General features: G+C 44.4%; 1 protein-coding gene across 1 annotated transcript; it reads left to right on the top strand.

Moving 5' to 3' along the window:
- Nucleotides 1-8,619: 8,619 nt before the first annotated feature.
- Nucleotides 8,620-56,124, top strand: TBC1D30 (TBC1 domain family member 30). Its single transcript, XM_056130750.1, has 12 exons — nt 8,620-8,984; nt 13,738-13,799; nt 14,699-14,764; nt 17,558-17,683; nt 19,718-19,903; nt 25,997-26,165; nt 29,633-29,801; nt 36,251-36,356; nt 47,077-47,189; nt 48,151-48,290; nt 51,349-51,555; nt 55,312-56,124. The coding sequence occupies exons 1-12, from the start codon at nt 8,798-8,800 to the stop codon at nt 56,088-56,090; spliced, it is 2,310 nt and encodes a 769-aa protein (XP_055986725.1). The 5' UTR covers nt 8,620-8,797; the 3' UTR covers nt 56,091-56,124.
- Nucleotides 56,125-121,896: the final 65,772 nt, after the last annotated feature.

Here is a 121,896-nt window from a genome sequence, read left to right as displayed (position 1 = left end):
ACAAACGAAACCATAAAAAACAAGATGACATCTGCCTATGATTTGACCTGTGTTTTTATTTGATTTTTTTTTTTTATCTGGTTTTGTCTCGGGGATACACCTGACAGAGCTTGGGGGCTACTCCTGGCCCTGGGCTTGGACACTGACAAATTGAACGGGCCTCTCACATGTAAGACATGCTTTGCATGTGCTCAGCCCATTGTACTATCTCTCTGGCACCCTGACCTTTGATGATGCCTTAGTTTTTCCCTGTGTTATTGCAATGTTAGAATTCGGATTGGGGATGGGCTGGGATAGTACAGTGGATAGGGCTCTACTCACTGTTACCTGTGTTTAATTGCTACCACCCCATATGGGCTGGAGCAATAGCACAGTGGGTAGGGCATTTGCCTTGCACGCAGCCAACATGGCTGACCCGAGTTCGATTCCTCCGCCCCTCTCGGAGGGTCCGGCAAGCTACCGAGAGTATCTCGCCCACACGGCAGAGCCTGGCAAGCTACCCGTGACGTATTCCATTATGCCAAAACACAGTAACAGTTGTCACAATGGAGACATTACTGGGCCCGCTCGAGCAAATCGATGAACAACGGGAGGACAGTGACCCCAAAGGGTCCCCCAAGCCCTGCCAGGAGTGATTCCTGAGTTGTAGAGCCAGGAGTAGAGTAAGCCCTGAGCACTGCCAGATGTGGCTCCAAACTGAACCTACAGAAAAGTAGGATTGTGGAGCTAGGTGTTCAGTATAACCACAGCCCTGTGCCATTCCCTGGGGATAGTTTCAATCCTTAGAAACCTCTTCCGGATGCAGCTTGAGGGGCCTGGAGAAAGTCCAATGGGTAGGGTACTTGCTTTGCATGGGGCCAACCTGGGTTCAGTCCCCAGCACCCCACGTAGTCCTCCTGAGCCCTGCAGGACTGATTCCTGCATACAGATCAGGAGTAAGCCCTGAGCGTGGCCAACTGTGGCCCAAAAACAAAACTGAAAAAACAAAAACAAAAAACCAAGTGCAGCTTGTGGCTCTGCAGGCGGCATCGTTTCTTTGTTGGCAAGGGCTTCCCTCTGGCTCCAGCCCATCTGGGAGGTCTCCTGTCCTGCTTTTGTGGAGTTTCAAGGCTTTCAGGGGTCCAGGTTTGGCGTGGAGTTTGCCTGGATTGCAGGAGGGTGCAGACACAGCTGCTCCCCGTTGGGTCCCCTTGCTTCTCCCCTGACTCCTTTTCCTTGGGGGGTTCAGTCAGTTCCTAGTGTGGCATTCTGAAACAGGACTTCTCTTTCTGTATGAGTCAAGTGGTTATATAAGCTGTAACTATTTTCTGTTTATAAATAAAACGGGTTATTCTCAAAATACCTTCACATATTGAGTGTGTTGGGGGGGATGTTAGGAATGATTGCATTTAGGATATATCTGACTAAAGGGACTGGTCCTGTGCCAGCATATGTAGGACCTGTTGGGAGGTAGAGGAAAATGTTGATCAAAATTCAAAGCTTCTCCAGGACGTGCAAAGGAAAGCTTTTCTGCTTTCTCTGAAATAAGGGAAGTGCATGGGAGAGATACCATACCCAAATGCTTCCAAGGATGGTGGTCTTTTGATTTTTCTCTCCCTCACCCAACACCCACATTGCTCAGGGACTGCGTCTGCCCAAGAGTGACCCCTGACCATGCTAGGGACCATAGGTGGTGTCAGGGATTCAAACTGTAAGATGCAAGGCAAGTACCTTAACCCCTGAACTATTACTTTGGCCCCGAGATGCCCACCTTTAAATAGAGAAATCAGTTTCTGAGACTTAGGAGAAATTAACAGAGAAAGAAAATTCCCTGTGTATATACTGTGATTTGCCAGATAATTTGAAATCTTCCCCCTTCCCCACTTTCTTTGTTTTGGTCTGCCATGGAATTTTTTCCATGAGGAGAAAAAGAAAATGGTCGAGGTGCTCATTATCTGAGTTTCCTGGTGTGTGTGCTCTGTCCTAGAGAATGAATTAAGCAATCCACTTACCAGGTGGACCTGAGGTGGGGGTTCGCTTCTGAGGGCACTGGCCATAGTTACTGTCCTTCTGCTATCCAAGGAGGTGCTCACAGACCTTCAGAGATTGTAGTTCAAGCAGAGAGGAAAGGAGTGGCTATATGCCTCAGACCCATGTTTTTTTATAAGCAGGTGTGCAAACATGCAGCGACCTCATGGCCACTGTTTCCACAGCTGTCGGCCTGTGGCCTGGAGCTCTTCTGACCCACAGGGACTTGAGTGCTCGTGGACAGCTGCCAGGAAGCTCTGCAGCTGGAAGGATGGTTCCAGGCCCCTTGATAATTACCAGCAGTTCTGCTCAGTCCCTGAAGATGAGCACGTAGGCCCTTTTCAGTTTCAGCCTTTACTGTGCGCAGAAATAGCTGCGGGAGGAAATCATGAAAGCCAGACTCTTCCCTAATTCCCTTCTAGAAGCCCCTCGGGACACAGCTTTTCCTTTTGACTTCTTCCCCTTCTGCCTTGGAAGGAGCCATTTTCTCTCTAGGACTGGAGATGCGGGGAGAGTAGTCTGTCTCCTTGCAACTGTGAGCTCCCATGGCTGGAGACCTCCAGGGCATTCCCAAGGCCTGAGAGATAGTACACTGGGTAGGGCTCTTGCCTTGACTGTGATGATGTGGTTCATTCCCAGCATCCCATAGGGTCCCTTGAGCACCACCAGGAGTGATTCCTGAGTGCAGAGCCAGGAGTAAATCCTGAGCGTTGCAAGGTATGATCCAAAAACAAACAAACAAAATCTCCTGGGCGTTCCCTCTAAACACCTATTTACTTAACATCTAAAGTAATAGATTTCATCCAATAGTAAGTCTCCTTTTCCTTAATCCAGCCTAAGTCAAAATTTCCTGGGTATTTTTGCCTTGGGTATGCCAAAGTATAATGTGGCCAAATGTGAATTCAATGATACTATTTGATTTCACAAAAATCCTGTCCTTGGTATGTTTGTTGGCCTTGTTGGAATATTCATCAGCCGAGATCCTCAAGCAAAGTTCATGTTTCCTTTGCAAGTTGACTTTAGATGACATCTTTTGCTTTTGGAAAACAATATTTCAGACATGAATAAGAAACTATGAGTCATATAATAAATATAATTCAAGGCTTGTGCCATGGCTGCTTTTAGTACATTGTATTTTAGGGCTTGCTTAATTATCTGTTTGCTATAAAAGTTGGCAGTCTTGACTTTTCCTCTCCAGTGTAAACAAAAATAAGATTATTTAATTCCCTCCCTACTATTGCTGTAATAGTAGAAGCTTGTTATTATTATTTTGCTATGTAGTTTAACTTCTATGTAGTTTGAAAATAAGAACTTTGCTAGGGTACTTATGTTTTGGAGGGGAAGAAAGGGAGAAGGAACCACCAAGCAGTGGTTAGGGGACCCAGTGGTCACTCCCAGTGTGCTGGGGGCCAGTGGTACTGGTTTTTTGAACTTGGGTCAGGTTCATGGTTTGTCTGTACCCCTGATTGCTGAGCTGTTTCTCTTAGGCCCCATTATGGAAAAAAGTTTAACATTTTAATTTAACAGACATTTTTTTCCCCTTAAAATACATCTAAGGGAGGTGAAATAGGATTTTCATTTTAAAAAGTACATAAACCCTTGTCAGCCAAGACACAAGTGGGGGTGCGGAGGGGAGCCAATCTAGGGTCTAGACCGCAGATTCTGCTCTCCAGGAATTTGCTGTTTTCAGCTCACTGAGAGTGGGGCAAGTGCAGGAATATTGATTGCTGGTAAATGGTCAGTATGTTCTGTCCTCCTCATCAAAGACCATACAGGAAGTCAGTTGGCAATCAAGTGTGTGCTTATAAGTGTGGAGTCAGTGCTGGAGGGGGCAGGAAGGCTGGAGTAGCTTAGGTCAGCCAACCTGGGGCTGGCTGTGGGCCGCCAGTTTGGTGAGCAGAGCCCATTGTCCCGAGTCCTGGCTGACAAGGCTGTCTTTCCTGCTTGCACAGAGCTTCAAGGGAGTGTCAATAGCCTCCCTTGTGAAAAAGAGAACAAGGAGCTTGCAAGGTCAGAGTGGTGGAGCATCCTGGGAGTCGAGCCTGTGGTCGTTTCCAGGTTATTCTAATTTTCCTTCTCTGTCCATATCTCTCCCTTTGATCCTGGGTATTTATCATCATCTTCCCTCTCAGGTCATACTGAAGCTGTTGTCAACAGGCTTCCTGTGTGTTTTACCCTTTAAAACACTGGCCCAAGCTCAATATCAGACCTATTTCTATTACATTCCCGTCACAGGTGAGATCACCCGGAACATTCAGTGTGCGTCTTAGTAAGAGAAAGCTAAAGGAGAACAAATACATACTGAAACTATAAAAGTGTCAGGCCACTGCGGGGCTAGATTCTGTACCTGAGCATGGTGTAAAATGTTGAGAAATCAAAACCAAACAATTAATCACAGCCAGGTTAAACAATGACTTCATCTTTTAAAGCAATGAACTGAGAATTGCCTCTTTCTACGGCTGGGGGTTGTTGTTGGTGGAAGTCTCCAAGAGGTGCTTAGTGGGTCCAGGTTCTTAAGTGCAAGGCTTCTGCAGTGATGGGACCACCAGGCCCTGGCTGATTTTGTGCAGAGAAACCTTGTGGAACCTGGGATCAATCCGGTTGGCCATGTGCAAGGCAAATGCCCTCACCCCTATCTCTGCCCAAGAATGATATTTGTTTATTTTTGGATTTTGGGCCATACCCAGTGGTGTTCACCAGGCAACCAAAAAGCTTATATATCCCTGATGAGCCCTGGTTTACTTTTGAAAATGACTGATCTCAAGAAATATAGTCTTACATGAGAAATACATATTCCATGGCTATAGTACTAATCCTGGCATTGCCTTTGCTTTCTGGGGCATTTCACAAAGCCCAGAATGTGCTGATGGAAAAATCCATGTGTCAGAGTCAGAAGGATGACTTTTTTGGGGGTTCTTTTAAATCAGAGTTCTTCAGCTCTTTTACACCCATGGCTGACACTTCTGCACATCGGTTCAGAGACTAGCATTTTGACTAAGCAGTAAACCAGTGCCTTTCAACCTTTTTTCTTTGATCACGATTTTAGGATATCATTAAGGTTGCATTTTTAAGTGACAGAATGACAGTACAGTGGGCAGGATGATTGCCTTACCTGTGGCCAGCCTGCGTTCAACCCCTCCACACTACATATGATCCTCTGAGCCCCCTTAGGCAGAGCCAGGAGTAAGCCCTGAGATCTGATGATTGTTGCCCAAAGACCAAAGGATAAAAAGAATGCATTTAAAAAGAGAATAGTTTTCGATCAATTGCAGCCATTATAGATCTCCATATTGTTCCATCTTTCATCAGTATTAGCTTATGTAAGTATTTCTCATGTCCTTTTGACATAATCTTTTTATCTTGGGGCACATCTGACCTTTCTGAGTTTGTCAAGGCGTTTCAAACTTGTGCATTTTTCGGGGTGGGATGGGGTGCAGATTTTGAATCAGTCATGACTTCAAGAAGGAGAGTGGGGAATGGGTCCGAGAGACCACAACCTTGTTGCTGGGGTGTTCATTGTTGCTAGATTGTATATGTATATATGTATACACTTTAAAAAGAAAAAAAAGATGAATTTATACTAATTTCTCATTTAATCATGCTACTACAGGATTGGCAAAACCTAATTTCCTTGGTTTCACACTGGTGACTTCTGTTAAATACATCGTGGTTGCATGCCATTAACTATTTGTTTTATCCTTAGTTGTCGTTCAAAATTATCACTGCCACTGTCATCCTATTGTTCATCTATTTGCTAGAGTGGGCACCAGTAACATCTCCATTCATCCCTGTCATGTGCTAGTGTAGCCCGATGGCATATTGAGGGCTCTTTCAGAGTCAGGAGAATGAGGACCATCATTGTTACTGTTTTTGGCATATTGAGTATACCATGGGTAGCTTGCCAGGCTCTGCCGTGTGGGCAGGATACTCTCAGTAGCTTGTTGGGCTCTCCGAGAGGGATGAAGCCTTTTGCTGCAGCCTCTAATCACCTTTACAGGTGTTCCCAGTCAGGCATATATGCGGGCAGGATACTTTCAGTACCCTGCCAGGTTCTCTGAGAGCAAAAACTAGAGAATCAGAGGTCATGTGGCCACAAATGCGGCTGCACACTTTTGGGAGCTCAGTTTTATAGTCTTTGGATCTTGGCTGTTGGTGTGATTACACAGCAGTTGGTGGGTGTAACTGTCTAGCTACTGGAAGATGGGGGTTCTGGGTGGAGGAGGCCTAGTCCCAATCCGAGCAGGCTTGGAGACCTTAGCCCCGGGTCCCGCACACCTGGGTTCCTCTGCCGGTTCCTTAATGTGTGAGGCTTGCCTGAGCATGTGGAGAGTGATCTTAGCATGGCTGTGGCTGGGTTCCAGAGGTCTTCAGCTGCTGGGGTTCTGCTCGGGGCAGGGAGGAAAACTCAACCCGTCCCCCTCCAAGGGGCTCTGGTGAGGACAACCAGGCGATAAATTTGGCATTAATTTTGGTGATAATTTTGGTGCCTGGCTGTTCAAAATTATAATGCATAAAAAATTTTAAATAGTACCAATATAAATAACAATAATACTACTGAATGATATACGAACTATTTTTGCAATTCTTTTTGATCTTGTAATAGATACCATCATTGATGTACAGGATAGTACTTCTCCTTCTCCTTCTCCTTCCTTGCTTTTTGGGTCATACCCAGTGATGCTCAGGGGTTACTACTGGCTCTACACTCAGGAATTATCCCTGACAGTGCTTGAGGGACCATATAGGATGCCAGGGATCAAGCCTGGTCCACCATGTACAAGGCAGATGCCTCACCTGCTGTACTATGGCTCTAACCCCAATACTGCTATATTCTAAAGAAACATTTTTTGTATTTATGTTTTTATCATTGCGATAAAGATTTAGGTTAATTTGTTTCCACTTCTTTTCAATTCTTAAGGGCTGGAGCGATAGCACAGCGGGTAGGGTGTTCGCCTTACAAGCGGCCAACATGGCCGACCCGCGTTCGATTCCTCCGCCCCTCTCGGAGAGCCCGGCAAGCTACCGAGAGTATTCGATATGCCAGACACAGTAACAACAAAGTCTCCAATGGAGACGTTACTGGGCCCGCTCGAGCAAATCGACGATCAACGGGAGGGCCTATCCTATCCTATCCTTCAATTCTTAGAGTTTTCTTTATCAGTACATTCATCTAATCTGTTATTCTTGTATCAAGACGTGTGCACACAGTGCATTGAAAAGTCTGTTTTGCATTCCTGTGTCTTCTACACAATTCTCCATGTAATGAGTTTTTAAAATAGCTTTTGGTGTATCTATCTAGTGTTTCTTAAGAAGGTAAGGTAAAGGTAAAGGCCCTCCCGTTGATCGTCGATTTGCTCGAGCGGGCCCAGTAACGTCTCCATTGGAGACTTTGTTGTTACTGTGTCTGGCATATCGAATACTCTCGGTAGCTTGCCGGGCTCTCCGAGAGGGGCGGAGGAATCGAACTCGGGTCGGCCATGTTGGCCGCTTGTAAGGCGAACGCCCTACTCGCTGTGCTATCGCTCCAGTTGACAAATAAGAAAACCTTCTTTGTAGTTTTCCCTGCATCTATTCCTTCTGAATTTCCATTTTCCACTGGTGTGTGGGAACCCAGGACCTCACATGTGCAAGGTAAGTGCTCCAGGCTAAGCCAAATCCAAACCCTCCTCCTTTATTTTTATAACTTATTTTTGCCTCCTCATTAATTTTATGATTAATATTTCATTGGTGAATGTTTAGTTTATTTTTATTTTTTGGCTTGGGGGCCACACTTGGCAATGCTCAGGGGTTATTCCTGGCTCTGCACTTCGTAATCACCTCTGGCAGTACTCCGGGACCATATGGGATGCCAGGGATTGAACCTGGATGGGCTGTATGAAAGGCGAGCGCCTGACCTGCTGTACCATATCTCTGGCCTCTAAATGCTGTAGTTTAAAAATGACTTTTAAAAAGAATGGTGATGATAACTTATTGTTCTGAACGACTGAAGTGTCTGGCTGGAGAGACGAGCCAGGTTATATTATAAATGGTTTATTCTAAAATAAAACTGCTCTTAAAAGGCAGCACTTTTCTTTTGTCTTCAAGTCTGTTCTTCCAAGAGAAACAACCAGGATTCATGCTTCCCAAGCCTCTCTAAGCTGCCAGCAAAGTGTTTTCCCAGTTGGGGCTGAAGCTTATCCTTCCGGGAGTCAGTCTCCGTGGGCAGCGCGGGCGAAGGGTCTAGCCGCGTGTCATGGTGGGCTGAGGGTGCCTTCCCACCTACCTCAGCTGCCCCGATGAGGTGGGCATCACCCGGCACAGGAGACTGGCCCCCTTAGGTACCCTCCTGCAGCACCCACTGCACCCCCTCTCTCCCCGGATCCTAGATTTTAGAAGCGAGGAAGGCTCCTGGCCGCCAGGAACTGTGGTGGTCCTTGCAGGGGCTCAGAGAGCTCCTGCCCCACCCCCCTCCCCGTGCAGGTGCGTGGAGCGGGCGCGGGTGCCTTAGGGCCGCCCGCCCGCGCGCGGTGATGCCGGGATTGGGGGCGGGAGCGCAGCCGCTTCCCAGCTCGCTAGCTCCCGCCCTTCTCCCCTCCCCGCCGCTCCCCTCCCCGGGCCCTGAGCGGCTCCGCGGCGGCTCCGCACTGCAGATGCCCGCCGGCCTCTGTGCTCGCAGCTCCCCGGGCTCCGCGTCCTCTCCCTGGCGCCGGCTGCGCTCGGGCCCCAGGGACTCTCACCGGGACGCGCTGATCGAGCGCTGCGCCCGAAGCCGCCACTCGGGCCGGGCCGCGGGGCCCCGGAGCGTGCCCCGATGAGGCAGGACAAGCTGACCGGCTCCCTGAGACGTGGGGGCAGATGCCTGAAGCGCCAGGGCGCTGGGGGAGGCGGCGGCAGTGGCGGCGGTGGCGGCGGCGTGGGCACGATCCTGAGCAATGTGCTCAAGAAGCGCAGCTGCATCTCCCGGACCGCGCCCCGGCTGCTCTGCACCCTGGAGCCGGGTGAGGACCCGGGGCTGCAGCGAGGGGGTGCGGGGGGCTTACGGGACTGGGAAGGAAGCGCGTCGCCTCTGTCTGGGCCCGGAGCGTCCACTGGTAATGGGGTGGGGGCCGGCGGGGGTGGGGGAGGTCGGGGAAACCACTCGGTTTGGTGCCGCGGAGCTCAGGAAAAAAAAAAAAGCCACAGGCAAAGATCTGGGCGGGGGCAGCGGCCTCCCAAGGTCGGGACCATCCGCTGCTCCTGCCTGCCCACCTTCCAGCTGGCTCACGCAGGGGGATCGGCCAGAACTGGGGTGTAATTGTGCTCCCGGGTTCGCAGAAAGCCAGACCTTAAAAGAGGTGTGTGAGGCAGAGAATGGCACACACTTGCTTGCTTGCTACTTAGGGTTGTCCGGGAGGCAGTGGCTGCAAAGCAAAACTCTAGTGCATTGCCGAGGGTCCCTGTGGCGTGAGTGACCGGTCAGCCCGGTCAGCTGGGTCTGGAGCGCAGCAGTGTATAGGTGTGTGCGCGCGCGCAGAGCGGGCGGGCAGAAAGCAGGGATGGCTCCCGGCAGGTAGAGACCTTCTCTTAGCTGCCGAGTGCAGGAACGCGCCAGGCCAGCCGTGCAAAGCTACCCGCCCCCCTCCCGTGTTTACACTTCACTGCTTCTCCGCGAGCTGCTTAACTCCACATCTGCTCCACCACCAGGCCTCTCTCCCCAGGGCTGGAGGAGCCTGGCCTGGGGCGGGTGCCTGTGCAAGGGGTGGCCGCTGAGGGAACTGACTGTGCTCACATCGCGCCTCGGCTCACCGGTCCCTGGAGTGGCTCCGGCTAAGTGCCCTCCCCCCTCATCTCCCTCCCTCCCCGCCTCCCAGTGCCTTGGGGAACCTGCAGGTCGGAGGGGGGGGGGGGGGGTCTGCCCAGGCTTTTAGTCCCAAAGGATAAAAGCGTCACTGCTTTTCCAACCTCGTGGTTTCTTTGTTTTTCTCCCCAAGGAAGTGTCTAGTTGCAGATCGGTAGTATTTATTCACTGTCTTCCTTTACTCCTTAAAACACAAACACAAACAAAAACCTTCCCCCTTAAGGAGTGTTTTGTATTTCTGGATCCAGAGCAGTGGTGATTATCAGATGAAACGTAAACCTCCCTTCCCTTATTCAGGAAGAAGAGGTGAAAATGACCTGATTTCAGCTTTTGCATGCAGGCGGCGGCAAATGATCAATCCCAGTTAAATGCAACCCCAGTTAAATCCGGTGACTCATTTTTTTTTTTTTTTTTTTTTGATCATGAGAAAAATAGTTTGTGGGTTTGAACTAACAGTAGCTAGGTTTCAGCGAGGAGAACAATATGACGCCCAGCAGGTGCTCTGCAAAAGTCAAGGGAGCATATTCGGCTTGATATGCAGGGAATCCGGGGGCTTTTAGGTGGGTGGAAATAAGTCAGCGCAGGGCCGAATTTCCTGGTCTTTGTTATAAAAGCAAGCCAACGTCATGCCTCTACGCGCCTCCATTCAGCACCCTGTATCTGGACAGCAACCTCGCCCGCGGCAGACTCATTATGCTTTCAGCCCTGCGCTCCAATGGGAAGCTCGCTCGTTGCCATTGTCCTGAGGCAGAACTTTCATTGAAAGCTTCTCTGTGGTGAGAAGCTCCAGGGCTACTTAATATACCATTGGGAAAGAAAAGCAGAAAAGCTACCTCTACAGGCAGACTACCTAGACACGCTTTTTGTTTTGAATCTTGTTTTGAATCCTCACCGGTCCCTGCCCACCCCCGCCCACCCCTGACTCCTGCCTCTGCTGTAGGGGCCCCTCCCGACCTTGACATTATCAACTCCTCCTGTTCTGCCTGGAGATTTGGTAGCATTGGGCCCTTGGCTTAGCCTGAGGGCTGCCAAGGCACACCCTGACTCTGGAGGTGGGAGGTGGAAGAGAAGGTGGCCTGGCGCTTGGAGAGGAAATATTCAGATGTTGATTGGATAGATGCCTAGGAGTCTCTACCACAGCCCTACTTGAAAATCAGCTCAGGTAGTCACAATGTTTCCAGGATTCCGAGGAGGGCTTCTTACTCTCCTGTTGGGCGAGTGAGACACATCACATCTCTTTCCAGCTTCTTGACTCTGATTTTAAAAAAGACAAATCTGCTTTATTATTATAATCTTACATATTCTGTTTCCACTTATAGATCAATTCTGTTCTGAACAGTGGAAGTTGTAGAGATGTTTTCATCATGCCTATCACATTTCACTGCATAATCAGTGCAGATTTTATGACCAGTTTCTTTTGCAAAAATGTGGGGTGTGACCATGATGTGATGCTTTTAAACAAATTGTGCCCGTGTTACTTAAAAACAGGGCAGGATGATTATGCGGTAAGATACAGTCATCTGCAATCAACATCTTACAAGCACAACAGCATAAACAAGAAGCTAGAATTTGAAAACTGAATTTTATTGATAATATTAGGTATATCTTGGTCCAGGAGCTTTTAAGTAATAAAACCTTTAAAAAGGTGATTTCAAATTTTATTTCATTGATTTGAAATTATAGAAAGAAAATTTATTGCATTTTCAGATTTAGTTATATTATTTTAAAAATATATTTTAACTGAGAACAAACGTTGCCTAATATTTTCACTTCAGAAACATCACTGTCACTGTTCTCCTATTGTTCATAGATCAGAAACATCACATACTTCTAAGGTTCTAAATAAAGCCCAACATGACTAGTAAGCTTATAGCCTTATGTTTTTATTCATTTACTTTATAGGTTTGGAGTTTATCTAAAGCAATATACTAGAATTTGAGCTTTGTAACCTATAAATAAATACACTTTTATATTTAATGAATATTTATACAAAAAAAGAATTTAAAGGTATATGAACACCTACAAATAGAATTGCTTAAATAGATTAATCCATGAGTGGGATATTATTTTCATAAGGTTCTAAGGTATATTGGCCTAGAAAACAAATTTCTTACATAGAGAGTAAGTTTTACAAATTAAAAAAATTGGGTCGGGGCACACGTGATATTGCTTAGGGGTTTCTTCTGGCTCTATGCTCAGAGTACACACCTGGTGGGCTTGATGGACCAAATGGGGTATTGAACCCAGGTTGACTACATGCAAGGCAAGCATCTTATCTGCTGTCGTATCTCTCCGATCCAGTTTTACAAATATTTTGAAGACTATGCTAGGTCTGCAGCGATAGCACAGTGGGTAGGGTATTTGCCTTGCACGCAGCTAGCCCGGCAGAACCGAGTTTGATTCCTCCGCCCCTCTCTGAGAGCCTGTCAAGCTACCAAGAGTATCTTGCCTGCATGGCAAAACCTGGCAAGCTACCCGTGTTGTATTCGGTATGCCAAACACAGTAGCAACAAGTTTCACAATGGAGACGTTACTGGGCCCACTTGAACAAATCGATGAACAATGGAAGGACAGTGTTACACTAGGTGATTTATAATTAATCCTCATAATAATCGAAATGAAGATAAATTTTTTTGTCTTCAGTTTATTATTTTTGGAGCTATATATCTACCTGGTAGTGCCTAGGGACACTTATTCCTGACTCCATTCTCAGGGGTCATTCCTGGCAGTGCTGTGGGAACCCTGTAGATTCAGGGGACCGGACTGTGATTGTAGGCAAGGCAATCTTCAGCCCTTACTATCGTCATTTAAAGACAAAGATGAGGGCTGGAGAGGCAGCATAGGGGGGATGGTACTTGACCTGATCACTGCTGGCCCCAGTGTTAATATCCAGCACTGCCTGATCCCCCAGTACTACCAGGAGCGAACACTGAGTTAAGAGTAACCCCAGAGGTGATGGGGTGACTAAAACCTTATGAGAAGGGGGACATTCCGGCCCGTCCTTCACGCCCTATTGAGGTCACCAGTTGCCCCCCACGAGCGGCTCTCCGGCACAGCCATGACTCCAGAGCACAGAAACCAGTCTCTTAATTATCTGACTCTCAGTAGAAATACTTCCAGGGTTAATAAGTAAAATAGCAGAAATCCAAAACCACGCGGCCACTACCGCGGCCAGGCGACATCATTTAATTCTTGAAGCCAGCTGTAGAAAGCAAATCATTTCACAATGCTTTTTCAGCATGTCTGATTTGGGGGGAGGGGTAAACTCTAAATAATAATGGTGCATCTTTTATCGAAACAATGAATCTAGTCAAAGTAGATAGAGTGTTAACTAGAATTCATCTGCCTCACAGGCATTGGGGGATGTGGGGGGTGGGGGGTTATTGGGGTTCTTCATGGTGAAAAATAAGTATTGGTAAAGGGAAATGTGTTTGATATTTGCATGGCTGAGACCTAAACCTGAAAGCTTTGTAACTTTTCCCACAGTGATTCAATAAATAAATAAATTATATATATATAAAAAAAAAGAGTAACCCCAGAGCACTGCCAGGTTGGGTCCCTAAACCAAAACAAAAGAAGTGAAACCACCTCACAGAAGCATCGAGACTGAGGTTGACTTACTTGACCGAGTCAAAGGTGAACAGAGCCTGTGTGACTTCAAGCCTCCAGTATCGCTTCTCTAGTTTGCATGAACACAGATGCACGTGGAATGTATTCTGTGTGATCTGGGCCATTCTGTGGCCATCAGAGAGTTTTCCATTTCAGCAGTCGATAGTTCTCTCTTAACAAGTCTGGATGCAACTTAGTCACTGAAAGTTTTAAAACTTTATGACAGAAGTATTAGGGTCATATTGTTGTTGTTTTTTCCCCCACAGCTTATGTTCTCCCTAAAGTAACATGTATTTTTCTTTTAGGAGTAGACACGAAGTTGAAGTTCACTCTTGAACCATCTTTAGGTCAAAATGGTTTTCAGCAGGTAATATTTTTTCTTTTCTTTCTTCTAGTTTTAAATATTCTTATTTGGGGTTAACTCAGAGTGCCCTGAGATGTAGTCTGAGTATAGAAAAATTAATTTACTTCAATATACATATAAAGGTAATCTTTTGTAAATCATAGCTAAAAACAATTTACAAAGCCAAAGTATCCTGAGCTTATACTTGCACTGGACATTTATCTTTTCTTTTCTTTTTTTTTTTTTGGCTTTGTTGCTTTTTGGGGAGCCATGCTCTGCAGTGCGCTGGCCTTACTCCTGAGTCTATGCTCAGGGAACACTCCTGGCAGGGATTGGGAGACCATATATGGTTCCAGGGATCTAGCCCAGGTCAGCTGTGTACAAGGCAAGCACCTTTCCCTCTGTTCCATCTATCTGGCCCAGAAATTTGTCCTCTATAATAATGGTGACTTTAAAAAATTTAAAGCATCAAATGTTTATTATTCTGAATCTGTAATACTTGTTTCCGTTTCAGAACTGGGGCTCCCCAACCTTGTGTATGTACTCAGAGGAGCCATGGAGATGTTAGGGGTGCTAAAGAAATGGGGCTGGGGCAGTCAGTCATTCAAACTGGATATACCTGGCTGAAAGAAACTTTGACCCTTTACCCCAGTATGCTGTACACATTTGTTCATACCCTGCATGTGTCACGATGGGGAAAAGTTTGGGGTGGGAGGGATAATCCAGGAGGGAAGGTGCTCGCCTTAAAGTGCCGCCAGCCCCAGTATGATCCCCAGTGCTGACTGTGGTCTTCCAAGCACAGAGCCAGGAAGAGCTCCCGAGCCTCCCCCCACCCCACCCCTTCCCTGGTGGCCCAGAAAAAGGCCGAAAAGGGCTTATCCATATTAATTGGATCACTTTGCCTCTGTTTCTTTTGTTTCTAGTGGTACGACGCCCTCAAGGCAGTTGCCAGACTGTCAACAGGAATACCAAAAGAATGGAGGAGAAAGGTAGGAAGAGCCAGGGCTGAAATACAGAGGGCCATCACCGCCCTCCTAGTGTCTAAAATGTCACAGAGGATAGTCCAGATTGGGCCATTGGTTACCCTTTTCTTTTATCCGCTTTTATCAGTATTTATGGAATAAATACTGATAAAATAAATAAATATTTTAAATATTTTAAATATTTTGATAAATAACGACTGAGGATTTATTGCCTATATCGTGTGTCACATACTGTTCTAGATATTGGGGACATTAACCCACAGTGAGACACATGGCCCCCAGCTTTTGTCTTTGTGGAGCTTATTTACAGTGGATACAGTGTAAAGTATGTCAGATGGTGATATGTGCAGTGGCTAAAAATAAAGCAGAGAAAGGAATAAGGCGAGTGTGGGGAACAGGAGTGAGGAGGTGGAATTTTAAATGGATAGGTGACATTTGAGTAGGGCCTAAGGCGGTGAGCAGTGGGACTTGCTGGGGCTTTGGGGAGGAGGATTCTATGAGGTGGAGTCTCAGACAGAGCCTTGCAGGGGCCCTAGACCAAGGGTGGAGAGAGTGGGAGGCAGCCACACAGTGAGCCAAGGGGAAGCAGTTGCAGAGAGGGTCTTAGAGGTAATATGATGCGGCTAGGGGGGTGTCAGTCATGGAGGACACAGTAAGCCAGACTTGAACTTCTGCTCCGTGTGACATGGGAGGGATAGGGAATTTTTTTGGACCCGAAAAGTTACATGATGCAGTTTCCATTTTAATTGAAATCACACTTGACTTAGGTTTTATTTATTTTATTTTGTTTTTTTTTATACATTAAAAACGTTTAAAAAATTGAATCACAGTGATAAGCACATTTACAAAGTTGCTCATAATTGGATTATATGGATTTCCACTCATATAATGTTCCAGCACTCATCCCTTCATTCACTTAGGTTTTAAATGTGGCTGCAAACTTGAAAAATATGAGAGACAAGGATGACAGTAGAAGAGTTATGGTCATTCAGGCAAGATGTAGATCGAGATTGGGGTCATGGAGAGTGGGGGGTGGGGTGTGTGTGTCTGCTTTATTTAAGATGCACTTGTAAAACTGAGTTGGCACAAATGCACATTGGATTGAATATAAGGTAGATGAAGGATGTCTGTAGTGGTGTTAAGATTTTGATCTGTGCTATTGGGCTGGAGCGATAGCACAGCGGGTAGGGCGTTCGCCTTACAAGCGGCCAACATGGCCGACCCGAGTTCGATTCCTCCGCCCCTCTGGGAGAGCCCGGCTAGCTACCGAGAGTATTCGATATGCCAGACACAGTAACAACAAATCTCCAATGGAGACGTTACTGGGCCCGCTCGAGCAAATCGACGATCAACGGGAGGGCCTTTACCTTACCTATTGGAAATGTAGCATTACTGGTTTCTACTCAAACAGGGGAGCAGGTATGTGTTTAAATGCACGCATGTGTGTATTGTGATGGTGATAGATTAGGTGATTGATTTTGGATCTGTTTGAGATGCATGTCTAGGTTGAGGTGTTTTGTGGATATTTGGACACAATTCTAATGCCTAAGAGAGAGGTCTTGTTGGAGATTTAATTAATCAGTGTTAGTTCTTGTTAATGAAATTAAAATACTCAAACTTGAAATGTTCTCAGCAATCTATAAGTAGTTTTAGTACCTCTAGAATGTGAAATTGGGGGTTCCTTAAAATACACATTAGAGATGACATGAAGGCTGGAGGGAGGATAAGGGGCCCTCCCTGATGCAGCTGACTGGGTTGAATCTCGGGCACTGCATGTGGTCGCCTGAGCACCACCACGAGTGGTTCTGGGCACAGAGCCAAAAGTAAGTCCTGGGCACTTCTAGAGGTTGCAAAAAGTAAAAAAAGAAAAAGCATTATGAAATGGTTTTCAGAAACAACTTTTCAGAATAAGGTACCCAAAGAAGTAAAAAGTATTGGAACCGGAGAGGTAGTACAGCTGAGAGTTTACTGGCCTTGCATGTGGTGACCTGGGTTCGATTCCTGGCAGCACATTTATTCCCCACATGCCTCACCTTCACACTTTCTTGAGCACTGCCAGATATGATACCTGAGAAAAGAACTCTGAGCACTGCCATGTGCAGCCTGGAAACAAAAATTTTATAAAGGGGAGTAAAAAGTATTTAGTAACTCCTCCTCCCCTTCCCAACCCCCCCCTCCACCTATCCCCCCCACATATATATGAGAGAGACAGACACAGAGACAGAAAGAGATGACACTTGTCAATAACAATTTAAATTTATTTAAAAATTATTATTTAATGTTTTAAAATTGAATCAGTGAGATACACAGTTACAAGGTTTTTCATGTTTGGGTTTCAGTTATATAATGTTCCAACACTCATCCTTTCACAAGTGTACATTTTCCACTACCAATATTCCCAATCTCCTGAGCCACCTCCACCCCCCCCACACTTTTCTTCTCTCTCTCTCTCTCTCTCTCTCTCTCTCTCTCTCTTTCTCTCTCTCAAGCCATTTTTAACAAGCTCATCAGATAGTAGGATCAATAAAATGGAAAACATAAGTGGAATTTTTCATAGAGTTTCTAATGACCAGACCATTGAATGACACTTACAAGGGAACTTAACAGATATTAATTTAAGAACAAGAGAAACGCCCTAATTGGTACCAAACTGGTACAGGAAACATTCCAGTTAGGTTCTGGTAGATTTCTGCATGTGAGTTATATATGGTCCAGTTTTACTTCTTAAATGTAATAACTGTTTTCTAATAAAAAAGTTTATTATGTATTACCATTTTTTTTTGTCTCTTGATATTTTAGGTTTGGTTAACCTTGGCAGATCATTATCTGCATAGTATAGCCATTGACTGGGACAAAACCATGCGCTTCACTTTCAATGAAAGAAGTAATCCTGACGATGACTCTATGGGAATCCAGATAGTCAAGGTAAAGGACCTAAGCTTCACCCTGTTCTCTTACTGAGCACCTGTGTTTCCAGGATATGGGGTCAGTGGTCTAATGTCTGCACATCTTCTCTTTCTTCGTTAGTAACTTTTTAGTGTGATCTTGTTTTCATATATTTGAGTGTTGCCAGTTGAAAAAAATGTTCATTCATATTTGTTTTTAAATTCTTTTGCTCATAGCAGGAGATTAACATTCTTTCCTTCTCCTTTAGCACAGGTCAGTACTGCCAGCTGGAATTTGGGGGGCACGGGGCCTTGTACGATGCTTAGGGGGCTCCAGCAACCTTGGCAGCTGGGCAGGTGATTCTGTGTGAGGGCTCAAGGATGAGGTGCTGCAGTGCTGAGGGGTCACCTGGGTACCTCAGAGGCTCTCAGGAGCTTCCAGGGCTGCTCCCATTAGTTCTTGGTGATGTAATGCCAGGGATCAAGCTGGGGTCAACTACATGAAAGGCATGTATCTTTTATTTCTTTTGGTTTTTGGACCATACCCAGTGATGCTCAGAGATGACTCACAGCTCAGCACTCAGGAATTCTCCTGGCAGTGCTTGGAGATAAATATGGGATGCTCAGAAGTGAACCTGGGTCAGCTGTGTGCAGGGCAATAGCCCTACCCACTGTACTATCTCTGCAGCCCCAACATCTTTTAAATTTAATTTTGATTTTTGGGCTACACCTGGTGGTCCTAGGGCTTATTTCTGGCTTTGTGCTCAGGTTATGCTTATTTTTGTTCATTCGTGGGTGACCATACATGGTACTAGGCATTTAGCCAGTGTTGGCTGTGTGCAGTGTTTCTTCCAAATCTTGTGCACCAAGGGCTAGAGACATCAGACAGGGTGTTAAGGCACTTGTCTTGCCTAATGACTGACCCTGGTTTGATTCTGATACTACATATAGTTCCCAAGCACTGCCTGACCACAGACCCTGGCAGAGCCCCTGAGCACCTCCAGTTGTGGCCCAGCCACTCCTGAAAAAAAATTAAAAAAATTTAGAGGCTGGAGTGATAGCAGAACAGGTAGGGCATGTGCATTGCATGTGACTGACCTGGGTTTCATTCCTGACATCCCATATGGTCCCCTGAGCCCACCAGGAGTGATCCCTGAGCACAGAGCCAAGAGTAAACCCTGAGCACTGCCAGGTGTGGCCCACAAACCAGAAAGATTAAAAACAACGCAAAAATAATAAATTTTGAGCCCAAGAAAATGGGTTGAAGATCCTTTTTTTCAGGGACCAGAATGAAGTAAATTTAAATTAGCCTTTTATTGACAAATTCTGGAGAAAAAGAGAGAATTTTATATTTTGTGCTTGAAAAGCCTTTGCCCTATATACATTTCAGCCATTTAGAATTTCAGAATGTATTTTTCAAAGACGAACTATTTTACGTTTGAAATGTTTTTATTTTTCTTTAAATTGTGGATTATTAGGGGAATGCACATTTTACAATAATCACATTTCTAAGAAGATCTTTTATTTTGCCATGGAAGTGAATGCTATGTCAGTAAAATGTGATGTCAGCTCCTGAAAGCCATAGTCTCTGCTTGTAATTAAATTATAGATATTGTCCTCATTAAGTATTTAAGTGTAGCAAATGTTCTGTACTTTGTGCATAGATTTATAAAACAATTTGGATGGAATAATATTTTTGATCTTACGCAGAATAGTAATTTTTCTGTTCCTGTATATAATATGTTTTGCTATTTTGATTTATCTCTTAAATATTTGAAGTTTTAATAGTGAGATATTATCATTTTTTTATAGAAGAATAAAGTTAGTATCTAAAGTTTTTGTTAACGGTCTGGAAAAAACTACATTTCAGCAGTTGAAAAAAAGCATATAAAAAAAGCATTAAGGAACTGAAAATGAAGTAAAAAGTATTTTGCTCATCCGTTTAATGTGATTATAAATTTGTAAGAACTAAAATTCGTGTCAGTAATCTAACGCCAGAGGCACAGAAATAAAGGTGTTCATTATGAACAGGCTCTTGGGAGGCTTCTTGAAAAGACTGTCCTTCCCATTTTAGGATCTTCATCGCACAGGCTGCAGTTCCTACTGTGGCCAGGAGGCGGAGCAGGACAGGGTGGTGCTGAAGCGCGTGCTCTTAGCCTATGCCCGATGGAACAAGAACGTTGGCTACTGCCAAGGCTTTAACATCCTCGCTGCACTGATTCTGGAAGTGGTGGAAGGCAACGAAGGGGATGCCCTGAAAGTGAGTATTGGTTTCTGTAGAAGGCTGGTGAAGGACACAGTGATGCTTGGGCCTCTCTCTGGCTCTGGGGATTCCCTCGCCCACCCCAGGTGGGATGCAGATTCCAGATCTGCACTCATGTTCTAGGGGCACCTCATGTGCCAGGGAACAGGTGGGGTTAGCCGTGCACCAGGCACGCCTCCTAACCTCTGGACTGTCTCTCCGCCCTGAAATTCTTCTGAGAGTGAAGTTCTGGAACTGTAATTTCTTTTTCTTGATCCCCACACTGCTTTTTCAGTAGCGTTGTTTCCAGTTTTGTCATTACCAATAACACTGCTTGCTATCAAGAAGTGATAGATTTATGTAGTCACTAAATGTGAGAATTCCTATCATATTTTTGAAAGTGAATTAAGTATAAGAATCACTGTATTGCTGTCATCCCGTTCATCGAGTTGCTTGAGCGGGCACCAGTAACAACTCCATTTGTCCCAGCCCTGAGATTTGAGCAGCCTCTCCTTACTCGTCTTTCACAACGCTGCTGTATTGGAGCCTCTTTCAGGGTCAGGGGAATGAGACCCGTTATTGTTATTGTTACTGTTTTTGGCATATCGAATACGCCTGATGGCTCATTTCAGAACCCTTGAACTTCAGCTGGCTTCAGGGCGTTAGGACAGTGGGAATGATTCTAGCCTTTGTATACAAAAGTATCTGCCCAGCTCTGGTTGCGGGGATGAGTTTAGTGATATTCTCTACCCCTGATTAAAGCAACTTGGGAAAATAAACACATTCCTCCTGCCTGTATTCACATTATGATGGGAGTAATAATAAATCCCACTGCACATGATCTAAACATGTATTTAGCCTCTCCCTTTTTTCCATTCATTTTTTTTTTTTGAGCTGCCTGTTTCTTGGATAGGTGGGAGTGGAAGGGAGAGAGTGACAAGAAAACATGTAGGTTTAGACCATTTTCTATGAAGAAGCACATTTAAAATAAAAACCCTGTCATCTTCTGGTCTTTTCAGTATCAGCTATAACTTGTATGGCTGTCAAAGGAAAGTGTTCCGGTTGAAAGGTTTGAATGATCAGCTTGGGGAGGGGCCTTGAGAAAGATTGCACTAGCGATCACATTGTGAAATCAAAATAATAATACTTGGAACACTAAACCAGCACATTGAAGAGTGTTTTAGAGCAGCATTCCCTAGCCTGTGGGCCCCAGGATAGCCTAAAGGGGTCAAAGGTGAAAATCACATAATAAGGAGGAGCATTGAAGCCTGGGAAAAAGACACAGCATGAGACTAGGGGGCAGCCAATGGGATGGGGGTGGGCGTGCGGGTGGGGGGAGTCTATGGCAGAAACCAAGTTGGAAGGGGGGGCACAGTAGGAAAAGTTTGGGGCAGAAATGCAGCTTAGCGACAGAGCACTTACCTTGCTTCTGGGAGGCCCTGGGTTTGAGCCCCCGCATCACAAAAACAAAAGAGAAAAAAGGATTAGAGGGTGTTGAGAAATTGAGTGTTTCTATTTCTGTCTCTAAGGAAGTGAAAACTGGCATGAAATGACATTATCATCAGCTGTGACTCTTCCAGTTACACATTCAGCATGCAGGGGAAAGTTGGGCTCATGAAGAAACAGTTCTGATGCAGAAGAAAATATTGATGCTGGGTGATTTCACAGCAGCTGTTTTGGCCTCTGCATTTATACTTACTAGAGAAATGGTTTATTAGGAGTAGGTAAACCATTTTCATGGCTTTCAGTGCTTCCTTGTTTTCGTTGTTTTTCATAGTTAGCTTTTAACTATTTGTGGAAAATTTAAAGCTCCCCCAAGATTTTATGAAAGATATGGGGGTGGAGCGATAGCACAGCGGGTAGGGCGTTTGCCTTGCACGTGGTGGATGAGGTAGACCCGGCCGACCTGGGTTGGATCCTCCGCCCCTCTCGGAGAGCCCGGCAAGCTACCGAGAGTATCTCGCCTGCACGGCAAAGCCTGGCAAGCTACCCCTGATGTATCCGATATGCCAAATAATGTTACTGTGAGACAGTAACAATAAGTCTCACAATGGAGATGTTACTGGGCCCACTCGAGCAAATCGATGAAAAACGGGAGGACAGTACAGTGCTACAATGCCATGGGGTTGGAAAGATAGCGCAGTGGGTAGAGCGCACGCCTGCTCAGTGGGCCTGGGTTCAGTCTGTGGTTCTCCATGTGGTCCTCTAAGCCTGCCAAGAGCAATTGATCCCTTAGTGTTGAGCCAAGAGTAAGCCCTGAGAATAGCTGGGTATGGACCAAAAGCATAAGCAAATAATAATAATAATAATAATGGAAAGGAGGGAAGAAAGAAGAAAAACTTAATATGCAGTGGGGAGGACAATTGGCCATACCTGGTAGTGCTCTGGTCACTTATATCTCTGTGCTCAAGGATCTCTGTGTTTTCTGGCAGATCAAATTGGGGCCAGTTGCATGCAAGGCAAGTACCTTACCCTCTGTACCATCTCTCTGGCTCTCGTGCCCAGATTTTGATAAGTGTAGTAGCGTCTCATGGTGCCCTGGGCTTGAGTTTTCCTGATGGTTGGGATGTGGACCATTTCTTCATGTGCTTCTTTGTCTGTGGTACCTCCTCTTAGTTCTGATATCTGCTCCAGTGACTGTTCAGGTGTGAGCTGAATGTCTCCCCTTTTATTCCCTGTTGCAGTTGGAATGATCAGAAGTCACACTTTTGAGTGAGTTATTCCCCAGGGGACACACATGTGTTAACTGTGGGGCTCATACAGTTGATGGTGATGATGCTCTTGCTTGGGATGTGGTGTGCTGGGGATAGCAGGATGCCCCATGCAGTACCACTAGGCTTGGCATGGCATCCAGGGTGATGTTCAGGAATGGACTGGACTGTAGGTACTTGACCACTGGGTTGATTCTGGGTTTCTTTGCTGTTTTTGTTTTTGGTTTTTTTCCCCTTGCCTTTTTTTTTTTTTTTTTTTTTTTTTTTTTTTTTGCTTTTTGGGTCACACCCAGTGATGTACAGGGGTTACTCCTGGTTCTATACTCAGGAATTACTCCTGGCGGTGCTCAGGGGACCATATGGGATGCTGGGAATCGAACCCACTGTGCTGTCACTACAGCTCCTGCTCTGTTTTTAAGTCATGATTTTTTTTTTTTTTGCTGGGTTTAAGTTCTTGTTATATTCTAGATGACAGTTTCTTTTCAGACAGCATTTGGATTCTCATCTTGAGGTCTGTATCTTACCTTCTTTTTTATCCTTGGACCACACCTGGCTGTGCTCAGGACTTAATTCCTGGTTCTGTTCTCAGGAATAACTTATGGCAGACTTTATGGGGTGCTGGGAATTGATCCCAGGTCAGGTCAACCATATGCAAGGCAAGTGCCCTTCCTGCTGGACTGTCTTTCTGGCCCCGTCTCTTGTTGTTTTGGGGACACACCTTGCATTGTTCAGGGTTACTTCTGAATCTGCACTCAGGAATCAGTCCTGGGGGGGGGGGGGTGTCAGGGAACCAGCTGGAATGCTGGAGAATAAACCCTGGTTGGACAGACAAGGCAAGTGCCCTGTCCACTATATTTTCTTTCCAGCCATGGCCCCTATATTTTGTCTTAATTTTCTTGACATTGTCTTCAAAGGGCAGAATTAGAAGACTTTTTAATGGACCAGCTTATTAAATATTCCTTTTTCGGTTGGTCTTTTTATGCTACCCCTGGGGGGCTATTTCTGGCTTTGTGCTTCGGATCACTCCTGCTAGTGCTTGGAGGGGACCATATGCAGTGCCAGGAATTGAACCGCAGTTGACTGTTTGCAAAGCAAGTTCCTTAACTCTGGCACTATCTCTCTGGACTCTTGGCTCTTAGGCTTTGAGATGTCTTTAAAGTAAAATATGCGTGTGTGTGTGTGTGTGTGTGTATGCGTATGTGTGTGGATGCATCTAAGTGTATACTTAGATGTGTAAGATCACTGAGCCACATCCCTGGCCTTTGAGATACCTTTAGATAGTGCTTATGTCACAAAAATTACTCTTAATTGGAATGTCCCCCCTTGTTTCTGTATAATTTTGAGGGAGTATAATTTCTCAAATAAAATATTTTTGGGTTGTTTTGGGAGCCACACCTGGTGGTACTCAGGGCTTACTCCTGGTTCGGAGCATGGGGTCAGTCCTGGCAGTGCTTGGCCCTGTGCAGTGGCAGAGAAATTGAACCAGAAGTGGCCATGTGCAAGGCAAGCGCCTTATATCTGTACTTATATGTACATTCTGTCCAGCCCAAGATACCCTTTGATTAAAGGCACAGTACCAGGCAGATGGTCACTTTATATTTTTGCCTGTATGATCTTATAAATCTTATAAATCCTTCCCCCCCTCTTTGGGGAAGTGTGAACTCTCCACTGGGGATTCCCGGAGTCTCCCATCAGGTGGCCTCTGCCTCTCCACTCCCTCCTCCCTCCACATAGGTGGAATAGGCTGACTGCTCAGCTCCTGTTTCCTGGGCGAGGATACATTTGCCTGTTCAAGTCTATTATAAGAAGGTTAAGGAGGCCCCCAGTGCTCAACTATCCCTGTAATAATTGCCTCTGAGAGACATTTTTAAGAGTATGCTTTCATTCTTAGTTCAAACCATCACCCTTAGAGTAGAAATTATAAGAGGGGGAAATAGATCTTGGTGGGTTTGGGAGTGATATATTTATATATATATATATATGTATTTTTTTTTCTTTTGAAAGTAGGGTTTTGCACTATATTGGAAACCTGCAGGTGAGACAGCTGCTTCAACAGCATACAACATCAGCTATGATTTTGTTCTTTTTTTGGCAGGGGGTAGTTTAAGCCATGCTCAGGAGCCCCTCCTTGGCAGTTCTTGGCCAACTTGGGCCTGTGATTCAAGGGTCAATCCAAGGGTGCATTGCTTCTAGGGTCCTGTACTGCCTGGGTTCACCTGGGCCACCCATGTGGTCTTGAGTGGCCTCCAGGGCTGCACCTGGTGCTGGTCAGGAGACTGGGTGGTGCTGGCATGGTCACATGCAAGGCAAGCACCATAACCTCTGTACTATCCCTCTGGCTCCTGTGATTATTTTTGGATTTTTAAAAATTATCTTTATCATTATTACTTTAAAAAAAATTTTTTTTTCCTGTGGGGTGAGCACACCTGGTAGTTCTCAGAGCTTACTCCTGGCTCTGAACTCAGGGATCTGTCCTGGTGGGGCTTGAGGGACCTTATGGGGTGCCAGGGATCGTACCTGGGTCAGCCTCATGCAGGGAAAATGCCCTATGTGCTGTGCAATCTCTCCCCCCCCCCCCCCCCCCCCCCCGCCTGTCTGGTTTTATCCTTAGTTTTTTCCTCCTTGTGCTTTAGGCCATGGCTGGGAGTTCTTGGGAGAAGGACAGTAAGCAGGGGGTGTAAACAGACACGGAAAGGACTCGAGGCTGGTCTATAGAACATGTGTGCCTTGTTGTCTCATTCTAAGTTCTTGGCATCTTAGAAAAGGTCGTCCAAATAGAAGTGTCAGAATGGAATGAAGCCTTTGAGGCATGTCTGAGATAATTTTATGAAAGAAATTCAGGCTTTTAAAAGTGTCCTTGGTTTAAATGAAATCTTCTTGCTGAAAGTGGACATGAAGCCACGCACAGTCGTTCTGATCCTTAGCCCCGGGGGATGGTGAATGAGTGCCAGGGCTGTGTGGGTGGGGGCCGGTGTTTCCAGAGGCTGCTCAACTCAGCGTTTCCACATCAAGGTCATAAAACTGCAGCATCAAGGAGCCGATACTGAGGCTCCAGCTGGCGGAGTCTGTCTCTGCAGCTCCTTCTCTATTGGGGGCTGTGTGATCACAGGTGCTGCCGGCGATGAACTCAGGGTGAGTGACCGTCACATCTAGAAATTTCTGCCAGCAGCAAACTTTTTGCAAGACTTAGATAATTAAGCTGCTTGCTCCTTTCCCAATGTGGACATGAGGCTTAAAAATCCAGAACATTTGGTGCTGATACATTTCAGTGCTTGGCTAACTGCATTTTAAGTCTATTTCAAGATGTTCTGGAATATATTCTGTTCAGGGTATGTTTGGATGCTGGCGTTTATGAAGCAATCTTGTATCTTGTTCTTTGTCATCCCCCTCTCCTCCCCAGATTATGATTTACCTTATTGATAAAGTTCTTCCTGAAAGTTATTTTGTCAATAATCTCCGGGCATTGTCTGTGGATATGGCTGTCTTCAGAGACCTCTTAAGACTGAAACTCCCCGAATTATCTCAGCACTTGGACACTCTTCAGAGAACCGCAAACAAGGAAAGTGGAGGTAGGGATGACTCAATGCTCTTGAGAATATTTTTACTTCTTTTCTTCTTTGATTCCACTCTATGTGTGGGCCGACATGTTGAATGAAAATACATATTTTTAGGGTGTTTCTATTTTGTGAGAGTTTGGTCCAAAAAGAACAAAAACAAAACTGGAAAAATAGACAGAAGGCTACATATTGTAACTTGAGCTGGTCACTGGTAGGAAGTCAGTAAAGACTGGCCAGAGACACAACAGGGGTTGAGACATTTGCCTTGCAGATGACCGATCCCAGTTCAAATCCCTGGCACTGCATATGGTCCCCCCAAGCACTGCCATGGGTCACTCTTGAGCACAGAGTTGGCAGAACCTCCTGAGCACTGCTGGGTGTGGCCCAGCACTTTGCCCTTGCCCCCCAAAAGTAAAGAATCTAATAAATGAATACTAGACCAGCAATTAAAATGTGATATATTGTACAGCCAATCAAGAGTGACATACTCACTCTTAACGCTCCAAGCGGGTAGTTAAGAGTTATTTAAAACTGAGCCACCCATGTGTTTAAGAATGGGAGCCATAGAGGTTACCGGAAAGGGGAATCTGTTTTCCGAGTTGCAGGAGAGAAAGGCACTCCTAGGTTGCATTAAAGTGTTTAATGCTCCCTTTATTTATTCATGCAGAGGGCATTTAAGCTTTGCTTGGGGGAGGTCAGGGCCCTAGAGAAACCTCTTCTGGATCTCCACACTAGAGGCCTGGGGGCAGGGGTGCTGAGCTGATTGTGTGATTCTGCGAGGGGGTCTCAGTGGCTTGGGAAGGGGTCAGGGAGGTCATGAGACAGCTACGGGCAGCTGTGACGAGACTCCCTGCATACACTTCTCAGGCTGGCGTGGGAGACCAGAAAGAGTTGTCAAAAATCTGTTTTGTTTTCTGTCAGTGGCCTTCAGATCCTGACCTGTGCATTTAAATTGGGCAAAAGAGTAAAGGTTTTGAGGGCTTAATCTGTGCTCAGAGTGCCTGGAAATTTTCATGATACCTAGATTCTCTAAGCACTTCCTTCTAAGTGATTTGCATAATCCCCATTTAATTGGACTCTGCATTTACCTGTGCACTCTGTGCATCTCATAAGCTTCCAGAGAAACCTGCTTTACCTGCCTGAGGCTTAGACACACACTGCTGGCTCCATGTGGCCCCCAACATTCTGCACTTGTCACAAAGGGTGACCCGAGATTAAATCTCCAAACAAAGATACTCCATTGTTCACAGAGAAGAAGAAAGACAGTGTAGGAAAACAGCCCTGCTTCTGCTTATACTTACATATTTTGACTGTGAATGGGGGCAGGGGGGTGGATAATGAGTCCAAATATCTAATTATTGCTGGAGCGATAGTACAGTGGGTAGGGCATTTGCCTTGCATGCAGTCTACCCAAGTTCAATCCCCGGCATACTATATGGTCCCCTGAGCACTGCCAGGAGTAGTTCCTGAGTGCAGAGCCAGGAGTAACCCCTGAGCATAATGGGTATGACCCCCCCCCCCCAATGTTCTCCAAATATCTAATTATTTCTATTTCTTGAAGTACATAGTTCTGTCATCAAAGAAGTGGGACTGAGTTTAGTGATTCTGCTGAATTGAGAGACTTTAGTGAGACTTTAGTGAGCTATATCTCAGGTCTTAAAAATTGCATATAGTTGGTTCATAGAGATAAAACAGGGACCAAGGTGCTTGCCTTGCAATCTGCCAGCCTGGCTTTGCCCTTAGAGGCAGTGGCTGGAACTGAGGATTCTGGACCTCCATGGGTTATTGGTGTCTTCAATGATTTGGAGGAGGAGTGTTCTCACCTGGCCACACATCCAGACATTTGAGGGGGGAAGTTAGGGCTCTGTTCTACCCCTTCAGGCTTCTTGGCAGCGTTGTGGATGGTACAGCAAAGCTGCAAGCAGGTGCTGACACCCATAACTTCCCGGGGTGGAGATTGGGTTGGGGCTTTAGGCTGGGATTGTGAGCTGACATTGTCAGACAGCCTCTTGTTGGGGCACTCACCTGGATGACTGGCAGTGCTGCCAACCCTGGTTCCATCACTGCACCCTGTATAGTTCCCTCAGGTACTGCCAGAGGTCATTCATGAGCACTGAGTCCAGAACAGCCCCTGAGCCCTGCCTGGGGCGGCTAAACCCACTGGACTGGAGGTACTGGACTGGAGGCCTGGCTTTCATCCTTGGCACCCTAGTCTTGTGAGCACTACCACAAGCACCGAGCTTGGAGCAGCGTTGTTGCACCTGAGCACTGTTGGGTGTCACCACCAAATAAAAACCAAAAATAATTTAAAATTTCATGTTGTTCAATCTCTCTCTCTCTCTCTCTCTCTCTCTCTCTCTCTCTCTCTCTCTCTCTCTCTCGTTTTTTTCTCATTTTGTTTTTGGGCTGCATATGGCAGTGCTCAGGGATCACATTATTTTTGTGCCTAGGCATCTCTCCTGGTGGGACTGGGAATTGAACCCCTGTCAGCTGTGTCCGAAGCAAGTGCCCTACCCACTGTACTATGTCTCCAGCCCACCAGTGTCTCAAATATGTGTATTTTTTTATTTTGTTTTGTGGCCATGCCCAGCCTTGCTCAGGCCCTGTTTGTGGCTCTGCACTCAGGGGTCCACTACTGGTGGGGCTCAGGTGCCTTTTGGAGTACTGAGTACCAAATCCTGGCTGGCTGCATGCATCTCTCTGGTCTCTACTCTCAAGTAGTTTGAGATTTTCAGTTACTTTTCTGTTATTGATTTATAGCTTAATTTCACTGTGGTCTGAGAACTGCTTATATATATGTGTGTGTGTATATATATATATTTATATATATTTGTTTTTGTTTTTGTTTCTTTTTGGGTCACACCTAGCAATGCTCAGGGGTCACTCCTAGCTCTGCACTCAGGAGTTACTCCTGGCGGTGCTCAGGGGACCATATGGGATGCTGGGAATCGAACCTGGTTCGGCCATGTGCAAGGCAAACGCCCTACCTGCTGTGCTATAGCTCCAGCCCATGAGAACTGCTTATAATTTAAGAACTAGACAAGGAATTTATAATGCGCAATTTTACCAGGAGTATTTGAATAAAAATGGGCTTTATAAGATTTTAAAAGTCACCATTAGCTTTTGACAACTAACATTCTTTTTGAGGTTCTGTTTTCTGGTGAGAAAAAGAAAACAATTTTGGTTTTCAGCACCCTACTATCAGTAGAGTCAAATTAAGTTTCAGGTTAAAATTTCTGAAGTATTTAAAGAATTTGTGAAGTCCATATTCTTGAGTTAAAAAAAAAGAATGCAACACACTTATGTTCTTCTAGCAAGCAGGAAGGAACAAAGAAAGAGAGAACCAGAATTTAGAGATACACCAAAGACCAGGAACAGAATGTTTGGGCAGATTTGGAAATTGAAAAACGGTGTTTTATGCCTTGCAGACCCTTGCAACCCATCAGTTCTGAAGAAACGTGGCATGTGTTTTCTTTCAGGTGGCTATGAGCCCCCGCTGACCAACGTCTTCACGATGCAGTGGTTCCTCACACTCTTCGCCACGTGTCTGCCCAACCACACTGTCCTCAAGATTTGGGATTCTGTCTTCTTTGAAGGTTCAGAAATCATCCTACGGGTGTCACTGGCAATCTGGGCAAAACTGGGAGAGTAAGTGACCGTTCCCCTTTGCTGCTTTTCTGTGGGCCCAAGCCCCGGCCTTAGTCTGTTTTTTTTTTTTTCTTTATGGGTCATACCTGGTGATGCACAGGGGTTATTCCTGGCTCATGCACTTGGGAATTACTCCTGGCGGTGCTCAGGGGACCATATGGGATGCTGGGAATCGAACCTGGATTGACCTCGTGCGAGGCAAATGCCCTACCCGTTGTGCTTTCACTCCAGCCCGTTAAGCTGTTTTTGTATCCTGACACATAAAGCTTGAAATTTCAGTATCAGGAAAAGAGAAAGTGGTAGATATTGTTGAATCATAGTAGCTGTCTGAAATCTCGGGGCCTTCTTCTGAGTTCTTGTGTTGGGGCGGATGGGATGTACTTCTGTTTAGCTTTGTTTTGTTTCTGGGTCACATCACTGATGCTGAGGACCTATTCCCAATTCTGTGCTCGGGTCACTCCCAGTTGTAAACAGATGCCACTGGGGGACCACATGTGGTGCCGGGGATCAAATCTGGGTCTCCTGAATGCAAAAATAGGCATCTCTCTAGCCCATGAAATCTATTTCTTCTCTTTGTGAGGAGAGGAGGTTTAGACATACCTTGTCATCAGGGGATACTCCTAGCTTGTGCTGGGGATCATGTGGTGCTCGGGGTCCATCAGGGGTTGGTCACATGCAACTTTCCCCCTGCACTTTCTCTCTGGTCCATAAAATCTATTTGTAAGAGGAGCTGGGCCAGGGTCTTGCAGGCTGAGAGAGTCCGCCTCCTGCCTCTGCATGAGCATCTGGGCTTGGTGACTTCTAGTCAGCCCCTCATTGGACACAGCGAGGACTTAGCTTATTGGCTCAAATCACTATTTGACTTATTTAAATGTCTCTGTCTATCTTGTTCTTCCCTTAGGTCTGTGACAAAAGTCAATATGATCATGGTCTAAAGGCGTGGTGCTTGATGCATAAGCAGTAGCAGACAGATGCTTCTTTCCTTTCCTCAAGAATTAATTCTTTGGGCAGGAGAGATAGTGCAGGGGTTGAGCGGCTTGCCTTGAATATGGCCAATGCTGGTTTGGTCCCTGGCACTGCATGGTCCCTGCCAGGGATTATTTCTGAGCATAGAACTAAGAATAAGCCTTGAACACTTCCCTGTGTAGTCCCATAACTTAAAAAAATTCTTTGCAGAGATCTATTCTTATCAAAGATTATTTGTATTTTTCCTAGTAGTAGGATTGAAAAATATCTAGACTTTTTTCCCCTTTAATATTATGACTATTGCATTAAAATTCCACCTTTTCAAGTAATAGGAGAAACATCAGGATGAAATTGTTATGGGTAACTTGAGATGCAGAGAAGATTTTAGTGTTTCTTTCCTAGAGCTATAAATCACTTGTGTGGGCACTCATAGACAGCACGTCAGAAAACTAATAAATCACTGCCAGTATTTAGTTTCAAAATCCTTTTAACTAGTCTTTTTATTTATGACAAGTTGTTCCCAGGAGACTTGTAGCAGTTTTCACGTCTTACAAGCTGGATTCACCAACACACAAAGCACCTGTGGGAGCCCCAGATGTGACCCCAGCATGGTCTTGTCCCCAAGCTCTGCTGCAACAGCCCTGGAGCACAGAGCCAGGAGTAGTCCCTGAGCACTGCTGGGTGTCACCTAAAACAGATACACAGATTGTATTTTCCTTTCTTCCTTCCCTTCCTTCCTTCCTTCCTTCCTTCCTTCCTTCCTTCCTTCCTTCCTTCCCTCCCTCCCTCCCTCCCTCCCTCCCTCCCTTCTTCTCTCTCTCCCTTCCTTCCTTCCTTCCTTCCTTCCTTCCTTCCTTCCTTCCTTCCTTCCTTCTTCCTTCCTTCCTTTCCTCTTTCCCTCCCTCCCTCCCTCCCTCCCTCCCTCCCTCCCTCCCTCCCTCCCTTCTTTCTTTCTTTCTTTCTTTCTTTCTTTCTTTCTTTCTTTCTTTCTTTCTTTCTTTCTTTCTCTTTTTGAGTTACATCTGGTGATGCTCAGGGGTTATTCCAGCTCAGCACTCAGGAATTACTCCTGGAGGTACTTGGGGCGACCATATGGGATGCTGGGGATTGGCCATGGGCAAGGCAAATGTCCTACCTGCTGTACTATTGCTCCAGCCCCTATGTTTTCTCTTAAAAATATTATTCGTGACACTATGATTTAAGATACTGTTAGAGGAAGGGTTCAATGAATACAAGCATTCCAACACCACATCCTCCACCAGCGTCCACTGTCTTTCACCATCGTTTCAGTGTTGTAGATGGTTTTTTTTTCTTATTTTCTTTTCATTGCTATACCCTCTGTGCTCAGGGCTTCATCCTGGCTATTTGCTTATCTTTTCATATCCTTTGCATATCCTCCCAAGGTCTGCCTGTTGCTACAGTCATGTATTTCTAGCCTTGTCTGTACCCTGTAAAAGGTGAAGTCGCTCCAGCTATTTGTGCATTGAGTTTTGGCGGTTATGATAGGCCAGTTACTAATTACTTTCTAGAATTTGCATAGTCAAGCAGTTTCCTATCTGTTACATTCAAGTGTAATCCTTCTTGTGTTAGTTTTCAATTGCGGGACAGAAAGGAAAGGACCATTTTCCATTTTATATCCTATGGTCTGTAGGGTTAGCAGTTAACTCTCTGATCATCCTAAGATGTCCCATTCCTGCAATAGTAATTGCTGTGCTTGCAACCTAATATTCATGGAGTGTTTGCAATGGATCACACACTGTTTTTTTTTTTTTTACCTTTTTTGGGTCACACTCAGCGATGCTCAGTGGTCACTCCTGGCTCTGCACTCAGGAATTACTCCTGGCGGTGCTTGGGGGACCATATGGGATGCCGGGGATCGAATCCAGGTCAGCCGTGTGCAAGGCAAACACCCTACCCGCTGTGCTATCACTCCAGTCCCTGGATCAGGCACTGTTTTAAGCATTCTAGATGTAAAATCGACTCCATTGGTCGTCAACCTTTGTTCTATGAGGTATAGGAACTGTTGGCAGTCCTCATTTCACAGATGTGGAAACTAAGGTACGGAAGAAAAAGTTGCTCAGTTAACAGGTGGAAGTATCTGCTTTTGTTCTCTCTCTCTCTCTCTCTCTCTCTCTCTCTCTCTCTCTCTCTCTCTCTTCTCTTTCTCTCTCTCTCTCTCTTTGGAGGTGTGGTTCCAATTAGAGGACCTCAGAGTCCACTTTCTGGCTCTCTTTGGTCAATCAAGTTGGATAATTCAGTGCTCAGGCTGAAGGATGTGGTCCTGCTGGGTTTCTGAGGGGCTGAGGATCAGCTAGGGTCACCAGGGTCTCCTGTGCTGAGCTGGGAGTAGGGGCGGGTCAGATTTGGAACCCAGCTTCAGAAATCCCTTTGGAAGTACTTTAGATCTGTGCTTTCTGATGGTGTGAATCAGCTGATAGAGAGTTATTATTTAGGAAACACACGGGAAACCTGAATCAGACTGATAGACATTTTAAGTGTTCAGCATCATTGCTCATTATAATTTGGCAGTGTTTTGAGCTCACCAGTTGCCAGGAGGAGGTGAAGGTAGGCTGCAATATTATCAAGTGCTTACATGTTGAATTCTGGAGCAGCTTAAACACATGATCTCACTTGAGTCTCTCCCCAACTCTGGGAAGTGTGGAGGATCGTTCCTTCTGTCCTTTCAAGCACAGCATTTACCTTGGGAGGTTAATTAGCCAGTGCAAGATCAGACAGGTCATGAGGAGCAGAGCTGGGGCTTCAGCCTGGGTTTCTCTGTAGCCTTCCATACAAAGTTATCATTTGGGAAAAGTGAAACAGAACAAAACAGCTCAGCACATAGGTAGGTAAGTTCCGTTCAAGTTGACCTGACATGTGCCTTTTATAGGCTTATCCATGGGACCACTTCTTTCATCTTGCCTCTGTGACTTGAAATTTCTCCCTCTCACTCACCCGCGGATTGCTGTGAAGCATGTGACCATGCATATCCTCTCATCTTCATGGCGTCTTTTGTGTCTCTCCTCTGCCCCTACTGCTGTGGCTGTTTCTGCCATGTCTGACCCACAGTGGCGTGTCCTTCCCATCGTGCCCTTGACTTGCCATGTCATCCTGAAGCTGAGCACATCTGCCCTCCCTCCTGCCTCCTCACCGCAAAGGGGCTTACTTGGCAGACGAGGCCTTTGAGATCAGCTGCCACCATTGTCACTGCCTCCGTCCACCTCTGCCACACACACTCTGGTCTTGTAGGTGACTCGCAGTTCCTCAGGTGGGGTCTGTGGTCTCTTGCCTGCCCAGCTTTCGAATGTTTTTTTTTCTTTCTTGTCAATCTGGAGAGTATTTTTCAACACTCATCTCTGGTATTTATCCTTCCATCACCCCCCAGGGTAAGTGTCTCCACTTTTTAAAAAAAAATTATCCTGCCATGCTACTCTACTTTCTCCCCCCCCGCCCCCAAGTTTTGTTTGTTGAATCATCGTGAGAGCTACTCTTCTTTTATAATAAATACTCTGTACTTCAGTAGTTTATTTCCATGATTGTGGCAATAGGATTTGTCCCGAACTCATCCTGATTTTTTTTTGAACAATATTAGCTAATCTCAAATCACATGTCTTTTTTTTAAAAAAATTTATTGAATCACCATGAGATAGTTACAAGCTTTCATGTTTGGGTTACAATCACACAATGATCAAACACCCATCCCTCCACCAGTGCACATTCCCCACCACCAGTATCCCCGATACACTCTCCCCCTGCCTCCATGGCAGACATGATTCCCCATAATCTCTTTGGGGCATTATGGTTTGAAATACAGGCCCTGAGAGGTTATCATGTTTGGTCCTTTATCAACTTTCTGCACAGATCTCCCATCCCGACCAATTCCTCCAGCCATCTTTTTCTTAGTGATCCCTTCTCTATTCCAGCTGCCTTCTCCCCATGAGGCAGGCTTCCAGCTATGGGGCAATCCTCCTGGTGCTTGTATCTGCTATCCTTGGGTGTCAGCCTCATGTTATGTTGTTTTATACTCCACAAATGAGTGCAGATCTTTTATGTCTGTCCCTCTCTTTCTGACTCATTTCATGTAGCATGATATTCTCCATGTCTGTCCATTTATAAGCAAAGTTCATGATGTCATCTCTCCTGACAGCTGCATAGTATTCCATTGTGTAGATGTACCAAAGTTTCTTTCAGCAGTCATCTGTTCTAAGGCACTTGGGTTGTTTCCAGATTTTGGCTATTGTGAACAGTGCTTCAATGAACATATAGGTACAGATGTCATTTCTGCAGTGCTTTTTTGCATCCTTGGGGTATATTCCCAGAAGTGGTATTGCAGGGTCATATGGAAGCTCAATTTCTAGTTTTTGAAGGACTGTCCATATTGTTTTCCATAAAGGCTGGAGTAGTGTGCATTCTCACCAACAGTGAAAGAGCATCCCTTTTCCCCCACATCCACGCCAGCCATGGTTAAAGCACATGTCTTATGAGTAGAATTATCTTATTGTTTAATGAACACTGAAATGGTAAAATGGGGTACATTGTGATCATTGCTTCCCCTCTTTCCTTTGTGTACTCCTAGAAGAAGGATTCAAGTGTAACCCACCAAGCAGGTTGCAGGGTGACAGAGTCATATGTAGAACCAGAGGCAACAATGAGTGTTATCACCAACTACCAATGCCCCTAGAAGAACTGGAAATGCCTGTTGTGAAGACATGGACTGACAGGACTTGCAGATAAAGTTCAAATATCTCCTGTCTTTTACTTGACTGGTTTAGTCTATCAATGATCTCACAGTTTGCAGATTGAGAACAGCCGCTCATACAGAGAGTCGCCTTGCATGTGACTGACCTGGGTTTGATACCCGATACCCCATATGCTCCCCGGAGCCCACTAGGACTGATCTCTGCCTTCAGAGCTAGGAGTAAGCTTTGAGCACAGCTGGGTATGGTCCCCAAACAAAACAAGAACAAAACAACATCTCCAGAGGGATCATGGTTCTTCAGTACCCAATTTTGGGGCTTCTGATTTATGGTCACTAGTGAGTCTTTTAGTTCATGGGCTGTGCTATATAGTAGCAATAAAGATGCCACAGTTGGAGTGAGTCTGCTGACTGCTAGGGAAGAGAAGGAATTCATCCTGTAGTAAGTGCTCCTAACTTGCCTTCAATGTCTTTTATCTTCTCTTCACATATAGAAGGCCATGTTGGGAGTGTATACCTGGAATTCAATATTTTACTTTTCCCTTTTGTTTTGGGCCATACTTGGCTGTACTTGGGGTTCACTCCTGGCAGTCAGATGTGGTGCGGGGGTTGGCTGCCTGTAAGGCAAGTGCCCTACCTAGTGTACTATCACTCTGGCCCCAGGAATTTGATATTTACTGTTCACTCCCGTGGTTGATTTGATGGCAAACAGAAGCACAGCCTGTGAATGGCACCTGCACACACCTGGGATTGTCTTTGCAACTCACGTCTCTCTTCTTTCTCTATCTAGGCAGATAGAATGTTGTGAAACAGCAGATGAATTTTACAGCACCATGGGGCGCCTTTCCCAGGAGATGCTAGAGAATGACCTCCTGGAAAGCCATGAACTCATGCAGGTGAGTGGGCAGCAGAGCCCCACCCCGCCGGGAAGCATGGGAACGGTACGGCTGGAACAGCAGCTGTCTGGGAAAGGGATCTGGCCAGCCTTCTGCTGTAGTTTTTCTGCCGACCAAGTCCACATATATTGTGATTAGAATCTAAGTGTTCACAAAGGAGGAGGAGGAGGAGGGGGAGGGGGGGGGGGAGGAAGGGAATCATAGGTATTTGCTATGAATTTTATTCCAATTCTTGCTTAAAAGTCATGGGGCTGGAGCTATAGTACAGTGGGTAGGACATTTGCCTTGCACGTGGCCGAACCCGGGTTCGATTTCCAGCATCCCATATGGTTCCCCTTCCAACATGGCCGACCCGAGTTCGATTCCTCCGCCCCTCTCGGAGAGCCCAGCATGCTACCGAGAGTATCTCGCCCGCACGGCAGAGCCTGGCAAGCTCCCCGTGATGTATTCGATATGCCAAACACAGTAACAACAAAGTCTCCAATGGAGACGTTACTGGGCCCGCTCGAGCAAATCGATGAACAACAGGAGGACAGTGACAGTGACAGTGTACAATATGATTGTCTTATACTTGCAATGATGCTACCCCATGCCCACCACCAAATTGCCAGGATTCCTTCACCATTCCTAACATCTCCCTTCTCTCCCCACCGCACCCCAGAACACCCAAATCACTGGTTTTCATTCAAATTGACTGCATCTTAAGGTTGTTTTCATTGATTCATTCATCTAATCCCTTGCTTTGTTTCTTTATTCTCTGCAAAGTGGTGAGATCATCTGGTGTTTGTCTTTTTCTTTCTGACTCACTGCACTTAGCATGTCTTCTTTCAGTTCTGTCCAAGTTGCAACAAACAGCAGGATTTCAACCTTTCTCACAGCTAAGTCATACTATATTATGCATATATGCCAAATACATATATACTGTACAGTTTCTCTAGTCATTCATTAGTGGTTGGGTATTTGGGTTGTTTCCAGATCTAGTCTATTATAAACAATGATGCAGTGTACTTAGATATGCATATGTTCTTTCAGATTAATGTTTATTGTTTCTAGGAGGATTTTTAGTGGAGCCTATAGGGTTTTCTATGTAGAATATCAAGTAATCTTCAAATAGTGGTAGTTTGACTTCTTCTCTACCAACTTAAGTTTCTTTGGTTTCTCTTTCTTGCCTAATTGCTGTGGTAAGGACTTCCAATATGGTGTTGAATGGTAGCAGTGAAGCATGGACATCCTTGTCTTATGCCTGGAGTTAAGGGAAAGACTTTACAGTTTTTCCCTATTAAAGATGATGTCACCTATGGGTTACTGTACAGGGCCTTTATAATTTTGAGCTAAGCTCCTTCAGTCCCATTTTGCTAAGGGTTTTCACTAATAATGGGTGTTGGATTTGTCTAATACTTCCCTGTGTCTATGGACAGGGGCTGATTATCTCATCTGGTATTTATTTTTTCCTGAATTATTTCACTTAGCATGACCTCCTCCAGTTCTGTATCTGTTGTAGCAAAAGACAAGATTTGGTCTTTTCTAAGAGTTTGTTTTTATTGCCTGTTGACTTCCTTCCTTCCTTCCTTCCTTCCTTCCTTCCTTCCTTCCATCCATCCTTTCTTCCTTCCTTTTTCCTTCCTTCCTCCCCTTAATTCTCCCATCTCCTTCCCTCACATGCCCTACCCTTCCCTCTGCTGAGTGCTGTTCTATTAAGTGCATGCACTGTGTCTTCTTTATGCACTCATCTCTTGCTGGGCCTTGGACTATTTCCAGGGGATATCAGCGTGCGCACGTCTTTCCAAATCAGTGTTTCTGTGTTCCAGGAGAGAGACTGTTGGTTGGATCATAGAGTAGATCAATTTTGAATCTATTGAGAAACTTCAACACTTTTTTTTTTATAGAGGTTGGAGCAGTTTACATTCCCCCCACACAGCAGTTGAAGATTCTTTCTTTACTGCTTCCCTGCCAGCACTGTTTGTTTCTGCCCTTCTTACTACAGGCCTTTTTCACGGGTGTGAGGTTCTTTCCACCTTTTTTCACATCTGTTGCATTCTCGGTGCAAGACTGTGTCTTATTTCCTCAGTGATCTTTAAGTTTTCTTAAGATCACGGACTACACTTTGCTTTAAATGTTAGCATTTTTCTTTTTACTAGTCAGTACACACATTAATTCATTAAGCAAATATCTCCTGATATTTGCTACAAACGGTTTTTGAAGGAGGGGGAAAATGGAGGTAGGGGAACAAAGGCAGCTCACAATTTTCTGCCTTATGAAGAACAGAAGAGGGCCAGAGAGATGCTAGAGAGGTAAAGCACCTGCCTCGCACATGGCCAACACGGACTGACCCTGGCACTGTAGTGGTCACCAAAGCATGACTGGGAGTGATCCTAGAGTCAGTCTTGAGCACCACCAGGTGGGAAAATGAGGTGGGATGGAGGGAGAGGGAGGAGAAAAGGACTGGGAAGGTGGATTAGAGTGCTGATGTTTACAACTTGCATGCACTGCGTCCGAAGTTCAGTTAGCAGCATTGCATTCTTCCCTGACAACCTCCCCCCCACCCCGCCCCTGCCCCTTTCCTGCCTCAGCATCATGGACTCTAGCCCTGGGTGCCCCTGCACTGTTCGACCTGGGCAGTGCCCCCATGGCTCTGCCACAGCACTGTCAGGCCATTCCAGCCAGGCTGAGTATTGCTGGGAGGGGGTGATGCTGTTTAGGAGCAGCCCCGCCCCCTGCCCAGAAATGCAGAAAAGTTTAGAGTTCATGAAGATAAGTTTCCTTTCAGGGGGGTTTCACTGGAGGTGCCCTTGGCTCTATTCCTCATCTCTCCAAAGGTGTTTCCCACTATCGCGCTACTGGGACCTATTTCATAGTCACAACTCTGCCCCCACTCAGTCCCAGTCACTGAGTTTGTGTTGCTCTGGCCCTGTCTCCGGGAAGGTGCGCCCACCCAACTGGGCTCTGCGTAGTCTCCTCACCCGCGTTCTCACCAGCCTCTTATCTCCGCCCTCTGTGGCACAGCCGCTTCCACATTCTTTCATGACTTTTGGTTTCCAGCATTGATTCAATGTGCATTGTGGATTCTGTTCTATTGCTTGGCATTTTTATGATGACTTCATCATATTTCTCTAATGAAGACCAATGAAGACTAGTGCTCCGCCCTCCCCTCCCTAACCCCTCCCCTCTCTGTATCTCCATGATGCTGAAAGTAAGTTCTCAATGAATGCACAGAATCATAAATTTGAGACAGTGATTTCCAAACTCAACTCCAAAGTGCAGCTATTTAGAAACAGGTGGTTCTCAGGGAAATAGCTTTTAAACATCCCTTAGAGAAAGACTGACTTAAAAGAATTTAAAGATCAGTTAACCTGTTCTGTCTTTTCCAAGGTGAAGCTGAGATATGGGGAATGAACATCTTGGTGGTTTCTTAGGTATTCTTTTTTTCTTTTATATTTCTCTTTCTTTCTTTCTTTCTTTCTTTCTTTCTTTCTTTCTTTCTTTCTTCCTCCCTCTTTCTTTCTTTCTTTCTTTCTTTCTTTCTTTCTTTCTTTCTTTCTTTCTTTCTTTCTTTCTTTCTTAATCCAGTCACCATGAGTTACAGTTACAAAGCTTTCATGATTGAGTTTCAGTTGTACAATGATCGAATAACCATCCCTCCATCAATGTGCATTTTCTACCACTTACATCTCCAGTATGCCTCCCACCACTCCCAGTGGACCCCATTCCCTGCCTCTGTGGAGGGACTTTCTTTCTTACTCTCTACTTTTGGGCATTATGGTTTGCACTATAGATACTGAGAGATCATCCTTTTTGGTCCTTTGTCTATTTTCAGCACACATCTCCCATACCGAGTGATCCTTCCAACCATCATTGACTTAAGCTCCATTCCAACTGTCTTCTCCCCCAACATGTGAGGCAGGCTTCCAAACCATGGAGCAATGCTCCTGGACCTTTGTCTCTACTGTCCTTGGTTGTTAGTCTCTCATGCTATCTTATATTCCACAAATGAGTGCAGTCATTTTATGTCCCTCTCTCTTTTTTTGTTTTGCTTTTTGGGTCACACCCAGCGTTGCTCAGGAGTTACTCCTGGCTCTGCACTCAGGAATTACTCCTGGTGGTGCTCGGGGGACCATATGGGATGCTGGGAATCGAACCCGAGTCAGCTGCATGCAAGGCAAATGCCCTACCCACTGTGCTATCCTCAAGTCCCTGTCCCTCTCTTTCTAATTTCATTTAACATGGTACTATTCACGTTCACCCACTTACAGCAAATTTAATGACTTCATCTTTCCTAACAGCTGCATAGTATTCCATTGTGTGGATATACCAAAGTTTCTTTAACCAAAGTTTCTTTAACCAGTTGTCTGTTCTCAGGCACTCATGTTGGTTCTAGGTTCTAGCTATTGTGAACAGTGCTGCAATAAACATACAGGTGCAGATGTCATTTCTACTATGCTTTTTTTGCACCTCTGGGATATATTCCCAGAAGTGGTATTGCTGGGTCATATGGAAGCTCAATTTCTAGTGTTTTGAAGAATGTCCATATTGTTTCCAAAAAGGCCAGACCAATCGGCATTCCGACCAATGAATGAGAGTCCCTTTCTCCTCACATCCATGCCAGCACTGGTTGTTCTTGTTCATTTTTTTTTATATGTACCAGTCTCTGTGGTATAAGATGATACCTCATTGTTGTTTTGATTGCATCTCCCTGATGATTAGTGAGTGGAGCGTTTTTTTCTACCCAGCTAGACTCTTATTCATACTTGAAGGAACAATACACAGATTCACAAAAAAATAACAAGTCAGGAACTTCATAGACTCTTAGGTGATCTTGATACAAATCTAAGACCCAGACCCAAACCTTCAACTGCTAGCATAGTGCTTTTTCCAGATACACTACTTTACCTTACTTAAAATATGTCCTTATAGGGCTTGGCATCCTCTTTAGAAGAATAATGTGAACAATAAGGGATTCCATTTTACATCAAGTTTAAGCAGTGTCAGAAAAGTAAGAAGAGTAGTTAGGGTTGGAGATGTAGCTCAGGTGAATGAGAGCTTGACTTGTATGCATGATGCCCTGGCTCCAGTACCTTGTGTACCACTGGACGTTGCCTAGATGCTCCTCAGCTCTTTGGAAAGTGGCTTCAGGCTCCCCCGAACCATCGTATGTGTCACCCACCTCTGCTCTACACCCACCCAGAAGAAGTATGTTGATATAGACCATCTTTGCCTTAATGGAATTTCACTTGGAGTTAGGAGGAAAGAGAACCCCCGCCCCCAGCACACCCCTATTATGAAAATCAAAGTGCAGGCTGAGGACTGATTGATTAAATCCCATTTTAGTAGCATTTCCCCCGCAGAGGAGAACATCTGGGTGAAGATGAATTGAACCTAATTTTTGCCCAACTGATATTTCCATGTTTCTCGTAAAGCATGTCAATAGTGAGAAAAAAGTTTTCAGCAGTGCTTTAACATAAATGTTTAGTTAAGCATGTATTGGTCATTTGGATGGAAAAGTGGCTTGTTGGATTTCCTTGTTGTTATAGAGTGTTAAGGGAGAGAAATGGGTGAATACTACGCTAGGCCCCGTCTCTGCTGTATTTAGTATTAAAATATTAATTTGATGGCCGCACTCCAATTACTGTGAGCTGTAAACCTGTCAGCAGTGGAAAGTGGCTGCAGATGATAAATGCAGACTGCTCTCGTCTTTATTTATGAGCTGAAGAGATGAAAGGAATCTCCCAGTGTGGTCTCTCCTGATTGGGTTTTTTTTTTTTCAGTTCTGTGTGACAGACAAAATTATCTACTGGGGTTTATTCCCTCATAAATCACATCACTCTTTATTAGTAATGGCTGTTTAAAAAATGAGAGTACTCAAAAAAGGGATTGGGGAACGCCAGTGGAAGAGTGTGTGTGGATTTTCGTCAGAGTCAACAGCCTCCCATGTGTTCTTTGAGGCAGTAGAGATAATGGTTGGAGAAACCCATTTCCAAATTGCCTGGCAGTGGTTCATCGTCACTTGGGTGGGGGCTCACAGAGTGCCAGGCATTTCCCTTGGGTTGTTTACCCTTTTCTGTTCATGATAGAGTGGTGGTTACAAGGGCGTGGCTGCTTGTTCAGTAGAAGGAGAGCGATGAAGGGAAAGGTGTTTGATCATTGTATGACCGAGACTTAAACCTGAAAGCTTAGTAATGTTTCCCACAATGATTCAATAAATAAATATAAAAAGAAAAAAATAAATTAAAAAAATTAAGGTGGAGTTCATGCCCAATTCAATCAGCTAAACAGTGGCTGAATAAATAGCAGTACTCCTACAAAAAAAATGGAAGCTGTGGGACCAGAGAGATAGTACGGTGTGTAGGGTACTTGCCTTGCACGTGGCTCACCCAGGTTTGATCCCCAGCATCTCACATGGTCCCCCAAGTCTGACAGAAGCGGACCCTGAGCACTGAGCCAGGAGTCAACTCTGAACATAGTTGACTGTGATCCCCTCCCACCTCCCCAGCAGGCAGACCAAAAAACAGAAGCTGTCAGCTCTGTGGAGCACTAGATGCCATCACTGGAAGATCTCAGCTGTGTCTATTCCACCCTTATTGGACATGCCCTAGTAATGTGGTCTTCAGTCATGGGGCCATGGACCACTGTTGGTCCACTGGTATAGAAAGGTTGAAAACTACCGTCCATGTCTTAGTTATAACTCCTGGTCCTCTGGTATGCAGGACAGGTGCAGGTCCACAGGTGTAGGAGAGCTAAAGAGCACTGATCTAGAGTAGATTTTTCCCCATAATGGTGATTACCCCAGCCCAGAGCACTGGGCCACTTCAGTGGGGGCAGCAATAACCTCAGGCCCAATTGGGGATTGCTTCCAGTTTGTTTGCTTAAAGAGGGCAGAGTTGGGGGGCTGCTAAGTAAATGTTTTTCTGAGAAATGGGTGGTAGGTCAAACACATTTAAGGACTTCTGCTCTCTGGAGGGGTCTCCTGCTTGGAAGGAAGGTTGAACTAAGTTGCGTTTAAATTCAGTCCTAATTCTAGATTCTATTTGTGTAACATTTTGACTCGAGTGATTTGTGAAATTCCTTCCCTGGAATCTCATTAAATCTCTGATTGATGAAGTTGGAAGCTTGAAACTTCCTTGGTGCCCTGAGGAGACTGGTATGTGCTTGTCATCAGCTCAGCTGCCCTCAGACTGTGAGTGCCACAGCAAGTGAGCCACGGTCTGAATTTCTGGAAACACGTTTGGTCCTGATTTCTTCTTTGCAGGAATGAGAGAAAAGGTAGAGAGAACAGCACTAGACACAGAACATGAAAGCACCATAAAGCTAGTTTTCTTCTTAGTTAAAGGGTTTTAGCTGACCAAGGGAGGATCGGAGGAAGTAGGGGTAAGCTATAGTCCTCATTCCGTTCTTGCGAACTTTCTTCAGGAGGTGGGACAAGGGAATTTTCTGATTATGTTTTGCAATACTGATAAAAATGAAACAAGTGAATCTAGCTAGTCTCTCTATATATATTTGTGTATGGTGTGTGTGTGTGTGTGTGTGTGTGTGTGTGGTAGTAGGGGTTGGGTTTTTGTTTTGTTTGTTTTTTGTGGTAATGGTAGGGGTTGGGTCACACTGGGCTCAGGGGCTGCTTCTGGCTTGTGGGTTGCTCCTGGCATTATTCAGGGGCCCATGCAGTACCTGTGAGATTGGAAAGAAAATGGCCCCAGAGAAAAATTCCCAAGAATGGATCTTGGATATGCACCGAGGCTATAGAGAAGATAATATCAAACATTCTGTTTCCCCTTTATATTACTATCTTAAATGTTTTATACCTAATGTGGAGAATTCACTTATCCCCCTAGCTAAAAGAATATAAAAAGTAATATTTTTTCAGGCATCCTATCTAAAGACCTTATGCCCCAGTCTCCCGACCCTTCCATTCCCTAAATCAAGTTTCCATTGAGTTCAGGCATCTTATCTCTGGTTCTCTGCTTTCAATCTTGACTACCTGCGGACCAGAACTTGACCTCTGTATGAAATTTGGCAGGCCAGGTGCTCAGGAACCGTGTGATGCTGGGGAACAAATCCAGGCCTCCCACAAGCTCTAGCTCATTGTGCTGGCTCTCCAGCCCCTAATCTCATATTTTGAACTTTAATAGAAAAAAATAAGGTTTATTAAATATCTGAACCCCATTTCTTTAGGGGTTAAGATATTTAATAAACCTTATTTTTATTAAGGTTAACTCTGTTTCTCTAGAAACAGAGTGCAGGGCATGTTGGCTCGTGCTCTGATGCTGGAACCTTATTTAGTGTGTCATGGTCAGTGGCTGGTGGTGCTCCACTGAGCTCCTGCTGGGGGTGCTGAATTCTGGGTGCCAAGCAGAGGGTTTCAAACCTCTTTGTTTCCCTCAGGAGGGCCTGGGGGCAGAGTTCTGAAATGGCAGAAGGGCAGCTTCTTGGGTCATGGGCTGTTGGTCACCTCTGGAGCATGAAAGAACCTGAGTGAACGCAGAGCATGTTAGTAATATGGCCTGTGAAATTTTGTGAAGCATTTAGAACATGCAGAACATACTGAAAATAATGTATCAAACTATATCTACATTCCCACCATCCTATTTAGGAAATAAGGCAGTAACAACACGGTAGCACCCTTGCTATCATTCCCTGGGCTCTCAACACCCCATCTTCTCCTCTCCCTTCTTGGAGGTAATCCACTTTTCAGATGTGATAAAGGAGGCCCAGAGATGTTGGGAACCAGCCAGATTTCACACTTCTCAGTTGCTCTTTGCTTCTTTCCACAGGGAAACAGTTCTGCTTTTAGTAGATTTTATCTGTTGCCTCTCAGCCTTTCCTGCATAATCAGGCATCAATAGCTTTGAACATGGCAGCAGCTCAGGGCATCAACCCCTGTGCTGCCATATAGTTCATGAAAATTCATCCAGAACTCTTTTTTTGGTGTGTTGATGGGGCTCCTAAGCCATCCCGAGGGACTCTAGGGCCACTTTCAGTTACACTTAGATAACTGACCAGACAGTTCAGTGTTCACACCAGGTGGTAAGATGCTGCTCCAGGTCAGAGGTGTGTGTGGTCAGGTGTGTCAGGAATCAGCATCATGCTTGCCAGGTATGCACTCTTGCCCTGGCTCCCTGTTTCTACCCTGAACTTTTGGCTTCTTGAAAACATGATGCCAGTTTCCCCTTGTTATCTGCGGGATATGAGTTTCAGTCACCACTCTTGGACACAAAAATCAGTGGCTGTTTTTTTTGTGTTTTTCATGATCTGCCTTTCCTATCTGTGGGTTTTATCCCCAAGGATTCTGACATCTCTGGTTGTTTGAATCTGTGAGTGTGGGATTCGCAGGTGTGTAAGTGGATTCATGCAGTTTGAATGGGGGTTGCTTAAGGGTCTGCTGACATGGGCTGTGAGACAGTCAGCTTAGAGATGTCAGGGCCATCCCTATTAGTTGTGGACCTTTGTTTCATAATAGGCAGTTGAAGGGAAGGCATTTGAGCCAACTCTTACTTGTTTGGAATTCTGGCAATCTGTGGTGAGAAATAAGGGGGACTCATGAAGTTTAGGGTCAACCGTATAAAGAGGATGTTCTGGAAAAAGAAAATTACAGTGGACCATCACGGAGCAGCTGTGCACTGGGAAGTGAAATAGGGCATTGCAGCTCCTTCCTACTAAGCTGTGAGTCCTCTGTGTGTGCCCTGCAAGCATTAGAGAAAAGGCCTGGGATGAACAAATCTTGCTTTGGGAGAGCTGTCATCAGGATATTTGAACAGCTTTAATCTCTCAGACCTGGAGAGATGAAAGTTGGTGGCATTAATCTACCTTTCCAGGTGAATAACGACCCTGAAGGACTAAAGAAATATATTGGAGAAATTTGACTTTAATATAACAAAGACCAAACAAACAAAAAAGAGATGACTTTCCTCGTGCTGATCTAATGAGATGTAATTTTTGAAATTCTGGAGGAAGCACATATGCTTTATCTTTATTTATAGAGTTTTAACAGCCTATATGCTTTACACTCTGCCACTTCATTTCTTTACCCCCTTTCCTTTAAATATCACAGATAATAATTTTCACCTAGGATACGTTGCATTCACAGTCATTTGAAAAAAACTTGCAGTCACTCACAAGATCACTCACTGGACTTAATTTTATCTGGAACACTGACATAAATGTCTATAAAAAAGTCATCAAAGTTTTGAAAAACAAGCATTACCATCGAGGGTTGATGGATTCTTTGCTATCAAAGTAACAGGGAACTGGGGCTGGAGCGATAGCACAGCAGGTAGGGCGTTTGCCTTGCACGTGGCCGACCCGGGTTCGATTCCCAGCATCCCATATGGTCCCCTGAGCACCGCCAGGAGTAATTCCTGAGTGCAGAGCCAGGAGTAACCCCTGTGCATCACCGGGTGTGACCCAAAAACAAAAACAAAGTAAGAGGGAACTGTAGATTTGGAAATTGACCTCAGCAGGAAACCAGGCAGACCACTGGGTTCACCCTGGTTACCTGTTGGGAGGAGGGGGATCTGAGGAACAGGGAGCATGTACAATTGTGTCATTCATTGTGTTTGTCTTTCTCTTAAGTAGATGTTAAAGTTGAAACTGCCCATTGGCTGTGTAAGGAACAATCACTGTCCCTCTCTTCACACCCACCTTTGTCAAACCTGGACGTTTTTCCAGGATGGATAAAAGTTGTCCTGGGCCCCGTTTTCAGACTTGGTATCTTTTCCCTTTTCTTTTGCAGACAGTTTATTCTATGGCACCGTTCCCTTTTCCACAATTGGCAGAGCTGAGGGAAAAATACACCTACAACATCACACCCTTCCCAGCCGCGGTGAAACCTGCCTCAGTTCCTGGGTACGTACTTGTTCCTTCTGGTATTCATGATGAAAGACTTGATTACATTTTAGTGTAGTTTAGTATCAATACCAGTTAAATCCTAGAAATATATTTAGAGTAGTTGGATACTAATAATCTGTCTGTCTTTTTGCCAAAGATTTTTGTTGTTGTTGTTAAGTACAATAGTTTTATTTTATTTTTGTTTTTTAAAAAAAGCAGATATTTTTCCTCTCAGGAACTTGGTTTGCAATACTGTCACTGAAAGGATATTATGCATATCACTTGGTGGGACATAGTAAAAAGTTAAGTGAAATTAATGCCTTGCCAAGAATACTTTACCCGTCCAGACTCTCATTCAGATTGGAAGGTACGATACAGAAGATCATGGATAAACAACAGCTCAGGAACTTCATAGACTTGGAACCAGCTTTACAAGAACAGAAGGGGCTACTTTAAGACATGGCAATCTCACAGACTTCAAATTTGTACTGAAATATGGCACAAAATTCCACGACAGTAATCTCTCTCAATGTCAATGTGTCCCACAAATATCTCTATACATCTGTAAAACACAATATAATGTTATTCTTGAAGAATTGATTATTATTTAAACTTTTATTTAAGCACTATGGCTGACAATACTGTTAGTAACAGTTTTAGCCTTGGCCCCCCCCACCCCCCCGAATGTCTGAGTCCCACCACCAATATTTGAGTGTCCCCTTCCATCACAGGGGCAGACTCAGTTCTGTAATTTCATCTTCAGGGCCTGTTACTATTGACCAGTGGTTAAGAGAGATTGTTATAGATGTGTGTATGTGTGTTTGTGTATACATATGTGTAATATATATCTTTCCCCTACATGTACATTATTTCTACACAATTTATAAATATGTATACTTTTGTGCATTTCAGTTAAGCCCTGGTATTATTTTCCCAAAATAATGGTATTTCCTTCAAAATTTTCTTTTTGTTTTCCAAGGCGGCGTGGTAAGATCAGAGACAGTGATGAGGAGAATGACCCAGACGATGAAGATGTCATTGCTAATGCAGTAGGTTGTCTTGGCCCTTTCAGTGGGCTCCTAGCACCTGAACTGCAGAAGTACCAAAAGCAGATTAAAGGTAATGAGGTAGTGCCTACTTAGATGCCCTCGGTGTGGTGGGTCTCTCCAGCAAGAGTATTATCATCATCCTACTGATGCCTATTTCTTGAGGTTCCCACTATTAAAGGTCACTATTCAGACCCCTTTCCTTTTACTTTATCCTGCAGTAGGATCTCTCTGTCACATGGGCTGCATGCACGCTACTTCCTTCCCTTTATGGTAATTTTACAACCTACTCATCTGATTCAACTTGTGTGCTCAGTTCCTTAGCCCGGATGCTGGCTGGCAATAGAAGCTTACTACATTCTCCTTGAGATGAATTCATTTTCAATTGGCTTCTCTTCCACTATAAAAACATCCTTGAAATCTAAAACATTATGTTGAATTTCCACCTGAATTGGGTGGCAGGAAACCTCCTGTCATGTTGATTCCTCCTTTTGGTCCATGGTTGCAAGGAGAAAACCGCCACCTTTTAGTTCCAACAGGACTTCTGTGGAGGACAAACAGTAGAAATCGTGGCATCTTCTGCTGGGAGTACCTAGATCTCTGAGGACACTCACTGTGTCCCACAAAGCTCTCTTCCTGACACATGTTCAGAATTTCTTTAAGTATTTCTAGAGGATATGACTTGTGGAACTTTTAATATTATAGAAATTTACCTTTGAATATTCTTCAGTTTGGTAATGTCCCTCTTAAAATGTGGTGCTCTTTAAGTGGTGCTCTTTCTTGAGGCAAATAGACTTCCTCTGTTCTGGACATTATTGTAATGAGCTTTTGGGAAACAGTTTGTGTTCTCCTACTATGTTCTTTCTTATCCTGGAAGACAGCTCTTTAGGATTTTATTTTTACTCTTCAAGTTTTGAGAGCATTCTCTTTGCTGAAAGAAGATAGAAACGAAATAGAAGTTAGGCAATCCTGCATTCACCCTGCCATCTGTCAATGTTATACTAGTTTCTCAAAACCCAGGACTAATTCTTAGTTTTGTTCTTCATGCTTAGAATTTTTTTGAATTCTTCCTTAAATTTTTTGTTTTGGGTTGTAAAGTCTTCAGTATTTCCCCCAAGTTTAGTTTAGTATTTTTTTTTAAATTTTAACACTGATTGATGTTTGGGTTCATTCTGTTTGTGTGTATGTCCTTTGTACTTATTCATCTTTTTTAAATGACTTTTAAAAATTGAAACCCAAAAGAGTTCTATTGATTTCATTATGTCCTTTACAATTCTCTCTCTCTCTCTCACACTCTCACTCCCCATATTGAAATTTGAAGCAGTGACTTTTAAAATTAAGAAAGCAGAACTAGAACATCTTAAATGTTTAATCCTTTCTTTACAGGTTACCTTGACCACTTTTGATTAAGAAAATTTATAACTACTACAAGTGAACCAGGCAGTGGCTTTATACCTCCTCTTGTTTGCCTGCATGCAAACTTTTGGTTTCTAGCCATGGGATCAATATATATTTTAATTCTAAAATTTTTGAACCTTTGCTTCTGCAGTCTGGGTTGGTCTTTCTCCTCCCTCCCTTCCTTCCTTCATTCCTTTCCTCCTTCCTTCCTCTCTCTTTCTCTCTTCTCCCTCCCTCCCTTCCTTCCTTCCTTCCTTCCTTCCTTCCTTCCTTCCTTCCTTCCTTCCTTCCATAGGCACCACACCAATCGATTGTGGAAATGGAGGGAGGGGATCCAGGGCCAGTCCAAGTGCTGCTCAGCCTTGTGGTGGGTGCTTGGACAGTTTGGTGCTTGGATCTCAGGGTGCTCAGGGGCTACTGGTACTCTTCTGAGATGTATGGGTGGGGAGAGGCCAGCGGGGATCAAATTCAGGGCCTTACATGTGAAATTACTATTCACATGTGAGTGGTAAAATACATATTAAGCATGTGTTTTACTACTTGAGTCATATTCTAGCCCCTACTGATTTTTCTGTTTGTTTTTATTTTGGGGCCACATTCAGCAATACTCAGGGATTACTCTTGGCTCTGCATTCAGGAATTATTTCTGGCAGTTTTCAGGAGACCATATGGGATGCCAGGAATAGAACCTGGGTTGGCCATATGCAAGGCAACCCCCCCATCTGCTGTACCATCTCTCTGACCCTCCCTATTGATTTCTATAAACCATGCAGTTGTGTGTTACAGAATGACGATTGCTTTATCATAAATAGCACCATTTGTCTTTCTAATTTGTTTTAATTAAGTTCATATAACAGGCCTTATTATTCTAAAATTTTTTATATCTTTACAATATATTTAGTTAAAAGGAAATATATTGGTACTCTGAATTTTCTCTGTGTATCACTTTCTAAGTATATGTCAGATACTTGAAACCTTCTAAATGTGTAATTTTCAGCTTCTCCTCTGGAAAATTTTATCATTGTGCTAGAGAAGTCTTTGTATCCCCTTTAGCGTGGGTATACTCTCCCTTAGTACTTGCTTCTCTTTATTAGATGAAATTTTAAGCTTTGTTCAGGGACAAATCTGCTAGTTATATGTGTTACAGAAGCAAAGACCACATCAGACTAAACACATTAGACATAATGTAATAGAAATGCATTGTTACATAATAAAAAACCCTCTTTTAGCTATACTACCATCCAGAGTCTTATAATTTATATAATGATTTAAATGACTTTACGCTTCTGGATATATATATATATGATATCATATATATGTTATATATGTCTGTTTGTATGTTTTTGGGGTGGGGCACACCTGACAGTGCTCTGGGCTTATTCCTGGCTCTGTGCTGTGGGATCACTCCTGCCTGGCTGTTCTCTCTGTGATCCCCCTTCCCCAGAGTTATACATTTTTAAGGATTTGTAGAGATATTAGTAACTTTGATCTAGTACCAAAACATATTTATAGAATGAACAAAGTGGCAATCTTACAGCTTATTTTAAACCACAGTAAGACTATGAAAATGCAGAAATATTTTCAGGATCTAATGAAAAGAACTACCCTGTGATAGCTGGTATCTGCTTTGAGGCAGTTAGAACTTCCTGGAGAGTCCGTAGTGTGATCTGTTTCCATTTAGACCAGTTCTCCTGCTCGACACTGTCTCTTTGTCTCTCCTCCCTGGGGTGTAGAAACAAGTGAAGAGCAGAGTCTGAGATCCAATAACATTGCCGAGCTGAGTCCGGGAGCCATCAACTCTTGTCGAAGCGAGTACCATGCGGCTTTCAACAGTATGATGATGGAGCGCATGACCACAGATATTAACGCACTCAAGAGGCAATATTCTCGGATCAAGAAGAAGCAGCAGCAGCAGGCACATCAGGTGTACATCAGGGCAGGTAACGCGGCTCTTGATCCTGGTGCAGAGACAGCGACACAGAGGCAGCTCTGTGTCAGCTGGGGAATGGGAGAACACATTCATTCCCAGGGTGACCTCAGAGTTGCTACTCACAGCGGCTCAGCAGCCACAAGCACAGCTGGTGTGAGATAATAGCATATTTTGCATCTCATTTAAAATTTTATTTTTATCAGGCTCTAAAGAAGAAAAAGACCGTGGTTTCTTTTTAGGTTCCAAGGACCGTAAAATTGGTATTGAGTGCATCTTTGCTCCATGTGCTGATGGGAGGGGGGGGAGGGTGGTGGTGGTGAAGAATGATTAGAATGTTCCAGAGCCACACAATCCTTGGACTTGAGACATTTTGGAGCAGTTGCCTCCTAAAATTTTAAGCGTTTGAAAATAAAACTTAATTATCAGTGCACTGTAAATTTAGCTGTTCTCTAGTCATCTCATAGTAATAAAACAGATGCTGTGATTGGAGAAAAGGGAAAAAGCCAGTTACTGGCCTCGCTGATGGGTTAGCTGTGTCTTGGGAATCTGCTGAGAACACAATTTAATACGGTTGCAAATACTCTTTTCCAAGGATTGTCAAGCTTCATATTTTGAAATTCCAAAAAATCTCAGCAAACAATTTGTTTTATTGTTTAATTTGTGATGATTTGGGAATGGGTTTGTTGTGTTTAAAATGAAATCCTGATGGAAATGATGTCTATTCAGAATTAACCAAAATACATATTGATATTTTTGATGCTTTTGAGCATGTGACTGACCTTGCACAGAAACTGAATTCACCTGCTTAAAGGAAGGAATAGGGAGATTCTTATAGATTATTTATCCAGAGTCATCAAGGAAGCAAGAAAAGTTGAAAACGACAGCACTTCAGTTTTCAAGACATTCACACTTAGATGCCCTCATTTTGTCCTTAATAAATCTATACAAGGGTTAAAGCATTTTCCTTGAATCTTGCTGATCCAGGTTTGCATCACCAGTGGCACCTATTGTCCCCTGAGCACTGCCAGGCATCACTCGAGAGCACAAATCCAGACCCTGAGTACCACTGGGTTGTCCCCCCCCCCCCCCCCCCCACGGCTCCAGCCTCACTCAATGCCCTACATCTTTGAGGACAGCAAGGACTAGGGTTTTTTTTGGGGGGGGGGCACATTCAGAGGCACTGAGGGGTTACTCCTAGTTCTGCACTCAGGAATCACTCCTGGAAGGGTTTGAGGACCCATATGGGATGCTGGGGTTTGAACCCAGGAAGGCCATGTGCAAGGCAAGCGCTCTACGTGTTGTGCTATCTCTTCCAGGTTTTTAAATCCATTTAAGAAATGAGGAAGTATTAAGGAAGTCTTCACATAGTGCTGTAGTGAGTGATCAGAAAACACTAGAACCCTTGTTTTCTGATTATTTGTATAGTCTCTCCCTCCCTCACTTTCTTCCTTCCTTACTTTCTGGGAAGCATACCCAAGTAGTGCATGAGGACCCTCGGGCACCCTGGCAGTGCTCGGCACTGACCTCAGGGCCTTGCAAATGATCGACATGTACTCTGCTGCTTGAGTCAAGTGCTTGGCTCCTGATAGTTCTTTTTCAGTGCCACCATATATGTCTTTGGGTGGGATGGTAAACTGTTGCCTGGGGACTAACCAAGTCAGCCCAGCATGAGGAACAGCCTTCGACGCACCTTGGGAGCAGGCTTGTTCATGGCCCAGGTCCTACTTGCTGTGTGACTTTTGTAATCAGCTGCATTGGCCTGATCTTTTGTTTACATGTTATCTATGCCTGTTTTGGTCTACAGTGGCTAAAATATTTATAATCTGGTTCTTTGCCGGAGAAAGTTCCCAGCTCCTCGTCTTGATCATTGTTTTATTTGGTTCCTTTTAGGCAGAGATAGTTGTTTCAGAGAGCACTGAGTTTTTGAGAGCTTCTCAAACTTCCACGTGTGCAGAGGAAGCACTTGGGGATATTTTGAAACAAAGATTCTGCTTCAATAGGTTTGGAACTGAGAGAATGTATTTTCACAGTCTTCTGCTGCTGGAAATAGACTCTCAGAGGCAAGTGTAGGGGTGATGTATAGGACAGGATTAGCTGCACAGGTGGAGTGACTGAACATGAACTAGAGGCAAAAGGCTTATTTTATTTTATTTTTTTAAATTTTTATTAGTGAGACACCATGAGGTACAGTTGTAGATTTACAAATTTTGTGCTTGGGTTTCAATTGGCAAAAGACTTCTTGCAGTATCAGCTTGGTAGGCAGACCTGATTCCTTCTGTTTCCATGGGGAATTTGGAGCAAAGGTCACTTTCTTAGGAATAAGTTGGGGATTGGGTAGAAAGATTTGAATAGGTCACAGAAAGGAACAGTAGAAGGAGGGAGAGATAAAGATTATCACGCAAATAAAAAGTTAAAAGCTTGAAGAGGCATTTCTTTCTTTTCTTTTCTTTCTTTCTTTCTTTTTTTTTTTTTTGTGGTGCGTTTATCTTTTTCCTAGCAGCTCCAACTTTAGAAAAGAGAGCATAGCCTGTGCATCTAGGATGGGACTGGCCAGGCCTATGTAACCAAGGGACCAGGATGCCTGTATTGCGGGTGTGGGAGGGGGATCAGCCCTGCATTAGCTGTCCTGATGTTGCAGGGGGCCCACACCAGAGGAGAAATTCTGAAAAGACAGAGGGAGGAGTTGGAGCCTCTGGCTCAGTCTGAGGCACAAAGCCTGAGAGCTGTGAGAGTCAAAGAGAAGAACTGCAGATGTTTTCCATGTAAGAGCTAGGAGATGCCCTGAACTGGAGGATCTAGCAGGATGGATCAGCCACAGAGACGTGAAAGAAACCAAGTAGGACAGGAACAGAGACAGGAGGAAATGTTCAAGGAAGTGGGGGTGTGTCCAGAGGAGTTTAACTGCAGGGTGACCTGGAAGAGACCTGCAAAGATGGCAAGGCCTGAGGGTGGAGAGATAGCATAGTGGGTAGGGTGTTTGCCTTGCATACGGCCGACCCGGGTTCGATTCCCAGCATCCCATATGGTCCCCTGAGCACCGCCAGGAGTAACTCCTGAGTGCAGATCCAGGAGTAACCCCTGTGCATTACCCGGTGTGACCCAAAAAAGCAAAAAAAAAAAAAAAAAAGATAGAAAGATGGCAAGGCCTCCCTGCTCCTGCATTGCCAACTGTGGGCACCCCCCGGCCTGGGTGCTGGAGGTCATGGGATATGAGGTCCAGTTATCGCCCTGGAGGGGGCAGTGCCACTGTCTCTGCAGGAGAGAGCAGCAGTCATCTTGGTGTGTCAGAGGTTCAGGATAACTGTGATTTCACTGCATTTTCACACCCTCTTATCACTTTTCTCTCTGTGCTGCATTTCCTCCTGCCTCTGAAAGGCTGATGGCTGGCTGTTGCTATGGTCAGGGCATCTGACTTACTCTTTTCACAAGTCTTCGGAGATTTCCTACAAACAGGATTTCAGAGGTATAGACCGAGAAGACTCTAGACAGTGGGGGTGGAAGAGGGCAGTGCAGGGAGGGATATGTAGAATCAATTCCTTTTCTGGGCTGGTCCTCTTAGGAGAGCTGGGGGAGGTGCAATAGACTTCCCCAACTCTAAGGCTGAATTCAGTTTCTGCTGCCTCAGTCACCAGGTTCTGGGTGCTGGGTGGCACGGGTCGGGGGTGGGGGTGGGGCTTTGCGTGGTCCTGCTTGCGGGGAGACGGGGAGATTGAGGAGATGGGGAGCCGGAGAGGCCTTTCACGCCTCCTTTCAACCTCTCTTTCAGACAAAGGGCCGGTCACCAGCATCCTCCCGTCTCAGGTCAACAACTACCCGGTCATCAACCACCTGCTCCTGGGGAAGAAGATGAAAATGTCCAACCGAGCTGCCAAGAATGCCGTCATCCACATTCCGGGTCACCCGGGCGGCAAAGCATCCCCGGGCCCTTACGAGGACCTGAAGACGAAGCTCAACTCGCCGTGGCGAACTCACATCCGGGTGCACAAGAAGAGCATGACGCGGAGCAAGAGCCAGCTGGGCTGCGGGGACACGGTGGGGCTGATTGAGGAGCCAAGCGAGGGCTGTGGGCCTCGGAGCCAGGGCGCGGAGGACGCAGCCTTCCCCGCGGGGCCTGGAGTGCAGCCGGCGACGGCGCCCGCAGAGGGTAGCGCGGGCCGGACCATCGAGGGGCGCTCCCCGGAGCCCGCGTTCCCCGAGGCCGAGGCCGACGTGTCCGAGGTGCAGGTGAAGCTGGAGGCCTTGGACCTGAGCCCCCAGGCCGAGGGGGCGGCCGCGGGAGCCAGAGCGCAACCGCCCGGCCAGCGCTACTTCCCGGAGCTGCCGCTGGCCCCCGCCGAGAGCAAAGCCGCCACCAGCACCCCTCCCCAGGGCGGGCACCCCAAGACACCCATCTTTAGCCCCTTTCCCAGCGTCAAACCCTTGCGGAAGTCAGCCACCGCCCGGAACCTGGGGCTGTACGGGCCGACGGAAAGAACCCCCAGCGTGCACTTCCCGCACCTGAGCCGCAGCTTCAGCAAACCAGGCGGCGGCACCAAGAAGCGGTGATGCGCTCCCTGCATCCCGGGCCGCAGGTGGTGATGCGCTCGCAGCATCCTGGGCCGCAGGCGCCCTTCTCTCCTGGCGGTGCGGTCGGGGCGTCAGGCGAAGGACTCCAGGCGTGTTCGGATCACCCAGTGGGAACGAATAGGCAGGCAGGCTGGGCCCCGGGGCCGCCCTCGGTGCAGGGGCAGCTCAGTGTGACAGTGGAGGCTCCCACGGGGATGCTTTGCCCCTCCCCCGTGGATAGAGGGCTCTTGTGGCAAAATAAATATTGTGGTTTTTAAGTGTGAAGTTTTTTTCCCCCAAGTTTTCATTGTGAGTTGTGTAGGAAAGATTGTCTCTAAACTTGAAACCTTCCTTCCTTCCTTCCTTCCTTCCTTCCTTCCTTCCTTCCTTCCTTCCTTCCTTCCTTCCTTCCTTCCTTCCTTCCTCCCTCCCTCCCTCCCTCCCTCCCTCCTGTGCTGGGGGCGGTTCCTGTCCCCACCATGCGGGCTTTAAGCTGCAAGCATGCACACGGTAGTTTGCTAGAATAGGGGCTGTGAAAAGAAAGTACCTCTTCCCACCCTGCCTAGGTTTTGTCTTGGCGCCCAGCCAGAGAGAATGTATCTGTTTGTTTTCTTTTTTTCTTTGCCAGTCTGAAGGTGGTTGTTTATCCTCACCAACAAACAGGAGGAAAAACAACCTCGCCTTACCCACCCCCTCCCTGCCTTGACCCCTTTGATGTTTCTACCTGTGAAATGAGGAAAAACCCTTATCCGTTCACGTTGAGGCTGATCACCAGCATGCAGACAAGTGGAGGAGCATGGGAGCTGAGTGACGCACCTGCTCTCAAGAGCCCGCTCCTACCCAAAGGCGTTTGCCAATGTTCTTCTCTTCTCAGTGAGGGGGTGACTTGGTGGGCTCCCCACGGAGCTCATCCTGCACCCTTTGCCATGTAGCGCCGGTGCCTACCAGCTCCCCATGGTGGATGTTGCCTGGTCTCTGCTCAGAGACATGTGGCACCTTCAACTCTGTTACTTGAATGTTTTGTGTTCTGCCCCCCCTCCCCCAGTTCTTTGTGACTTAAGTACTGCCTTGTTCTGGAGAAGGCCCCAGTGCTTTTTAAGCGAAATCTCACCCACCCCTCCCTGGGTCCCAGCAGGTCAGAGACCGCGTTGTTCTCTCCACTATGGAGATGGGAACCCAGAACTACCTGCAGCTGAAATAGCACTTCTGACGCTCCAAGTAAACTTTCTGCTGTGACTGAATGTGACTGAGCCACATTTTCTCCAGTGCAGCGGGCGGGGCAAATGCTCTTTGTGCACAGAGAGACATTGTCTATCTAGGCTCTGAAAATCAAAATCGGTGAGCCATTTACCCCACCCCTTCTCATAAAGGACCTCTCACCAGATGCCACTGAATCCTCAGATGGCAACATAATGCCACGGCTGACCTTATTTGAGAAGCAGTTTCTGTTTAGATTGATTCCTGCAGCTGCTTCTGGGCCGCCTCCTCCATCTGCCGCCTCGGAAGTTAGACCCAGCCTCTTTCTCTCTGTCTGCAGGACTGGCCATGCAGGCATATGCTGAGACAGTCAATGGGAGCCCCAGCTAATTGGATCGCTAATTCTGAAACCCGAGTTTATTGTTTGGGAGAGAGTTTTTAGAGTGCACTATATATATATATATATATATATATATATATATATATATATATATTAAAATGGAGAACGTGGTCATGTGAGCCTGTTGGAACAGAAACACAAGAATGACACAGACTGAGCGAGGCCCTTTGGTCCCTCTGTTGGTATTTTTACCCCCAAAAGAACTGAAGACGGAAAAGATGAGTAATGAGTTGTTGCACTTTCAGGACTGAATTCGGTGCCATCTGAAGTTAGCATACAGCTTCTTAAAAAGCAGCCGTGCCCACAGCCTGGTGGGGAAGTGAGTTGGTAGAGGGTTGGGCTCACGTTGCACACCACCCCCGGGGACAAGGCCCACTGCACTTTCCAAAATTCAGCAAATGAGACGACTTCGTTCCATCTGCTAAACTTGACAGATGAAAATGATTCCGCATCACATTTTTCTCTCCTCTCCCACCCTATGTGAATCAGAATAGTTAGCTTCTTTCAAGGGATGTCTGTCTTGATGGAGCATTGTTCTGGAGTCAGCTGCTGCCTCCCTTTGGCCCAGGTACAGGCAGTTTTGAGAATTGTACCCATTGCTACCCACTACCTAGGTATTCACATCACATGTCACACCTGCTTCCCAGTGTTGATCTCCAGATAAAGGGATGGATGAGATGTCTCAAGGTCTGGGATAAGTATTTAATAAATGATTGGATCACTGAGAGGATAATAGTGCTCTGAGGTAAGGATGACCTTGTCAGGCTTCAGTGAAACTGACATTTCCTGTTCAAGCACTCCCAATAACACGCATGCATTATACCAAGTAGTCACAATGTGAAATGGTCAATTCATAAGCCTTGCCTACTTTAGAAAATAAAATCTGCAGTAACCTCTACCATGCAGCATGTACAAACACCAGTATGGACTTATCTACCCTAAGTATTGGACACTGCAACACTGGAAGTACTTACCAAGTAGTTTTAGTTCTCTGTGTGTCTGTACCCTGTTGGCACTTATGTTGGAAATTCTTCCCTTCCAGTCCTCTGCCTCACTCCCAGCCCTCTTCCAAAGCCTCCAGATAATCTACGCCTAGTTTGTAATATCAATCTATGGGCTGTGAACTGTTTGGAATATTGTATTTCTCCCCTCCACCCCACCTTCTGTTTTTGTTTTTTGGTCTTTCTTGTTGTTCTGAAGAAGTGTATTGGTTACTAAGACATATGCATAAAGATCCTCATTGTTGTAACTGCTGTGCTATTTCTATCTGGTTCCCTGTGGAGAATGTTGTCCTGACATTTACTTGCCTGTTCTCTTTTTTCTTTCAACATTTCTCGACTTTGATCCCCTCAATCTAATCACTGCACTGCAGGGCAGCATCTCCACCTGCTAAGAATGTGGAAAGATGACTGGTCCCCAGAATCTGAGTAAGAAGAATGTGTGGGTGCAAAATTATCTTTTTTATCTGTCATTTTCCTTAATAAACATTAAGACAATAAAAATGCAATGTAGCCATTCAGTCTCATGGAGTCTGGAGGAATAGAGGGCAGTGAGCTAATATACTGTGGGGTGGGGGGGTCAGTATATTATTTCTGAGTCACTTTCTTTTTTTCATAATTTATTTTTTCTTCTTATATATGCTGGAGCAATAGCACAGCAGTAGGGCATTTGCCTTACAAGCGGCCAACATGGCCGACCCGAGTTCGATTTCTCTGCCCCTCTTGGAGAGCCAGGCAAGCTACTGAGAGTACCTCGCCCGCACAGCAGAGCCTGGCAAGCTACCTGTGACGTATTGGATATGCCAAACACAGTAACAACAAGTCTCACGATGGAGATGTTACTGGGCCCGCTCGAGCAAATCGATGAACAACGGGAGGACCAGACATATATTTTTATTGAATCACTGTGGGAAAAGTTACTAAGCTTTCAGGTTTGTCTGGGTCATACAATGATCAAATACCTTTCCCTTCATCAGTACTCATTTATCACCACTAAGAACCCCGATATACCCCCCTCCCACCCCTCCCAATGCCTGCGAGGCAGATGATTTTTACTTAACTCTTCTCTACATTGATTACATTCATCATTTCGACAAAAGATGCACCATTATTGTTTAGAATTCTGCCCCCCCCCCACACACGAATCAGAATTGCTGAAAAGGCATTGTGAAATACTTTGTTTTCTATAGCTGGTTATGAGAATAATATAATGTCACATGGCTGTGATTTTGGATTTCTGCAAAGAGCCAGATAATTACGAGATTGGTTTCTGTGCGTCTGGTGTTATGGCTGTGCCAGAGAGCCGCTCATGGGGGGCAACTTGTGACCTCAGTAGGGAGCAAAGGACGAGCCAGTACCGCCCCCCTTCCCATGATACTGTAGTTGCCTTGTCACCGCCAGCTCATACCTGGCTTTCCAATAAGCTCCGAGGTAGCGGCTACCTTGCTGCCAAGGGGGAAAAAGGCAGAAGGGAGCAACACCCTTTCCCTTCCGGGGAGGCATGACGCCGTAGTTCAACACATGGTCCATTCACTTTTCTGCTGCAAGGTGCCGGGCTCTGGATTAAGTCCTTTTGCCTCTGGAGTCATGGCCATGCAGGACAGCTGCTTGTGGGGGGCAACTCGTGACCTCGGTAGGGCATGAAGGACGAGCTGGTACCATCCCCCTTCCCATGAGACTGCAGTTGCCCCGTCACCGCCAGCTCATACCTGGCTTTCCTGTAAGCTCTGAGGCGGCAGCCACCTTGCTGCCAGGGGGGGAAAAGGCAGAAGGGAGCAACACCCTTTCCCTCCTGGGGAGGCATGGCGCTGTAGTTTAATGCATGATCCATTCACTTTTCTGCCACAAGCTGCCGGGCTCTAGATTAAGTCCTTTTGCCTCTGGAGCCATGGCTGTGCCAGAGAGCCGCTCATGGGGGGCATAATCTCGGTAGGGTGTGAAGGACGAGCCCATGCCGCTCCCCTTCCCATGAGACTGCAGTTGTCCTGTCACCGCTGGCTTTCCAATAAGCTCTGAGGCGGTGGCCACCTTGTGTGTGGTCCAGATGCATTTCTGCCAAAAGCTGCTGGGTTTCAAGATTTGTTTCTGAGTCTCTGGGATCATGGCCATTAATGAGCTTGATCAGGAGCCAGAGAGGCCATTCGTAGGCGGCGACTCGGGGTCTCGTTGGGATGGGGAGGAAAGGGCCGGTTCCACCCCCATCTGGTGAGGCCCCGCGTGTCTCATCATTGCAGGCCCAAACATGACTGTCCTGTGGCCTCTGGAGGATGGTGATCACTGGGCCGCCAAAAAGAACAGGCCAAGGCACGAAACCTATTCCCACCTGGAGTGGCCCAGCACCAGTAACCTACTGCAGGAACAGGATGCATTTCTGCCAAAAGCCTTTGGGTTCCGAGATTCGTTTCTGAGTCTCTGGGATCATGGCCGTTAGGCAGTTCGATCAGGAACCAGAGAGGCCATGCCTCCAATTATATAGCTGAGCCAGAGGTGGTTTGTGGGTGTGTCTCCCACATACCTAACTTTTGGCTGTTTACTTTCTTTGTAAACTTTGCCCCAAGTTTTTGGGGTCTGGCCAAAGGCACAGCAGCAATTTTGGGGTATCTGAAAGTCTGACGGTGCCATCAGGCTGCTGATGCACTTACCTCACATGTACTGACTGACCTGCTGGCGGCACCATACCCCCCTCCCCCGCCCCGAGTCACTTTCTTAAGGTCTAGAGCAATAATGTGTGATAGCAATTAAAATCTATTACTTTTTCTAGTTAGGAAGGTAATGGTTTTGAGAAAATCTGAAAGACAAAGAGCATAAGAAATAATTAGTATTCTTGGATGTGTGATTATATACGTACATTATTAACTACGAAAGGTCAATCAAGCATATGAGATGGTTAAGCTGTTTCTGTAATAAATGTTCTACAGAATCTTTTTAAAATTAAAATCATTTTATAAAATAAAATCCATCATCATTAAAGGCAACAGTTCGTCAGCATGGAATCAAGATGTGCTTAAAGAACTTATTTTCATTGAGATTTTCTAGTCCCTTTTCCCTTATTGGGACCTGAGGTCACCTGGGTTCAAATTAAAGGTCATTAACTCTGCTTTCACCTCGTAAATGACACATCATCTGATACTCTACAGAATCATTTACAGCAGGGGTCTTCAATCACTGGTCCACAGCTCTAGGAAGGTTGAAACCCACTGATCTTTGGTTATAACTGACCAGGCTGCAGGTTTGAACGTATTGAACAGCACTAATTTTCGGCAACATGTTCTATCATAGATTTATGTCAGAATCCAGATCAACATTCCCTTCTCAATGGGAGCATTTTGATTGCAACAGTACTGTAGAGGACATCCTGATAGCTGTGTCTTTGGCCTTAGCCTGTGTACTTTATTGAAGTATACTCAAAGGGGTGGGTCAGAAAGATTTGTATTGTTGTGGAGGCCACTCCTGCTTATGCTGAGAGCCTATCAGGCCACACTGGTAGGGGTGGGAGGGTATGTGGTGGGAGGGATCCAATCCTAGACCTAGCGCAAGTACTTAAGCCACATCACTGGCCTTGGATATGCATGGGAAGACATGTAGATTTCCAAATTGCCAGTGGGTAAAGGTTGCAAGTACTATACAAGCAGCGAATGGGAATAACTGCACCTGCTTTTTCTCATGCTGGACATAAGCTGCAGTTTCTTTTCCTGTCCTGGATCTCCAGGATTGATAAAAGCAATGACAATGAGCACCATACCTTATTTCTGCCTTTTAAGGAAACAATAAGTGAGAATCTTGCTGAGATTTCTAGTAGGTGTCTTTTGCTCAAATTAGGAAAATTACTTACTATTCTTAACTTGCTAGTAGGTCCTCCTTCCCCGCCCCCCCCCCCCCCCCCCCCCCCAGTTACCAGCAAGGACGAAATTCAATCAAGTGAGCCAGAATTGTATCCTTTCAGAAGGGAGAAGTACTTAAGACCGAATTTCTTAAGCTTGAGAAAATCGCTATCAAGTGGGTTTCATGAAAGAATATGAGTTATTTTACATTTGGAAGTGATAACAATGAAAGAATTTTTTGTAGACCTTCATTGGGGCATAAAATTTATAATACTGATCTGGAAACTATGTAACTATCTCCCCTTAAGAGAAATGGAGGAATTATGGTTCACTCAGAGGGGGATTAACAGCAACCCGTCCCCATGTTTGAGTCACTGAAACATTGCTCATCCATTATCCACAGGAGATAGTTCAGACTCAGGTCAGCAAAGTCGGGATCTAGAGTCGGGTTGGGGGGGGTGAGGGGTGTGCCTCTTTGGATGGCTGTTTTCAGCAGAGCCAGGCAATGGTGCTTTCATAATGAATGTCTGGGTCTCACAAGCCACTTCTGGCTGGTGCCAGATAATTTCATCAGCGACCATGATCCAGAGACTCATTATCTTTCTCTCTCGGAAGAGAAAATGACACTGCCATAGCCATGCCACCAGGACCCCGCACCAGGCTGTTTCATTCAGGGCACCCTGGAGGTGGGTGGGTGAGGCCCTTTCCTGCCCCAAGAGATCCAGCCCTGACAGCCCATAATCTCCAGAATTCAACCTCCACCATGTTCACTGCTGCTCTTCACGTGCTCAGGCCAAGCCTCACCCATGAGTAAACCTATCCCTGTACCTCATGGCCACAAATGCGACATCTCATACATCATACCACTCATACTCAAGAGTAGCACACCGCGCTCGATGGGGTTTAAAGTAGAAGGCAACCAATCTTAGAGGAAAATATATTTTTACAGATATAAATGCTGGAGCGATAGCACAGTGGGTAGGGTGTTTGCCTTGCACGTGGCCCTGTGGTCGACCTGGTCGGCCCAGGTTTGATTCCTCTGCCCCTCTCGGAGAGCCCGGCAAGCTTCTGAGAGTATCTCACCCGTACAGCAAAGCCTGACAAGCTACCTGTGATGTATTTGATATTCCAAACACAGTAACAACAAGTCTCATAATGGAGATATTACTGGACCTGCTTGAGCAAATCGATGAACAACGGGAGGACAGTGCTACAGTGCTACAGATATATATATATATATATATATATATATATATATATATATGTGTGTGTGTGTGTGTGCGCGCGCACAAGGCTAAACCCTTAACAACATATTAGAAATCTCTTATAGAAAGGCTTAATGGCCCCTGAGTGAAACACAATTGTGTGTTTTCAGAAGGTTCAGCGGCACTCTATCTCTCCCGCCACCCGCATTTTGCAGTCTCAAGCCGTTTCCCCTACCCCAGGGAGGTCGATGACGATGGGCAGGCGAAGGAATGAACGAGGGCCAGGCTGATCAGTATCAATTGTAATTTATTCCAATCTTCACTCTCACCTCTGATTCTGACCTCTGGAGCCCAAGCTCCCAAGCCCGAGCCCACGCCTCAGCTTGAGCCTCTGCTTGAGCCTCAGCCTGAGCCTCAGTCTCTGCTCTCTGGAGCCCAAGCCCTCTTCAAGCTTACAGTCTTAGTTTATATAGCAATCATGTAGGGTGGTGACACAAAGGTGAGTTGAACATTAACAAATCTGCAAAGAGAGGTAAGACCACTCCTCAAGGAGATTAACTGAAGGATTAAATCTCATCTAAAGAGATTTATTCCAGATTACTAGGAGATCTGCTCAAGGGTGGGATCTCAACAAGGGTGTATTCTTTCCTCAGCTAGTAATCTACTTAAATAGTTGTAGTAAGTCTACTTCTAATATTTCTAGCAAAGTCATTCTGAATAAGCACAGTAAGAGATAAACTTACAGTTTGGTTCTTCCTGAGGACATCTCACTATATATATATATATATATATATATATATATATATATATATCAGTCCTCAGGCCAGGTTAGTCTTCCTAGCCCCAGCAGGGTCCTAGTCTCGTCATTACTTACTTTTGGATCATGACAGCATTTGTCCATGATCGTGCCCTCAACTTATAGTTTAGTATCGTGGCGCTTTGGCCTGGCCCACTTCGATGCCAGGGTAGCTCACAGGTTGCCCTGGGTCCATTCAGTCCCTCATTGGGACCCTGCTTTTGGGGTTCTAGGAACTAAGGGAAATTGAGTCAAGAAAGCAGATGCCCGGGAGTAAATATTATTCGGAGTCAATCAACTCCCAAGTTACAAAGCATAATATTAACTGTCTTCCTGTGTCCATACAGAAAGGACATTGCTTTAAGGTAAACTATGCAAAGGATATAACTTACAATACAAGTTCAGTGTCCTTAGAAGGATCTGATCTTACAAGCTAACAGAATCTGATTAGGGAGAAAAGGTGATTAACTGGCTGGGGAGGAGAGCACAGAGAAGAGTTTACAGATAAACAGAGGAATGGGAGTGACTCGGGAGCACTGTGATGGGTGTAACCCAATAAACCTAAGCTCCCAGTGGCAATGTTATTCTACATACAATAATCTTCACACACTCTCCTCTAAGGAAAATTTTTTGCAGTATTTCCAACCATTTATTCATAACAAATAAACAAAATAAATTATTTCAGTTCTACTTTGGGGCAGGGGTTGGGGTTTGGGATGGAAACATCCAAAATACGGTGATGAGAAGGTGTAATGATGGTGGGAGTAGTGTTTGAATATTTAATGGAATCAAATATTGTGGACTACTTTATAAGACTAAAATAAAATATAAAAAAAAGAAAGCCTGGGTCTGGGCAGTTGGTGACTCATGGCTGTGGGGCTGGGTTCAGGCCCATGGGCTTATCTGCTGGACACCTGCAGCTCAGTGCTCTGGTTCTGCTGCTGAGCTCTGTTCAGACCCATTGCTCCTTCCATAAAGTCATGCTCCTTTCCATTTTCTTCCTTCATGCTCAGGAAACCCATATTTGACAGCACTGATCCCTAGAGTCTCCAGAAATCCTTTAAGTTAAAGAAAAAAAATAGGGGTTGTGGTGCTGCCAGCAGGTCAAGCTCTAACCACATGGTGAGTGCATCAGCAGCCTTTCTGATACCCCAAAATGGCCACTGGGCCTCTAGCCAAACTCCAATAACTTGGGACCAAATTTTCTGAAAAATTAAACAGCCAAAAGTTACATATGTGGGAGCCACGCCCACAAACCACCTCTGGCTCAGCTAGACAAGCTCATTTATTGGCCTTTGTTCCAGAGATCAAAAATAAATCTCAAAAAAAAAATCAAAAGCTGCAGTTAAGCTTAGACTAGTACAAGGCTGAACAGGTCAGGGTAAATCATTGGGGGAGGGGCAGGTCAGCTTGGTGCCCATCCAAACAGATCCCCTGGCAGTCACTTGATTCCACAACCCAAAATCACCATCATGCCCCAGGCCAGACTCCACCATCTCAGGACAGACCTCACCGAGATATTAACCTGTCGAAAATTCAGATATGCAGGTTTTGTGACTGAAATCTCCAGGCTTTCTTGGTTTCAGGATGGGCTACTTCCCCTCACTTCCTTATACTCATGGAAGCACTGGCAGTCACCCCCACGAACCAACTCCAGCATCACATATTAGCTCTACTACCTACCTTGCTCCAGGAACCCATAAATAAATCTCAAAAGATATCAAAAGCCACAGATAAGTTTGAATCCTCACAAGGCTGAACAGACCAGGGTAAATCAGAGAGGGCCAGGTCATCCTGGTGCCCATCCAAGCAGAGCCCCCAACAACTGCTTGCTTCCACAATCCAAAATCATCACCATGCCCCCAGCTGGGCTCCAACATCTCAACACAGACTTCACTGAGATATAATCTGCTGAAAATTCGGGTATGTGGGTTTTGTGACTGAAATCTTCAGGCTTTCTCAGGGTCATATAGGCTACCTCCGCCCCCCCCCCCCACCTCCATGTACTTCCAGAAGCCCCAGAAGTTATGTCCACCCCGCCCAAAGATGCCACCCAGTTAAAAAAGCTATTCCAGCCTCACTTTCCCCATAAAAATACTGAATGCGATAAACAAACATGATGATCTGTTACTACTGTATTGCAAAGCCTAATGGAGAGAGAGAGAGAGAGAGAGAGAGAGAGAGAGAGAGAGAGAGAGAGAGAGAAGAAAATTGTCTGCCAAAGAGGCAGACTGGGGGAGGGATATTGGGGGATGGTAGGAGGGAAACTGGGGACATTGGTGGTAGGAAATGTACAATGGTAGAAGGACGGGTGTTGGATCATTGTATGACTTAAACCCAACCATGAGCAGCTTTGTAATGGTCTATTTATCTCATGGAACTTCAATTGTCACTGTCACTGTCCTCCCGTTGTTCATTGATTTTATCGAGCGGGCCCAGTAACGTCTCCATCATGAGACTTTGTTGTTACTGTGTCTGGCATATCGAATACGTCACGGGTAGATTGCCAAGCTCTGCCGTGCGGGCGAGATACTCTCGGTAGCTTGCCGGGCTCTCCGAGAGGGGCGGAGGAATTGAACTCGGGTCGGCCATGTTGGCTGCTTGCAAGGCAAGTGCCCTATCCGCTGTGCTATCGCTGCAGCCCAGGAACTTCAATTAAAAAATTAAAAATAAAATAAAATGAAAAAAGTTTCAAGCTCTTCCTTGACAATATCTTGCATATGTAACTATTATAAACAGTGTTGTAAATCAGGACACTCAAAACAAAAACAACTTTTAAAGAAAGGTGTACATGGGGACTGGAGAGATAGCTCAACAGATTAAGCACATGTTTGCATGCGGGTGTCCTGGGTTTGATTCCCAGCACCACATCTGAGCACTGCCAGGAGTGACCTTAAGCACAGAACCAGAAGTAGCCCTGAGTTCCACCTGCTGTGCACCCCCATACCCCCAACTAACAAACACACGAAAAGAAAAGGACAAAGAGTTGGGTTGAATCCAGAGTGGCTCCAGCTCTCCAGCCCTATACAACCTCCAAGTAGTTGCTTCTAGAAGCCTCTGCATCTCCACCTGCTTTTCTGTGGTCTCTTCCACCCAGGTAGAAATTTGGCAAAACAAAAGAGGAAAAATGATAAGGAAACTAAGAGGGTGTTGCTTGCCTTACACTGGTCAATCAACCCCAGTTCCATCTTAGTCATCACTTTTGGTCCCCTAAGACCCTCCAGGATTGACCCTCTCAGCACAGAGCTGGGAGTGATCCCCTCAGCACAGAGCTGGGAGAAAGCCCTGGTCACTGGTGGTGTGGTCCCCCAAACCAACAAGAAGCAGAGAAAGAAAAAAATTCTAGTGTTTCAAATTTCAGAAGTGACGGCATCTTAAAAGCAAATGTTTATGGAAGCCTGGGGATGGCTCAAGTGGCAGATGCCTTCACAGTGTGAGGCCCAAACTTTCACCCTTGCACCATACCATATGTGCCAAGCTCCATCTGGGTAGCGCTGGTAATGGGATACCCAGAGTTGCAATAAAGTTTTCTGTCTCTGGAGTACCACAGCTAGGAGTGTGAATACCAGCACCAGGTGTGTGCGAGCCTGACCATCAGAACAGCAACAGCAAAGGCGGGGGGAGGGGTCAGGGGTCAGGGGGAGAGCACCTCCTATTTCTCACATGAAGGACTAATACTCCTGCAGATACAAATATGACTAGGTGGGCAGAAAATTGTTCAAAGATTGTTTTCTGTTCAAAGTAAGGATCGCACATTTCCATCAGGCAGGTTAGTCTTAAATGGGCATTCTCATGCATAAATTGATCTAATATCTTTCTATTCTTTTTTGAGACCATAACTAACTGCATTTTAGGGGTTCTTTTTTTAGGGGGGGAACAGGTGGGGTAGGGGCACATCCAGCCGTCCTTAGGGATTTCTCTTGGCTCTGCACTCATGGATCACTCTTGGCAGGCTCAGGGAATTACATGGGGTGCTGGGAATCAAACCCAGGTCAACTGCATGCAAGGCAAATGCTTAAGTTGCTGAACTCTCTCCAGTTCTGTTGGTGGTTCTTCTATTGGCAATTACAATTTGATGTTATCTCCTCACAGCCCATACTACAGCATCTCCACCACAAGTGTTTTTGCTGTGTAAAGAATAACTGTAAGGCAACTTGCCATAAAAGAGAGAAAGAACAAATAGAAGAGAAACTTTCAAAAATACATTACAAAATAGGAAATGACAATAAACTACAAACTGCAAAAGACAAAATATTTTATTATGAATATATTGAAATAAAAATATTCTGATATCTTTAAAATGTGTATGTGAAACCAGATTTCATGCTATAACTTGAAAACGATGACATCAGTTTTCAGAGCGTTAATTTCTTATTTCATCATGAGTGTAAAATTTCACATCATGATAAGTGAAGCCCAACTGATGACTAGCCTAACCATATTTAAAATCTATGAAGTTGCTAGATTAGGTCATGGAAGAGAAGAAATTTCCCCTCCAAGTTCTTCTCAGACTGGCGGAGACATCAAATCAACAGCTGATAGATTCATAGGCGAAACCCAACAAATTTAATGATCACATGTCTGGGGTGTGCACACAGATACTTGGATTCTAAAGACTGAGAAAAGTGAGAGTGAAGCTAAGAACTGGGTTGGGGTTTGGGGCTCTGGGACAGAGTGGGGCACTGGGATGACAAGAGAGGATGAGGGTCTGATGAAGGGCTCCGTGAGGAGGGGTCTGCTCTTCCCTAGAGACAGGGCACTCCAATAGAAAAGTTCTTTGGTGTAATCCAACCTTTCTAAAGTCATTCTCCTAGGCAGTTAAGGGGGTCATGAACATTTCTCTTGAACCTGCAGGACCTCAACGGACTCCAGACTGAGATGATGCCCACGGCAGTGTGCCAGGCCAGGGAGGCCCCTCCTTGGCGTTCAGGGAGACCTGCCAGTCCTTTTCATCTTTACAGTAGCATCACCTTAGAGCCAGTTAGTGATATGGAAAAAACTGCTTGCAGGAGCCCTTGGAGAGATAATGCAGGGGTAGATTAAGATACCCCTATCAGGGGTATCTTAATCAGGGGTAGATTAAGGCTCTTACCTAGTATACGGTGAACTCTTGTTTGATTCTCCCCCACACCCATACAGTCCCCCAAGCACCTCCAGGAGTGATCCCTGAGCACAGGGCCAGGAGTACGGCCTGAGCACCACTGAGTGTGGCTCAAGCACCAAAACAAACGAACTAAAAACAAGACAAAAAACCATGTTTTACAGATTTGCTGCCGGACTGCCGGCACGGCTAACAATATTTGGAAAGTTTCTCCTAATGATGAACAACATTCATGCGTCTTTAAAGGTATCTGATGACTTTTTTATTTTCTTTTTGAGTCACACCCAGCAATACACAGGGGTTACTCCTGACTCTACACTCAGGAGTTACCTCTGGCGGTGCTCAGGGGACCATATGGGATGCTGGATATCAAACCCGGGTAGGCTGTGTGCAAGGCAAACGCCCTACCCGCTGTGCTATTGCTCTAGCCCCTCCGATGACTTTTGAGGACACTAGCCGGCCTAAGGACTGGCAAGAGTGGTGGTGTCTGACAGCAGGGCCCTCCCGAGTTTTGCTCCCTCCCCTGTTCCCCGTGGGGTGCCCTGGGGAACCTCTGATGTGGAAATGGAAACAATTTACCTTTGAACTTTTACACTCAGTGGCGCTCAGCACTTACTCCAGAAACCCTATGTAGTGCTGGAGATTGAACCTGGGTCGGCAGCATACAGGGCAAGCACCATCCACACTATACTCTCACTCTGGACCTGGAAACTCACGGTCATGGTCACGGTCCTCCCGTTGTTCATCGATTTGCTCGAGCGGGCCCAGTAACGTCTCCACCGTGAGACTTGTTGTTACTGTGTTTGGCATATCGAATACATCACGGGTAGCTTGCCAGGCTCCGCCATGGGCTGGAATGATACCACAGCTGTAGGGCATTTGCCTTACAACATGGCCGACCTGAGTTCGATCCCTCCGCCCCTCTCGGAGAACCCGGCAAGCTACCGAGAGTATCTCGCCCCCACGAACCTGGAAACGGGAATATTTTATTCTATTTTTGGTTTGGGGGCCACATCTGGCTCTGCTCAGGGCTGACTCTTGGCTCTGTGCTCTGGGACTACTCCTTGGTGATGCTCAGAGGACTGTATGGGATGGTGGGGATCAAATCTGGGTTCACTGAGTGCAAGGCAAGCACCGTTACCTGCTGCACTATCTCTCCAGCCTCCATTTTTAATTTTAAAAAAAATTTTATTAATTCATCGTGAGGTACAGTAACAAAAATCTCATGTTTGAACTTTGATAGTATGGTCAAACATCCATCCCTTCCACCACCAAAATCCCCAGATCCCCCATTCCAAACCTCCCTCTGCCTGTGTGGCAGACAATTTGCAAAATATTCTTTCTCTACTTTAGTTACCTTCGATATTTAAAGACCAGTCCTACCACCCCTCATACCGGCCGAAAATGCAATGCTAGACAATGTGTTTTGTATTGCTTGTTATGGGTATAATATATGTCGTGTGGCCACGAGAGTGGGCGATTGCTCAAGGAATTCTAAGTTTTTAATAATTAGGGCCCGAAGAAATCACGGCAGCAAATTGCTCAGGTCCAAGATTCATCTGTGAGGCTCTGGATCGTGGCCATGTGGGAGCTTAAGTAGACGGTGGGTGGATGTGACATCATCTTGGCGTCGCATCATGGTGGGGAGAAGGACGGCCCACTCCTCCCCTGTCCCGAGAGACCTGGGATCTGCCATCACCAGAAACTCATACCTGGTGCTTCTCACTGGAGCCTAGAAAATGACGCCTGCTGGGACTCTTAGAGGGTTGGCAGAGGAACAACACCTTTCCCCATCTGAAGCAGCCCAGTGGAGAAGGCCTTTTACAAAGTCCAAGGCCATCTCTGCACAAGTTGCTCAGGTCCGAGATTCATCTGTGTGTCCCACATTTAATTTTTTAAATTTTATTTTGGGTATCATGTGGTTTACGAAACAGTTAATGGTAAGGTTTCATGCTAAAACATCCCAACCCCACATGCTCCACCAGAGTGTCCACAACTTTTCTCCACCCCTGCTTGTCTGGGGTTTCACCCCCACCCCCCACCCCTAAGCTCCCTACTGAAGAGCAGGCTCAGGGAAATCGGAACATGGCAGAGCAGAGGTTACCAAACGCCGAGTTGGAGATGGATGCAGCAGTGGTGGCTTCTCATGGCAGGTGGACGGCGTGGTCAGCAGGCACTCTCAAGGTGGGGGCAGCTGGTCTACCGCACCGCACTGGGACTTGCGTGAGCCTCAGGGGCTCCTCAGAACCATGCCAGGCGAGGGACACAGAGTTGCACACGTGAGTGGAGGCAGGTTCTAGAGATCCAAAGACTCGAGCTCATCCAGGGCAGACACGCGGGGCGAAGGTTGGTTGGGGTGGGGGGTGTTGTCGTTTTTGCATACAGGTTAGAGGGAAGGAAGAGGGAGGGAAGGGGAGGACTGGTGGGGTGCAGTAAGAAAAGGCTCTGCATCCGCAGAGGGAGTGCCTCCACCCCACTTGAGCAGGAGGTGAACGTCTATGTAGGTGGGGAGTGGGGTGGAGGGGGCAAGGGGACAGACAGCAGCTCTGAGGGGAGTGAAGGAGAGGCAAAGAGAAAAGGATACAGAGGGAGAGGTGGATTTGGGGCTCACCCCAGGCAGTGCTCTGTGTGTGTGTGTGTGTGTGTGTGTGTGTGTGTGTGTGTGCATGCATGTGCATGTGGTTGGGGGTGGGATGGCTCCCAGCTCTATGATGGAGACCATGTGGTACCCAGGAGCAAACCCAGGTATCCCACAGGCAAAGCATATGTTCAGCTCATTGGGCTAACTCTCTGGCCCCAAGGTGTATATTTAAATAGGATCTTTCATCATTCTCTCCCTTCTTTCCTGGCTTAAGAAAAACTGAGCCTCTTCTTTCCATTTCATTTGTTCCATTTTTTGTTCATCCAGACATTGCACACACAGTTGAAATCTGAGCTCCCAAAAGAAGAGACGCAGGGCTACAGAGAGTGAGAATGGGAGCACACACCCCTGCACAGCAGAGGTCCCAACTCCACCCTACAGGCCTCAGCCACCCGATGCCTGGAACCTTCAGTGGGTCCTATTAGTTCCTTCAAAGAAGAAGTTGTGTTGTATAATTCTAAGACAAATGCTTTGAACCTGATGAATACTCAAATAACGGGGGTAGGGGGACAATGAAAAAGAGATGAGAGGCAACTATAGAAGGAAAAAAAGTCACATCAAGATCAAGAGAGAATCTTGTTAGGGGGTATGGTGCCACCAGCAGGTCACTCTGTACCTGTGAGGCGAGTGCATCAGGAGCCTAATGGTGCCTTCAGATGTCCAGATACCCCAAAATTGCTGCTGTGCCTTTGGCAAGACCCCAAAACATGGGGCAAAGTTTACCAAGAAAGTAAATGGCCAAAAGTTAGGTATGTGGGAGACACACCCACAAACCACCTCCGGCTCAGCTATATAATTGGAGGCATGGACTCCCTGGTTCCTGATTGAACTGCTTAATGACCATGATCCCAGAGACTCAGAAATAAATCTCGAAACCCAATGGCTTTTGGCAGAAATGTGTCCAGTCCCTGCAGTGGGTTGCAGGCACTGGGCCACCCCAGGTGGGAATAGGTTTCGTGCTTTGGCCTTTTCCCCCTGGCGGCACGGTGGCTGCCATCCTCCAGAGGCCACTGGACAGTCAGGTTTGGGCCCACAGTGACAAAACACACGGGGCCTCACGGATGGGGGTGGAGTCGGCTCCTTCCTCCCTGTCCCTATGAGACCCCGAGTCGCCACCCATGAATGGCCTCACTGACTCCTGATCAAGCTGCTTAACGGCCATGATCCCAGAGACTCAGAAAAAAATCTTGAAACGCAATGGCTTTTGGCAGAAATGCTTCTAGACCCTGCAGTAGGTTACTGTTGCTGGGCCACCCCAGGGGGAAAGGGTGCTGTCCCTCTGCCTATTCCCTCTTGGCGGCTAGGTGGCAGCCATCCTCCAGAGGCCACTGGACTCTCAGGCTTGGGTCCGCAATGATGAGACACGTGGGGCCTTACGGGATGGGTACGGAGCCGGCCCTTTCCCTCCCACCCCAAGGAGACCCTGAGTCGCAGCCCACAAAAGACCTCTCTGGCTCCTGATCAAGCCATTTAATGGCCATGATCCCAGAGACTCAGAAACAAATCTTGAAACCCAGCAGCTTTTGGCAGAAACGCGTCCAGTCCCTGCAATAGGTTACCAGTGCTGGGCCACCCCAGGTGGGAATAGGTTTCGTGCCTTGGCCTGTTCCCCCTGGCGGCCCAGTGGCCACCATCCTTCAGAGGCCACTGAACAGTCAGGTTTGGGCCCGCAGTGATGAGACATGCCAGGGCTCACAGGATGGGGGTGGAGCCAGCCCTTTCTTCTCTGTCCCAACGAGACCCCGGGTCGCCGTCCATGAACGGTCTCTCTGGCTCCTGATCAAGCTGCTTAATGGCCATGATCCCAGAGACTCAAACAAATCTCGGAATCCAGTGGCTTTTGGCAGAGATGCATCCGGACTCCACAGTAGGTTACTGTCAATGGGCCATTCCAGGGGGGGAAAGGGTGCTGTCCCTCCACCTGCTCCCCCCTACGCGGTTCGGTGGCTGCCATCCTCCAGAGGCCATTGGACAGTCAGGTTTGGGCCCTCAGTGATGAGACACGCGGGGCCTCACGGGATTGGGGTGGAGCTGGCCCTTTCCTCCCCGTCCCAACGAGACTCTGAATCGCCACCCATTACTGGCCTTTCTGACTCCTGATCAAGCTGCTTAACGGCCATGATCCCAGAGACTCAGGAACAAATCTCGAAACCCAGCAGGTTATGGCAGAAATCCCTCCAGATTTAATTGATAAAATTTTGGAATTTCAAAATCGTGCAGCCACTACTGCGGCCACACGACATCATATGTTATTCATAACCAGCGATAGGAAACAAATTGTCTACTGTTGCCTTTTCAGCATATCTGAGTGTTGGGGTAAAATCCCAAATAATATGGTGGGTCTGGTGTCAAAATATTGAATGTAATCAAAGTAGAGAGAGAGTAATGTGGAAATTATCTGCCCCACAGGTAGGGGGAGGGTATGGGATGGGGGTATACTGGGTTTTTTTGGGGTGGAGAATGGGTTCTGGTGAAGGTACGGGTGTTTCATTATATGACCGAGACTTAAACCTGAAAAGCTTTGTAACTGCTCTCACGGTGATTCAATAAATAAAACTATAAAAAATGGAAAAAAATAAGAGAAAATCTTGTTCTACAAGCTTCCCATCCGCTGAAATTAACAAAAATTGAGGTACCCTGTTGATTTATGCAACCCTGACGAGCAGTATCCGCACTCAGGAAAGAAACCTTGACTGTCTGACAGTTGACTGAATGCGTATAGATTTTATATATTCTAGGTCAAAGTGCTCTATATTCATCACTGTAATTATTCCCTGTTTTAGAGTCTTTCAGTGTGCCCCACCCAACTTTCCATGGAGTCTGATTGGTATTATAAAACTGGAAGTCTTGAACTCCCCACCCCCCACCTTTTTTCCCCAAAAGAAGAGCAGAGAGGTAATAGACCAATATGGCCACTAGATGCCACTGTTGCATCATGCAACTATCACTTGCCTCTTCTAGCAAAACACTTGGGAATTTTCCTCGGGTGGGTGTTTTTGTGCAGGAGAGAGAAGCTGGAGGCTTCCATTGAAACCAATCCTACCCCTCAAATTGCCATCTTGTAAGTTTTTTGAAGTACATAGAATTAGGTGTTTGACAAAGAACATTGGGTGGAGTGATAGCACAGCGGGTAGGGCGTTTGCCTTGCACGCGACTGACCTGGGTTCGATTCCTCCGTCCCTCTCGAAGAGCCCGGCAAGCTACCGAGATATCCCGTCTGCATGGCAGAGCCTGGTAAGCTCCCTATGGCGTATTCCATATGCAAAAAACAGTAGCAACAAGTCTCACAACGAAGATGTTACTGGTGCCCGCTCAAGCAAATAGATGAACAATGAGAGGACAGGGCTAAGTGCTACACAGAACATTATCTTTAGTACAATGTTCCTAGCCGAAGATCATTATTTCTTGAAGAATGATTTTACCTATTTTGAGGTTTTATGCCACTCTAGGCTGCCCACGTCTGTTCATGGCTCTGTGCTCAGGGTCACTCTAGGCAGTGCTTGGGAGACTGTATACAATAATGGCTCTTGTCCCATGAAGGCAAGGCCCCTCACCCTCTGTACTATATCTCCAGACCCTTAAAGGATGACTTCTGACCATTAACCCCTGGGGCTGGGGGAGAATAGTTCAAAGACTGGAGCCCAAGTTTTGCACGCGGGAGACCAGGGTTTGATCTCTGGCACCTACTGCCAATAGTGGGCCCCTGAGCACTGTTCTGGGAGTAGTCCTGTGCACTATCAGACATGGTCCTGAACAAACCCCCAACAACAACAGTGGTCTGGAGAGATAGTGCAGCAGGTCAAGGCACTTGCCGTCTCCTGACAGGCCTGGGTTTTATCCCAGCACCACATAAGGTCTCCTGAGGATCACAGAGAAGTGACCCTTGAATACAAAGCCAGAGGTAAGCTGTGCACACAGCTGGGTGTGGTCCCAAACAAAACAAAACCAAAAAACCCAAACAAGCCCTACCTTGGGGAGCCAGGAGGGGTGCTTCTTTTTTTTTTTTTCCTGTCACACCTGGCGATGCTCAGGGATTACTCCTGGCGGTGCTCAGGGGGCCCATATGGGATGCTGGGAATCGAACTAGGGTTGGCCACGTGCAAGGCAAACACCCTACCTGCTGTGCTATCGCTCCAGTCCCAGGAGGGGTGCTCCTTACTTATGCCTATTTAGGTTGGGAAGGAGGAGTGGGAGGAAGCCACTCATGGCCCCTCAGATCCAGCAAAGGACTTGCCTGCCTCACCCATACCCTCTGGACCCTGCCTGGCCACCCCCAGCTTAGGTGGCAAACCTTGGGGACCCTCTGCCCCACACCTCGTCTTTACCTTGGCCCTTCCTTGTGAAATAAATGTTTTATTTCTGAACCAAAAAGAAAATACCCCCACACAAACAAACCCTCCCATTTATAAGCCAGCTTCCCTTTTAAAAAAGTATGGCATGTGCGTGGTAAGGGTCAGCAAATGCTGCTGCTAATTTAGGTACAGGCACTGCCCAGCGTCTGCCACAGGTCACTGCCATAACGTGGCTCCCCAGAGTACCGGTCACGGACTTTGTGAAGGGTAAACTTATAGCCTGGAGTCCAAACTCGCTCTGAGAATTAGGAAGCCAAGTCCCAGCTCACAGTGGGGAGGGTTAGGACCAGCCCAAGCGTCTTTGGAGCCGGTCTGGAGATACTCTGAAGCCCAGCCCAGGGCCTGACGGGTGGAAAGCGTTGGGAAGTTGTCTATTCCAACCTTCCACTTAATTCCGGTGGTGCAATTTTTTTTTTTTTTTGCTTTATTGGGTCACACCCAGCGATGCACAGGGGTTACTCCTGGTTCATGCACTCAGAATTACTCCTGGCCGTGCTTGGGGGACCACATGGGATGCTGGGAATCGAACCCGGGTCGGCCGCGTGCAAGGCAAACGCCCTACCCGCTGTGCTATCACTCCAGCCCCACGGGTGGTGCTTTTGTGACATTCCTGCTGGCCAAGCGTTCGCTGGCCTGGGTCCTCTACTCCTGCTTTGCTGGGAGCCCCATTTCAGGGGGGCAGGGAGCTCAGAAAATACCTTTGTGAAGCCACATTCATTGGCCCCCAACTTCCTTTGAGTATCTCGATATGATTTCCGGTCTCGTCAATATCAGTTCAGGGCAATTCTGTTCGCAATTATTGAACGGCGTTAGGTCCAAGACCCGGTGCTTTGCTCTCTAGGGCATCTCCAGAGACAACAGGGATGGTTAATGTCTTTCTTAGGATTTTCTGTGGAATGAAAGAGAACATTTCAGGTGAAGTGTAATTCATGCCAAGGATAGAGACTGTTACTGTATTTGGCCTCGAAGTTTCTATTTAGAAAAGTATTAACTTTTTTGGGGTTTTGTTTTGTTTGGGGCCGCGCAGTGCCCTGGTTGAACCCGGGCCTTCTCCTCAAGGCCTTTGAGCTCTCTCCCCAAGCCTGTATTAACTTTTCATATGTTAAAACCATTCAGGTTCATTTGGACTTTGGGTTAGACTTAAATTTCTGGGCACTATTCTGAAGATCAGTCTAGCTATTTTTAAAAAATTCTCTCTCTATTTTTTAATGGAATATTTCACTACAAAGCCAGACCTCCCCCTAGTCATTTATTTCAGTTGTGGCTGTTGAGCACTTATAATCCTTTGAGCTATTTATGTAGGAGTTAAGACTAATTTTTTTGGTTGTTGTTTTGGGGGCCACTCTCACGGGTACTCAGGGCTTACTCCTGGCCCTGCTCAAGAGAGTAAGCTCACTTCAGATGGGCTCGGGGGACTATGTGTGGTACTAGAGATCAAATCCGAGTAGGCTGCACTCAAGGCAAGTGCCTTCCCCTCTGTACTAGCTCTGCGGTCCAATTCTACTTTTTAAAAAATTTGATGTGTTAACTATTTCTCCTAGAGCTGTGCCATTTACAGATTTGAAACGTATGCTCGCTCTGACTTCATCTTAATTGCTAAAAGATGACTGCTAGTATTTGTTTATTCTACAGGAACTTTAGAAGGATCTGAATAATATTTACAGAATCAAATTCTACAAGGAGTATGAATGAAACCCAGCTTCAGTTGGAGATTCTGTTCCACATTGTGTAAAAATGGTGCTTTAAAAATTTTTAAAAAACCACTGGATTCCATAATTTAAGTAAATTTTGCCTAACTTTAGGATTCAGTCTGCTAGAATCCTTCCTTTGCCTAGTGAACCCCAATTTTGCATCTTGCACCTATCTATATGTGATTCTATTCAGGAGTTGGCACCTTATAGTGTGTCTGAAGGAAATCAGAATCAACCCCATGGAAGGAGACACTCTCCTACAGTTGTGAAACGCTGCTGATGTTTCGTGTTGGGAGCTCAGTCATTGTTTAGAGGAACCAGGACCTTAAAGGCGTCCTTAGCAAGAACAACTCCGAGTTTTGCTTTAGAAAGGCGATCTGGGGGGTTGGAGCAATACCACAGTGGGTAGGGCATTTGCCTTGCACGCGGCCAACCCGGGATTCCCAGCATCCCATATGGCCTTCTGAGTACTACCAGGAGTAATTCCTGAGTGCAGAGCCAGGAGGAACTCCTGAGCATTGTTGGATGTGACTCCTCCTACTCCCCTTTCCCCCCAAAAAGGGCGATCAGGCAGCCTCAACTTTATGGTAGAGAGCATGTTTCTAAGCCATCTATTGAAAACTAGAACTATAGCAGGCGTCTTCTTTTCTACACAGACAGTGACCTAAATTCCAATTCTGGTTTCATTTGTGTCTTGCTGTGGAAAACAAGCTGCTTTGGATGCTCATGACTTTATCTCGATCATGTGGAGAAGTGAAATGAAAGTCAAGTGAAATGGTCCAAGGACTTGGGAGACGTTAATGCAAATCAAATTTACTTATACATTGTATGATTATGTGTTAGGTTGCTATTAAATGTTAATTATTTTGTGTTTGGATAGTTTTATTTAATTTTTTAAAAAATTTTGGTTTGGGGAGCCATAAATGATGGTGCTCAGGGGCTACTCCTAACTTTGGTCCTAGGCTTTTTTTGGCAAATTTTTTGCAAATGTTTGCCATTTTTTTTGCAAGCTACTTATTTTCTGTATTTATTCATATCTTTGCTTTTCTCCTCAATTAGCATACCCCATCCCCCCCATTATTCCCCATTTTTTTTGTTGTTGTTGTAGGAGTACTGCTATTTATTCAGCCACTGATTAGCTGATTGAATTGTGCATGAACTCCACCTTACTTTTTAAAAAAATTCTTTATAATTTTATTTATTGAATCACCGTGAGAGCAGTTACAAAGCTTTTGGGTCTAAGTCTCGGTCATACAATGAAACACCCGTACCTTCACCAGTGCCCATTCTCCACCACCAAAAACCCAGTATACCCCCATCCCACACCCTCCCCCCACCTGTGGGGCAGATGATTTCCACATTACTCTCTCTCTACTTCGATCACATTCAATATTTTGACACCAGTCCCACCATTATTATTTGAGATTTTACCCCAACACTCAGATATGCTGAAAAGGCAACAATAGACAATTTGTGTTCTATTGCTGGTTATGAATAACATATGATGTGGCGTGTCTGCAGTATGGCCATGTGATTTTGAAATTCCGAAATTTTAACACTTAAATCTGGAGGGATTACTGTCAAAAGCCACTGGGTTTCGAGATTTGCTCCTGAGTCTCTGGGATCATGGCTGTTGAGCTGCTTGATGAGGAGCCAGAGAGGCCGTTCGTGGGCGATGACTTGTGGTCTCTTTGGGGTGGAGAGGACAGGCCCAGCTCCACCCCATCCCATGAAGCCCAACAAGTTTTGTCACTGCGAGCCCAAGCTTTACTGTCCAATGGACTCTGGAGGATGGCAGCCACGGAGCTGCCAAGGGGAAACAGGTGGAGGGATAGCACCCATTCTCCCCTGGGGTGGCCCGGCGACAGTATCCTACTGCAGGGTCTGGACACATTTCTGCCAAAAGCCGCTGGGTTTCGAGATTTGTTTCTGAGTCTCTGGGATCAAGGCCGTTAAGCAGCTTGATCAGGAGCCAGAGAGGCCATTTGTGGGCGATGACTTGGGGTCTCGTTGGGAAGGGGAGGACAGGCCCGGCTCCCCCCCATCCCGTGAGGCCCAACAAGGTTCGTCACTGCAGGCCCAAGCCTGACTGTCCAATGGCCTCTGAAGGATGACGGCCACCGAGCCGCCAAGAGGGAGCAGGTGGAGTGACAACACCCTTTCCTCCGTGGGGTGGCCCGGCAACAGTAACGTACTGTGGGGTCCAGATGCATTTCTGCCAAAAGCCACTGGGTTTTGAGATTTGTTTCTGAGTCTCTGGGATCATGGCCATTAAGCAGCTGGATCAGGAGCCAGAGAGGCCATTCGTGGGCAATGACTTGGGGTCTCGTTGAGGTGCGGATGACAGAACCGGTTCCACCCCCATCCACTGGGCCTCCAGGGGGAACAGGCCAAGGCACAAAACCTATTCCCACCTGGGTTGGCCCAGCACCGGTAACCTATTGCAGGGACTGGACGCATTTCTCCCTAAAGCCGCTGGTTTCCAAGATTCGTTTCTGAGTCTCTGGGATCATGGCCATTAAGCAGTTCAATCAGGAACCAGAGAGGCATGCCTCCAATTATATAGCTGAGCCGGAGGTGGTTTGTGGTTGTGTTTCCCACACACCTAACTTTTGGCTGTTTTACTTTCTTGGTAAACTTTGCCCCAAGTTTTTGGGGTCTGGCCAAAGGCACAGCAGCAATTTTGAGGTATCTGGAAGTCTGAAGGCGCCATCAGGCTGCTGATGCACTCACTTCACAGGTACAGATTGACCTGCTGGCGGCACCATACCCCCAAATTTTTGCCATTTTTTGCAAATGACAAGATTAGTAATCAGATGATAAGATTAATAAAAATAATCAGATAATAATTATATTTTAAATATTAGTGATGTGTTAATTTTATATTTCTACATATATATGTCCTATTCATTCAACACCCAAAGTTTCAGTTTAAACTTATATCATCATAATTACAAAAATAGATGGAAATGAAATGAAGTCAGGACTCTGAGCTATTAGATCTGTATGTCAGTAGATTAAAAGGACATTACTGACAATTATAAAAAATATTTCCACTATGTACTGTGTTTTGGTTCACAAATGACTTGATGATACATTTCCTAGAGAAGACCCTAAAAATCAATCTAGGTTTACAGAGAAAGTTTTGACTCAGAATTTTTTAAACAGATTTTTATAGTTCGTTGAAAGATTGTTTCCATTTAGCAAGCAAGACCTGCACTCTTGATTTCCCTCCTGCCTCATTGATCTGCTGCTTTTTTTTAACTTGCTTTCTGAATTCCCTTTTTCTTCCCTTCCCTTCCCTTCCTCTCCACCCCCCAACTTTTTTTTTTTTGGTGCTCAGGGGCTACTCTGGCTCTGTGCTTGGGGTTTACTTCTGGGGATGCTGGGGACCACGTGATGCTGGGAAACACATCTGGGTCTGCGATGCTTTGTGTGTGCTTTTCCTGTTGAACTCTCTCTATGGCTCCGTTTAATGTTTGGGTGCCCCCAATTATTATTCTCTTTACATCTGTTCCCTTGGTGGTCTATTCCAGCTCATGTTTCTAAGGACCATCTTTGTGACAGTACAAATACATCTCTTCAGTTTTTATCTTCTTTGCAATTCAGACTCGAAGATACAGTTGCTGTACAATATTTCCTCTGGGTGTCTCAGAATGTTTAAATGTGAGCTCCTGACTAGTCCTTCCAAACCTGTTCTGATCCTCTTTTTTCCCCCCTCTGTTAATGATAACAAACTAATAGCAGATCACAAGATTAAAGTAGTAACAAGGCCATTTCACATAAGCATAGATAAGGACTTGGAGTAAGAAAAGGCATAGAAAGACAGGGAACAAGGAATGGAACAATCCTTAATAAATTAAAACTAAAACCCTATTTTAAAAAGTGTTTCTGGATGCTTTGCTAAAAGAAGACTGTAAGAGTCTAAGGATAAAATCAGGAAAACCAGACAGAGGTTATTGAGATGATCCTGGCTCGAGACTCTGGGAACATGGCGATGTGGTGTAGGATAGTGGGAAAAGTGAGAATTTGGTTGTATTTTGCATGTAGAATTTCTTGGTAGATTGCAGGATGTAAAAAAAAAAAGAAATTCAAGAATGACTCCAAGTCTTTTATTTTTTCTTTTCTTTTTTATTTTTTGACTCCAAGTCTTTTAGTTTGAGGGATTGAAAGGATGGTGTGAACTTCAGCTGAGATGGGGAAATCTATGTCCTGAGTTTGGTATAAAAATGAGGTACCAGGGGCTGGAGCAATAGCACAGCGGGTAGGGCATTTGCCTTGCATGCAGCCAACCCGAGTTCGATTCCCAGCATCCCATATGGTCCCCTGAGCACCGCCAGGAGTGATTCCTGAGCACAGAGCCAGGAGTAACCCCTGTGCAATGCCGGGTGTGACCCAAAAAGCAAAAAAAAAAAAAAAAGAGGTACTGAAGCAAAGTATTTCTATGGGAAATTGGATATTCTGGTCTGGAGCTCAGCAGAAAGGTCTATCTTTTCTATGTCTTTCTTTCTTGGAGTCGGCTATAAGGATTCTTTACAATAACTCAACACTATCTTTCCTGTTACTCTCCTTAAGGTTGACAAATTTAGTGCTGCTTCAAATGTTTAGGGACATTTCAGGACACTACATATCTGGACTATTGCAGCGGCTACTGATTCCATACTCTGGTCTTCTCCATGCCCTTCTCTGCTTCCAGAGTGTTTCTAAATGCTGATCTGCCAGAATCATGATGCTGTGGTACTGAGGATATCATGTGAAGGAAAAGAAAGAAGTCAGGAGGAGAAAAACAAACACCAGACTGTCTCACTTACCCTGTGGATTATAAAGAGACAAAAGAAGGGAATGAGCTTGTCAATGACAAACCTTGGCCTTGAAGTACAAAGCCTGAGATTACTAAGCAGTGGGTGAGGGAGGAAGTGAACTTTAGACTAATGAAGTGGTGGAGGACATTGGTGCAGGGTACTGAGCACTTTGGTGATGTTGGGTGCAGTGATTTTTAGGCATCGATACTATAAACATCAACACTATTATAATCATAATGCCTAAATTAAATAAGAAAATTATTTAATTTTTCTTTAATAGCTTCCCATCATAGTCTAGATGAGAATTTAGGCTCTTTTCATGGCAAGTGTCAGCCACAAGGGAATTCTTACCTGTGTTTTCTCAGCCTGCTTCTCTCTGCCTTTTGGTGTATTCTAGTCTTCTTGGTTTCTATTTCTCCAGACATGCACCATTTCACTGCTCCCCATTTGTGTTTTTATGATATTTAGCTATCAGTAAAGGTACTCTACTTTCCTGTGCTTGTCCAACCCACTCCTTGATCATTGTTTAAGACTTATCCTTTAGAAAGTGAAATAAATTAGAATTGCATGTGGCAAGTGACTAAAAGAAAAATGGGCTTTGCCGTGCTTCTGAAGTGGGAACATTGAGAAAGACGGTGATTTAGAGGCCCATGGAGAGAAATAGTGGGGTAGCACGTATCTGTTCTTGGAACAATTATCACCTAAGTGAAACTGGCAAAATCCAGCCTGGTTTTAGATTCTGAGATAATGATATTGTTGTGGTATCTGTCTTCAGGTCTAGGAAATCAGACAATTATACATTCTTGTTTTGTTTCAAAATTTGTCCTGAGCCTTATTTTAAATGAATTCATGACAATAAGTCATTCAATGACAGTTGGACTCACTGTGACTGACCATGTAAAACCCTTCTGGCTTAATCCTCAGGCTGTGAAAGTGTAGAATAACAACTCTTCCTTCTGTAACCTCTCATGTTCTTGACATAAATCACCCCCTTGCCTTAAGATTTCTCTGCTAATTCATGTGATTATTTGTTAAAAAATAATGGTGGAAAATAGGCACTGGTGGAGGGATGGGTGTTTGATCATTGTACAATTGAAACCCAAGCACAAAAATTTGTAAATCTTCAACTGTACTTCATGGTGTTTCACTAACAAAATTTTTTAAAAAAATGTAAATGATGGAGAATGGGCACTGGTGGAGGAACGGGTACTTGATCATTGTATAACTGAAACCCAAGCACAAAAATTTGTAAGTCTACAACTGTACCTCATGGTGTATCACTAATAAAATTTTAAAAAATGGTAATTATTGAACACCTATTACTTGGCAGACTTAGTGTTTAAGATGTAGAATGAAAAACATTCCTAGTCCAGAAGAAACAATTGTCTATCACTTAGAAAAGGCAAGGAAAGCAAAGAAGTAGGTCAAGCAAAGATTGTAGGTCAAGGTATACTCAAAGGGTTAATAAGACTCCAAAATTGGGGCACGAGATCCAGAAAAAAAATATCCAGGAAAGAATTTTAAGAAAATAGTGGTGAACATAGAGCATTAAACTAGTGGTGAGAGACACAGGAGTTAGCAGAAAACTAAAGTTGGGACAAACCAGGGATGAATTGATGGGAACAGAACTATCATCATTTCTGTTAAAACTATATGAGCATCCTTAGGATGGGAGATGCATGCTGAAAGTAGACTATAGACTGAATATGATGGCCACTTAGTACCTGCATTACAAACACACAAACACCCTAAAGGAGAGAGTAAAAGGGAATGGGGTGGTGGTAGTGGGAAGGATAGTGGGAACATTGGTGGTAGAGAATAGACACTGGTGGAGGGATGTGTATAGGATGGTATCGAGGATTATTGTATGACTGAAATGTAAGCACTAAAGTTTGTAAGTCTGTAACTGTACCTCACAGTGATTCATTAAAAAACAAACAAACAAACAAACAAACAAACTATATGAGCATCCTAAGTGAACACAGTTAGGCAAACACTATTTTATTTTGATTTTTGGGCCACATTCAGCAGTGCTCAGTGTTTACTTCTGGCTCTGAACTCAGGGATGACTCCTGAGTTCAGGGAGTTCTTGGGAGACTATATGGACTTCTGGGAATTGAACACTGGTTAGCCATGTGTAAGGGACATACCTCACCCATTGTACTATCAGTCTGGCCTGCAAACACTATTTTAATGACAACTTCTCTGATTTCCATCATCTATCCTAAATTCTCCTAAATTAGTTATATATACCATATGTTTCTCAGCTGCAACTAGATTCTTACCTGAATCATCTCCCATAAAACCACATTCACACACTCACTCCTTCAACTCGTTTTTTCCCTGATGCCTACAAATCAGAACCATCCCTGGGCTCATCCAAAGAAGAGAGGAGGAGTGGGTGGAGTGGAAGGGCCAGGCAGGCTTAGGGGTGAGCTGAGGTTTGAGGATGAGTAAAATCAGGAATGGGGTGGGGATGTTTATTGCACATGTCACGTGCTATTGTGTGGCATGCATCCTCTGTCGGACTGTCTGACGATTCTTTCCCCGTCTGAAAGTGGTGAAAGTGCAGAGGGTTTTAGGCACTGGTCAAGGAATTTTGGAAACAATTCATGTGACACATAATTAAGGTGAAGAAACAACAAGTTTAAAAAGCATTTTTCTATTCTTTTGATTGTAAAAATAAATGCATATTTATCATATGAGATTTGGAAAATAATAGGAATTCATGAGAAAGAAAAAGATCACCCCAAGTGTCAACATAGAATGATTAGACCTCTTCCTATTATGGGATTCTTTGATACATATTCGATAATTCACATATGTGTTTTAGGTAAGGTAAAGATCTTTATTTTGGAGACAGGTCACCAAAATGCTCTTTCAGGTAAACGAAGGGAAACTTGGTTCACATGAAGAGCCAGAGCTAGCCAGGAGGGCATGAATGTTCCTTAGTGAGCATGCGTTTGCTTCCCAGATCACCCTCAGAGGGAGCAATATTGTCTCTCAGGAGAGGTTTGTTCTTCTGCTGAGTGGTGTGTGCATCTTGGCATCCGGGATACAATGGGCTGTTATCTATCTTACAGCCAAGATTGTCTGGGAAGTGGGTGGGAAGATCACAAGTGATTCAGTCTTTCACAATGGTACTGGAGAGCATTTATCAACACTCACTTCACAGGCTGAATGGGATGGTGCAAGCGAGACATCTGTGAGGGTGTGAGTGATGGAGAGGCCTAGAGTGGAGAGGGATCTTAGTGCCAAGCTTAGTGCTGGCTTTATGTTCACTGTTAATGCTAAATTTTCTTTATTGAGAATGGTAAAGAAAGTTGGATTCAAGTTGAATTGAACCCAACTTGAGACTGTTTTGATCTAATTTTCCAAGATTTGATACTTTTTAGCTAAATCAACAGGATGCTGGATATACACATTGACATTTCACTGATAATTACAACAAATTCTTTATGCTTTGGAGATAATTGGTTATTATGACAGTGTTTATATTAAATGGCTATTTGAAATGAAATATTGGGAAGGAATTTGCAAAATTGAAAAATAAACTTAAGGGGCTCTCTGGCTACTCAACAAGCTGCTTAAGCCATGATCCCAGAGACTCAGAAACAAATCTTGGAACCCAACGGTTTTTGGCAGAAATCCCTCCAGATTTAATTATTAAGGTTTCAGAATTCCAAATTCCAAATCATATGCTATTGATAGTCAGCAAAAGAAAAAAAATTGTCTAATGTTTTCAGCAGATGTAATGTTGGGGTAAAATCCCAAATAATAATGGTGGGTTTGATGTCAAAATACTGAATGTAATCAAAGTAGAGAGAGAGTAATGTGGAAATTATCTGACATACAGGTAGGGGGAGGGTGTGAAATGGGGGGTATACTGGGGTTTTTGGTGGTGAAAAATGTGCACTGGTGAAGGGACGGGTGTTTCATCACTGTATGACTGAGGCTTAAACCCGAAAGCTTTGTAACTGCTCTCACAGTGATTCAATAAATCACTGTCACTGTCCTCCCGTTGTTCATTGATTTGCTCGAGCAGGCCCAGTAACGTTTCCATTGTGACAATTGTTATTGTGTTTGGCATATCGAATATGTCATGGGTAGCTTGCCAGGCTGCCAGGCTTTTGCTGTGCGGGCGAGATACTCTCAGTAGCTTGCCAACCTCTCCGAGAGGGGCGGAGGAATCGAACTCCAGTCAGCCATGTTGGCTGCATGAAAGGCAAATGTCCTACCTGCTGTGCTATAGTTCCAGCCCAATTCAATAAATAAATTTATAAAAAAAACCCTTAATACTCAGGAGGCAGCATATTGCGGAGAGGGGTTAAGGTCTCAGATTGGACATTTTGAAATAATAAATTTGAGATCAAGCAAATAATCTGGAAAATGTCTTTCCCTCCCCCTCTAAATTTTTGATGTTCTCCTTAAATTTTTTTTTAAATTTTGGGGTACACCAAATTGTGCGCAGGGCTTACTCTGGCTCTGTGCTCAGGTATCACTCCTGACTAGTTGGGAGGACCATAGGAGTGCTGGGGACCGAGGGGGGTCAGCTGCTTGCAAGGCAAATGCCAGATCTGCTGTGCTATCTCAGCATTCATTTAGTCTCCTGACTCTAAAGTGTGCTAGCACTTTGAATTGATTTCCTCATTCTCTCTTAGAAATAAATTCAGGTTTGGACCCCAGACAGGTGAGAAATGGGGAGAGGCATGGACAGCTCTGTGACTTTGGGCACAACACATATGTTTTTAGGTCTTGTCCTTTATGTTATAGAAATAGGGTTAAAACCACTTTCCAATGAGAGCAGAGCTAGAGTACAGAGAGCACAGACCAGGTCTTACACATATGCTGGCTATTTTTATCCAAGAAGAGCTACAATTTTGTAACAACTCCTTGTTAATTAATTAATTAATTGAATTGCCAGGAGATAGACTGTTACAAAGCTGTTTGTGATTGGGTTTTAGTCATATAGTATTCCAACACCCAACCCTCCACCAGTGTACATTTCCCAGCATCAATGGCCCCAGTTTTCCTCCCCTCACCCCCACCTTTATTTCTTCTTCTTCTTCTTCTTCTTCTTCTTCTTCTTCTTCTTCTTCTTCTTCTTCTTCTTCTTCTTCTTCTTCTTCTTCTTCTTCTTCTTCTTCTTCTTCCTTCTCTTCTTCCTCTTCCTCTTCCTCCTTCTTTCTTCTTCTCCTCCTTCTTCTCCTCCTCCCCTCTTCTCTTCTTCTTATTCTCTCTCTCCCTTTCTCTTTTTCTCTTTCTCTCACTCTCTCTCACTTTCTCTCCATCCTTCTAAGCATTGTGGTTTGCAATGCATATACTGGAAGTAAATCCCTTCACCTACTTTCAACACTCTGTTCTTGTCCGGCATGATCATTTCCAACAATCATTGTCATATTGGTCCCTTCCCTATCTTACCTACCCTACAACCCCTGCACACTTATAGTAGATTCCAACCACTGACCAGGCCTCCTGGACCCTGTTTTCCTTGGCCTTGGATAATAGTCTCATACTATGATTTTTTAAAAAATATAACACAAATGAATGCAGTCATTCTACATCTGTCCCTCTCCTTCTGACTCATTTCACTCAGCATGATCCTTCTCTATGTCCATCCACTTTATAGGAAAATTTCAAGACTTCATTTTTTCTAACAACTGCATAGTATTCATCTGTGAAGATGTACCATACTTTCTTTATCCAGTTGGCTACTTTCAGGGACTCGGTTTGGTTTCAGATTCTGGCTATTGTGACTACTGCTACAATTGCTACAATCAATATAGAAGTGCAGATGGTACCTCTTCCTTGGACCTACTGTACAGCACTTCACATGAAGTTGAGTTTAGCTTTCACAGCAACCTTTCAAGATGGATGCTATTACTGCCGGCTTTTTTTTTAAATAAAGAAACTAAAAATGGCAAAGTAACTAAGAAACTAAGTAACAAAGTAACAAAGAAACTAAGGCAAAGGGCTAGAGCCATAGCACAGCGGGTAGGGCGTTTGCCTTGCACGCGGCCAACATGGCTGACCGGAGTTCGATTCCTCCGCCCCTCTCGGAGAGCCCGGCAAGCTACCGAGAGTATTCGATATGCCAGACACAGTAACAACAAAATCTCCAATGGAGACGTTACTGGGCCCGCTCGAGCAAATCGATGATCAACAGGAGGGCCTCGAGGGCCTCGAAGGCAAAGTAAAGGCTGAGCACATACTTTGCATGTGTGTGCCCTGGGTTTGATTCCCAGCACTGTATAGTTCCCTGAGAATAGCCTCTAAGCACCTCCTTGTAGGTCCCTATCTTTAACTCCCATCCTTAAACTATGGACTCTACATGTGTACAGGATAAAATGAATAATCCTGAGCCTTGTCTTTAAGAACCAAGGAATGTGTTTTCTTCCTGTACTGCATTTCCAACTTTGTTTTCTTCCTGTACTGCCCCACTCCAACCACCCAACTTGAAAAGTTTATTGCCCTCTGTGTACTTGTGGGTGCTTTGACTCATTTTGTTTCCTGGACTAGAATTGTCAGTCCTACTTTCTGATCATCCTTCAAGATCTGTTTGAAATAGTTGGTCCCTTCTAAAGGGTACTCAGAGCCCTCAGACCCCATCACGGTCTTTTCCTGAATTTAACTTTCTATCTTTTCACATGGCATTGCAAGGAAGTGTCTTTTTCCCGGAGGTCAGGAAAACGTTCAGCTCTGTACCTTACTAACATGTGACAGAAGCTCAGTTATCCCTGTTTGCTTTGATTCAATTAACACAAGGTAAAAAAAGTATCTATTGTCTTTGTTAATATTATAAATAACTAGATGTGCATGGATGGAATCAGAAAATTATTGTGCTTTAGCCAACCACTACTGAACTTTTAAGGATACTTACATTCAGACTTGCTAGATATAAGAACATTTAGACAGACCATTTCCTACGTAGATGATAGGATCACACCGTGACTCTTTTCTTTGTTTGATGCTCCACTGACTCAGTGTGCCACAGGCATCTTTTTGTGTGAGTAAATATGGAATAGGATCATCATCAGTTTAGCCAATTACTCTGTTCTGGAAATGAAGGCAATTTCCAATTTTTCTTCTGCTATAGTTAGCATTATATATTATACATATGTATGTATGTATCTTTGAGATCTTTTACCAGTTCTATTTATCCAATACCTTCAAATTCATTATTTTCAATATTTTTCTATCACTTCTATAAATAATAATTGGGTAAACATCCATGGACCCACAACTTTATCCACCTTTCAATTATTTGCTTAACATGGCTTCCTGGAAGTAAGCTCATTGGTTATCCTTTGGTTAAAGGGCATGTATTTTGTAAAGATTTTGGACATCTACTGCCAAATTACGATACAGAATGGGGGTGCCAGTTGTACAACCATTCCTAATGTGTGTGGGTTCCCCTTTGGCCCACAGTGGGGATTATGGATCCTTAAAACAGGCTTAGATATATTTTGTGGATTGGTGTCATCCTTTAACTATAAAAACTACAGTTTCTCTTGAGAAGCATGTCCTGCCTAAATGGACAATTTAGAAATAACCTTTCTCCCCAAGTATTAGTGACCTGTCAAATTTACCCTGGAAACTTTCAGGTTTCTTTAACACCCTTCATTAGAAAATGTACAAAGGTGTGAGGTGGGTCTCTCCAACTTCACTTAATTATACTATGTACCAAAGGACCCTGAAGAAAAAAAAAACTCTCCCATATGAAGGCCTTTATGTATGATCTCATGACAACATTATTATGTTGTTCTTGGTATATTTATTATGTACTAGTTGAGTAAACAGATCAGTGTTATATACCCAAGGACTTTGAAAGATTTCACTGAAGAAGATTAATTGGTGAGGTCCCTCCAAGTGTGGCTTTGAGTCCAGCAAATTATATTTAGATACCCGACACTGGAAATATGTAGACAAATTGGAGAGAGTTCAGAGAAAAGCAATAAAAATGATGAAGGGAATGGGGGCACTGATTTATGAGGAGAGATTAAAGAAACCAAAAACACAGAGCTGGGACCCAGAAATGACTTCAGGGAACATGATAACAGACAGCAAGTAGTTGAAAGGTGTAAACCACCAAAGCAAGGACTTATTTAGCTTGGTGCCAAAAAAAAAAAAAGAGGAAAAAAATTACCCCCAAACAAAACTATAGAACTACCCCCACTAAAAAAAAATCCCAAGAAAAACTTTTTTTTTTCTTTTTGGGTCACACCTGGCGATGCACAGGGGTTACTCCTGGCTCTGCACTCAGGAGTTACTCCTGGCGGTGCTCAGGGGACCATATGGGATGTTGGGAATCGAATCCGGGTTGGCCGCATGCAAGGCAAATGCCCTACCCACTGTGCTATCGCACCAGCCCCTCAAGAAAAAACTTCTTAAACTATGACAAGGAGATGAAATGAGAGTGAGATTAATTTATTAGGAGTGTCTCTTGATCCTTAGGAGTTCTTTGGAAATACTTATTACCAGAGAACACACACCTCCCCACCTCCCCACCACCACGAGGGAGGACTCTAGCCTAGAAAGCAAGAGCAGAGATACTCTGGTCAGGGCAGGCGGGACTTTGGAGCCCTTCCACGTTGTTACCTCACTGTAACCGAAGAAATCCACTGCCCAGGTCCCACAGGTAAAGTAATCCGCTCATCCCTTTTTCATTTCCTGCCGTTAATGTCTCTTTAAGTGAGCAAGTTTATTCCTGTCTGAACATATGCTTCTTCCATCAAGTCTCTCCACGTGGTGTCTTAGTGACAGAGGTTGAGAGCTCAAGCCATTGTTCAGAGACAGTGGAGATATTTCTGCATCCTTCTGTGTCTGTTTGAAGTTGTAACAAGATGCAAGGAGCTCTAAGCACACTCACACCAAGTCCACGGGGAGGTCCTCACCAGTTAGGCCTAGTTTTGTCCCTCACTCTTGCAGCAGAAATGGAAGGGCTTTGTTTCTTCAAGAAGTCACAGAGAATAGCAGACCTTTGGGGAGGTGGAGAAAGCCTGTGAAGGCCCATTTGGGGGATATGGTCTTGATTTGGTCTCCTTGTTCTGATGTCAATAATACAAAGTTAATTTGCTTGGATTTGTTCCAGCCAGTACTCAATTACCCATGAAATGGGGAACAGAACAATAAGGATCATTGAGACGAACAATCACACACACACACACCACACACACACACACACACACACACACACACACACACACACACACCTGTTTTAACATTTTATTTCTCCATGGTGATGCCCGGCAAGCTACCGAGAGTATCTCGCCCGCACAGCAAAGCCTGGCAAACTACCCCGTGATGTATTCAATATGCCAAACACAGTAACAACAAAGTCTCACAATGAAGACATTACTGGGCCCACTCGAGCAAATCGATGAACAACGGGAGGACAGTGCTACAGTGCTATGATGATTATAAGCGCAAGCTGGAGCCATAGCACAGAGGGTAGGGCATTTTCTTTGCACGCGGCAGACCTGGGTTCAATTCCTTCATCCCTCTCGGAGAGCCCAGCAAGCTACCGAGAGTATCCTGCTCACATGGCAGAGCCTGGCAAGCTCCCTGTGATGTATTCAATATGCCAAAAACAGTAACAACAAATCTCACAATGGAGACATTACTGGTGCCCACCCAAGCAAATCGATGAGCAACGGGAGGACAGTGTTACACTGCTACTTCCCCATGACTAGCTAACAAGCAGTTAACAAATACTGACAATATTGGCATTGGCACATAGTGTCCAGATCAGCTTGTGTGGAATAGCCACAATCAATGCCACAGTGACTAGATTGTTACTAAAGTTGTTACCGGTAGTTAAAAGTATGAGGGACAGGGTGGGTTGGACTGTCATAAGTTTAGTGCTAACCTCAGAGGATTTGTGTGTATATATTTAAATAAATAAAAAAGCATACAATATGCTTACACAGTCTTATACAAAGAAAGCACTATTCAAAATATTTGCAGTAATATCCACCCATCTTTCTGTATGTAGACAAAAGCAACTATTTCAAAGACCTACCTGGACCATCATTTGAAAGGGAATGCCTTTCACTATTGAAAGTGTTTTTGAAACATTTATTATTTTTATTAACATTATACTATTTCAGCTTGGGGGTCATACTCAGCAGTATCCAGGAGTTATTCCTGGTGGTACTTGGGGCACATGTTTTTTTGTTTTAATTTTTTTATTGTAAAATAATTTATTATAGACAAATATTGCCCCCTCTCACTGCTGTGTCGGCTCAACAATTATAATTCCACCAAATAATTTTAGACTAAAAACAACAACAACAAGTATAACAATTTGGGTTTGACCACATGCAAAGTGAGTGTCTTACCCTTTGTACTATCTCTCTGTCCCCAAAAATATTTTTTAAGACTTCAGTCATGAATTTCTAGGAGGTACAGGAGCTTGATATTTTAATATTTTTAATTTAAATATTGAAAATATTTAATTTTAGGGACGTCTCCCAAACATCACTCAGGGATGCAGGACTATTCCCAGTGATATTCTGCTAACAGAAAAGGATGGTTCAATACTTGGGCCAGCAGTGAGAAGTTGGTTTGAGCCTGGTGTTGTTCAGCGGCATCCAGTACTACACCCCATTATTCTTTTTTTTGTATTATTGTTATTTATGTATTTAAAATTTATTTATTTATACGGAAGAGAACAGTGCAGTCTCCTGCCCCCGCGCCTGGCTGTCCTCGCCGGGGCCCCTTGGAGGGGAGCGGGTTGAGCTTTCCTCCCCGCCCCAACCAGGGCTCCGGCAGCCGAAGACCTCCAGGACCAGCCACCACCATGCTGAGACCACTCTCCGCACACATGAAGGTACTGGCAGAGGGACAAAGCCACGCGGGTTCCGGGGACGAGATCTCCAAGCCTACTCGGATTGGGGCTGAGCATCCTCCACCCAGATCCTCCAAATTCCAGTAGGCGGGGGTCACACCCACCAACTGGTCCCCTGGCGCCGTGTAACCCCATCAGCGGCCAAGACTCAGAGACTATAAAAACCAGCTCCCAGAACCATAATAAGATGTCGTCTTATTATGACATCTTATTATCTCATTCCTACTTTGGACAAACTGGCAGGCTACCGAATGTAGCCTGCCCACACGGCAGAGTCTGGCAAACTCCCCGTGGCGTACCCAATATGCCAAATACCAGTAACAATGATGGGTCTCATTCTCCTAAAGAGCCTTGAATATAATCTCAGGGCTAGGATGAAAGAGACGTTACTGGGGCCTGCTCGAGGCAATCGACGGATAAATTTATTTATTTATTTATTTATTTATTTGTGAGACACCATGAGGTACAGTTGTAGACTTACAAATTTTGTGCTTGGATTTCAATTATACAATGACCAAATACCCATCCCTCCACGAATGGAACTCAGATCATATCCTGCATACCCATGCGTATTTCGACCACTGAGCTATCTATCTGTTTGCTATTTAATTAAGTTTGATTTAGGGTCACAGTTATGATCACCTTATAACCACACACTGCTTAATGATCACAGGGAGGGTAGCTTAAAACTTTCTCTTAAGGCAGAGCACAGTTTTACTCACTTCTTCCCTACCTTTTTTTCTGTTTCATTTTCAGTTTTGAGAAAGAATCAGTACCACAAATACATGGCAGATAGAACTGGGAAAGATGGGCAGGCTTGCCTCATGAGCAGAGGGGAGAAGGTAGCTGGAATAGAGAAGGGATCACTAAGAAAATGATGGCTGGAGGAATTGTTTGGGATGGGAGATGTGTGCAGAAAGTAGATAATGGACCAAACATGATAAACTCTCAGTATCTGTATTGTAAGTCATAATGCCCAAAACTAGAGAGAGAGTATGGGGAATATTGTCTGCCATAGAGGCAGGGGGAGGGTGGGAACGGGGGGTATACCTGGGATATTGGTGATGGGGAACGTGCACTGGTGGAGGGATGAGTGTTTGATCATTGTGTGATTGTAACCCAAACATGAAAGCTTATAACTATCTCATGGTGATTCAATAAAATTAAAAAACAAAAGCAAAAACAAAAAACAAAAAAGATGGGCAAGCTTATGTGGAATCATCACAGAAGTACCTGAAGGGAGGAGAAGCTTCTGGAAATAGGCACACCAGACAATGGTTGAGTGTGAGGTTAAGTGTGGGCTATGAGTTAGACTGCTGTGGATTCAAAAACCAGTTCAGGGATTGGAGGGATAATGCAGAGGGTACGGTGCTTGCCTTGCATGTGGCCAACCCGGGTTTGATCTCCAGTATCCCAAATGATCTCTTTTTTTTTTTTTTGGAAATAATATTTCAAGTTTAATCAGAAGAGGTTAAAAAGGAAAATTATGGCTTTTTACTTCTAAAACGTTTTTACCTTTTATTTATTTATTTATTTATTATTTATTTATTTATTTTTAGTGAAACACCATGAGGTACAGTTGTAGATTTACAATTTTTGTGCTTGGGTTTCGATTATACAATGATCAAATACCCATCCCTCCACCAGTGCCCATTTTCCACCACCATGGATAATATCCCTCCCACCCCCATCCCTCCCATCTCACCCTGCCTCTGTGGCAGGGCAATCCCTTGTGTTCTCTCTCTCCTTTTGAGTGTTGTGGTCTGCAAAAGAGGCTTATGAGATTAATACCCAAGAATAGCTGAGATCAACACCAGGTGGATTACTCCATAGCTTAGAGGCCAGCCAGGCATTCTAGGGGAAAGGGCAGCTCAGATAGAGAAGGGAGCACCAAATAAAGGGTGTTTGGAGGATCCTCCCAGGAGGGGAGATGCATGTTGAAAGTAGACTATGGACTGAACATGTTTGCCACTCAAAACCTCTTTTGCAGACCAAATGGTCTCTTGAGCACCACCAGGAGTGATTCCTAAGTGCAGAGCCAGGAAAATGCCCTGATCACAGGGTGTGGCCCCCAAACAAAGCAAAACAAAACAAAAAGTCAGTTCAGTTACCGAGCTATGCCTTAGCAACCATCGCAGATATGTGAGAACTAGAACATAGTTTGTGGTGTCCTGTGACTTGCCCACATAGGCCCCTCACACACCAATATCTCTTTTCCCATCTAGATTAATGTATGTGCAAAAAGATTGAATTTACAGTCCCCTCTGCAGGGTTTCAGCTGATGCACCAACTATTGCAACAAAACACTCTTTAACTTACGTGGCCACAGGAATGAAGATGTCACCTCCGTCTAACAAAGTGACTAACAACTGATAAGGACAGATTCCATTCCATTATCATGATATCAGTGGGGCCAGTTCCTGGGGGGTGAGAGTGGTCTGGCAGGAGTCTCAGGGAGGGAGAAAGGCTATGATTTTACCTGATATTATTGTAGGGAGAGGTGATGTCAAATGTAGCTCATGTTGGGACATGAATCCAAGCTGTGGGTTTGGGGTAGTTGGTTGGATTGTCCCTCTGCTGTGACTGGTCATCTGGGGTCCCATGATGCGAGTCCTGACTCCATGGGTTTAATTACCTGCCCTCAAACCCTGATGCAGGAAACAGCAGCTACATTTGGTTTAGCTTCTGCTTAGCCTTTCCTGCGGGTCCTGCTAGCTCCTCTCACTCTTTGAGAGAGCACTAGGAAACACTTGCTCCTGGTTGCCTAAATGGGGACTAGAAAAGAAGAGCAGAGTTTGGAGGAAGCCCAGTGGATTGACTCCACTGAGTTCTGGCTTTCTCAGGTGAAAAAAAGAGATAATTGTGAAGGCATAAGAAAATCACCTACGTCAGGCCCTGGAACTCAACAAATTGTAGCTGTCATAATGCAGATTAAGTTAGTGAATAGAATCTGGCTTTGAACCCAGAGAATCAGAAGAAAATTTCAGTGGCTCTGCCATTGAGATCCTTTCAGAGATCCTGCAGGATCTCTGGATCTTCCATATATTTTAATAATTGGCTCCTTATTTTGATAATAATCTTTTAAAATTGAAGTATGATTGTATAGTTTCAAGTATACAATATAATGATTTGACATTTGTGTACTTTTCAAAATGATCACAACAATAAATCAGCTTTCTATTTTAGCAGATTTCCAATTTGCAGCATTGTATCCTTAACTATAGTTCTGGTACTGTTCGTGTTACGTCCCTGATTTTTAGATAGCTGTTCCTGAAACTGGTCATCGGTTTGCAGCTGAGAATTTTGCTTGTGTGGACCAAAAGTGTGCAGTAAGAGAGCCATATAGACACATTTTAAGCCTGCAGATGAAAATGGAAGTAAACTTAAACTCTGCAGATGGCAGATTTTAAATATGTGTGTTGGGTCTAGGATCTATATATAGTGATTAGAGGGTGCAGACCAAACTACTTCCCTGGATGGAACCTCAGTTTCTTCATCAAAAAATTTCTCTGTAAACTGGGTTAAGGAAGGGCTCTTTGCTTTCAGTTGATCTGTGAATGTATTTCTGAGATTCCCAGACAGTTTCTGATTTTCTAAAAGGTCTCAGAATCAACCACTATATTTTTAGAAAGGTAGGTTTAGGGGAAACTGTTTTTGGAATGTTACACAGATCAAGTACTTAAAATGAGGGCTCATCTGAACCTTTGAACTCACTCTTTCTTTTCTAGGTTTGGGCTTGTTCTACATTGGTATTTCCATGGTACAAAGGAAAGGAGGTGAGTTACTGAGTTTGGAGAACTTACACTTATGGTATGAAGATGAGTTTCGCTCAACTTAAAACACTTTGGTAGGTTAGAAAAAGAACTGTAGTGAGCTGCAGAAGCACTAAGAATGTAGTCAACATGTGACTAAAGAAATCCTCTTCACACTGTTCACTCCCCAGTCCAAGGCTCTAGGGCCCGCAGAGAAATACAATATTCCCAGCAGACTGGGTGAGACCACTCCTAGGTGTCACGGGGAGACTGCTGGGAGCACACTCTGGCCCTGTTCTGCCCTCCCCTTCCTCAGACCCACTGAGTCAAAGTTAGGGCACGGGAGAAGTTGAGAATAAGGAGATAGAGACTGAGGAATAGAGCAAAGGAAATAGAGATGGAAGAATATTGAAGAGGAATATTGCAGCACACACCTATTGAAGTGCCTCTTTGGGTGCAGGAAGCCTGAGAAGTATTGATTTGGATGCAGTTCTCTCTGGAGTCAGGTTCATCAGGAGAAGAGACATTTTTGTTACCCATATGCTTGTGTGTGTGTGTGTGTGTGTGTGTGTGTGTGTGTGTGTGTGCGTGAGAGAGAGAGAGAGAGAGAGAGAGAGAGATCTAAAAAGCATGGTGTTAACTCTTTGTACTTTTTTGCTATTTTTTCTGTATAATGAAACTGCTCTAAAAATTAATTCTCTTAGTTAAAGAAGAAAAATATCATTAGTACTAGGTAGTTCACTTTAAAAGCTACCAATCACCAGTATTTGCTCCCTTTTCATTGTTAATGGACATTGTTAATGGAGCAAAATCCATAAAATAAATAAATATGATGATGATACTACATGCTTAAAATAAAGAGTAGAGGGGTGGATTATTTCTGCTCTGCCTTCTGTGGGAGTTAGGGAGGACTGAGCTGATTATGACACACATTTTTATACTCAGTAGGTTTAAAAAAAGATAAATGAATATTTAATAAGGTTAGTCTTTGTTGGGATACAATGGATTGACCCTTCCTTCCTTCCTTCCTTCCTTCCTTCCTTCCTTCCTTCCTTCCTTCCTCCCTTCCTTCTTCTTTCCTGTTTTTTTGGGATCACAATTGGCAGTTCTTGGGGCTCTTTCCTGGCAATATTCAGGGGAACGAACACACAGTACCAGGAACTGACCCTGGCACTCCTATATGCAAAGCATGGCTCTAGTTCACTCACTCAGTCATTTCCCTGGCCCTTCACAGGGGTCTTTCCATGACTATGTGCAGGACAGATGCAGGCTACTTTTGGAGAGCAGCTTAACCCTAAACCCCAAACTCAGAAGCTGCAATCATTATCTCTATTCCCGGGTCTTTAAAACACAATAGTCTCAGCTTGCCTCTTTCCTATCATCTTGAAAGCTAATGACTTCTTTTTGACTTAAAGCTTTTGATGTCAATTTTAGGTCAATAGAAGCCCGGGGGGTGGGGGGGGGATTTTCTTTTCTCCCAGTTTCTAGAGTATTATTAAGTTCTTGCTGCCTTGGGGCTCGGTATATAGTTCTAGACTCCCGTCTGCAGTGGCAACTGGATGACGTTTTGATCTCCAGCCCATTTGCTTTCATTCATGGTCAGTTCCTCTCCTCTTATTCTAATATGATTTGCCTCCTTGAACATTATCTGCTTCATTTTTACTAGATGTAAAGTTCTGTAGAGAAGGATCATGCCTATCATGCACCATCTCTTCAGAGCTTAGATGAAGACCTCTGCTATAGTTGGTGCTAATTGAAAAATTAATGGAAACCCAGGAGTCAAGTCAGATTGGAGAAGAGATTAACAGAATTCAGATGCACTTGGGCATCCAATGTATTCATTCAACATTATTCAAAGTTCTTCCCTAAGCAATACTTTGTGTCTGCTCCGGTGTCTTTACTTTGTTCGGTTTTTGTTTTTACGCCACATCCAACAGTGATCAGGGCTTATTCCTGGCTCCATGATCAGAAATTACTCCTGGCAATGCTCAGGGAACTATATAGGATGCTGGGGATTAGATCCAGGTCTGTCTCATGCAAGGAAAGTACCTTACCTGCTGTACTATGGCTCTGATCCCCATGTGGTTGCTTTAAATCTAAGTTCGGATTTTGGTCTCAAAGTTCTGGAATAGAGCTTCCAGACCAACTTCCTAAACTTTTGCCAGTTCGTCATATGGGTTAGACCAAGTCACTTAGCCTCTTTGTGTACCAAGTAGGTTAGCTTATATTCATTGCCTCATGGGCCAGTTGTAAGGATTAATTGGCATTTATAGAGTGCTTTGAGATCCAGAGATGAAAGGTCTATTTCTTCTGCCAAATCGCATGATTACAATAATGTGGTGAGGATGAATGATTTAGGGCTTATGAAGGACTTTGAAGATGAAAAGAGGCTAAGTCTTATTATGATTTCTTTTTGCTCTGGGGCAGTACTGACCTGAAGGTTTATGTGCCCCTGAGCCTTTCCGGCACCACGTGGATTCTGTCTCTTTCTCTTGTCCTTCCCAAGAAGATACACTGACCCTCAAGGTTTTATTTTGCATAGTTTCCAAAAGAAAAATCAAAGGCAGCATCCTGCATTACAGAAACACAACTTCAATGAGCTTAGAGCAAAGGGAGGAGGAGGAAGTAATAGACTAAATTTTTCTCCAACATTCTCATCCCAGGATTTATTTCCAGTAGTTGCTCACTGATTTTTGGCACCAACGATTTCTATTGAAGAGCAGAGTGACTTCCTGAACAAAGTAGAGTTAAGTAGTAATCATCCCAAAGGATGGCTTGGGGCATCAATTTTTTTGATGTTAGATTTAGAAATAGGTTCAGATATAAAGTCTCTGGGGACAATAGAATAGTTTCAAATGAAAGACAACATATTTAGCTCCTGTGTCCTATGCCTTCCTAAGTTTTACTTTTTTTCCCCTTTCTTTCTCCCACAGTAAAGGGAATTGAGAGAATGTAGTGGGTAGGGCACTTGCCTTGCACACAGGTCAATCCCCAGCACCCTATAAGATCCCCTGAGCCCATACAGAAGTGGTCCCTAAGCACAGAGTCAGGCATAAGCCCTGATCACACCAGGTGTGATCCCAAAACAAAATAAAACAAACAAACAAACAAACAAAAAACAAAAGCAGTACAGGGGAATGAAAGAATTGTGTTTTCCCTAAGGACCTGATGGAATATTTACATCTGGGTGTTGCTGTGATGGGAAAGGAAGCAGGGCAACAAAACACTCTAGATAATCTTACTTGAAAGGAGTCTAAACTGTCAGCCTTTTACCAAGGCCCCCTTAGGGGTTAACATTTAAATTGGGTGTTGATGGTATTTAGAAAAGAGGATGTGGTGCAGTACCCTAATGCTTCCTCTCCACCCAACCCTTCACTGTGGGGCCCACTGACTGCCCCACTGCTCCTAGACAAGGAGTAAGGTTCATTGGAGGATGTGTTACGTCCTGATTTCCACCTGTCTGGGTGGTTTGCTGCAGATATTTAAGTACCTAATACAGAATAGATTGTTCTAGAGGCAAGACACCCTACAGGCATGTGGATGGTTACATAAATGACTGTTCAAAAGGAAGCCTCTACGACCAGGAGGAGATTTCAGTTTCTTAATTCAAGAAGGGAAGTAAAATTTAACTTAATCAATTCTTTTTGAAATCTGATTACGGTCCATATTTGGCTAGTTTTGATCTTTCCACAAACTTCTGCATCTTCTACCACTTAAATCTTAAGTTCAAGCGTCCCTTTTTCTTTTGGAGTGTATACTTGCTAGAACCCAGAAGGTGCGGCATGGTCACATTGATACGTTGTCCTCCTGTTCCCCCACACTTCCTTGCTTATTTTGTAGGGGACAGAGTGGGGGTGGTGTTGGCTTTTGAAGAACGCAAAGCACATGCAACAACACCCCAAACCACCAAGTCTCTCAGAGACCTATTTCTGAGAACAGTTATCATTGTACCCAAAAAAATTGCTATTGTGCTAGGCTCCAAGTAAAAGCTGTAATTCTCTGCCTTGCCAAAATGCACAGACATTTCTGGACAGAACTAATTGTGTCTGAAGGCCATGCATCTGCGTGCCAAGTAGAGAAAGCATCACATCCAAGAGAGAGTGGGTCTGAGAGGAAAGTTTTCATCTATTCTTTCAAAGCCTTTGAGTAATTCACTAACAGGCAAGCCATTCAGTGGCATAATTGAGTTTTCCATTTCTAAATAGTGATATAATAACAGTTGTTTGATCCAAAATACTGTCCCAGATTGTCCCATTTCTTGGCAGGTCTTTTCACGACACAACTGAGCCGTATTGGACTTAGGGAATATTTCCCATTCCCTCTCCAGTGCTCTATGAAAGGTGCTTTGTGAAAATATTGCCATCCTGCACAAAAATATCATTCAATTTGAAACTAAGTCATTTTCCAATAAGTGTATTACTATATTGCCCTAGGAATGTCGAGTTTTATAGTATTTTAAGCAAAATTCTCTATACATTTAAAAAGTATTTTTTAATTGTCTCTGAAGATTGTCCCCAGTAGGTATTATAAATATATCTTATTTTTGTTATGTCTGATTCTAAATTTATCTAAGGATGACTTTGGTTTGATGAGTTTAAATTGTAGGAAGGCAATGTGCCAAATTAAAGGCTTGTTGGTAATTTTTTTTTGATGCTGAATATTTTTAACCCTCCCCTCTTGCTGAGAAGAAATAGATTTTTTTCAACAAGAATGTATATTTTAAAATGTTTTTTGATGCATGACTTCTGAGGAAGTCTGAGAAGGCGATGATTCAGGGCAAAGCTGGGGGATCATTTGCAAAAGAGACAGAAGAATGAAATATTAATATGAGCAGGCACCAGCTTCCAGGCATTTGTTCTCTAGAAAATAAATACTGCTACATTTCTTCTTCTTTTTTTAAAGCCCACTGTCTAAGATTATTGCTATCTCTGTCTTTGTTATTTAATTACAGGTCTAAGGAGACAATGGCATCTGGCTTTTAAATTGATTTTATTTATTTATTGTGGTCAGGTTGGAAACCTCATTATTCCTCCAGCTTACAATGACCACCTGGTTATGCCCAGTTATAGTGCCCTGAACCTCAAAAAAAACCTACCAAGGAGCGGGAAAGATAGTACAAGATGGAAGGCTCTTGATCTGCATGTTGCTGACCTAAGTTGGAATCACTGACACAGCATCTGGTCTCCTGAGCACTGCCAAGGGTTGCTCCTGAGTATAGAGCCAGGAATAGCTCCAAAGCATGACGGTAGGGTAGCACCCAAAAAAACCATCCCCTTCAAAAAAGCTCCTGAGAGAGTGGATTGACTACCCAGCTGGACTTGAGAGAGAGAGAGAGAGAGAACCTTGGAATAGCATAGGTAATGATAATACAGGGGGCTAAGATGCTTGACTTGCATGTAGCTTACCCGGCTAACGTCCAACTCTGCATATAATTCTGAGAGCACTTTCAAGGGTGACCCGTGAAGACAGTGCCAGGATTAGTCCCTGAGCACAACCAGGTTTGGTCTCCCATACCCCAATTTGGAAGAATGAGAATCTTAATTTTGAGTGGAATAAGAAGACACAAGAGTCCTGCATCTGTTGAAACAGCACAGAACACTTTGAGTGTTTTTGTATTTTTCTGCGGAGACAGTGAATAGGTTTTGTTCCTTAGGAGCATGACTCCTTCCAAAGCCAGATGCTCATCAGCGTGGGTGGCCTGAGCTCCGGTACCTCCATTTTCCAGCACAGGGAGTCTGGCCTGGGACAGGACTGCGCTGATTTATTGAGGCTGGGAAGGGGGAGCATCACTGGAGGGTGATGTAAAGGCGAGGTGGTCCTGGGGCTGGGGCGTGACCAGGTGAGCCCATCCACTTCCTGAAGGGGTGCCGTGACCTTCTCTAGGTGGAGTTTTAGGGTAACAGCCATATAGCCCGGTCCTGTCAAGTATTCACGAGTCTATCTCCCCATGTTTAAATGTTGGTAATTCAAACATTTTGAGCAATACTATAAAAACTGCCCAAACATGTTTGTGGGACAGATCTGAGCACACGTTGTATTTGCCACCTTTCTGCCTGAGCAGAGATTCTTGCAGAAGCAAATGCAGCACCCTAGGTTCATAGCTGGTGTATGGGCAGCTTCTCTTCTGTTCAAAAATGAAACCTTACACAGAAAGTGTAACCAACACCCACAGTTCAAAAACAAAACAAAACAAGGCATGTCGTCTTAACTTGAGTAATACAAGAGGAAAGAAACTGATAATAAAAATGTGTGTTTTACTTCTATTCAATATAGTTCTTGCCATAGCAGTTAGGCAAGAAAAAGATCAAGGATGTACAGATAGAAAGGAAGAGGTCAAGCTATCACTATTTGACATGATACTATACTTAGAAAATCCTAAAGGTCCTACAAAAAAGCTCCTAGAAACAACAGTTTTGCATAGTAAAGTGTCAGGCTACAAAAACAACACCCAAAAGTCCATGGCCTTCCTATATACAAATAATGAAAGAGAAGAAAGAGGTTTTAAAAAAGAATCCGCTTTTAGAGGTCTTAAAAAACAATCAGTGCCTCAGAAAATCAAGTTCCTCAGAATCAGCTTAACTAAAGAGGTGAAGGACCTATACAAAGAAAATTACAAAACACTACTTCAAGAAATAGAGAGGACTGTAGGAAATGGAGACGCCTCCCCTGCTCATGGATAGGGAGGATTAAAATGATCAAAATGGTAATACTTCCCATCACACTATACAGATTTAATGTGGTCCATGTAAGGATGCCCATGACATTCTTCAAGGAAATAGACAAAACACTCCTGGAATTCATATGGAACAATAAATCCGCGTGAATAGCTAAAGCAATCCTTGGGAAAAAGAAGATGGGTGGCATCACCTTCCCCAACTTCAAACTGTACTACAAAGCAGTAGTAATTAAAACAATATGATACTGGAATAGAAACAGACCCACAGACCAATGGAACAGAGTTGAATATTCTGACACAGCCTCTCAAGATCATTTAATCTTTGATAAAGGAGCAAGAAATGTTAAGTGGAGCAAGGAAAGTCTCTTCAACAAATGGAACTGGAAAACTGGAGAGCTATATGCAAAAAAATGAACTCAGACCTCTATCTAATGACAGGCATGAAAGTCAGATCAAAGTGGATTAAGGAACTCTACATCAGACCTGAACCCATAAGGTACTGGAGAAAAATGAAGGCAATAACCTTCAATAACCCTCCATGTCATTGAAGCTAAAGGCATCTTTAAAGATGATACACCACTGGCCAAGCAAGTGGAAACAAACATAAACAAATGGGACTACATTAAACTAAGACGCTTCTGCACCTCAAAAGATACAGTGACCAAAATATAGAGAGAGCCCACTGAATAGGAAAAATTATTTACCCAATACTCATCAGGTAAAGGGTTAATATCCAGGATATATAAGACATTAGTACAACTGTACAAGAAAAAATACCCTCCAACCCCATAAAAAATGGGGAGAAAAAAATAACAGAAACTTCCTCAACAAATGGCCAAAAGGCACATGAAAAAATGCTCTGCATCTCTAATCATCAGGGAGATGCAAATCAAAACAATGAGTTATCATTTTACACCACAGAGACTGGTACACATCAAAAAGAGCAAGAACAACCAGTGCTAGTGTGGCAGATGTGGGGAGAAAGGGACTCTCTTTCATTGTTGGTGGGAATGCCTACTGGTTCAGCCTTTCTGGAAAACAATGGGCATTACTCAAAAAACTAGAAATTGGGCTTCCATATGACCCAGCAATACCAGTTTTTGGAATATATCCTGGGGGGGGGGGTTCAAAAAAAGAACAGTAGAAATGACATCTGCACCTTTATGTTGATTGCAGCATTGTTCACAGTAGCCAGAACCTGGAAACAACCCGAGAGCCTGAGAACAGACAACTGGTTAAAGAAACTTTGGTACATCTACACAGTGGAATACTATGCAGTTGTTAGGAAAGATGAAGTCATGAAATTTGCTTATAAGTGGATGGACATGAGAGTATCATGCTAAATGAAATGAGTCAGAAAGAGAGGGAAAGAAATAGAATGACTGCACTCATTTGTGGAATATAAAGTAACATAATATGAGATTAACACCCAAGGATGGTAGAGACAAGGGCCAGGAGTATTGCTCCATGGTTGGAAGTCTGTCTTATGAACTGGGGGAGAAGGCAAATGGGATAGAGAATGGCCACAAACGGCCTCTCTGGCTCCTAATCAAACTGCTTAATGGCCATGATCCCAGAGACTCAGAAACAAATCTCGAAACCCAGCGGCTTTTGGCAGAAATGCATCTAGACCCTGCAGTAGGTTACTGTTCCTGGGCCACCCCAGGGGGGAAAGGGTGTTGTCCCTCCGCCTGCTCCCCCGTGGCAGCTCGGTGGCCGTCATTCTCCAGAGGCCAGTGAACAGTCAGGTTTGGGCCCGCAGTGATGAGACATGTTGGGCCTCACAGGATGGGGGTGGAGCCGATCCTTTCCTCCCCACCCCAACGAGACCCCAAGTCATTGCCTACGAATGGCCTCTCTGGCTCCTGATCAAGCTGCTTAATGGCCATGATCCCAGAGACTCAGAAACAAACCTCGGAACTCAGCAGCTTTCCGCAGAAATGCGTCTGGACCCCGCAGTCGGTTACTGTTGCCAGGCCACCCCAGGGGGAAAGGGTAATAACCCTCCGCCTGTTCTCCCTAGGTGGCTCAGTGGCCACCATCCTCCAGAGGCCACTAGACAGTCAGGTTTGGGCCTTCAGTGACGAGACAGGCGGGGCCACATGGGATGGGGGTGGAGCCGGCCTTTTCCTTCCCATCCCAATGACACCCGGAGTCGCCACCCATGAATGGCCGTTCTGGCTCCTGATCAAGCTGCTTAACGACCATAATCCCAGAGACTCAGAAGCAAATCTAGGAACCCAGCAGGTTTTGGCAGAAATTCCTCCAGATTTAAGTGTTAAAATTTCGACATTTCAAAATCGCGTGGCCACTACTGCAGCCATGTGACATCATATGTTATTCATAACCAGCAATAGAAAACAAATTGTCTACTGTTGTCTTTTCAGCAGATCTGAGTGTTGGGGTAAAATCCCAAATAATATGGTGGGTTTGGTGTCAAAATATTGAATGTAATTAAAGTAGAGAGAGAGTAATGTGGAAATCATCTGCCCAAGAGGTAGTGGGAGGGTGTGGGATGGAGGTATATTGGGTTTGTGGGGGGTGGAGAATGGGCACTGGTGAAGGTACGGTGTTTCATTGTATGACCGAGACTTAGACCTGAAAGATTTCATGGTGATTCAATAAATAAAATTATAAAAAATGAAAAAAAACTGTGAGAATAGTTTTCTATCTAAGCTTTCAAATCTGACCTACTACTCCCTGTCTTCTCTGGCACTTAGAGTTGCTTTCACAATTCTTGATGTAGTTCACCTCCCAGCAACCCCTCCCCCATCCCCATTTTAAGGACATGATTGTACTGCTTGCCCTTCCTCTTCTCTCCACCAACCCTAATGCCAAGCAGTGGGTCAATGGAATCTGCCCTGACTGTTCGTGACAAGTCATTTAACAATGACTTGATCCAGTGCTCTGCGCTTCAGAGGAAACCTTTAGCCAGGCCATAGGAGCTGCCAGCACTATTGAGCTTTGGTGGCCATGGCTATCTCGCTCTCTCCACAGCATCCATCGTCAAACCTGCTCAGGTCTTTAAATCTACAAGAGGTTAAAATATTAAGAAGTTTTGTATTTTAGTTTTTATATTTGTTTTTATTCTTTATTGCTATTATTATTATTTTGGTTTTGAGGCCACATTTAGTGGTCCTTAAGAGCGCCTCCTGGTTTATGCACTCAGGAATTACTGCTGGCGGTCCTCGGGGGACCACAAGGATGATGGGAATCAAACCCAGGTTGGTCGTGTGCAAGGCAAACACCCAATATGCTATTGCTATATCCCCTCATGGATTGGTTTTGACTGCTCAGAAGGACATGTGATGTCAGGGTTTTGACCTGGTTCTTATGCATGTAAATCAATTGTTCAGCCTGCAAAACTGTCTCTCTAGCCCATGCATTAAGTTCCAAATACTTTTTATAGTAATAACAGGAGTTACTACATTGCATGGTTTTGTAGATTTCTGTCTACATAACTGCCACTCACTCAGTTCTTATCTGCATCTCACTCCTTCCTCCTAGGTTACTTATGAAACTTACAAATACAGTTCTTTTTTGATTCAGAACACTTAATTTTTTAAAATAAATAAAGCAATAATTGGTAAGGTAAAGGTAAAGGCCCTCCCGTTGTTCATCGATTTGCTCGAGCGGGCTCAGTAACGTCTCCACTGGAGACTTTGTTGTTACTGTGTCTGGCATATCGAATACGTCATGGGGAGCTTGCCAGGCCCTGCTGTGCGGGCGAGATACTCTCGGTAGCTTGCCGGGCTCTCCGAGAGGGGCGCAATAATTGATTGTTGAAAATAAAATTTCTTAGCAAAATTAAATTTTTTAGTTTGAAAACTTTGGTCCTGGCCCATATATAGGACTTTACCAGTTATCTTTGCCTATTTGGCTTCTTATAGTTCTGGAGATGGGGAAATTCAAGGTTAAGGTGCTGGCAAATTTGGGTTTGCTGAGGGCCTTTTTCTGGCTCACAGACTGTCATTCTCTCATGACATCCTCACCGGCAGAATGTATAAGGGAGATCTCTGGGGCTGGAGTGATATAGCACAGTGGGTAGGGCGTTTGCCTTGTATGTGGCTGACCCGGGTTTGATTCCCAGCATCCCATATGGTCCCCTGAGCACTGCCAGTGGTAATTCCTGAGTACAGAGCCAGGAGTAACCCCTGTGCATAGCCAGGTGTGACCCAAAAAGCAAAAAAAAAAAAAAAAGATCTTTTTTTTTTTTATAAGGGCTCCATCCTCATAACCTAATCACTGAAAAAAAAATAGGAAAATTTTCGGGGTGTGGAGACATAAACCTTCAACTCATTGCATCTAGAGAAGGGGGTGAAATGAGGAGAGTGAAGCATGTATTCCAGTTTTTGTTAAAATTATTTTTTCAGACCCAAATGTTACCCTTTATAAAATAGACACGACTGCTATGAAAATGAGAACATATTTCCTTTGTTCCAATGCATTTGTATGCTTTTTCAATCTTTGTGATGGGTGCCTATTTATCATTTATTTGTGCATTGTCCTTACATTCATCAATGGGGGGGGGCAGCCCTCTGCTTGGGGATTGGGGTAACACTAGGACAGACAGGTCTTAGTCCAGGAACTGAAAGTAAACAGATGAGTCAACCCAGTGTGCTCCTACTCTGGTGTTGTTAAATGAAACGAATGCACAAAGGAGCCCCTGGGACTGCAGAGACCAGAGAGCCTGGTGTAGACTGAATGATGGGTGAGCCCTCCATGATGAGCAGGAACCAACCAACTGAAGGAGGAGTTTCAAATAGATTGTGAAGTAGGGGTAAAAGGATAGAGTGAGGCTTGATGCACATTAAAAAAAAGTCAGTCGTACTCTTGCTAGAGTGGCTGGTGGGGATGGTGCCAGGAGTTCTTCCATTCGATGCTGAGTTCCCCTGACAGTGCTTTTGTTTTGCATGTGAGTGTCCATGTAGTTTGCTCATGGCATTTGTTCAGCAGAGCCTTTAACCCTGGCAAAGAGCTTTATTTTTCTCATTTTTCCCAGTGAATCACTTTTCTCCTCCGTGCCATCTTGGCAGCACACAAGGAAAAGGTGATATTTGAATAGACTTTTTTGAGATCTCATCCCTGAATTAATCAAAATCAGGATTCTGGATTGCGGGTTTATCCATGGCAGACCTTCTTTGAATCATCCTCTTTTCTGATGCTCTGGAATAGAACTGAGGGTGGTTCATGTCCCAGTTCCTTCATTTCCAGATGTCCTACATCAGACAAATGATTTAACTCCTTTGAACCTCAGTTTTCTTATATTGAAATTGGGAACAAAATAATCGGCTGTATCTTTAACAAATGGTGCTGGCAAAACTGGATGGCTACATGCAAAAAAATGGGCTTAGAACTCTGCCTAACACCATGTACAAAAGTAAGATCAAAATGGATTAAAGACCTCAACATCAGACCAGAAACCATAAGGTACATTGAAGACAAAGTTGGCAAAACCCTCCATGACATTGAAGCTAATGGTATCTTCAAAGATGTCACACCACTGTCTGAGCAAGTGAAAACAGAGATAGATAAATGGGACTTTCTTAAACTAAGAAGCTTCTACACCTCAAAAGAAACTGACCAAAATACAAAGACAGTTTACAGAATGGGAAAGGATATTTGCCGAATACACATCTGACAAGGGGTTGATATCAAGGATATATAAAGTACCGGTTGAACTCCACAAGAAGAAAATATCCAACCCCATCAAAAAATGGGGCAATGAAATGAACAGAAACTTTCTCAAAGAAGAAATCTGAATGGCAAAAAAGCACATGAGAAAATGCTCTACATCATTAATTATCAGGGAGATGCAGATCAAAACCACAATAAGATACCATCTCACACCTCAGAGACTGGCCCACATCTAAAAGAACAAAAGCAACCCATGCTGGCGTGGATGTGGCGAGAAAGGGATCCTCCTTCACTGTTGGTAGGAATGCCGACTAATTCAGCCCTTTTGGAAAACAGTATGGACGATTCTCAAAAAATTAGAAATTGAGCTCCCATTTGACCCAGCAACACCACTCCTGGTAATATATCCCAGAGAGGCAAAAATGTATAGTCGAAGTGATATCTGCACTTGTTTGTTCATTGCAGCACTCTTTATAATAGCCAGAATCTGGAAAAAACCTGAGTGCCCAAGAACAGATGACTGGTTAAAGAAACTTTGGTACATATACACAATGGAGTACTATGTAGCTGTTAGAAAAGATGAAGTCATGAAATTTACATACAAGTGGTACTACATGGAAAGTATCATGCTAAGCGAAATGAGTCAGAAAGAGGGATAGACATAGAAAGATTGCATTCATCTGGGGGATATAAAGTAACAAAATAGGAGATTAATATCCAAGAATAGCTGAGATCAGTACCAGGAGGATTACTCCATAGCTTAGAGGCCAGCTGAGCATTCTAGGGGAAAGGGCAGCTCAGATAGAGAAGGGAGCACAAATTAAAGGGTGTTTGGAGGATCCTCCCAGGAGGGGAGATGCATGTTGAAAGTAGACTATGGACTGACATGATTGCCACTCAATGCCTCTTTTGCAGACCACAACACCCAAAAGGAGAGAGAGAACAAAAGGAAATGCCCTGCCACAGGCAGGGTGGGATGGGGGGGGGATGGGTGTGGGAGGGATACTGGGATCCATGGTGGTGGAAAATGGGCACTGGTGGAGGGATGGGTATTTGATCATTGTATAATCGAAACCCAAGCACAAAAATTTGTAAATCTACAACTGTACCTCATGGTGTTTCACTAATAAAAAAAGGGGGGGGGGAATAATTGGCTGTAGAATTATGCTGATGTGAGATAACGATGGTGTAGTAAAAAACCACTTAAATAAACGGTTTGCCTTTATCTTTTTTTTGTGTGTGTGGTGACTCCTAAGCAGTGGTCAGGGAACCTAAGAACCATGACAAGTAATACTCAGTCAACTGGGCTGGCAGTTCAATGCTATGGGTCTGAGAAGTATCTTTAAAACATTCATGACTGGAGGCATAGTACAGTGAGTAGGGCATTTGCTTTTCTTGGGGCAGGACTGAGTTTGAACCCCAGGATCACATTGAACCCTGAGTGCTGTCAGAAGTAGTCCTGAGTCAGAGCCAGAAACAACCTCTGAGTACTGCCCAGTGTGACCAAAAAAAATTATTCACTCAGGACCAGAGAAAAAGTCCAGTAGGTATCGAACTTGTCTTGCAGTGTGCCACTGAATGCGGCCATCTTGCACTGGCACTATATATATGGTCCCTTTACTATTGTCAGAAATGGTCACTGAGCACATAGCCAAGAGTCAGCTCTGAGCACCCCTGGAGTGGACCCCAAATGAAAAAAATTTGCTTTAATATGTAATATTTTATTAATTTCAATTCCTTAACTACTGCTAGTTAAGAAGTATCATTATAAAGACCTAGGTGATTCCATGTTGGAGTTTCTAGGAAGATTTTTTTTCAAATTGTACATCTTAAATATGTATAGTAGACTGTATCTTAATATACTTCTAAAACATCTTAAATTTTAAGAAAATACCTAATAAATTGGGCTGGAGTGATAGCACAGTGGGTAGGGTGTTTGCCTTTCACTCGGCCGGTCCGACCGACCCGGGTTTGATTTCTCCACCCCTCTCGGAGAGCCTGGCAAGCTACCAAGAGTATCTCGCCTGCAGGGCAAAGCCTGGCAAGCTACCTGTGACGTATTCGATATGCCAAACACAGTAACAATACTAATAAGTCTCACAATGGAGACGTTACTGGGCCTGCTTGAGCAAATTGATGAACAGGAGGACAGTGCTACAGTGCTACCTAATAAATTAATCAAAAGTTATAGCTAAAATAATAAAAGTTCTTACTATAAAAGAGAACCTTTAAATTTTGGCAAGGCAAACTCAAAAGCACAGAGCAAATACACACATAGGAAATGTTTCAAGTAATCATTTATCAGGAGAAAATAGAGAGGTCAGCTAATACCAGAACATAATGCCTATCCAGCCCTAGATAGCTTTTGAAAAATCCTGATCTTTATATTCCACCTCTGATATAATATCATATATACATATATATAATATATGTTAGTTTTTGGACCACCCCGGCAGTGCTCAGAACTTGCTCCTGACTCTGCTCTCAGGAATCACTCATGGTGGGCTTAGGGGACCATATGGGGTACTGGGGATCAAATCCAAGCTGGTCTGTGGGCAAGACAAGCATCCCACCTTATATTCCATGGTTCTGGCCCTACTTTGATATATTTAATCAGGACCACAAAGGGCTGATATTGGTGTGGTAGACCGGGAGTGAGGGTCATACTAGTGTAGTGAGAGTCCTGTCCATGATTTCTGGCTATAGGAAAATATTCACAACATAAAGACATATGTTTCCAATTATGTTTTTAATTAGAATAGAAATGTGTGTAAAGCTCTTTCATAGTAATGCATACGAAATCTGTTTCAGAGAAGCATAGCGCACAAGACTTTTTTCTTTTTACTCAATTCCAATTCAGACTTTGGCCTCCAATCAAGAGAAGCCACTACAATGAAATAGTTCTGACACTATGTGAAAATAGCTGTCCTAATGTGTATGTCTTTATTTATGTCAGGCTTCACAACAACTCCCACAAATAAAACCTGTTTTCGCAATGAAAAACATTTCAAATTGGAAGAAGGATGTATGTCATGCTGGTCCCCAAAATAGCAGGAGCATAATGATCTCAGCGTGGAGAAGCTTTAAAGGTCTAAGTCTGCATAGGAAATACTTGTTGATTTCATTTCACAATAATTGGAGTAGAAGCATAATGGTATTTTTAGAATGACAATTTCGTAGTGTGTATTTATTGAACTCCACCATGTGTGGTCTGTTAAGAAGAATTTCATAAGAAAAATTTTATAAATCATAAATAAGTGTATAATGTTTAGAGGGCTAATAATTCCATACATTTCACTATTTTGGCTTTTTACTAATCATGTAAGTAGACATTCTTCCATGTAAGAAACTTTAACCTTTCCCTAAAATGATCATTTTAATGACTGCATAGTATTTCTCACTATCAATACCTTAGTTTGTTTAATCTTTCATTGTTGAACATTTAGGTTGTTTCAAATGTTTCCTAATCTATGGAATACTACAAGAATATCCTTGCCCATGTGTCTTCTTGTCTTGATACAATTTTATACTTAGGAATAATTCATAGAATTTGAATTATTGAGCCAAGTACTGCTTGTAATTTTAAGAGTTTTGATACGTATTGCCAAATTATACTAAAGGCTGTCTCAGCTTATTCTCCCAGCAGCACATTTTTTTCTTGTTCAGCAAGTTATTTTCAGCAAGAGTATTCATTTTTTCAGCAAATATTCATCTATAGAGTAGTTTGGAACCCAGGGTTTAAAATCTTTTCTGTTAGGTTTGCTCCATGGCTTGGAGGCCAGCCATACATGCTAGGGGAAAAGGCAGGTCAGATAGAGAAGGGAGCACCAAATAAAGGGTGTTAGGAGGATCCTCCCAGGATGGGAGAAGCATGCTAAAAGTAGACTATAGACCGAATATAGTTGCCACTCAATGCCTCTTTTGCAAACCACAGCACCCAAGAGGAGAGAGAGAACAAAAGGGAATGCCCTGCCACAGAGGCAGGGTGGGATGGGGGGTGGGGGTGTGGGGTGGGAGGGATACTGGGATTCGTGGTGGTGGAAAATGGGCACTGGTGGAGGGATGGGTACTTGATCATTGTATAATGAAACCCAAGCACAAAAATTTGAAAGTCTACAACCTCATGGTGTTTCACTAATAAAAATTAAAAAAAGAAGAATTAAAAAAAAATCTCTCCTGTTTTCTGAGAAAGCAACATCCAAACACCCAAGCTCATTCTACAAGGTGCTACAAAAAGTTAAATGCATTTTGAAGCAACTAAATTGTAGACCATGGAAAGAAGATAAAGCAGTTGCTGACAATGGACATAGAAGAAATTAATATATTTTCTGTTGCCAGCGTCTGCTCAACCTATGGGACATGAGCTTCTTCCCAAAGAAAAGTCGAGGTTGAAAAGAAATTTCACTCAAAACTCCAGTGAGTCTTGTATTTGAGAGTGGCAGCACTGAAGTGTTCCAGATGGTGCTGTCTATGCTTTTGAACCTTCCTTTTGATCTTATTTAAATTTCCTCCTCATTTCACCTGTTCTGGGTTTATTGCCTGGAAAACAAGCAGGTGAACATATTAGCTCCTCCTTAAGGCATCCCTAGCCTACAGGAAATTTATGTTCAGGTCAGGAATCATATAACATGACTACATGCTCCACATTTATGAGCAAGTTAAACAACAGGGAATTTTATGCTGGGATTTATGACACAAGCTTGTAGCAGGCACATTGTGAGGTGAGAGAGAAATTTAAACAAGGGAACGCTCTGCCTATAATATTGATTAAAATTCTCAATTGATGGAAAAACCATCTAAGAATTATATTCTGGAAATTGCCTATGAGTTAGACAAGGGATAGGAAAATATAACTATTATAAACATTCCACTACACCTTCTCCTGCATATTGGTTTCTCTCTCAGATGAAGTCATTTCAGTTTTCTAGTCCACCAGCACACAGGTCAGCATTGTCTCAAAGCATTTAATGAGATGCTTTAGCAACCTTCCTTCCCATTAATTCCAGGAGGGAGAGAACAAAAGAGACACATGTGTTGAGCTGAGAGGGCAAGACTCCTGCATTCCCTAAAACATTGACCTACACCTTAAGTATCCATCCTTACAGCCCATAAAAGCAGCACAAAGGAGAACAGCAGCTGGAATCACTCAGAGAGGCAATGACTTTCAAAGCTGGCAGCAGGTGGAATATACATCAGGGCTCCTTTTATTTTTCAAATAGTCCTTATTTTTAGTGGGATGCAATATGGTTCTTATATAGTCAATGAAGAGCAAGTTCAGGGAGTATGCCCTGCAGCAAGCCAGGCTGATGATTTGCGATGACTCCTGCATCACACTATCACAGTGCTACGATTGTACCTCTAGAGAGCAAAAGGAGGGGGGCAGGGATGACTCGGTCAGAGGGGGTCTGCCTCTATGGCGGAAGGACATGAGTTAGATCCCAGCACTGCCCCCATGCTGAGTGCTGTCTCAGTGCCACGCCACCATGCTTGACCTCTGAGTTTGTGATAATCAAGTGTGTGAACACCCCAACTGAAACATACTAGCATCGCAACCAAATGTGTGAGCACCCCAAAAATGTGAGACCCCCCTCCCAGCATAGCAACAACAACAAAGGGAAGGGAAAGTAGAGAAACAAACAAATCATGCATTGAAAGACACGACTTTTGGCAGGTCTGATTCTTCAAACCTGTGCTGAGGCTCATAGGCACACAATTTAATGGTTAGAATAATACCTCCCCTCCCCCCCAAGTTTTGAACCACTTATAAAGTGGTTGCTTTGAAAGTACTCCTGGCTCTGCATTTAGGAGTCACTCCTGGTGGTACTTAGGGGACCACATAGGGTGCTGGGGATTGAACCTGGGTAGGCTGTGCCCCTTTCCCATTGTACCATCACTCCAGTCCCTACAAAAGATTTTTTTAAGTTTTAATTTTTGTGCTAGGAATTGAACCCTGGGCTCCTCCCTGTAAAAGTATGTGTCCTACCACTGTGCTAGTTATGTCAGGCTGTGACCATATGACAGTGTTGTCCCATGATTTCCTCTGATCAGAAGATGCTGAGGTGATCAGGTCCCCTTCTGTAATTACTCACTCACAGACTGTCTCTATCTAGACAATGTGTCTTAGAAAGTTAAGCAATTACCCTGAGGAGAGAAAGGAAAAGGGTAGGATTGTGTACATAACCTCCAGTCAGGGACTCATCTTCTTTGTCCATCCAAGCTATTTTGTACAAGGAGGAGCTCAGTGTTCTGGAGTTAACAAATGAATTGCAGGTTTGGATCATGGCCCTCTAGTCAGTCTTAACAGGCACGGGGCTTCCACTTAAACCATCAGTCAGATGCGCCTCATTACCGTTGAGAAACATCAGTCAGTACTTCTCCCTTAATAAGTATAAATCCATATGAAGAGTCTTTTCAGTTTTGGATCTAGGTCCTTTGTTGAAAATGATAAGCACTTGTTACTTTGCCTGGACAGGTCATACTATTGGTTTGATTTACCAGGATGATTTGGAAACTCAAACTCCAGGCCCTTGTTGTAATGGGAGCTACTTTGCATACTTGAAGAAAAAGTTTGAACTGTACCCTGCTAAGATAATCTTGAATCTTTCCATTCTTGAATATATGTCTCTAGAAATTTTGCTCTCAAACGGAAAAAGAAGATAAAAAGAAAGAAAAAAGAAAAACCACTTTCCCACAATTTCTTCTTTCATTCATTAAAAAAAAATAAGGGGTCAGTGGATCAAAGGGCTGGAGCATTAGACCCTAAGGTTGATCTCCCAGAACCATATGGCTTCCTGAAAACCACCAGGTGAGTCATAGTGGTCCTCGCCATCACTGGCCCAAGCCAAAACTGTAGGGTCAGAGTGTTTATAGCAAGTGTGTTTACCTCTAGAACTCCTGAGCATTGCTGGGAAACCTCCCTCCCCTTTGCTTCAATAAATCAGAACAGAAAATTACTCTGAGTGAAGAAGGCCACACGGATGGGCTGCCAGGGTGGTGAGGGTGCAGACAGAGGCTCTGGCAAGGCTGTGGCCTGGCAGGCATCCAAGGATGGTTGGCAAACTGCCCACTCCAGCTAGCTGGCATTCCTGAGGGCAGCGACTTCTTCATGGAAACATCTGTGAAGAGCAGTCAGGGATGTCATGGTACTAAGTGGGTTACAGACTCTGGAAAGTTGGTCCCGGCGCTATTTCTGCCACATGCACTGTAGGTCATTGCTTTTTACCTTGGAGCAGACTCCAGCTCACTCTGGTCAACATAACACTTCCAAAGACAAGTTTAGTTGTGCTAAAAGCATTTTGGCAAATATTAAAGAAAAAAAAATTCCAACAAGAGACATGTATCAGCCAAGACCAGTTCATTTCCACAGGTGACTACTCTGAATGGCAGCACCTATAGCTTACCTGTGGTTAAATATTTTGGCTATCACCCAGTGGTTTCTGAAATTGAAACCACAGAAACATCTTAATTTTGACATTTTTGACAAGATCAGTGGGCTGATGACATGGTCCAATTGCCTAACAATTTGCCAACACCTTGTGCTTATTTGATATTGGGGGTTTGGGGCAGTGATAATGGGGGTAGACTGTGATTAGACTCATGCTCCCGGACATGGAAGAGTGTCTAAAGATCCTTACAAGGACAAAGGGAGAAATGTGGATTTAGCACAGACGTCATTCAGGAAACAATCACTCTCCTGCCAATCTGTTTTCCTTTTCTAGTCTCCTCAGTTCCAGGCATAGCAGCAGAGCAAAGAAAGCAGACCCAGAATATACTGATTAGAGAGGGGATCCATCCTTTTGCTAGCACATCAGGCAGACAGCCAGACCATCTTTATGAGTGATATGTGAGAAACATCATTTTCCATTGAAATCAGTTGACAAAGGTAAGTCTGAACCTGAACTTCAATCAAGCTCATTGTCTGTAAGTAAGAGTATTTGAAAATAATTGAAAGAGACTTGATTCAAAGTCACAGCCATCCAAACACTGACTGGCATCTGATGAGCACCTGTCAGATCAGCAGGGCCAGGAAGAAGAGGAATCCAGTGAGACCCACTAATTTCTCTTTTCTCATCTGAAGCTGCTTTGCTTGACTCTGGCAGTCCAAACTGGTATTATGTCCCACACACTCTGCCTGTCATTTTTTTTAAACAAAGTGCTTATGCTAACTAGAACAAGCAAGAAAAATGACCTTTCTATTTCTTGCTAGTGGATTTTTTAATTATTATTAGTGAAACATCATGAGGTACAGATGTAGACTTACAAACTTTCGTGCTTTGGTTTCAGTTATACAATGATAGAGTTCCCATCCCTCCACCAGTGCCCATTCTCCACCACCAATGACCCCAGTAGCCCTCCCACCCCTCCACCTCATTCTCCCCATCCCACCCTGCCTCTGTGGCAGGGAATTCCCTTTTGCTCTCTCTTTCCTTTAGGGTGTTGTGGTTTGCAATAGAGGTATTGAGTGGTCATTGTGTTTGGTCTATAGTCTACTTTCAGCACGCATCTCGCATACCGAGCGAAACCTCCAAACATCCTTTACTTGGTGTTCCCTTTTCTATCTGAGCTGCCAGTGGATTTTGATATAGGAACTAGGACCCTTGACATGTAAACAAAAAATAAATGCATTGATTTCTCAAAGAACAAGAGAAGAAAGAGGTATTTTCAAGTATATTTTTCATGCTTGATGTTTGCATTCACAGATAAGGCAATTAATTACTCGTGTCTCATGTGGAGATTCTTTCAACTGGTACCATCATTTCTATTCCTAAAAGGACAAAAAGTATCCTAGCATGTCCAAAAAAGTTTTTATTAGAAAAATGAACAGATTGAAGGTTGGCGTCCCCCTTCACTTTTTTTTTTGCATCTTACACAAATGAAATATTTTTCAGTTAATTCAACATGTGTTTATTAGCCTGTTGTTATATTCTTGGAATCATGTTAGCTGCTGGAGTAAAGATGAGTGATCAAAACCACATGTCAGACCTGTTTTCGTTAACGAGGTATTGCATGTGTTCATGTAGGATGTATGTGCTGTGAATGGGATCAAGAATGGAGGAAAAGCAATTTTTTAACAGAAAGTATCATTTAAGTTCTTTATTTAAAAAATTTAAAAAATACCCTGAGTGAGCCTGGTGAAGTTTTCTTAATGGATAAGTAAGCACAAGTCACAAAAGGCTTCTCAAACAAATCACAGCTGTGGTCTCCTTTCTCGTGCCCTCAGTACAGAGGGTCAGAAGCCTGTGCTTTCCTGTGCTTGTGCATGTGTGTTATTCACAGAAATCAAGCTGGACTCCACACCCTGTTCAGCTGGACCCACAGGGACCTAGTCAACCTCAGTGAAAGCATCCTGAGCATTCTCAAGGAGTTAATGTGCTCTCACCCTCTCTGTCTCTGTCTCTCTGTCTCTCTCTTTCTCTCTCTCTCTCTCTCTGCCTCCCTCTTTTTTTTATTTTTTAAATTTTTTCCCCTTTATTTTATTTTATTTTTTTTAAAGTTGTAGATTTACAATTTTTTGTGCTTTGGTTTCAATTATACAATGATCAGATACCCATCCCTCCACCAGTGCCCATTCTCCACCACCATGGATAATATTCCTCCCACCCCCACCCCCCCCATCCCACCATGCCTCTGTGGCAGGGCAATCCCCTGTGTTCTCTCTCTCCTTTTGGGTGTTGTGGTCTGCAAAAGAGGCATTGAGTGGCAAACATATTCAGTCCATAGTCTACTTTCGACATGCATCTCCCCTCCTGGGAGGATCCTCCAAACATCCTTTATTTGGTGCTCCCTTCTCTATCTGAACAGCCGTTTCCTCTAGGATACCCGGCTTCTCTGCCTCCCTCTTACGAAGCAAAATGAGCTCCATTGCAGTTTTAGCTATTTGTCTGTTTTATGGTGCTGGGTTTTGAACCCAGGGCCATGAATATTCGACATGTGTCTTTGAGCAGCACCCACAGCCCTGCCCACAACAATTTTCAAGGGGAAGAGAACGAATCTAACAACTTCTAGAAAAGAAAGAAGTTAAAAGGAGACAGAAAAGAAGGAGAAATTGAACTGAATGATCTGGCAAGTAGAGAGGAGATCATGAGCGGATGGGAAAACTGGGATGATGCCCCCGTGTGAGGAGAAACCTGGGTGTCCAGATGACACACCTACCTGCAACACATGTGCTTGTTTTCTCAGTATCATTTTACTGTGGTAGCTATATATATATATATATATATATATATATATATATATATATATATATGGGCTGGAGCGATAGCACAGCGGGTAGGGCGTTCGCCTTACACGCAGCCAACATGGCCGACCCGAGTTCGATTCCTCCGCCCCTCTCGGAGAGCCCGGCAAGCTACCGAGAGTATTCGATATGCCAGACACAGTAACAACAAAGTCTCCAATGGAGACGTTACTGGGCCCGCTCGAGCAAATCGACGATCAACGGGAGGGCCTTTACCTTTATATATATATATGTACACACACACACATATATATGTATATATCTGGTAATCCTGTGGTAAACTGAGTCTAACAAGACATCCTTTCAATCTGACAGCTTCCTTATATCCATGTTCCAGTCAGCCACCTGGGGGCAGCATGAGAATTTCAATCCTTAACGTGCAAGTATCACCTGGTTCACTTTAAGAGACCAACCTGTCCCAGCTGGGGTGTGTGTGTGTGTGTGTGTGTGTGTGTGTGTGTGTACGCGCGCGTGCCACACAATAGCTTTCTTTTTCCTCACCACGATTGACTATAAATCCTCCATGATTTCTCCATGAGGAGCATTTGGGTGTGTTGATCTCAGACGAATTGACAATAGCCCTGGTCTCATCACTTCTGGCTCCTCATGGACATCATGACATGGTCTCATTTATAACTGTTGGTGGTCAGGTTATGAAATCATAACTCCTCAAAGAATATCTTGGAGGCAGACTACACAGCCTGTTGATATTTTCTGAGAACTGTTAGAAGGCTGAATTCTGCTCCCAATGTTTCCAAAGCACCACCCTATGACTAGACCAAGATTTCAGTGTTCCCTGGTCGATAATTTGTTGACTTGGAGGCTTAAAAATTCCTGTGGGGTGAAACAAAGTGGCTACTCACACATCACCACCCCCACCACTGAGGAGTCCTCAGGCTTTTGAGCCTTGTGGCCACCTCATTCTGACTTAACCTCAATTGAAGACATTCGGAAATTCAGAAACCTGCCGGTTCTGATTTATTTAACATACATTACTGAATGCCCACTAGATGCTGTTTCCTGCTTGGGTTGCAAGGGTGAGTGACAATTGGATTAGGAAGTAAAAAAATGTGTTTCCTACTCTTGTTTAAGAAGAAACAATACAAATCTCAAAACACTTTATATCTATAAGTGTTCTCAGGACACAGAGGCATAGATCATCACAGTGATCAGTTAATGCTAACGTGCATGAGTATGCAATTTGCAAGGTGTAGAGCTCTAGGTCTGGCAACTGTCTTTAAACATCACTAGATATCTCTCCTGTAATAGGTTTTTCAGAAAAACCTGGGATTCTTAGAATTCCTGGAATTCTGTAGATCCAATTGCAGATTGCCAGTTTGAGGAGATGCTTTCTGTACAAAATTTACAAAAATAAAAATAGCTCTGTGGTAGCCCAAACCTCAAATAAGTTCCTTGGGGTCATCATGGAACTCCTATCTAAAGCATTCTAGTGATTAAACCTCCATCAAAGTAATTCACAGTGCTAAGTGTTGTCCCCCAAACATAATACTACAGAGATCTACTGGGACCTTAGAGTTACTCTTAGAGAAACTCTTTTTGCTTCAATGGGCTCTGAACTGTACTCAGTAGAGAAGCAAACTTTCTCAGTAAAGAACCCAGGTGAGCAAGAAAGGCCTTGGAATAATCCTTC

This window comes from Sorex fumeus, unplaced genomic scaffold (assembly GCF_029834395.1).
Source record: "Sorex fumeus unplaced genomic scaffold, SorFum_2.1 ptg000081l, whole genome shotgun sequence".
Classification (NCBI taxonomy): domain Eukaryota; kingdom Metazoa; phylum Chordata; class Mammalia; order Eulipotyphla; family Soricidae; genus Sorex; species Sorex fumeus.
The sequence above is the reverse complement of the archived record's forward strand: the minus strand, read 5'-3'. Positions and strand labels throughout refer to the sequence as shown.

Coding starts and splice junctions, on each gene's coding strand:
- TBC1D30 (XM_056130750.1), top strand. CDS start 8,798: ATGAGGCAGGACAAGCTGACCGGCTCCCTGAGACGTGGGGGCAGATGC. Junction 17,684..19,717: donor TGGGAATCCAGATAGTCAAG/GTAAAGGACCTA, acceptor TTCCCATTTTAG/GATCTTCATCGCACAGGCTG. Junction 47,190..48,150: donor AAACCTGCCTCAGTTCCTGG/GTACGTACTTGT, acceptor TTGTTTTCCAAG/GCGGCGTGGTAAGATCAGAG.